Below are 136526 nucleotides of genomic sequence, written 5' to 3' on the forward strand. Positions count from 1 at the left end.
CTCTCCAACTGAGGGGGGGAGCACAGGGCCACTGCAGCCACCCTCGGCTGTGCAGTCTGGACACTCACTGCTCAGGTCAGAAGTGCAGCTTTGGGGCTGGAGTGATAGCACAGCGGGTAGGGCGTTTGCCGTGCATGCGGATGACCCAGGTTCGATTCCCAGCATCCCATATGGTCCCCTGAGCACCGCCAGGGGTAATTCCTGAGTGCAGAACCAGGAGAGACCCCTGTGCATCGCCAGGTGTGACCCAAAAAGCCAGAAAAAAAAAAAAAGTACAGCTTTGGCCCTGTAGTGCTGGGGGCGACCAGGCCTAGCCCATTGGTGCTAGGGGTCAACCTCAGAGTGTCAAGCCCTGACTCCTAGAATATTCTGAACTTATTTGAAAAACTTCTGTTTTTCTGGCTGCATCTGACTGCTCAGGACTTGCTCCCACCTGGGCTCAGATCACTCCTGGCAGACTCAAGGGACCTGGGGATCAAACCCAGCTTGGACACGTGTAAGGCAAGCGCCCCACCTGCTGTGCTATCTCCTGGCTCTAATTGAAAAAAATGTGTAACTGAATTTTTCAGAGCCAGAGATAAAACTTGCCTTGCACGCGGCCGACCCGGGTTCCATCCCCAGCATCCCATACGGTCCCCTGAGCACTACCAGGAGTGACTCCTGGGTGCAGAGCCAGGGGCAAGCCCTGAGCATCACTGGGTGTGTCCCCATAACAAAGTAAAAATCAAAATCCCTTTACAGGACCGGAGCTTGCCGCAGCAATGTGGTGACTGGAATTTGGGGGAATGCCTGGGTGGAACGGGAAGTGCTCGTAGGACAGTGGTCTCAGCAGTACAACTCTTCATGGCCTCACGGCTTCTGGGTGGGCAGCTTCCTTGTCAAATGACTGCACTATGCACCACTGGACTCACAGCACCGTCCCTTAAGATTCCAAATGCTTGCGGAGAGTGGGGGGGAGTAGGCACACCAGCAGTGCTCAGGTACTGAATCGGGGTCAGTTCCTTCAAGTTCCCTACCTGCTGTGCTACTCCTCAGATCCCCAATACCCATTTCTTAGTCAAGAAAATAGGACATGGGCATGAGCCAGTCATAGGACAGGGGGGTGGGCGCTTACCTTGCATGTGGCCGACCCAGGTTCAATCCCTGGCATCCTATATGGTCCCCAAGACCACCAGGAGTTATTCCTAAATACAGAGCCGGAAGTAATCCCTGAGCATCACTGGGTCCCCCCTGCCGCCGCCATCCAAAAAAAGAAAATATGGTGCAGGGTCAGGGGAGATGTTGGAAGGGACTGAGTGCATGGCTCAGACTGACCCTGGGTCGGATGACCCGCAGCACAGCCCGGGGGGAGCTGGCCAGCAGGGCGCAAGCACTGTTGATGGCCAGGTCTGTGCTGCATTGCTGCAGAGCCCCCCAAACACAATACAGTGTAACAGTCATACCCCCAGCCCCTCTAGCTAACTCACAGTCCTGGCAATACTCAGGGGCTGCGGCCTGGGTGACAAAATGGCAGTGCTGGATGCTCTGGCTACCAGGCCTCCGGGGGGTCCTTCTGCGAGGGACCCTGCTCCCTACTGACCACAGCTGCCCAGTGCCTGTGGACGCCTCAGGGCCAAGCTCCTGGCTGCCCAGTGCTCCACAATGGGTGACTTTCTGGATTTTCACTAGAGTAACCACTGCGGCTGTGTGGGTGAATACAGAACAGACAGACCTGGGTGTCCACGAGGAGCAAACTGAGAGGGATGGACTATGGAGCACAGCTCGAATCCGGACTGCACAGACCCACACGTCAAGCCCACCAAACTGTTTAGAAAAAATTTATTTGCAATAAGGAAAGTCTAGAGACCCCAATAAAATGGAGAAGCTCCTTTCCTGGAGGTGGCGTCACCCCCGGCCTCTGGTTGGCTGGAGCCCCTGAGAGCCCAGGGCCGGGGCAGGGGCGCCGCGCCCTTTTCCGCACCCAGCACTCGTGTCTACCAACGCCGTGGCGGGGCTCCCCTCTCCCTCCATCCCTACTGGACCTCCACGGGTGGGCCAGGCTGGGCCGGGGTCTGTGCCGGGCAAGTCACCGTCTCTTCTCTGCACGGTCCTGCTGAGCCTTAGCGGATGGGCCGGAATGGGAAGGTCATGCCCGAGAGGAAGGCGTGTCCCGGGTGCGCGGGCAGTGCCGGGTGCGCTGCAGGGTGCGCAGGCACTGCCCCGTAGCCCAGAGGCGGCGTGTGGATATGCGGGTAGAATCCGGGGGGCAGTGCCGTGTGGGGGGACTGCTGCACTGGCCCCGAGATCACCAGCTGGAGGAGGCTGTGAACACAGGACACAGGTTAGGACGTGGCCACGTGGGCTGGGGCTGCCCTATCCACGGTGGAACCTTCTGGAGACAAAATTCAAGGGGAGCAGGGTGGTGCCCCACGCACTAGGGGCAGCCAGGGCACGGGTGGGGCCCTTGGGATAGGGGATGAGGCCGGGAGCTGCAAGGACCCTATCTCTACTGCCCACCCGAGATGCCCGAGGCCCCAAGCCAGGCTCTCCCAGGTGCTGGCCTCTCGGTGACCCTGATCCGAGGCTGCACTGCCCCCCCACTCTCCCAGACCTCGCCAGCCCTGTGTCCCCTCCCACACGGGTCCTGGGGTGCCCCACACCCCACTGCTCCCCAACGCTGCCCCAGTGAGGGGAGTGCTCTGAGGCTTCCACCTGCAGGTTAGAGAAGTTTCTGGTCCCGCTCGTACCCCTGCTCCCCAGAGCTCTCCCTGGATGCTGCCTGCCTGGCCCAGTGACACACCAGACGCCTCTCCTCCTGGGTGGCCCCTGAGCACTGCAGGGCAGCCCCTGGGCACTGCTCTCCCATAAGCAGTGGGCGAGAAAGTGCAACGCTGTCCCAGGGGGAGCTAGGAAGGGAGAACCGGGTCATAGGGGCCCGAAGCCTGCCTGGCCTGAGAAGGCCCTGCTCTGCGTGGAACATCAGAACACCGGGGCACCGGGCTGCACACGCAGCTCCACGGCGGGATGCGCGCCTGGGCCAGATCCTGGGACACAGACACACATAGCCACACAAACACACCCCCACAGCCCCACCTGCTGGGAAACGGCCTCCTTGGTTTTCTGGAGGGAACTGAGGCAGCTGTGGGCAGTGAGGCTTTTCCCCAAGGTTGCCCTTGCTCCAAACATGCCAGGCAGGAGCTTCTGCAGCCACCAGCTTCTCCGCCGCCACTCCTGAGGGTGCCCACAACTCCACTCCTGGAGCACCCCCGTCAAGCCCAAGATCTGATACCACTGGCCCCACCTTACAGGGGGACACTGAGGCCAGGATACGGCCAGCCATCATAACAGGCCACAGGCAGAGCCGCATTCAGAGCCTGCAGCCGAGGCGCAACCAAACGAGCCCCAGCCATAGCCCAGCTCCAAACCAGCAGCAGGGCCAAGGTCTGGCTCCACCCAGCACTGCAGTGTTGCAGCCAGGGTACAGCCACACCGATACCGACACAGTGAATGAGCCCTCCCACCGCGACCTCCAGAGGCCCACTCTACCAGGGAACGTGCCCCCCCGCCCCACACGCAGGCCAAAGACACTCACTTGTTGTGGGGTAGCCTGGAGCACAGGGTCCTCAGGTCATCTGCAAAGGAGAAAGTGACAAGGGATAGATGGAGTGGCCTCTGCGTCACCAGCGGGGCAGGAATGCACCACCCACACGTTCCTGTACCATTAAGAGACCGAGTGACTGAGGCCGCACAGAATACGGGGCTCAGGAAGGCGGGCACCCGAGACCCCATGCTACTGGGCAGAACATGGGGGGGGCGCCCTGGGAAGGCAGGTGGCCCACACCAGGTCACTCCCTGGCGACAGCCCCAGCTCAGTGACACGAAGCTAGAGGCGGCCGTCAGCAGGCCTGTGTCTAAACTCATAGACCTCAATACCTGCCTCTGGGCGCTGGCTCAGGACCCAAGGGCTAGTGCTCAGCTCGGCATAGGGGTCCCGCATTACCACCCGAAGAAACGCCAGAAACCACAGTGCAAACCTGTCATACCTGGGATGTTCCCCCTTCCCACTCCTGTCACTCAACTGAGCAAATATGTGACGGCCAGAAAGATGGGGCAGTGGGCAGAGCGCTGGCCTCGAATGCACCGACCCAGGTTCCATCCCCCGCCCCCCAGAGGGTTCCTCAGGTCCCACCAGGAATGATCCCCAAGTGCAGAGCTAGGAGTCAGCCTTGAGCAAGCTCCATGGTGGAGCTGCGTTGCCCCTGCCTGGTGCGGCATTCCCCTCGCCCCCCGTCACCCACCTCTCGTGCACAGCAGGGCCCCCGACGCCATGGCCACCTGCAGGGCCTGCGCCAGGCGGTCGAGAGCGAGCTCGATCTCCTGGGAGGCGTTGAGGGGGTTCAGCTCATCTGCCAGCCGGTTGACCTCCTCGACCAGCGGCACCATATGGTCGAAAGGGACCAGCCCCAGGCGCCCGTACAGGTTCTTCTCAGTCAGGTGCGCCTGCAGCATCATGAGGCCGTGCAGGACGCTCAGGTGCAGTTTGGAGTACAGGAGGTGCGAGTCTCTGTCCGGCCCCGCGCACTCCTTGGCAGCCTTGGTGCTGGCGTGGCCGTTGGACACGGGGGCCTTCCTCTTCCTCTTGTACGCGAGAGGTGCCTTCACGCACCAGCGGATCAAGCCTGTGAGCGGCGTCAGCTCTAGGAAGCCGATGGGGAGGCTGGCCGCGATGGGGGTGTTTAAAAAGGTGATGAGGGTCAGCCGGGGGTCTTCGAAAATCCAGCTCACGGTCACTTCAAGCAAGTCCAAGGGCGGGATGAGGTCATCTGCAGACAGAGACAGACCAGCTGCAGCTAGAAGGGTCCCTGGGTGAGTGCGGGACCGACCACTCTTCGGGACCATGACCCAGGTTCCACAGCCGTCTGGCACAATGCAGGCAGTGGAGCAGAGCCAAGTACTGCAAATCCCAGCCCGGGCACTGTGTGCTGAGCACAGATTCTTGGCCTGAGCACTGTGTACTGAGCAGGGACCAACCACTGAATTCTCACACCTGGCCTCCAGAGCAAGGCTGGGGACAGTTCCTCTACTGAGGAAAGCCCCAGGCAACCGGAGCCATCTGCCAACCCTTCCTCCGCTCACCTGCCTTGCCTGTCCTCACTAGGCCAAGAGGCGGCAGGCCGTCTGGGAGGGCCTTTTCCCTTCTGGCACTCTGCAGGATGCTGGTCCCCAGGCCTGCGCCCCCATTCCCAGAAACTTCTGGAAGCAGCACCAATCTGTGCTCAGTCCTCAAGGGCCACTGCAAAGGCCCCAGGGCCTGGGCCACTCTGGTTTGGCACAGGGCTCAAGAACAAAGCAGGTGGCTGGACTGTACCAGGCCCCGGCTCAATCCCTAAAACCGCAGAGTCCCAGAATGCAGGGAGGCAGAGGCGGGGCGGTGGCAGACTCAGGAGGAGCCTGTCCCTGTCCCCTCAAAATGGGCAGCAGAGCCCCTAAGCAGGAAGCCATACATCCCTGGGAAGTGCCCCGTCAGCCCCAAGTTGTCCTGGCACCCATTCCATAAAGAAGCCCACAGCCAGCTGGCCAGGCCGGAGCCTGGCACAGCCCAGGTGGCCCAGGCCCTTCCTTCCTGGTCCATGGGGATGGGACCTGGCAGCTGTGTGGCACGAGTGGCACTTGGTGCTCAATTCTCGAGACGCCCCCCCCCCCCGGATGGGGAAGCAGAGAGCTGTTGTAAGACCCCGTGGGCAACAGCAGAGGGTGTGCAAGGACCCACACTTGCACGCGCCAGAAGTGTCCTTAGAACGTGTCCTTAGAACGTGTGCTCAGTGTGGGGAGCAGGGCGGCAGCAAACTGATCAGGATAGTGATTTTTATTTTTTGGGGGTGCCTCCAGGGGCGCTGGGAGCATGTACTGGCCATTCTCAACCTGCAGGCTGTCCAATGCAAGGGCCTACGATGCAGTACCACTCAGGGCTCGCAGTGCTGGGCCACAAACCCAGGCAGGTGGGCAGTGAGCAAGGCCCTTAACCCTGCCCTTTCTCCAGCCCCAGGAAAAAGCTTTTTGGGAGCTGGGGGAGGGGTAGTCGGAATAAGCAGCTGACATCAGGCAGTGGAGGCTGGGATGCCCTCAGGCCTTATGCACACAGTCCCGGTATCCCATGCTGCACAGCTGCGGGTACCACTGGGAGTTGGGGGGTAGTGGCCCCCTCCCCTCCCAGCACAGCCAGGGTGGCACACCAAAGCACAGGGCCAGAGCAACAGGATCACGAGCGCACGCTGCCCTTGCATGCAGCCCACCTGAATTCCATCCTGGAAATCCCACACGGCCCCCCGAGCATTGCCAGGAGTGATCCTGAGTGCAGAGCCAGGGATAACCCTGGGAAGTGCTGGCTGTGCTCCTCCACCCCCTCCCCTCGCAAAAAAATTAAAATCACAGGAATCAATAAGTGCCATGGAGGGTCTGGGAGCAGCAGCCTGGCGTGTGGCCATGGCCGCCCCGGGTTTGTTCCAAATGAGAGATGAGGATGAAAAGCCAGCCAGCAGCTCGAGTGGGCAGCACAAGCCCACCTTCCAGAGCTCGACCCCACCTCTGGGCCCCCAGCAGCCCCCTCCCTGGGCCTCCCCAGCACTGCCAGACGGGGTGCCTCTAAGACGAGAGAAAAGTAAGAGACACGGGGGAGCCTGACAGCCTCCTCTGGGACGGGCCTTACCCGAGGACAGGTCGTAGAGCGCCGTGACGGCCGTGAGGAACTGGCAGCAGAAGCGCGGGCTGGCACTGAGGATCTGCTTCAGCGTCTGCACGGAGCCGGGCACCAGGCAGCAGTAATCGTCCACCAGGGCCCTGGCCAGGCGCACACAGTAGAGCACAGGCGTCCGCTGGAAAGACACAGGCACCTGAAGCGGGCAGCGGCCAGTCCTGGCCAGTGTCCACTGCAGGCCCCCCCGCACAGGTAGAGAAGAAGACAGCGATTTTGTGCAGTTGCTGACAAAGCCTCCGAGGCAGCCAGCACCACCACCTGTCCCTGTGTGGCTTCCCGGTGGGACCACAGCCAAGCCCGGGAGGGCCCACACAGCAAGGCCGGTCCCTCCGCCCCGCCTCAGCAGTCCCGGTTCCCTTCTGGTTCGGGGGCACACCTGTGTGCTCAGGGCTCACTCGTGGCTCTGCCCTTAGGGATGGAGGGATGTGGAGCACACCCGCCCCGCTGTACTGTCACTCCTGGCTCACTTTATAATCTCCCAAGTCCCCCATGTCACCCTCTCCACCTTGGGAGGGAAGGGGCAGGCAGAGGCCAGAACCCCCAGCAACAGAGGTGCTGCAGCTCCAGCGCCCCTTGGGGCTGGCAGGGGAACTGCAGGCTGACACCCCAGCCAGGCAGTGTACCCCACCCTCGCCCACAGGAAGCTGCCTCCCGGGGCCCATGACTGCTCTCCAGTCACAGGCAGAGGGGAACCAGGGGGGCTCACGGAGAGCTGCAAGGTGAACTAAAGAGTCTAAACCCAACTTTCCTATCAGGTCAAGGCCAACAGCACTCCCCCAAGAAATAGCCCCCAAGCGATGGGGGTGCTGCAGCTCCAGAGCCCCACAGGGCAGCCGGGCAAACTCGGGCTGATGCAATTCAGGCACCTGAATTCTGTCCAGATGCTCACCTGGTGACACAGATGGCAACACACATTGTAGGGGTTGGGGGAGGGCAGGGGAGAGCACCTGCTTAGCACACGGCCAAGCCCAGTTCCACCCCTGGCACCTCATGGTCCCCTGAGCAACGAAAGGAGTGATTCCAGAGCACAGAGCCAAGAGTAGCTCCTCAACATCGCTGGGGTGCCCCCACCCCGTCAATATTGCTAGCTACACATTTGGGATACTATAAGAACATTTAACTAAGTTTAAAATTTTTCATTTCGAATGCTAGCAAATGAAGCAATCTTACAAAACTCAATGTCAATAGTTAACTTAAAAATTAACACCAGGGCGAGAGTACATTGGGTAGGGAGCTTGCCTTGCACACAGTCGACCCGGGTTCGATCCCCGGCATCCCAAATGGTCCCCCGAGTGCCGCCAGGAGTAATTTCTGAGTGCAGAGCCAGGAGAAACCCCTGTGCAGCGCCGGGTGTGACCCAAAAAGAAAAACAAAAAATTAATGCACGGGGCCTGAGTGATAGTACAATGGGTAGGGCGCTCGCTCTGCATGCAGGCAACCCATGTTCAATCCCCAGGACCCCATACGGTCCCCCAAGCCCACAAGGAGTAATCTCTGAGCGCTGCTGGGGTGGGCCAAAAATAACAAACCATAAAAAATATTAAAGCAAATCTCTGAGTTACCGCCTACATGAATTCCCACACTGAGGACAAAAACAATGAATTTCCCAAAACGCCTTCTCTGAAGGGTCTGTATAGCACATATCAACTGCTTGGGCTTTGCCATTTGAATAAAGTTTAGGCTTTTGTTTTGTTCCGGGCTTGCCACACCTGCTGTGCTCAGAACTGCCAGTGCCCATCCCTCCACTGTACTGGGGACCATTTGCTGCTGGGGATCAAACCTGGGCTCAGCAGACAGAGCCTGTGGACCAGCACTTGTTTGGGTTTGAGGGCCACACCAAGCAGTACTCAGGGGTTACTCCTGGAGGTGCTTGGGGGGCCATATGAGATACTCAGGATCGAATCTGGGTCAAGCGTCAAGCACGTGTAAGGCAAGTGCCAACCCACTGTACTTGGCTTTGGACCCAGGACCAGCGCTTTAAACTAGCTCCCTGGCCCCAAAGAGCCATTTTTCCTTGGACACTGGACAGCTCATGGCCACCATGAGAGCCAGCAACTTTCCAGCGTCCCCTGGAACAAAACAAAGAATCGTGTGCTCACCGCCCTATCCGGGCAGAAATGGGCAAACAAGTAGCTGACAGTGCTCTTCCTCTATTTGTTTTGCGGGTACAGCTGCTGGTGCTGGGAGCCTGGCAGAACCTGGGGTCGACCAAGAGCTCCTGCATATGAAAAGTCTTCCAACATACTCTCCACCCCTCTGAGCTACTTCTCTGCCTCTGTCAATGGTCCTTAATATCCTAACTTCAGGGGCTGGAGCGATAGCACAACGGGTAGGGCATTTGCCTTGCACGCGGCCGACCCAGGTTCGATTCCCAGCATCCCATATGGTCCCCTGAGCACTGCCAGGAGTAACCCCTGTGCATCGCCGGGTGTGACCCAAAAAGCAAAAAAAAAAAAAAAAAAAAAAAAAACCCTAACTTCAGGGGCAACAGAGAGGATTGCAGGTAAGGTGTTTGCCTTACATGCAGCCACCCCAGGTTTGATCCCTGGCACCCCTGAGACTGGCCAAGAGTGACCCCTGAGCACCGCAGGGTGTGACACCAAAACAAAACAAAAAATATCCTAACTTTAGCAGAGAGCTGTGGTTCAAGCAGTAGGTAGGTGCTGAGTAAGTACCAAGCACCTGTGAGTCTGATGGCCCTGACCAGCCACTGAGCACCGCCCTGTAGCCCCTGATGGCACCGCTGGGAGTGCCCTACTGAAACAAAAAGTGACATCGCTGGTTTCCCCATGCAGCTGTTTCCACAATGTAGTGGATCTCAACAGGGATGCTCGGCTTGGGATCTTTTCGCAGTTTCTCTTGCAACTCAGGAACCACAAGAAACCGTTGCTTGCCAGAGTGACCGCCAGACCCGCGGAAACCAGACCTAAGGAACTGTCAGGGGGACGCGAAGGGCGCGGGGGACGGGTGGACAAGGCGACGGAGGGCGCGCGGCAGTTCGGGGCAGTACCTGGAGCCAGGAGGCCGCACACTCCAGCACCGGGACCCGGCACACGGCCACCGCCATGGACACCAGCTTTCCCAGCAGGCTCATGCGGCTGTCGTCGGCTTTGTTCCCCTGAGGGCTGAAAAGGGACGAGAAAACAATCTGCCGGACAGAGTCCTTGCTTTGCTCCTGGAAATAATTGCACATGATTTCAAGAAGTTGGAGCTCCTGGAGCGAATTCAATCTCTGGAAGACAAACGCGGGGAGGCGGTCAGACGGGCGCACGGCTTCCACGTGCTCGTGGGACGGCCGCCCCCCTCCGGGGGCCGCCCGCGCCCCCCGCCCAGCCGCGGACCTGCGTGCGCTCGGCGGAGGGGGGGGGGAGTTGGGGGGCGCGCGGCTGCCGGGCGTGCGGGGTGCCCGCCGCACCTTGGGCTGCGCGCCGCGCTCCTTGGGCACCTGGAACACGAACTCCTCGAGCAGCTCCACCGGGCCCTTGTCCACGAGCGGCAGCGGCGCGCTCTGCAGCTGGCTGCTGAAGAAGATGTCCAGGTGGTACAGCACCTCCTTGGCCGCGCTCAGCGCGTCGCGCCGCAGCAGCGAGTGGCGGATGTCGCTCATGGCGCGGCCCCTCCCGCCCGCGCCGCCGCTGCCCGCACAAAGACGCCGCGGCCCGGCCCCGGCCCCGGCCGCCGCGCCCCGCGCCCCCCGCGCCGGCCCGCGGCCACCCCCGCTGCGACGGCAGCGCCCCCCGACAGCCCCGGCAGCCGGCGCCGCGGAGCGGAACCGCGGCCGAGCCCGAGCGCGCGACGGCGGCCCGCAGGGGCCAAGCGCCGGCCGCGCCCGCGCCCGGGAGGGCGCCCCCTAGCGGCCCGTGTGGGGGGTGCGCCCTGAGGCCGCAGCGAGACTCCGCCCCGTTCCCCTCAGCCCCGCCCTCTCCCGCTGCGCGACTCCGCCCCGCTCCCCTCGGCCCCGCCTGCTCCCGCCGCGCGAATCCGCCCCTTACCCCCGCCTCCTCCCGCCCCGCGCTCTCCGGGTCTGCACCCCCAGCCTTTTCCGGCAACCGGCCCGCCGCCGCGCCCCGCGCCAGTCAATCTGGAGGGTTTACTGAGGGATTTTTATGCATCTTTTAAAAAATTATTTTATTAAATCAACGTGAGATAGTTACAAAGTTACCCATGATCAGGTTTCTGTGGGACAATGTTCGCGGTGGGAATTTTAAATAAGGCCGCAAAGGCTCAGGGAGGGCCACGGAAGGGCAGCAACTGGGCAGGCCCGGTGTGTACAGAGGGGCCCGGGCCTCCCCATCCCTACACTGAGGGGACGAGGGGGCAGCTTCCTACTATACCGGGTCAGCCGTGAGGCCCCGCAAACTTGTTTCCTTTCCATTTAACCACCAAAAGTACGTTCCAAACCACCCATTGGAGGGGCTTGCCTTGCCATGGTCCACCGGGTTTCCATCTTCAGCATCCCATGTGGTCCCCACCGCACGACAATGTGTGATCCCTGAAGAGCCAGGAATAAACCCTAAACACTGAGCTGTGTGGCCCCAAAACTGAAAGGGGGAAAAAAAAACCCACCCTGCAGAAAAGAGAAAAACAAAAGCCCAGGACAAGCAAGCAGGGTGAAGACAGTGAGCGACCATGAGTAGGAATAAATGCATGTGCTCACAACATAAAGGCCACACTCTCATTTCTTCTTCCTCCCCAGAAACACGGGAGCCGATAGAAAGATCTCACTAAGGTTACTCCAAAGCCCTCGAGAGTAAAAGTTCTGGGAGCCCTGGGGCTTGGTGGGTGGGAGCTGACACATGTTGGGGTGATGCTGGCACCGGGTCCGATGGCTCTTGTACCACTCATTCGTGGTCTGGTTGGTGGCTGCCAGGTACAGCATGAAGCACAGGTAACCCCCCAGCAGGAAGCTGAGCACCAGGACAAAGCCCAGCATGAAGACGATCCTTGGGAAGGACAGGAACAGGTGCTGCAGGCAGAAGCGAGACAGCACTGAGACACACACCTCTACACAGTGCCCCCCCAGTACCCCCTCTTTCTTCAAACACAAATTACATATGTAGGGAAGAAGTATGATACTGAGGCCAGGAGAGAGCACAGTGGTTAGGGCACACGCCAAATCTGTGTTGACCCAGGTTTGATTCATGGTATCACACATTCACCTCAGCATCGCCAGCTGTGGCTCTGGAGGCCCCAGCACTGGTGGTGTGGCCCAGGCAATGTCCCGGGTCTGGGAACTGAACAGCAACTCCAGGGCTTCCTGAGCACCAGTCAGGACCCCTTCCCCCACACCCCAAAACATGTATCATGATGTGTCCCAACTAGATTCTAATAATGCAGAAAATCACATAGACAAAAAGTATGCAAAGGTCAGCAACTCTGACATCTAAGTGGAAGGTTTATGGGCACTTGTTTTCTTAACATCTGGGGCATGTTTGGAAATTTTCATAACTGGGGGGGAAATCTAGAATAAAATACACCGGGGTTCAGGGAGATAACCAAGAGGGTGGAAATGCGGGCTCTGCAGGAGGCAGCTCCGGGCGTGATCTGGGCACCGTGGGGGGCCAGGGGCAAGGTGATGGGGGCCAAGGTGGGGGACAGCTACTCTTGTCTCTCAGCTTCTTTGGGGCAATGGGGGATTCTGAAATTAGATAACAACAGTGGCCCTAGCCATCACCAAGAGCCATCCCTGAGCACTGCCGGGCACAGCTCAAAAACCAGTAAAGGGTGGATCTTAGGACATGAGAATTATATGTAACTGGGAGGTGGGGTCTGGGACCACACCTAGCTCTGGTCGGGGCTCACTCCTGGTGGACCTTAGGGGGACCATATGTGGGGCTGGGTCAGCCGCGTGCAAGGCAAATGCCCTGCCCACCGTACTATCTCTCCAGCTATGTAAAATTTTTAAATTGCACATCAGTTATCTCACAATCTCACTCGGAAACAGACCCTCTTTAGTTCAATTTTGGAAGTGACTTTTAAGGACTAAATGAGAAACACAGCCCACACCATGTCACCCCCAGTCACCTGAGCAAGAAAGATGAAGTCGATGACCTGGACACGTCCACGGGCATCAATGTAGGTCCCCGAGTACAAGTCGGCTGCCACCACCAGATGGCCCAGGAAGACAGTGCTCACCACAGCCAGGGCCATGGCGGACGCCGTGAGTGTGCAAAGGTACACGAGGAAGTGCCTGATGTTCCAGGCCCCGATGCAGTTGTTCACCCAGATGCAGTGATGGTCAAACCGGTGCACACAGCAGTCACAAACACCTGACAGAGGAAGCACAAGACGTGCTGGGTCCCTGAGAGGACGATGGCACACGCGGTGACCATGCTGGTGACCGTGCTTTCTGCACCCGCACCACCCGAGTAGGGGAACGCAGGAAGCATGGCTGCAAGAACAGCCAAGAGAAGCCTTGGCGAGGCTGCTGCCGCCCTTCTGCAAATGCCTGGACTCAACCTCAGAGACACGGAGGTGACACATGAGTTGCTAACACGACGAAAGACGCATGTGCTTTAAAGTCAGACCGGCTCCTCTTACAAAGATGAGCTTTAGGCCCAGGACAGAGTATTTGGGGAATACACGTGCCTTGGGGGCAGCCAACCCCAGTTTGCTCCCTAGTACCACAGAGTCACCTGAAGACTGTAACAGGGTCAGGCAGCCAAGACTGAGAGGCAGCTCTGGCTGGAGGAACCCCCAGGTCCCCTGAGCACTATTTGGGAGGACCCCCCTGAACTTTATATTAAGGTGAGTGTTAAAGGAATATGAGTTTTTGGTACTTGCTTCAATTACAGGGAAATGTTAAGAAACAGCAGGACTGAAGAACAGGGATGTGGATGTGGCGTAGTGGCAGAGCACTTGTCAGAAAACTTGCCTGCACGGGTGAAGCCCTGGGTTCGAGCTCTAGCTACACATGCACAAACATCTGCAATATGCTGGGTTATGACAATCTACCCTTCCAACTGTGAATATGTTATAAAACCTGAATATGTACAATAAAACCTTAGTGTCTGAATAAAATGTACAATAAAGGTCAGATATGGAAGACTCAGTAACAACCAAGAGAAGTAGACTATCCTCTGAATAACTGTTGATGCTAATTATTGACGTGTATCAATTAGGTTAAAAAAATACATGATCTAAAGTAATTTTTTCTTTGCTTCTGGGACCACCCCCAGTGGTGCTCTGGGCTTACTCCTGCCTTTGTGCTCAGGGATCACGCCTGGTGCAACTCAGGGGACCTTCCGAGATACTGGGGATGGAACTGGGCCCAGCCCCATCTGAGGAAGAGCAGCTTCACCCTGTCCAATCACGCCTGTTTCTTTGGACTTCTCTAAAGTGATTTCTAGAAAGCTCAGTTCCCATCTGTGGCTCCAGCTGGGAGCCCCTGGACTCCTGCCCAGCCACTGCCCAGGCCGGACAGGTCCCCTCTCCAAGCACCCAAGGCCTGACCTCCAGAAACCATGTCCAGCCCACAGCAGCCTCGGCCACCCCGTGTGTGTGGGTCAGCAGGCCCGCGAACAGGCCAGGGCCAGACTCACTGCAGTGCTTAGAGCGTGCTGGTCTCCGGAGGTCACATGTGGAACACCTTGAGTTCCTGGAGAACATCACTCCGTCAAACTCGTAAACTTGAAGAAACTGGGATTCATTTGCTTTGGTGACAGTCCCTAGAGCGAAGGGACCGTGTCGGTGTGGCACCATCTGTCTGGCCGCTCCTGCATCCTGAGATGGTGGCTGTCACCTCATGGGCTGCCTGGTCGCTTGCAAAACCCACAGTGCCACACTGCTCGGTATATTTCACAGAGCTGCCCAAAATGCAAAACACTAACCCCATTTCTCTTGAACCCCCAATCTAACCCCTGTCGCTAAGGACGGGCCTCTTCTGGCTAGTCTAGAAATGCAACCACACAAGACTGGTGTTTGCTTGCAGTCTCTTTAACTCAATATGCTCAAGATCCATCCATGGTATCATGCATGTAAATACCTTATTTCCTCCCTATGCCAAATAATCTTCCACTGAAAAGGTAAACCCATGCATCATTTGTTGCATATATATATATATATATATATATACATACATACATACATATATGTGTATATATATATTTATGTATAGATGTATTTATCTAGTCAAGCAGAGTTCACTGCCTGGCTCTGCACAGGATCTCCTGAGCCCCTCAGGACTGACCTGAGCTAGGAGTAAACCCTGAGCACCACTGGATGTGGCCCCCAAACCCAAAACAACAACAAAAAGGAAAGACATGAGACCAGGAGGCACTGGTGGAAGAGCATAAAAGCCTGCACCCTGAGACCAGGGTGATAGTATAGCGGGTAGGGCATTTGCCTTGCACATAGCCGACCTGGGTTTGATCCCCAGCATTTCATATGGTCCCCAAAGCACCGCCAGACTAATTCCTGTGTGCAGAGCCAGGAGTACCTCTCAACACCGCTGGGTGTGACCCAAAAAGCAAAACAAAACAAAACAAAACAAAAGCCACACCCAGGTGAGTAGTCTGCTGGACCCTCCCTGCCTGTGGGGACACTCCCAGTGCAGCTGTCAGCCAGGACTCACCGGGGTTGCTCACACAAGTTAAGGTGAAAAAGACCAGGTTGATGCTCAGCAGCAGGTACGGCAGAAGAAGGTAGTACAAGGAGAAGCCCAGCTCCAGACAGTAGCCCAGGACCTCCCAGGAGTACTCGGTATAAACAGTTCCCTGGAGGAGGAGGTGCAGGATGAGGAAACTGCGGTTTCTGAAATGCAACAAGCACGAACCACACTCAGGGTGCCTCGAGGACACACACGCTCTGCCCATCAGGCCTTAAGGGGCTCTGTTTCAGAGGAGAGATGCCAAGGGCTTGGAGAGATGGTACAGGGCTTCGGGTGCCTATCTTGGGGTTGGAGAGATAGTACAGAGGGTACTTGCCTTGTAGGGCATTTGCCTTGCATGCGGCAAACCCAGATCCGATCCCTAATACTTTATATGGTCCCCCCGAGCTCCACCAAGAGGGACTCCTGAGCATCAAGGAGTGCAGGTCAAAACCAGAAACAAAGCAGGGGAGCTTGTCCTCAAGATGCTGAGCCCGGTTCTGTCTCAATCCCTGGCACCCACAGGGTCCCTCAAGTCCCTCCAGGGGTGATCCCTGAGTACAGAGCCAGGAGTAATCGCTGAGCACAGCTAGATACCCCCAATGCCCCCAAACAAAAGGGGACATGCCAGGAAGGACAGTAGTGGGAGGGTCCCTGAGACTTTGGAGGTGTAGTAACTTTGTACAGTAAAGACACTGATACAATGTTACTGTAATCATGTCACCTCAAACACAGTAAGAGGTGACATCAAGACCCCAGAGATAAAAGGCGGATGATCTGAGCTCTGAGTCTCAGCTTCCATCCTCTCCCTGCCCAAGGTCGGACGGTGTAAAGAGGAGCATGCAGGAGAGGGGCCCAGCGGCACAACACACGCTTCGCACAGGCCTGGGGCCCGGGCCCCATCCTGGGAACCGCACACAAAAGCCACTGTTGGGAGGGAAAGCGGGTGCCCTCTGAGCTGGGGGACAAAGTACCGCGTGTGGAAGAGGTAATGAAGCGACCTCAGCACGGCGCTCTGCAGGCATCCTGGAACCAGGCGAGAAAACACCTGCAACAAACGGGCAGATTCAGAACTGTCCCCTCTGCCCCGGCCGCACTTCCAGCTCACAGTGCGACACTAAGGATAATGTGTCATGTCATTTCTACAGCAGAGGGGATTCAGCTGCTTTTGCAGGGAGTGGGGTGAAGCCACACCCACCAGTGCTCAAGGGTGACTGGGTGGGGTTCCAAATCTAGGGCTCTCCAAGCACACCCCCCTTCCCTCCCCCCCCCCCCCGCCGTTACCTGGGCTCCTCTCCCCATCAAGCCGTTCAGGTACTGGGTTCTTAAGCCCAGGTAGATCAGAACACCAGCGACCAGCACCAACATCACGTAGAACAAGAAGAGAAACAGGAAGTCCATCCTGGGGCTACAAAAGAATAGCACATGAGTGACAGCTCCTGGGACCTCTGCCCAACGCCTACCACTGAGTAGACCCTCTAATGCTCTCAGCTTTCCAGAGTACAAAGTCTGGGCTCTCCCAGCCTCCCCTGTGGTCCTCAGCGCCCTGCCCCCCACAAAGTACCCTAATCAAATAATTTGGAGTCTGCTTTGGGGCATCCCCTCCCTAGAAATTCTAAAAGAAGGGAACATGCAACGTCCACCTCTCCTTCTCCCAACAAGTTCTTCTTGTATCTCCTTTAAATATGAGCATTCATGGGCTGGAATAATAGTACAACGGGGAGGGTGTTTGCCTTGCACACAACCTACGGAAGTTTGATCCCCAGCATCCCATATGGTCCCCTGAGCTTGCCAGGAGTAATTCCTGAGAGCAGAGCCAGGAGTAAGCCCTGAGCACTGCCGAATGTGGACTCAAAACAAAATAATAAAATTAATATAAGCAATCACAAAGATGTGGGTACAGGCATTATCAAAAGGACCTTCTGGCAATGTAATTATCTAGAAGCTGGTCACAGGCAGCTTCTAAGGGGTAGTCGGGGACGCTCCGTCTGCAACTGGGCATAATGTAATATCCCCTCTGAGAGTCACCACAGATAGCTGTGATCACCCATAATATACCCTGTTTTTGTTTGTTTGCTTTTTCTTTTATACACAGGGTTGATTGTGCTCAGGGATCACTCCTGGTGGGACTTGGGGGGACTATGGTCTGCCCCCGTGCAAGGCAAATGCCCTACACGATGTACTGTCTCTCCAGCCCGAACACACAGCCTGTTCTAAGTAAACTGGAAGACTTAAGAGACAGCACCGCGGGTAGGGCGCCTGCATGTGGACAACCCGGGTTCTGGCCCATACGGTCGCCAAACACAGCCAGGCGTGACTCCTGCGTGCAAGGGCAGCAGAAACCACTGCCAGATGCCATCCAAACACCAGAAAAAAGAGAGAGGAAACGGCTACTTGGGGCCTTGGCAGATCCGATCCTCGGTCTGAATGCCAAGTGCGACCAAAAAACAGCCACGAATCAAGAGATGAAGGCAGGGGAAAGAGCTGCAGTTCCCACGCGGAGATGGGGGTCCAAGCTAGAACCGCTCCCCTCTGGGCGGCAGCGCTGGGGGCGCAGTTCCTCCGGGCGGCAGGGGGCGCGCGAAGCCGCAGAGGACACGCCGCGTGCGGCGGGTGCGGGGACGCGACTGCGGAGCGGGCGGGAGGCCGAGGGTCCCGGGGTGGACAGAGCAAGCTGCGAGCCGGAGGCTGCAGTGTCCACGCTGGAGACTAGACAGAACCAGGGGCCTCACCGAGGCGCGCGGAGCCGGCCGGAGCTGCCCGGGGTCCGGCAGCGCTGGGCGGGGGTCGCAGAGCCGGCGGGTCGGAGGCACGTCCACGTGCCCGCACCCTACACCCCGCACCCCGCACCCCGCACCCCGCGCCCCGGACCGCCGGCGCCCGTGACGTCACCGCCGCGCGCACTTCCGGCGGAAGCGGTGGGCGGGGCGTCCCCCGCGCTGGAGGCCGCGTGTCCGGCGGTGGCGGCGGGGGCGATGCGGCACGCACCGGCCTGTGAAGCTTTTGGGGCCACCGGCGGGCCCTGCGGTGTCCAGTACACGCTGGGTCTCATCCAGAGGGGTCGGGGGCGCATGCCGGGGCCCCGTTGGGGGGCCGGGTTTGGGTCGCTTTTGAACCGCCCACAGGGGCCTCTGCGCCGTCGGCCCCCCCAACCCCCGCTCAGCATCCTGACTCCAGACCCCAAGAGTGGGCGGGGCGGCCTCCAGAGCGTCCAGGCGGCCCGAGGGTCGCGGGTGACGCTGGCCCTCTTCATGTCTCTGAAGTCCGTTCCTGAGTTGAGCCAGGCCTGTCCTCGCTTTGAGGGGAAGCGTCAGATCTCCAAATACTGGCCTGAAAGCTCTTCTATCTTCCCGTGTGCCTTTGTTCCCTGTCCCTGCCTCTCCATTTTGTTCTTTTAAAATGACAAAAGCCCTACTGGGCACCTTCTGGTACACGCTGCCCGAGGCCTTGATGAATTTAAGGTCGCAGGATTGGGAACAAAACCCCAACGCCGGGGATGCTGCAGGACTGGCGGTTATGGATGAGCCCCTTGGTGTCTGCGGCCGAGTGGCCCTGCTGAGCAGCCAGTGGTTAAATATACTCAGCTTGCCTACATTTTGGGGGGGAGGGGAGGGCTTGCTAGGTGGATGTTGGGCCACATCTCAGGGCTCATTCCTGGTTCTGCTCAGGGATCAAGGCTGGCAGAGCTTGGGGTGCCCTCTGTGGTTCCAGGGATTGGGCCGGAGCGATAGCACAGCGGGTAGGGCGTTTGCCTTGCATGCGGCCGACCCAGGTTCGATCCCCGGCATCCCATATGGTCCCCCAAGCACTGCCAGGAGCAATTCCTGAGTGCAGAGCCAGGAGTAACCCCTGAGCATCGCTGGGTGTGACCCAAAAAGCAAAAAAAAAAAAAAAAAAAAAAAAAACAGGGATGGAACCGGGTTTGGCTGCTTGTAAGGCAAGTGCCATCTCCACCATGCCGCGTCTTCAGCCAGTTGGCTGAAAATTGGGAGTGCCCCCCACAAGTTCCCTGAGCACCGTTTGGGAGATCTCCTCCTCCCCCCAAAACTCCAAACACTGTTCAGGGTAACCAGCACACCTACAGGACAGATTTAGTCCAGGAGCAGCAGTTTGACGCCTGTAAAATAACTTCTCAAGCTATTGTGACTGAAGTGATAGCACAGCAGGCGGGGCACTGGCCTTGCACATTCTCCCCCGGGCTTAGATCCCTGGTACCCCACATGGTCCCTCAAGCCTGCCAGGAGTGATCCCTGAGCTCAGAGCCACTAAGCACTGCCAGGTGTATCCCCAAAACAAAACAAAACAAAAACCCAAAAGAATCAAACCCTTAGATGACTGGACGTTTCGGTGAAATGCGGCGGTGGAGAAGCCTATGTGGGCTGCACCGCACATAAGCAGGACTCCCCAGGGCAGCTGGGGATCTGCCTGGTTCCTACTGAGGTGAACAGCATGGGTTTATTGACCAATTGTCTTTCTCCTTGCCATGAATTATTGGGTTTTGCTTTTTTTGTGTTGGGTTTGGTTTTGGTTTTGGTGTTTGGACCACATGTTGTAGTAAGGGCAGGGGAAAGGGGTTCTCTTTAATAACCTGGAATTACTCCTAGCTCAGCACTCAGGAATTACTCCTGGCGGTGCTTGGGGACCCTATGGGATGCCAAGGATCAAACCTGGGTCTGCCACTTGCCAGGCACAAACACCCTCCGCTGTGCTATGGCTCCGGCTCCTGTTGTGAATTGTTTTGAATCACCCTGTATGTGGGCCACATGCACTGGTGCTCAGTTCTTCCAGTGAGGTCTTCCAGGTCCCCCTGCTGGGGATCAAATCTGGATTCCCACAGTGCATCATGTATTCCAGAGCTTTGAGTTATTTCCCATTTTCATGTTGAGTTGCAGGACTTTATGAAATAATCTGTGAGGGCACAGACTGCTTCTCTTAGTTTCAGTTCTCCCCAAAGCGATCCCCAAGACCCGGATTTGGTAAGAGTAGTTCCTTTAGGGAGAGCACCCCGGGAAACCTGAGGGATTTGGGAAATGAGAGAGAAGAGTGAGAATCCGAGAAAGCAGATTCCGTGCTTTCCAATACTGCCAATGATTTCTCTACGCTCAGGTTGAATACAGGTGGCTTGAGGGGCGAAGTGGCCAAACCCAGCGGAAGGTCCCCCACTCACACGAAGCTGAGACCTGAACTTCCCAAACGGTCCTGGCAGCCCCTCAGACTAGACCTGTGCTATCAGTTCTTGGCCTGCTGCAAGATTGGCTGACAGCATCAACTGCCTTTCATACCAAGATCACTCATTCCTCAAGGATTGACAAGGGAATCCTTTGGAAACAGGATGTAGGACTTCCTATCAACCCATGCAACAGGCAAACTGCACTCAGTGCTCCTCTACAGTCAGCGCTTCGTGGGTCAGGAGGAATTTTGCAGGAGAGAAGACAGTGAAGCAATTTAGAAGACATGCAAAACTTTTGTTAGCAGGCAAGATTAGATGTATATTTGCCGGTTCTTACCAGGAGCAGATAAGTTAATGCTTGGGTTCAAGCAGAAGCTCAGTAAAAAGAAGGTGGAGAAGGACTGGGGTTAACTCCAGGAGGAGGCACTCAGAGGGACCCGGTACTGTGGGTCCCCTGACCAACAGGGATGCCGTGGGTCCCGAACACAGGGAAATGTTGGGAGTGAGTGAAAGGAAAAGGCCAACAGATGTCTGAAGGAATGCTGTTTTTGCTTTCTTGGTTTTGATTTTTTTCGGCCACACCCAGCAGTGCTCAGGGACTACTCCTGTCTCTGCACTCAAGGATCATTCCTGGCGGGGTTTGGGGGACAATATGGTGTGCCAAGGATCGAACTAGGGTAATCTGCATGCAAGGCAAGCACCTTAACTCCTGTCCTATTTCTCTGACCCACACACCTTGTATTTGCTAAGTGGAGATCCTACTTCAAGCCCCATTTATTTTGGCGGGGGGAGGGGTGTTCACTCTAGGCTATGTTCAGATCTGCTCCTGGCTCTTCACTCAGGAATCACTCTTGGCAGGGCTATGGGGAGCATATGGGATGCTGGGGATTGAACCCAGGTCAGTTGCAGGCAAGGCAAGTACCTTACCTGCTATACCCTCTCTCAGGCCCATGCCCTGTCATTTTTGTTCTTCTTGTCGTTTTGTTTTTGTGTGTGTCTTTTTTTCCCCTTATCGGGTTCACGCTGAGAAACCTCAAGGGTTACTCCTGGCTCTGCATTCAGGAGTCACGCCTGGCAGTGCTTGGAGGACCATATGGGACGCCAGGGAGCAAAACGGGTCGGTCATGTGCAAGGTAAACACCCTCCCCATTGTACTATCATTCTGGCCCCAATTCCCATTGTTTTAAGTTTGAATTTAGGTGCCAGAGCAATAGTACAGCAGGTACATTGCCTTGCACATGACTGACCCGGGTTCGATCACTGGCATCCCATACAGTCCTCTGCACTGCCAGAGGACCACTCCTGAGTGCAGAGTCAGGAGTAGCCCATGAGGATAGCCAGGTGTGGCCCCGAAACAACAAATTTGAATACTTAACCCAGGGCCTCACACACTCGAGACAAGCATGCTGTTTCTGGGCTTCCCCCAGAGTGTCCTGCAGTGTACTCACTCATGGGGCTGAAGGCCAGCACGGCCTGCAGGTAGATTGGGCTGTGCTGGCGTGGGATGACCCTTGAGACATCTTTGGAAAAGAGAAGGTACCTGGAACCTGGAGAAACTAAGAAGGAACAAACACGAGATTCCAGGTCAACAGACAGTGGGCGGCCACTCCAGCCGCCCCTTCAGTAATGTCCAATGCAGATGCGCCACCTGTATCACGCACACGTTTCATAGCAAGAGGCGGGAGTGGCCAAGGGGCATTCTCATGGAGAGTTGTCCATTCATGCTCTGGACACTCGAGAACCAGGGCTCCCACTGGGTTCTGTGAGGGACAGACACCACTGAGACTCGGGAAAGAAATTTAGAATGAAAATGTTGGCTGAGGGGCTGGATCAATAGTACAGTGGGGAGGGCGTTTGCCTTGCAGGCAACTGACCCGGGTTCGATTCCCAGCATTCCATATGGTCTCCTGAACACCACCAGGAATAATTCCTGAGTACAAAGCCAGGAGTAACCCCTGAGCATTTCCGGGTGTGACCCAAAAATAGCCAAAAAATAAAATTAAAATAAATAGTTAAAAAAGAAAAAAGAGAGAGAAAGAAAGAAAAGAAAGAAAGAAAGAAAGAAAGAAAGAAAGAAAGAAAGAAAGAAAGAAAGAAAGAAAGAAAGAAAGAAAGGAAGGAAGGAAGAAAGAAAGAGAAAGAGAGAAAGGGAGAAATGAAGGAGGAAGGAAGGAAGGAAGGAACGAAGGAAGGAGGAAAGAAGGAAAGAAAGAAAAAAAGAAAGAAAGAAAGAAAGAAAGAAAGAAAGAAAGAAAGAAAGAAAGAAAGAAAGAAAGGAAGGAAGGAAGGAAGGAAGGAAGAAAAGAAAGAAAGAAAATGTTGGCTGAGGGCCATAGGGAAGGATGCCGATGCACTGGGGAGAGTTTTCCTGGCATCCATTTCTCCAGACTCTGGTTTCAGTGGCAACCAGGTCAGCCATGGGCAACCCTTAAGTCTCCCCGTTCCCTCCTGTTTCCTCATCAGGATGAAGAGATGCTTCAACTAAAAGCTGTTAGGAGGATTCACTGAGATACAGCATGTTCACACAATCAGTGATGTCACAACATCCTCCACATTAACAAATAACATCAATACCAAAGTAGAGGGGCTGGAGTGATAGCACAGTGGGTAGGGCGTTTGCCTTGCACGAGGCCAACCTGGGTTCAATTCCCAGCATCCCATATGGTCCCCCAAGCACCACCAAGAGTAATTCCTCAGTGCAAAGCCAGGAGTAACCCCTGTGCATCGCCGGGTATGACCCAAAAAGGAAAAAAAAATACCTTAGTAGAGACTGTGTCTGGTCCAAGAGGCTCTGGATGTCCAGTTTTCTTTTGGTGGCCACGAGGACTTAAAGCCACCTGTGAGGGCCCCGCCCTGTCCAGCAGGTAGGACCCTTTGTGGGGCTGAGGAGGGGACGCAGCCGAATGAATAGACACAGAGACAGAAGGAGGAGGAGAAAAAGAGAGAAGGCTTTATTCACTGGCAGCTACAGCATTTTATACTTGCCTGCTGGGAGGCAGGTAGTGGTATGCGTGCCCGGACCCCGTCTATCATGTCAGGCACAGGTGTCGGCTAGTGGGATGGTAAGGTCAGTCAGGTCAGTAGCGGCGACCTTGTTAGAGAAGTTTTAATTAGGCCCCTGTTGGAGAAGTGCCAGGCTCTGCCTTACTTGAAGATAAGAGCCAGGATTGAAATATGGCCTCCTACATCTGGCTTCCTACAGCCACCCACCTAGTGCTCAGGGGCTATTCCTGCTCTGTGCTCAGTCACTTACCCTTTGGTAAGTGGCACTGGGGATTGAAATGCAAGGCAAACACTTCACCACTGCCTCTCCAGCTTCTAGATTTTGTGTTTGTCCAGAAATGATGAGGCCAGCTCCAAGTGGACTAATCACGAAGGAGACACCTTGGTGGTGACCCTGGAAGCTGCAGTGTGGCCAGGCTCCCACAATGCCTGGATCAGCAGCTCTCAGGTGCCTCAAGGACAGAGGTCTTGGTCCAGGGGGACGCTCCAAGGACAGGAGCTGAGACTTGCCAGTGGGAGTCCAGCTCTGATCGCCAGCACTGCACAGTCCCTGATCAACACCGGGTGTGAGCAAAGGTTCTTTTCTGTTCCTCACTCTACCTTCCCCCACCCTGCCTCAGCCCCAGCTTCCCCCACAGACAGCTGATCTTTGGACTTCCGTGCTCCAGGTTTCCCTCCCACATGGGGGACTGGGAGGTCAGTCTGCTTCCAGGCAGGGGTGCTGAGGTCCTCCCTGATTGAGTCTGGGGCCTCCTAGACCAGTTGCAGGGGAAGCAGAACCAAATTTGGTCATTTGGTGAGATCCATGGCGCCCCCTGTGGGAGCTGTGGGGGACTGCGTGAAGGAGGTCTGGAAGGATCAGTTACTTCCAAATCGTAGCTCAGGGGCTGGGATGGCTAGTAAAAGAAGGGCCTGTGCTGGGGAGGCGATCAATAAGGGGCCCAGGTCATCTTATCCGGGCACAGAGGAAGACGGCAGATCGATCAAGGGGAGGGGACGAATGGAGATGCCGCAGTTGTCCCCCACCACTCCCCACCCCCACCAGGCAGCCCGCCTCCGTTTGCCCCCCTCAAAGGCAAGTCTATTAATAAAAGTCCTTCTCTGGCTGCATCTCCTGGGCTAGTTTCAAAGGACAAAGAAGGAAATTTTAGCCATCAGCCACTGTCACACAGCACCACAAGGTCACCTGGAACGGACGCCAAGAGCAATGGGGTGTCCAGAGAGAAGAAGCACTGGCACCCCAACAGCAGGTGAAAAAGGGGGTCTGGCCAAGGTGGACGGGTCCAAGGGGCAAGAAGACCAGAGAGGAGCCAAAGCTCAGATTGATCTCTCCGCACCAGAGGGGCAGCGGGATGAGGGGTTGTTCCCAGACAGCTGGAACGTCCCAGAGAGGTGAGGTGCCTCCCCCACCATGAGTGAGGGCAGCACCAGCTGTCACATGTCCAGGAGGGTCTCGTGACCCTCCACATCAGCCACCTGGAAACTCTGCAGCCTGGGATGGGGGACCCCTGCTGCGGGGTTCAAACGTGGCTGAACATAAGCCCAAAGCAAGCACCCGAGGGAGAGGGCGGGGGGTGCAGACCAGATAGAGTATTAGTTCCTGCCATGGCAGCACCCCAGTCCCTCAGCCTGCCCAGCAAGGGGTGCTCCAAGAGTGAAGGGTGCGCAGAGCTCCAGTGGCCCCCGTGCCGTCTCGCTGGCCAGCAGGCCGTTTCTTTTTATGACTGAGTAGCATTTGGCAAAGCTTTTTGTGACTTTGCCCCTTCTCTGCTTCCGGAGATCTCAGACTCTCTTGGGTTAGGAAAAGCCCGATAGAGGCTGTGACCGCTTCTCTCATGGAGTAAATCCCAGGACAGTTCTTCACCATGCTCTGCTCTGTGACGTATGATCATTGTTTGTCCCACCATCACACACAAGCCCCATTCTCCTGCAAGAAGATGCCTGATTTCCTGAGAACCTACAGCAGAGGTATAAACTGTGAAGTCACTCTGCTGGCCATAAAACCAGGCCTTCTCCTCCCTCTTTCTTTTGGGGTGTGAAGCCCCAGCAAGACTCAGAAGCCCCAGCGAGCCCCACCAGTGATTCTTGGGCAGCTGGGCAGGCAGTTGACCAGAGTCTGCAGGGACCAGAGTCTGCACCGCTGCTCGGCCGGTACCCAGACTCGCGGCCAGCTTGGGAAAGCCTGAGTCCTCACAGCTGCATGTCCCCTGTCCCCTCTCTTGGGCTCTGTCCTGCAGCCATAGGGGCATCTGTTGTTTTCCTGCCAGGAACATCCCTTGCTCAACTCAGTGCTCCTGTGCTGCTCTGCTGTCACATTCTGAGACACCGGTAAGCTAGCTGCCCCATGAGATGGGCGTAGAATCTTCTGGGTTCAGGGACAGAGAACAGCTCTCAGCATCGGTGCGATACTTGCTGTGTCTGGGATAGGTGGCCAGTCTGGGGGAGGCTCTGGGAGCCACTGTGATCAGAACCCGGGTTCTTGTCGGGGCACAGAGACCAGGGCAGTGCCGATCAAGGGAACTGGGGACTGTGTTCGGGTGTCTGGTTACCTGCAGCACCACCGCGGCTCTCTGGTCGGTGCTAGGAAGGTGGATTCTTTTGGTGTTGCACCCTCTCCAGCTCCGCCAGGGACACTGTGAGGGGTGCTGCTCGCTAGCAGAGTCTGTCACACGTGTGAGACAGAGATCAACAAGAAGCAGATCACACACACATGTATACCTGGCAGTGATCCAGGGTGACTCTGCTCTGTGCTCAGGGTTGACTCCTGGGATTTTGGAGGCCATATTTGGAAATGGGGGTTGAACCTGGGTTGGCTGCATGCAAGGCAAATCTTACACACCCCCCCCGCAGTGCGCTCTCTCTGGCCCCAAGTCTGTCCAATTATATATTGGTTTTGGGGGAACACTTGGCAGCGCTCAGTGCTTACTCCTGGCTCTGTCCTCATCGATCACTTCCTGGAAGGCTCAGGGGACCCTGTGGGATGCTGGGGATCGTACCTGAGTTGGCCACATGCAAGGCAAACGCCCTCCTATTGTGCTATCGCTTCCCCCCTTATGTCTGTGTGCCCCCCCCTTGCCAATAACGCTGGTGGCTATTCTCTACAGGGATAGGACCTGAGGGTACAGAGAAGCCCCCACATTCCCCTCCTCCACCCCCTTCTCACCTACCCAAGAATGACCCAATTAAAACCTCTCAACAACCCTTAACAAGTTCTGGGGGGAACCCGACTCGAGGCCCCCCATCTCCACTCCTGCTCCCCCAGGACCCCACAGCAGGGGCGGCCACCCGGGCCCCTGCCAGGCTGTCCAATCATCCCACTGCTCTGCCTGGAAACCCTTCTCAGGTTACTCAGGGGATCACTTTGCCTGTGAAGCCCCAGCTGTCACCTGGGTGCATCAGTAACCCAAGTTCTGGCCCTGAGCAGCCGAAGGCCGTTCACAAGCCTGTGGGCGGCCACTACACTTGTGGGGAAGAAGGTGAACAAGCCTTGGGAGAAGGGGACCAGACCCATAACTTCAGGTAAAGGTGGGGGAGGAGCTGAGGGTGCAGGGCTGGTCTGGGTTTGGGGAGGAGGAAAGAGCTGGGATCTCTCTGCAGGGTAGCAATGGGGGTTCCGCCTGGTCTGGACGCAGTAAAGCATGGGGCAGTGCTACACCCAGCAACAGAGGGCCTGTGCCTTGGTCACACCGGCTTAGGCCCCACTGCTGGGCACAAGGCGGGGGGCCCGCACCAGCCCAGGTGAAGCTCTGGGGGCTGGGGGACATAGGCAGAATTCTGCTTCTGCTTCCAAGAGTCATACCCATGCTGGCTGGGCTGCTCTGATTCCCAGGATGGTGCTGGCTGGAGGGCCAGGAGTCGTCCTGAGGGGCCTTTCCCTGAAGCTGAGCCTTTATCACACAGCTCTTGCCTGGGAAGGGGCGCCTGCAGCTCCCGGGAGGAAGTCCGCTCACAACACACAGATGGACATGGAGACACACAGTTACATAGATGCACAGACATGCAGACACGCACACTCAGACATATACAGACACAAACACACATACACACACAGAGCCAGTCTCATCCTCCCACCACCTATGCTTCCCAGCTCCTATAGGGATGGGCAGCCCCCCTCTTTGGGGGTCACGCTCTTTGGAGGAGGGATACCACCTCCCTCCCCCACCAGCCCGGCCTCGAGCCAGGAGCCCAGAGACGACCCAACCCAACACACCAGGCCTCCCCAAGGTCACACCGCGTTTCACGACTTGGGGAAAACACCCTTCCAGACCCTAGTCTGACCTTTCTCTCCCCCACCCGCGGCCAGTTACACCTCTAGGAACAGTCTTCACGGCCCGATTTCCTCCTGCTGTGAGGAAGGGACAAGGAAGTGAGTCAAGAGACAATCCGAGGGAAGAGGCAGAGAAAGTAGGCCAGGGCCCAGACTGAGGGTGCGCCAGGCCCCCAGGAACCGTCCCCTGAGGGTCTCTTTCTGCAGCCACACGGCCACCATGCCGGCCACCAACCAGGGCTGGCCCGAAGACTTCGGCTTCCGCCTGGGCGGCTCAGGCCCCTGCTTCGTCCTGGAAGTGGCCGACGGGAGCAGCGCACACGCGGGGGGGCTGCGGCCTGGGGACCAGATCCTGGAGGTGGAGGGTCTCGCCGTGGGCGGCCTGAGCCGCGAGCGCCTGGTGCGCCTGGCCCGACGCTGCCCGCGCGTGCCCCCCAGCCTCGGCGTGCTCCCGGGCCCCGATGGCGGCGACCCCGCATCCTGGCCCGCAGCTCTGCGACCACCCCCGCGAACCGGCCGTAGCCTCTCGCTGGGCCGCGAACTCCTGCGTCTGGCCAGCCGCAAAGGGCCCGACGCAGTGGTGCACCGAGAGCGCAGGCGCAAAGCCCAGGAGTTCAGCCGCAAGGTAGGAGGAGGGGCTACGGGGCGGGGTCTCGGGGAGAAGGGCGGGGCCTGTGGGGCGGGGTCCAGAGGAAGGGTGGGGCCTATTTAGAGGGCGTGCCTAAAAGAAGGGCAAGGGCGGGCCCAGGGAAAGGGTGGGGCCTAGTGAAGGGCGGGGCCTCTGGGGCGGGGCCTCTGGAGGGGAACACAGGATCAAAAGGGTGGGGTGTGACCTGAATAGTCGTGATTCTATGAGTGAAGGATCAATAAAGACATTAATAATAGGGCCAATGGAACGGGGCGGAGCCTGAGTAGGCGTGATCCGAGCCTCGTGTCCACTGGTCAGTCTGGACCTAAACAAATACCCTGCCCAGGGGCCAGAGCGATAGTACAGTGGGTAGGGCAATTGCCTTGCACACAGACTACCAGGGTACGGTCTCCTGAGCACCATTAGGAGTGATTTCTGAGGGCAGAGACAGAAGAAACCTCTGAGCATCATGGGGTGTGGCCCTGTTATGTTCCAGGATAGGAGTTTTGCTCGCACATTGACCAGACTAGACGCGAGGATGCAAATGCAAGGCCCCTTTATCTCTAGCTCGAGCTAGGGTCCAAGTCTCATCCAACGCAGTGGAGTCTTAACAAGGACCCTGCCTCCGAATTCTAAGCAGCTTATATAGGGTTTGGTTACATAACAGCATTATTTTCTAGGAACTGGCAATATGTTTCCAATTCTGGTCCCTGACTTCAGGGACCAACATTATGTTTCCAATTCTTGGTCCCCATCTGGTCCAGTGACTCCATTCCCTCGGCCCTCTCTACTTGGCTGGGCGCCACTGCCCATGCCCCTTACTCTGATAGGCTGCTGCCACGGGGCGATTTATCTGCCCAGGATGATACTGTTTTCTGAGAAGTCAGGACTTTCTGATGGGGGAAACAGACTTAGGCCTGCTGAGTTTCAGTCCTAACACGGAGTCTGTCATGGCTCCACTTCAGCCTCACAGCCTCCAAAACAAAACAGACTTGCCTTTCCCGTGATGGAATCACTGGGACTTTATGAATCCATCTTTCTGGGCTCAGCAAAATGACTTGCATCCTATGCGCCTGAGCACAGTGGAACTGGACCTTTCTATTCACCGCTGCACTCTTCACATGTTTGAGATGCCAAAACACAACTCATAGCCGAGTCACTTAGGATATACCCTTGTTTCTCCTGATTCTGGTTGAAACATCCAGAATTCAGGCAGCGGCAGATTGGAGATTTGGGGTCCGCTGAGCATCACTTCCAGGTTTGTAGTCCATACCTTCATAGATGGTGAGGGAATGCCATTGGGGGTCTCGCTTGTAGGATGGCAAGAGATGAGCTCTGGGGTCTCTCACCCCTGCATGACAGGGCACACTTATCCCCTAATGTCCTTCTGCTGCCTTGACTTCAAGCATGAGAGTCAGGGTGGACCTAAACATCCAGTCAATGCAGTGACCCGCTGACCCACGCCTCGGAAGCCTGTCGCAGATACCCTGTAATCCTAGGAGAGCATGATCAGAGCCCCCAGAAGGGGTGGAGTCGGTACGGAAACCACACAGGGCCCAAGTCAGTTTTGGTGGGGGTAGTTTTCCAGCAAAAGCATGTGAAGTGGGGGGAGCAATGCATTCTGCTGAGACCAAATACCTCCAAAGGCTGAGAGCGAATCGCTGGCCCCCAAATTGAAAAGAAAACTGCCTCAGGAAGCTAGGATCTGTGGCTTCCCCGGGGCTCCAACCAGCACCTCAGCCTGCCCCAGTTTTTGCTCCTTGAATAATCTGATATTTAATAGAAACTCCATTAGGATCCCTGACACACCCCACGCTTAGATGTAGGTTGAGCGCGTCTGGGTAATGGCCGGCACCAAAACCACACAGCCCTGCGGGCCCCAGGAGGGAAAACTATTTTTTCCTCTTTCTTACATAAAGCCTCTTTCCAGCCAGCCCCGTTCACCTTTGAATAGGGGCTGCTGCTGACTTTGATGTCAGAGCTGCTCACCACGCTGGGCTGTTGCGAGCTCAAGGGCAGGGCAGGCGGCTGCCGGGCATCGCTGTCTGCTCTATGGCTCACTGTGAGAGGAACAGGAGGCCAGTGGGGGAAACACAGTTCCAGAATGTTCTAGAACTGTCTGTGGAAGGCCAGGCCTGCTCCCTGCCAGGACTCAGGTCCTCAGTCCAGTTCCTGACCTGACATTCTTGAGGCACCTTGATGATAACATCCATTCGCTTTTTTTTTTTTTTTTTTTTGCTTTTTGGGTCACACCTGGTGATGCACAGAGCTTACTCCTGGCTCTGCACTCAGGAATTACTCCTGGTAGTACTCGGAGGACCATCTGGGATGCTGGGAATCGAACCCGGGTCGGCTGCATGCAAGGCAAAGGCCCTACCCATTGTGCTATTGCTCCAGCCCCCCATCTCCTCCGGAAAGTCCTCCCTGATCTCCTGAGAGAATCCTTCAGGAAGTGGTTGTAGCTCTGAAGTTGGGAGCTGGCACTGGATTGGAACCATTTAGGGGCTCTCAGGAGATGGGGGTGTATGGACACCTGCACAGACTAGATGAAGAGGGAGATAAGGTTGAGTCCTTCAAGGAGGACTTTGTTACCTCCTTATGGGTGGGGGTGGGGAGAAGGAAGGGAAGAAGGTAAAAAGGAAGGTGAAGACCTGACATCCTGACATTTGGGGTCATTGGTTATGGGCCAGGGAGGTGCCAGTTGTGAAAGGGGCAGGCAGAGGCTGCCTCATGCATCTGATATTGGGGAGAGTGGCAAGAGACAAGGAGTCGTGGGGAGCACCAACCCTGGAGCACTTTCAGAGAATGATCAGCAAAAAAGAAGAAACGGGGGAGACATGAGCATGTGGGGGCCACGTGGACTCAGAACTCAGGAGAGATTCCTCAGCAGGGACTCTGAGCAGAGGAGAGGGTGGGCGCCATGTGGGGGGTTCTGGCCTGGGGGTGCGACTGGACCAGCAGTGGAGGATGGCACCTGTGCGGGAGGTCGCCGGCTTTGGCAAGTCTGGTTCGTGCTGAGCGAGAGAAGCGGCAAACTCACGCATCTCAGCCCCCAGCTTCCCCTCCCGCTGCCAGCCCACACCCGCACTGACACCTGATCAGCCTCCACTGCAGGGGTGCACAGGCTGAGTAGACAGGGGCCAGCGTGGAGCTGACACGGTTCAAGGACTGGTCGCAGGAAGCCCACAGCCAGTGCCCGGCACTGTGTGAGCCCCCAAATACCCCAGGAGAGACCCCCCAATATGCCAGGAATAGCCCCTAGCACAACTGGGTACACCCCTGCTCTCAAAAGAAAAGGGAACAGTGTCAGGCAGCAGAGCCCACTGAAATTCCAGGCGCATGAAAGCTCAGCGACAAGCAAACCCTGGGGACAAAAAAGTAGATCAGTGGATCTGGGCACAGGGGCTGGGGGGAGGGGCTCGAGAGAAAGTGGGAAGGAGGTGCCATGCAGGCACAGGGAGAGCCTGGGGCCAGAGGGGCTGGTCCACAGCATTGGAAGATATGAACACCGCTGAGCTGAGCGTAGGAAAATGGTAAATGCTCCACTCTGTGCCTTTCCACCATGGGGATAAGAGCGGCAGTGAGGAGGTCGCCCTCATTCTCTTCCTGACTGTCAGTCATGAAGCTCATGGTAAGAAGAAAACAGAAGGAAATCAATGAAGAGATAAAAGTTTCCATGGGGGTGGGAGGCAGGGCTCAGTCAAAGAATAACGTCTGCATGTGTGAGACTATGGGTTTGGTCTCAGGAGCCACACACACAAATCCAAATTATGGTGACTGGGTCTGATTTCCTCTGTACAGACACACGCACACGGTACTCAGGAACCAGGAAAGGCTAAGAAGGGCTGGAATGGACTGGAGCAATAGCACAGCAGGGAGGGCATTTTCTTGCATGCAGTCAACCCAGGTTCGACCCCCAGCATCCCAGATGGTCCCCCAAGCACCACCAGGAGTAATTCCTGAGTGCAGAGCCAGAAGTAACTCCTGAGCATCACTGGTGTGACCCCCCCCAAAAAAAAAAAGACCGGAGTGGTAGTGCAGAGGGGAGGGTGCTTGCCTTGCATCACGTGGCCAACCCAGGTTGGATCCCTGCACCCAATTTGGTCCCCTAGTCACAATGAAGAAAGAAAACCAGCCCATGTGCCCAGGGCCTGCTTCCCTGTCCCCATCTCGTCCCTTCATCGCTTACCTACTGAAAGAGAACTTTGGGGGTTTTGTTTCTTGGTTTGGAGACAAACCCTAGCTTGTTCAGGGGCTGTTCTTGTCTCAGTGCTCAGGAGAGTGCCCTGGAGGTGCTCAGGGACCCTCTACAGTGCTGAGGGTCAAACCCGAAATGGGCAGGCCACCTGCAAGAGAATGTTTTGGCTTTTGCCCTGAGGAAAAGCTTCGGGACGCATTAGATGTCTTCATCACCAGCGAAGCACATAGCTCAGACACGACCCCCTGTGACACCAGCCTTAAGATATGTGGGGAGGGGCAGAGGAATGTCCCCAAGGGTTGGAATACGCACTGGCTTCGGCAGGTGTGGGTCCAATCATGACCGCCAGAGTCCCAGTGGCAACTCGTCTTCTCTAGAAAGACATGTCTTAAGTATTCAAACGTGAAAAGGAGCAAGCGTACAGAGGGGAGGGTGTCTGGCTTGCCCGTGGCCAACCCGGGTTCGATCCCCAATATGCTCTATGGTCCCTGCCTGAGCCTCGCCAGGAGTGATTCCTGAATGCAAAGCCAGGGGTCAGCCCTGGGCATCGCTGAGTGTGGCCCAAAAGCAAAATCAAGGGGCTGGAGCGATAGCACAGTGGGTAGGGCATTTGCCTTGCACACAGCCAACCCGGGTTCGATTCTCAGCATCCCGTATGGTCCCCTGAGCACCGCCAGGGGTAATTCCTGAGTGCAGAGCCAGGAGTGCCCCCAGTGCATCATCGGGTGTGACCCAAAAAGCAAAAAAAAAAAAAAAAAAAAGCAAAATCAATAGTCCTCTGTTGGAGACCTTGGACCTGGTCACTTCACCTCCACCTTCTGGTCACCCAGCTGTAAGGGGGTGCGTCCACTCTGTGGTCTGAGGGCAGCTCTCCGGGGGCCGTCAGCGAAGGGGCAGTCAGTCTCCCTTTGTTCTGCCCCCACGGGGGGTGTGGTCCTTCCGGTTCCTTCTTTGCAGGTGGACGAGATCCTGGGGGAGCAGCCCGTTGTCAAGGAGCGCGTGTTTGCGGCCTTGAAGCAGTATGCAGCTGAGCAGAGGGTGGACAACCTGGTGTGGGCACTCTCCCTGGCGCTGCCCCGTGAGGCGCACGGGCCACTCCTGGACAACCTCAGGTATGCCAGACATCTGGGCTGGGAGTGAGCTAAGGAGACCGCAGAGAGGAATACGGCTGTCAGCGCCTCTGCCTCTAGCTGCACAACAGGAGACCCCAGGGGACAGAGACCTCCCCCCAGAATCAGCAGTGCCAGGCCAGCTCAAAGTCACAGGCTGCTCTGCCCAGCCCAGTCCAGGGCATGGAAACACCCGCAGGGAGCTGAGATGCCCCAGTGCCTCCCCCTGCTCTTTGGTTGTCTGGAGGGGGTCTGTGTTCTCTGCCCTTCGCTGATGTCCACGGTCTTTGCTGAATCCACCGCCCCACCAGCTATTTGGTGTTACAGGGGATTGAACCTAGGCTGCACAGGTGGGAGTCTTGTACTCTACCCCTGGACTTCATCTCGGACCCTCCCCCAGCACCATTATCCCCTTCTGGCAAAAGCAGACAGTGGCTCAGAGAGGTCAAGAGACTGGCACAAAGCCACACAGCACGAAAGCTGCCAAACTACCCCTTCTCCCGGCAGAGCTCAGCTGGGTGCCGTGGACTGTGTTGTGTGGATTGCCACTTTCTACACTTCTTAAATGAAATCTTTTTGGCAGGGAGGAGGGAGTGTAAGCAGCAGTGCAAAGGGGTTTAACCGGGTTCCGTGCTCAGTTGCTGCAGAGGTGCTGGGGGGACCGTGCAGTTCTGGGGATCAGACCCAGACTTCCAGCACGCAAAACCAGGCTCTGTGTAGATTCCCCTGATCTCTTTCCTTCAGCTTCACCTTGAGGCCCTCTAAGATGGCACTTCAAGAGGCAAATCTCTGGGGGGTCCTCACCTGGACTTGCCCCCTTCTTCCTGCCGCGTGGTGTGTGTGTGTGTGTAAGAGAGAGAGAGATGTACAGCTGTGGCCAAGCCCCCTGAAAATGATCAGCACGTGCCTGAACCCTGCGGTGGGGGGGCTCGCTCCCCATCCCGCAGCGCGGCGCTCCCTCCGCTCCTCCCCCCGCTGCCATTCACCCAAGCCTGTCCGTCCCTCCCCTCCCCCCTCCCCAAGGCGCCGCGGGAGTCTGGGCTGCCGGAGCCCCGAGGCCACCGTCATGAGCTGCCTGGGGTGAGTCAGGGATCTCCTGGGGGGCCGGACGGGGAAACAAAGTTCTCACTAGAGCCGCTGCGGGCGGGCAGCACCCTGCAGGGCCCCGCGGGGCGCAGCTGGTCCCTAGGAAGTTGGCGCGCATCCCGCCTGCTCCCGCCGAAGCCCTCCCGGGCCCCTTTTTCTCCTGGTGCGACGCGGCTGGGGATCTGCGACCGCTGCCTCCGGCAGCCCGAGTCTGCCTTCTCCTTCCGGGGCCAGTGGCCAGCAGTGGCCGGCTCGCGGGTCAGGAGGAGAGGGGTGCGGGGCACGCGCCGGGCACCGGGATGCCCATCCCCTCAGCGCCCCGCGCCTCTGTTGTCAGCGCATCAAATACGACAGGAAAATTGGGGAGTCTGCGGGGGGAGGGGCGGCACCCAGCTGGGCTCTGCCGGGAGAAGGGGTAGCTTGGCAGCTTGGCTTCCGTGCACAAGCACTCTCTTCCCCACCCCCACTGCACACCCAGGGACCCTGGGGGTTGGGTGATCTGCACACCTTGCACAGAGTTGTAATTCCCAGAGCAAAGTCAATCAGGGTAGTCTTCAAGGAGGAGGCAGCAGGTGCCAGGGTTATCGTTCAAAGAGGTGGAAGGAGAGACCACCCCCCCCACCCCAGCACGCATGAGGGTTTGTCAGGGTTAGTCATAGAGCCAGAGGGAGAGCCCATGTACCAGGTGAGGGCAGTGACACAAAGTTCCTGGACCCAGTACTGCCGAGAGTGGACACGGGGCAGGATCCCATCTAGAGGAGACAGGGTCAAATGCCGGAGCTGCTGTAGGTGAGGGTGTGTGCGCATGTGCGTGTGGCTGGACCTGGGCAGAGGCTGGTAGCCCTCCAGACGGCCAGAACTGTGGCCTGTCCATCACAGCAGCCCCAGCCTGAGACTGGTCAGATTCATAAGAGCCAAGACTGCTGCCTGGCCTCACTCGCCAGTGTCAGGGCCTTGGGGACCCACACAGCCCATGGCCACTGCAGGAGACAGTGCACAACCACCATGTCAGTCATTCCAGAAAGTTCTCTGGGCCAGTGCCGTGTGTGGATGAGATTTGGGTCAGAGGCAGCGAGGGGAGCAGAGGGCCTGGTGCCAGCAGCTCTGATGGCTGGAACCCTGATGTGGGTCTATTCCAAAGGGCCCGTGAAGATGATTAAGTGACTTTCTAATTAGGACAGACCCGGCAGGTGGGCAGAGTGTAAGGGGCGGGTGGGGGACTGGGATCTGGAGTGTGGCAGCCATGACTGGTGACTGGGCTTGTGGCTGGACCCCAGGGGGCAGCATCTGTGAAGTGCCCTCAGGGATCCCTGTGGGGTTGGTGAGAGGCTTGGCCAGTTGCCAGCAGAGACTTCCCAAGAACTGGGGAATAAGGGGAGACACCTGCACCCATCCCCATAGCTTCCATGTCAGCTGTGTTTTTTTCCTGAAACATTCCCAGGTATGTGGGTGGGGTTCAGCGCATGTGCTAAGGTCAGTGCCTGGGCTGGAGGTCACTCTAGCCCATTAGCAGCGCCCTCAGCCGCCACCCACTAGATGCTACGTGCACGCAGCTGTCATTTGTGGCATCTTAACTGTCTACTGTCCTTGGGAGGGCACAGAGTGCCCACCCCCACCCAGGCTGGGAAGTACCCGTCCCTGGTCGCACCTCATTCTGGGCAGGCCCTTGAGGCCAGGCTGGGGTTGAGCTGCCAGCTGTTGTCTGCCTGTGTCCTCACCACACTGCCAGCAGGCAGTGTGGGCACTGCTGGCTGTGCCTAGCTTGGAGCTTGAGATTCTGCTCAGTGCCTGCAGTCCTGTCTTTAGGAGGCTGGGGGCTGGAGCCACATCCGGTAGTGCTCAGGGATCCTCTACCGGGGGTCAATCCCAGGTCAGTTGCCGTAGTCTCTCCATCCCCACGCTGTACACACGCACTCTGGGTGCCAGGTCATTGCAGGTGTTACAGAACTGGCAGAAACGGGGCATGCACAGAGCAGGGCATTTGCCTCTGTACTGGTGGGATGTTCCTCACCCCCGGGTAGGGCTGAGAACAAGATGGGGAGGTGCTGAGGTGTCCTGGCTTTGCCTTTCCCGCACAGAGCCAGGAGTGGGGCGCCGGGATGCTGGGCGGTGTGGCTGGGACAGAGGGCAGAGAATGACCACCAGGCCAGCAGGGCACAGGACAGAGTCCCCTCCAACTTGCCTGTGGGGTGGCCGCCTCCCCACCAATAGAGAAACAGTCCTGGTGCTTCCTGTGAGGTGCCCGCTGCCCGGCACCCAGCCCTGGGCTGACTCCCAGGGTCTCCTGCCCTTTTTGGCCAGTAGTCAGGATGGTGACCCGAGGGGAATGACAGCAAGGCAGTACCGGGTGGGCACCTGCTCCACCTCCACAGAGTGGTCGCCCTTTCCTGGCACCCTTGCTCCTCTCCTGCTCCTCCCTGCTTCCCCCCTGCAGGAGGTGTCTGCTGGAGGGCTGGTGGCATAGCAAGCGTTTATTCCCAGCCTCACAGCGGGGGTTCCGGCCAGGTTGCTCCCGCCCCCACCCCCGGAGGGCTCTCCCGGACACCACTTTCTCCTCTTTACGGTCTACCCACTTCTCCCTCCACACACTCCTTTGAGGCTCTCCCAGCCCTGCCTCCCGCCTCCAAGCAAACCTCCAGCCCCCCTGGCCCTGCCATCAGCAGCGCCTCCTTCCGCGCGCTCCCCGCCGTCTGGGCACAGTCCGGGGCGCGGCGCGAAGGGTCCGAAGGGTCCGAGCCTCGACCTGGGGCTTCCCGCCGGCTGCAGCGGGAGGAGGCGCCCGGGCTCGGCGGACGCGGGTGGACAGTCCCCCCGATGGGCGGGGCGCGGGGCGGGGCCGGCGGCGGGCGCTGGCCCGGCAGAGCGCGTGGAGACGCGGTGCCCTCGCTCTGCTCGCGGGCTCCGCCACCCCCTGCGCGTCGGCACCTGCCTCGCCGCCGTCCCAGCTCCAGATGGGGAAGGACCAGGGCTTCTCACGGCACTTTCGGTAGTTTCCCCGCCTACCCGCGCGCCCCCGGGAACTGGGCGCCCCAGGCTCAGCGGACCCGCCTCCCGCCAACCTGGGACAGGGTGGGGCTCGATGCTTGAGGGGGCTTCTCGGCCCTCGGTGGGCACCCTTCGTCTTGTCTACTGCTTCACGAGCTGGGGCGGGTAGGAGGGAGGCCAGGACACCAGGGCTCGGGTTATTCCCACCACCCTGGGATTTGGGATAGGAATGGGAGGGGTCTGGGTCTGGGATGGCAGAGCGCGGGCTGGTGGATGGCCAGAGAGAGAGGTAGGGCCAAGGGCTGTCCGTGTGTTGCTCCTTGTCGACTTGGAGTTGGATTCAGGCCTGAAGAAGCCGGCGTTTGGTGCATGGTCTTTGTGTGGGCCAGGAGGGGCATGTGGCTCAGAGAAGCCTTTTTGGCACTGCAGGGATCAGGAGCCAAAAGACCAGGACCAGGGTCAGTGGCCACAGAGGCTCAAAAGACCCCACCCAGCTGGCTCTGTTTGGTCCAGTGGGTTCAGAGCAGATGTGGGGCTCAGGCACGGGTCAGAGAAAGCCGTAAGGAAGGGCTCAGGAGGTGGAGAGGGCACCTATAGCCCTGGACAGCCTTGACCTTGGGGATGCGGACCCCTCCTCCAGCACTCTGGCCTCTCCCAAGCTGGGGGGAGCAGAGCATATTTAACTGCTGCCCTAGGGCGGAGCTAGGATGGACACAGGCACCCCACTCCAGGGGGCCCGGAGCTGAGGCGTGGGGCTGCTGTCCGGAGCCCAGAGGACTGTAGCATTTCAGGCATGTTGTTCCCGGAACTCGGGGATGTGGGGGCAGGTGGGGGTTCTGAAGACCTTGAGGTGGAGGGAACAGGATTGAGGCGCTGGTCCAAGCCTGAGGGGGCTCCTGGGTGCTGGTGGCCGGTGGGGAATGAGGCGGAAGCTCCTGATTTGGGGGACTCACCGCCAGGGAAGAGCCAGGTGGCCGTTTGTTCTAGAGCAGAGCCCCAGAGGCAGCATCTTAGTGATCCCGTTTCTGGACATTGGGGTCACCTCGGAGGCAGGATGTGCTTTCAGGCTGCAAGACCTCCGCCCCCTTTCCCTCCCCGCTCCTCACCACCCCCTTGACACTAGCTCCTGGCACGAAGAACAGGCAGGGGGCCCGGGGTGGCATCTGACTCTCCCAGGCGCAGAGGCTAAGGCTGCATGTGAGGCCAGCTGTGCTGAGATGCAGCTGTGCAAGCAGGAAGTTACAGAGCCTCTCTGAGCTTCAGTGTCCTCGTCATGGGGCAGGAGGAATTGGGGTATTGACTGCTGCCATGACCAGAGGTGGGGTGGGGCTCCTGGTGTACCCCCTGTGTGCTTTGGCTGGTCACAGTAGCCCAAAATTACACTAGAGACCTGCACTCAAAGTCATGTGACCTCAGAGGAGACCCTCCCTCTGCCCCAAATGATCATCCTGGTGCCCTGGGACGCTATGCCTCACGCATGCCTCTTGCCACTTTCAGGCTGGCTCTTAGGAAAGCAGTGAGCCCAGAGCCTTCAGCATGGAACCCGGATCTGGCTCCAGGGACTTTGCACTGATCCAGCCAAAATAAATTGGAGGCTGGTACTGGGTGCGACAGGGAACTGAGTTCAGCCCAGGAGCACCAAGCATGGGATGAGAGGTTAGGGAGGTGGGAGGGACCGGGGCTTGCCAGGATCTAAGCCAGCAGCAGCCAGGGGGCCAGGTCCAGCTGGGTGGAGAAGGCTCAGAGCGGATCCCCGGAGTTCTTTTCACGGGCTGTGGAACCTGAGATGCGGATGTGAAGGAGATGAGAGGAGGCAAGAGGAGAAACGGATCCATGAACAGGCTTTGGGGGCATCAAGACTCCAAAGTGACAGAGTCTCTGTGATGGTCGCTCTCTGAGGTGGAGAGGACAGGACTGGGGCGCGGCCCTTGAGCCGTGATGATCGCTGTGCTGTCCTGGGGCGCGCCCTGACTCCCGCCGTCCTCGTCCGCAGGATTTTCATCCCCAAGAAGCACCGGGCGCGCTTCGACGAGGTGGTGTCGCAGGGTCTGCTGGGCAAACTGTGCCGGGCCCGGCGGGCGCAGGGCGCGCAGCGGCTGCGCCGGAGCCGCAGCGAGGAGCGTCCCGAGCGCCTGCTGGTGTCCACGCGCGCCAGCGCCCCGCCGCGCCGCCCCGACGAGCCGCCCTCGCGCAAGTCCGCGTCGCTGCTGGCCAGCCGGGCCTGCCTCGGGGGCGCGCGCAGGTACCAGGGGACCCACTGGGCGCGCGGGGGAGCGGATGGCGCTCCCGTACCCGCTGCGCCCCAGCGCGCCTTTCTCTCTCCCCAGGACCGTCCGAATCTACAAGGGCAACAAGAGCTTCGGTTTCACGCTGCGCGGCCATGGGCCCGTTTGGATCGAGTCTGTCCTGCCTGGTGAGGGCGGAGGCTTGTCCTTAAGGTCCACAAAGCGCAGAGTGGGGTGATGAGCTGGGTAGTCCTCCCTCCCGCGTGCCTATGGTGCCTGTCCAGACTGTAAATGGGACTGTGAAGGGGATGGGGACCCAGGCAAACTCAAGAGGCAGCAAGACCTTGGGGCCACTGCCCGTCCACCCTCGACACCCCACTTGTCTCCTCTTGCCCTAAATTGAGGCATCCCATCTTAGGCTCCTGGGGGTGGGAGCTCTGCCTCCCGACCCCAGCCCTGGATTTGGGGGAGGAAGGGACATCCTCACTTCTTTATTTGCTGTTGGTTTCTGGGTCACACCGACAGTACTCAGGGCTTATTCCTGACTCTGTGCTCCAAAACTTTATCCCTTCAACGGTCCCTCTGGCCCGAGGCGTGCATTTCCTTCTGGCGCACCGCAGGCATATTGGAAAATCCCTTGGGGGCAGAGATGTTCTGCCCTTACCCACCCTGCAGAACCCCAAACACAGGGCCTGGCCACAAGGGCACTTGGCTTGCATGTGGCTGATCCCCATTCAATCCCTCAGGTACCATCAGAAGTCACTTCTGAGCACCACTGGGTGTGGCCCAAACCTTCCTTTCCCACAGAAAACATCCAGGGGTGCTGCTCTTCTCAGCACTGCCTCCAGGCTGCTCACACCATGATTTCCTCTCATAGGGAGCTAAGTGGATGCGTTGACAGGAGCTTTTTGTTTAGTTTTGATTTAGGGGCACACCCAGTAGTGGTCAGGGTTTACTCCTGGCTCTATGCTCAGAGTTCATACTCTTTGCAGGCTCAGGGGACCAGATGGGGTGTCAGGAATTGAACCTGGATCAGCCACATGCAAAGCAAGTGCCTTACCCGCTGTTCTATGGCTGTGGCCCGCCCAAAGTGACCTTCAGTCCTAGAGTAGATAGAGCACCCACCCCTGGGGAAGCACCAGGGCCAGCAGGAGACAGAGGGGAGCATGGACTTGAGCCTGCATTGTGATCAGGGGTACGGGGTGGGATGTGGGAGGGTCAGGTGACAGGCAAACAGATGCAACAGGCTTCGGATGGGCCAGTTTGTCTAGGTCCTTGGTTACGGGGACCTAAAGGCTGTCCCTGTCATCTGAAATCTGGCCCTGGGAGAATCATTTCCAGGACAGGGCCTGTGTGTCAGAGCAGGGGAGGGGGAGTTGGTGGTTTGCAGGAGAGGTGGGTCCTGGAGGGCTGGCTAATGTGGGGGACTGGCTAACTCGGAAGGACTGGCTAACCCTGGGGCATCCTCCAGGGCTAAAGACCCCGAGAGAGTGAAGCATCAGAAGTCTAAAAAATGGCATCGGGACTCTCCCCAGAGCCCGGAGGAGGAGGCCACTGGCTTCTGGGTGGACCCGTTTTCTCCTGCTGGTCAAGGTGCAGAGGAACCTGTGATGGAGGCCACTCTGGGGGCTCTTGCGCTCCTGCCTTGCTGCTGTGCAGGATCAGGGGTGGCCAGTGGCGCCCGACTCGGTTTGGCCGGGACTCCTGTGGCGTCTCTGTCCTGCCCCATTCCTCAGAGGGCTGTGTGCAGCTGACCGCCCCCCTCTGCTCTCAGGGAGCCCAGCTGACAGCGCTTCCCTCAAGTCTGGCGACCGGATCCTCTTCCTCAATGGACTGGACATGAGGTCAGAGGCTACTAGAGACACAGAACTGAATGCTAACTCGTCCCCCAGGGCTCCTGCCTCTTGGGACCCCCCCAGCCAAGGTTCCCACCTCCTCTGGCTAGTTGGTGCCCAGGCTTGGTCCTTCCTCAGGGTCTCTTGGACTCTCGTCCACCCTCTAATGGGGTACCCAGCTCTATGCGGGGACACAGGCAACTGTCTGTCTCACCCAAGGGGTGACCATGGCACATACTCTCCCTTTAGACCTCACAGCATCGTTCAGGGCAGCCTGGAGGCGGGTGGGGGGTGGCTGGATGGGGTCCTGCCCAGGCTCACCCCGGGGCCCTCCCGGGCCATCTCTGCTTGACAGGAGCTGTTCACATGACAAGGTGGTGTCCATGCTGCAGGGCAGCGGGGCCATGCCCACGCTGGTGGTGGAGGAGGGCCTTGTGCCCTTCCCCAGCGGTGAGTGCCCAGCTGTTTCCTGGACCTGGGATGAATTTAATCTGGGTGGGGGTGGTGTCAGAGAGCCCAGTGCCTGTGCCTGTCACCGTCCCCTTGCCCTGGGGACCCAGGCACCCACACCTCCTCACCCGCCCATCACTGTCCCCTCGTGCCTGGGGACCCGTGTATCCACGCCTCCTCTCCTGCCCATTGCTGTCCCCTCAAACCTGGGAACCCAGGCACCCACACCTCTTCTCCCACTCGGGGACCCCACAGATTCGGATTCCCTGGATTCGCCCAACCCGTCGTCGGCCCTCACGTCCCTGCAGTGGGTGGCCGACATTCTACCATCCAGCATCCGAGTGCAGGGGAGGACCTTCAGCCAGCAGCTGGAGCACCTGCTCACGCCGCCCGAGCGCTATGGGGTGTGCCGCGCACTGGAGAGCTTCTTCCAGCACAGGTGCCCCCCCGCCTCTGTCTCACCCAGACTCCCCCCGAGTCTCCCTGCTCAGCCCCTTCTCAGGGACAGGATCCAAGTAGGCATCACCTGGGACCCGTGGTGGCTCTTTCACACCTTGGCCCAGAAGCCTCCTGGCTGGTGACCATGCTGCCAGGCTGGTGTGGCAGCTCGCTGGCCATGGAAGGTGGGTCATCTTGAGGTCTGTGCCAAGCCTTCCTGTGAACGGTTTTTCAGTGATGTCATTCACTGAGAATTGTCACCCATTCCTCTATGAGGCACAGGATTTTGCCCCTGTTGTCCCCATGCTCCAGCCAGAGATACCTCAGCAGGGATCCCACCCTCTCCCTCTCCACCCCCACAACCCATTGGCTTGCCCCAGATCTTTTACTTATTTATTTGATTTTTTTCTTTACAAGTTCCTGATGATTTGTTACAGATATGGAATATTCCACCAATTCCACCATTATTTCCAATTTTCCCAACCACCCCTTGAGCCTGCCCCCATAGCAAGCTCTCAATAATTTATTTTATAATGATTATCATGGGTTGGAGCAATAGCACAGCGGGTAGGGTGTTTGCCTTGCATGCGGCCGACCCAGGTTCGATTCCTCCACCCCTCTTGGAGAGCCCGGCAAGCTACTGGGAGTGTCTCGCCCACAAAGCTACCGAGAGTATCTCGCCTACACGGCAGAGCCTAGCAAACTACCCATGGTGTATTTGATATGCCAAAAACAGTAACAAAAACTCTCACAATTTGAGGCTGGAGAGATAGCACAGCGGGTAGGGCATTTGCCTTGTACGTGGCCAACCTCAGGTTCAATTTCCAGCATCCCGTATGGTCCCCTGAGCACCGCCAGGGGTAATTCCTGAGTGCAGAGCCAGGAGTGACCCTTGTGTATCGCCAGGTGTGACCCCCCAAAAAAAAAAAAACTTCTCACAATGGAGACGTTACTGGTGCCCGCTCGAGCAAATTGATGAACACCGGGATGACAGTGACAGTGACAATGCTTGTCATAAATAATTTTCTAGGGACTGGAGCGATAGCACAGCGGGTAGGGCCTTTGCCTTGCAAGCGGCCAACCCAGGTTCAATTCCCAGCATCACATATGGTCCCCTAAGAACTGCCAGGAGTAATTCCTGAGTGCAGAGCCAGGAGTAACCCCTGAGCCGGGTGCGACCCAAAAAAGAAAAAAAATTCTAAAAATGTTTCCTAAGAAAAAAGTTACGTGAAGATTGTTGTGTTTCCCCATGAAGCCCTTGTATAAGATTACTAAGATGTTGTTACAGATTAAGTCTTCTATATATATACATATATATATATATTTTTTTCTCCCTCCACGTATTTTTTTTTCTTTTTGGGTCATACCCAGCTATGCTCAGGGATTGCTCCTGGTTCTGCACTGAAAAATTACTCCTGGCAGTGCTTGGGGGACCATATGGGATGCCTGGGATTGAACCCGGGTTGGCTACGTGCAAGGCGAACGCCCTAACAGCTGTACAATTGCTCTGGCCCCAATTTTAATAGAGATTGGTTGTTTTCTGCAGTATATCCCATCCAGTCTGGAGTGCTACTCCTGGCTTATCAGTGTTCTGGTGTTTAAGATGTGTGGCTGTGAATGTAGCCATACACTTCAGGAAGTCCAAAATTTTTAATGTCATCCCAGATCTTAAACAACTCCGATCGACTTCCTGTCTGTGGATTTCCCCCATCAGTCCTAGCACATGTCTCACATGTGTGCAACCCTGGGTTCCGTTCCCAGCATTGGAAGAAAGAAGTTTCTGGGATTTTGTTCTGTTTTGGAGCCACACTGGTGCCCGGGACTCCCTGGGCACCACAGCGGTGCTAGAGGCCTCTAGAGCACCACCTGGCAATGCTTGAGGAACCGTGTGGTGCTGAGACTCAGCCCTAGGCATGACCCTCACTACCGTACTGTCTTCTGGAGAGGGCATTGCTGCCTGGCATGATCTTTGTTTAATTTCACAACGTTGTTCTGTGAAGCACCTCACTCAGTGTTGCCCTTTTGCAACAGTATTGCCTCCCATGGGCAAGTGGCCCTAACACTCAGTGAGGCTGTAAAGTGACTCGGAGTTCTCTAGGGAAGGCAGCCTGGCATCTTGTCCACAGACATGCCCACAGGCTACCATTTGCCCAACCCTAACACACTCGAGGCCCTTGAGCTGCATTTGGGCATGTGTAGGTGTTTTTTTTTTTTTTTCCAGTAAGTCTGGTTGGCCCTGAATCTGTGGTTCTTTGTTCACAAACCCAACCACAAACTAAGCTCTCAGCTCAGGGACTCCAACATTCTCAGGTTTAGGGGCTCCTGGGGGTGTCCTGAAACCACCAACACATGACTATAGTTCCATTTAGGGGAGTCAAAGCTACACTCACATCTTTTTTTTTCTTTTTGGGTCACACCCGGCGATGCTCAGGGGTTACTCCTGGCTTGCACTCCTGGCGGTGCTGGGGGACCATGTGGGATGCCGGGGATTGAACCCAGCTCGGCCCTGTGCAAGGCAAACGCCCTACCCGCTGTGCTATAGCTCCGGCCCTACGCTCACATCTTTGACTTTGGGAACAGGCTCTTGCCCCCTCTGTAATGAGTCACACAGGCAAGGCAGGCAGGGGCCACGTCCCAGCCCCTCAGTACACTAGGATTTCATCTTCACAACAGTTCTGCCTGATAGGTGCTCTTCCTATCCCTCTCAGAGGGGGAACCCAAGGTTCAGAAGTTAGTAGCATGAGGAAGGTCACTTGTCTGGTAAGTAACAGAAGTAGGATTTGAGTTAGATGGCCTGTCCCCAGAGCCTGCCTTCTTGGTCCTTGCATGGTAGAGGGCAGGAGCCCGGACGCCTGACTCTGTCCCTGCCCCGCCCCCTCTCCGTGCCAAGAGCCCTTCGTCACATCCACTCGCTGCCACTACCCCACAGAAATATTGACACGCTCATCGTGGATGTCTACCCTGTGCTGGACACGCCTGCCAAGCAGGTCCTATGGCAGTTCATCTACCAGTTGCTGACCTACGAGGAACAGGAGCTGTGCCAGGAGAAAATCGCCTGCTTCCTGGGCTACACGGCCATGACCGGTGAGCACTCGGTTTGTCGCAGTGGCGAGGCAGGGCAGCCCCCCTACCTGCCCACTCACCAAGGCACACACACGGGCATGTGCAGAGCGGGTGAGCCTCCAGGAGCCTTTCCCACTGGCGAGGCCCCGCCCACGGAGGGATGTGCACATGCGCATAGCAGGTGAGCAGGTGCGAAGGGCAGGGATGTGGCAGACAGGCCTGCCCACACACGGATGCGCACGGGCGCAGCAGGTAGGGTGCTGTTGGAAGGTGCATGCACACACCTGCACAGCTCGTCAGGGGCCACCCGGCGCACACGGAGGCCTTAGGCTTCTCACCACATACTGGCAGTGGCCTGGCCCCTGCTTTGCACCCTGGGAAGGTAGCCCAGAGCGCCCAGAGGGTGGTGACTGTTTACAGACCCAAAAGGTGAGCACCCACAGGAGTGTGGGACGTGCGCATGATACACACAGGGCCTCCAGGCCACCTGCAGTCTCTGCTTCCCTCTGCTGCCTACCTGCGCGTCCACACAACCATGCAGTTCAAGTGGGACCTGTCCCAGACAGGAGGCCAAGACTGTGCATCTACAGCAGCAGTCAAGAGCTGCCCTCAGGCCCTGCAGTCTTCCCGTCTCTGTCACTGGGTGCCTGCTGTTGTGGACGGTTGAGCAGGCACGCAGCGTTCTGGCCAGCAGCGGGCTTCCCACTTTCAGTGCCACTGCAGTCTTCCACCGCGCCTGCTGTGGACAGCGGTTCTGGGACTGAGGCCCTAGAGCGGGGGTCCCGGCTCTCAGCGGGCAGTACCCCTGGCAGACCCTGGTTCCAGCACCAGCTCCAGCTCCTCTTCTCTTCCCACAGCCGAACCTGAGCCAGACCTGGAGCCGGAACCAGAGCCAGAACCAGTGCCCGAGCTGCAGCCACGGAGCTCCCTGCGGGCCTCATCTGTGTGCCGCCGCAGCCTGCGCACCCAGGGCCTGGAGGCCAGCCTTGGCTGTGGTGAGGCCCAGCCTGGTGGGGCGCTCCCATTCGCGACACCCGGGGGCTAGTCCCGGGGTACCCAGGAGGGGAATGAGTTCGCAGAGAGGGTTGCCTCCTCCACGCGCCCCTGAGTCTGGGGTGCAGCTTTGGGGCGCACCCAGACCCTCCTTATGAACTTCCTAAGGTGGCTCCTCCCTGTGAACCCCTCTCTGGCCCTGCAGGCCCTGCCGAGTGCCCGGACATGCCTCTCCCTCTGATCCCAGGCGAGCGCCAGGCGGGCGATGGCACATCCCTCCCTGAGACCCCCAACCCGAAGATGGTGAGATCTGGTGGTGGGCAGGTCCCCCAGGCTGGCCCTGAGGCCTCGGCAGGCACTGGACTCACCCCCTGCTTCCCCCCAGATGTCAGCTGTCTATGCTGAACTGGAGTCACGCCTGCATAGCAGCTTCAAAGGGAAGATGGGGACCACCTCCAGATCCCGCGCGTCGCCCCCTGTGCCCAACCCGGTCAGCATGGCAGGTGGGGGTTAGGTGCCTCTTCACCAGCGAAGCCCTTCTGGCCCGCTGGCTAGAGCGTGCCCCACTCCAGGCTGCACTGTGAGGAACCCCGGACGCTCCCACGGACAGGCCCTGCAGTCAGGGTGGTCTCAAGCCCTCCCATGTCCCCAGGACTCCCTTCTGACAGAGGTTCCGGGGAGCAGATGTCTGTCCCCAGGGGTTCCCCGAGTTAGCAGCGTGTGGCGGGGGATAAGCCATTCCATGCTGTGGGCTCTGAATGACATGACGGGGACACTGCTTCCCAGAGGGCGGGGCCTCCCGCCAAGCTCTGGGGAACTGCAGGTGTGTGTTCGGGAGGGGGCCTGCAGAACACCCCTCATCCACCCCTTGAGTCTTGGGTCTGGCCCATCCTGGGGCCTTTGTCGTTCTCACAGGGGCCTAGGAGGTGGGCAAGGCAGAGTCAGGGACACCCAGACAGCTGTGTGCCCTCCCCTCGGCCTGCTCTTGGCCCAGTTACCGATGGCTGGTCTCCACCCTCAGGACCCAGGACCAGCATCTCATGGCCCAGCGAGCGGCTCCTGCCCTCGGCCTGCCACTACCCACTGTGCTCGGGGGGCCTGGCTTCCCCCAGCAGCTCCGAGTCCCACCCCTATGCCAGCCTGGACAGCAGCCGGGCCCCCTCCCCGCAGCCCAGCCCGGCCGGACCCCTGCTGCCCGACAGCCCGCCCAGCCCGGCCCCTGCGCGCACCCACAGCCGGAGGAAGCTCTTCGCCTCCTCCCGGCCCACGCGCAGCCAGGACACCGAACGCTTCCTGGACCTGCTCAGCGAGCAGCTGGGCCCCCGCGTCACCATCGTGGATGACTTCCTGAGCCCAGATAACGACTACGAGGAGGTGAGGGCGCGCGGGGCAGGGACCTGGGGTCTGTGCCTCCCGCGGTGTGCCCGATGCCCGCCCCCTTGCCCCCGCCCCAGGCTCTCAAGCAGGGTGACCTGTGCCCGCGCCCGCGCCGAGGCTCTCCTGCCCTTCTTTGGGGGACCCCTCTCCCGTGACTCGGGTTCCCCCGTTCCTGTCCCAGGCTCTCCCCCAGCCTGCCCCTCACCGTCCTCGTTCCGCTTCCCCAGATGAGCTTCCACGACGAGGACCAGGGCAGCTTCGGGACGCAGGAGCGCAGCAGCGCCAGCGACTCGGTCAGCAGCAGCGAGGAGGGCAGCTCCCTGACCTACTCCTCCATCTCCGACCACATCCCCCCGCCCCCGCTCAGCCCCCCGCCGCCTCCCCCGCTGCCCTTCCACGACCCCAAGCCTGGTGGGGGCCGCACCCCAGAGGGGCCCCGGGGCGCCGCTCAGACGCTGTCTAAGCCCCTCCCCCAGCACGGCCACCCAGTCCCACCCCCGCCCCCGCCGCCCCTGCCCCCGCCGGTGCCCTGCGCGCCCCCGCTGCTGGCCCGGGGCCTCGGCCATCGCCGCAGTGAGACCAGCCACATGAGTGTGAAGCGGCTGCGCTGGGAGCAGGTGGAGAACTCGGAGGGCACCATCTGGGGGCAGGTAGGGGACTGGGCGCCCCCACCAGGAGAGGAGGGGCTGGGCAGCAGTTTTGAAGAAGATAAGATCAATCTGGGAGTGGGGGCGGAGCGATAGCACAGCGGGGAGGGCGTTTACCTTGCACACTTCGGACCTGACACGATCCCATATGGTCCCCCAAACACCACCGGGAACAATTTCTGGGTCCAGAGCCAGGAGTAACCCCTGAGTATGGCCGGGTGTGACCCAAAAAGCAATATATATATATATATATATATATATGTATATATATGTATAATCTGGGGGCTGGGGAGCAATAGCATAGCGGGAGGGCACTTGCCTTGCATGCAGCACACCCATTTGGATCTCAGCATCCCACATGGTCCCCTGAGCCCCGCCAGGAGCAGCCCTGAGCACCTCTGGGTGTGGCCTCAAAGAAAGATCCACCTTGAGTTCCCTTCCAAGGTCACTGGGAGCATCCCTGGTCCTCTGGTCATTGAGCAGAGTAGGACAGGAAGCCACGTCCAGGGCCATGCCTACCCACTGCCCAGTGAAGACCCTAGGCGACCCCAGAAATGGTCGCACTCACCTCAAAACCTGTCACTCCCGAGCTCCAGCTCAGCCTCCTCCCCACCCTGGAGCCAGGAGCTGATGTCTGAGCAGAGCCATGCTGGCATTTATCTGGGCACCACAGACACCCAGGCCATGTGACTCCCAGCACTACACCCTGCCACCCAAGCAGGCCTAGGTTTGGCCCCCCAAAGAAGCAGCTAGAAAAGCAGCTGGCCCTGAGCCTCCCAGCAGTTCGTAGAAAGTGGGGACGGCCGTGCAGCTGCTGATGTTTCATTCACTGTGAACCCCACATCACAGCTCAGGGAAGACTCGGACTACGACAAGCTCAGCGACATGGTGAAGTACCTTGACCTGGAGCTGCACTTCGGCACCCAGAAGCCTACCAGTGAGTGGCTCTCTGGCTGAGGGTCTCTCCCGGGCCTCCGAGCCCCCGGGTCTGCACCGGTGGGCCCCAGAGTCAGGGAGCTTCTTGGAGCCTCCAGGCCCAGGGAACAGGCTTCCACTGCATGCATCCCGAAGGCCACACGCCTCACGTCAGCCCTCATCCCATGACCACGACCCTGAGGTAGGCACAGAGCCAACTCTGAGGAGGAAGCTCGGAGAGGCTAAGTGATGGCTCACAGTCATACAGCCAGTCTCTTCCTGCCTCTCCCCTCGAACCTTCGCTGGGTACGTCCCTCTACTTGCTCTTCCCCAGCCAGGGAAACCGTCCGATAGGGCCTTTCTTGTCCACCCAGAAAACATCTCGGTGGCCACATCGGGGGTGCTCGGGGAATGGTGGGTGCTGGAGCTCGCATCCCTTTGAGTGGCTTGCCAGCACCCAGGAGCGTCTGAGGCGTCCAGTTCTCATTACTCGTCCCCTGGGAGCCCAGGGCACAGAGCGGGAGCACAGAGGGGTGGCACACTTGGGGCTGAGCAAGGGTCTGTCTGGGCTCAGCCCTGCCTGCTGCTGCCATCGGGCACTTTTCCCTCCAGAACCAGCGCCCCGGCCCGAGCCCTTCAGGAAGAAGGAGGTGGTGGAGATTCTCTCTCACAAGAAGGCCTACAACACCTGTGAGGCTCGGGACCCCCGGGGCTGGGCGCATTTCCAGCCCCGTCTAGTAGCTCCCTGCCACCCCGGGTCCCACCTGCCTCCTGGGTTCTTTCCCCGGGACCGACCGCACCTAATTACAGCTGTTTCTCAAGCCTTTGCGTCCCTGCGAGGGACCCCAGCCCACCCCCTTCTTGGCTCCAGTGGCCCAAGCAATCCCGCGGCGATTGGTCCCCCTGCCCAGGTCCCACCTGGGGACCCCCTGAGTCTCCATGCCCGCTGTTCATCTGGTCCCCATGATTCTCTACCCCTTGGCCCCGTCCCCTAGCTCCCCCCACCTGGCTCCCCAGGAGTGTCTGTCCCCGACTTCCTGTCCCTCTACCTGCCCGGTCCCCTGACTCCCTGCTGTCCCGCCCGCAGCCATCCTGCTGGCGCACCTGAAGCTGAGCCCGGCCGAGCTGCGCCAGGTGCTCATGGACATGGAGCCGCAGCGCCTGCAGCCCGCACACCTGGCGCAGCTGCTGCTCTTCGCGCCCGACGCTGACGAGGAGCAGCGCTACCGGGCCTTCCGCGAGGCGCCCGGCCGCCTCAGCGAGCCCGACCAGTTCGTGCTGCAGGTCCTGGGGGCAGGGGATGGGGGCCCCCTCCAGGCCGGGCTTTCTCCCCCATCCCGGGGTGCGGGGGGGGGGGGCGGAGGCGGGACGGAGAGCTGAGTCCCGCCCTCTCACGTGACATGTGACAGATGCTGTCAGTCCCCGAATACAAGACCCGCCTGCGCAGCCTCCACTTCCAGGCCACGCTGCAGGAGAAGACCGAGGAGATCCGAGGTAGCCTGGAGTGCGTGCGGCAGGCCTCACGCGAGCTCAAGAGCAGCAGGAAGCTGGCCAAGATCCTGGAGGTGGGGCCCCCTTCATGGGCTGGGGCTCCCTGGCTGCGGGCGGGGGCACCCACCAGGACCCGTCCACGTTTCTCCCCACAGTTTGTCCTGGCCATGGGGAACTATCTCAACGATGCACAGCCCAAAACCAACAAGACCACGGGCTTCAAGATCAACTTCCTGACAGAGGTGAGGACCGGAGGCGCTGCCATGCGGGAGGCAGAGAAACATCTGGCGGGGAAAGGGACGCTCCTCCCTCCCCACCCCAGCGTGGCTCCCTCAGGCGGCTGGAGTCTCGGCCTGGGGCAGGGAGGGTGCCCCGGGAGGAAGGGAGAATCTGACCCCCACGGACCACCAGCACACCATGACTCAGGGGCAGAAGGACAGCCCTAACACTCAGTCTTCCCATTATTTCTAGAATGCCCTAGCAGAGGGTTTTTGTGGGTTTTTTTGGTGGGGGAGGGCTCCTTTTTGGCTTCTTGGGTCACACCCAGCGGTGCTCCAGGGTTACTCTTGGCTCTGCATTCAGGAATTAGTCTTGGTGGTGCTCGGGGGACCATATGGGATGTCTGAGATCGAACCCACATCAGCTGCATGCAAGACATATGTCCTACCCATTGTACTATTGCTCTGCCCCAAAGTAGAGGTTTAGGGGCTGGAGTGATATAGCACAGCAGGTAGGGTGTTTGCCTTGTATGCGTCTGACCCGTGTTCAATTCCCAGCATCCCACATGGTCCCCCAAGCACCACCAGGAGTAACTCCTAAGTGCAGAGCCAGGAGTAACCCCTATGCATTGCCAAGTGTGACCCTCCCAAAAAATATAGAGGTTTAAAACTTTATTTATTTATTTACTTTTGCTTTTTGGGTCACACCCGGCGTTGCACAGGGCTTACTCCTGGCTCATGCACTCAGGAATTACCCCTGGTGCTGCTCGGGGGCCCATACGGAATGCTGGGAATCGAACCCAGGTTGGCTGTGTGCAAGGCAAACGCCCTACCCGCTGTGCCATCGCCCTAGCCCCTAAAACTTTGTTTTAAGGGTTTGCTTTTCTTTCTCTTTGTTAAAAAGAGGAGGTGTTAGACAGTACAGTGGGTAGAGTGCTTGCCTTGCTCACAGCAACCAGGGTTTGATATCCAGAACCCCACATGGTCCCTTCCCTGGATCCCCTCCAGGAGTGATCCCTGAGCACTGCCAGGTGTGAGTCCACCCTTTCATGCATGAAGCACACAGTTTCTGACCCCACCCAGGGAGCTGTGACCCTGGTGGTCCTGGAACTTGAGCAGTACAAGGAGTGCCCCCCCACAAATGAAACCCCAACTTGTAGGTATGAATGACTTAGGGTGTCTGAAGTTTAGATGCGCCACGGATGATTTTGGAAAACCACAGCCTCTGGCAACAGGGGCATACACACAGGGACCAAAAATGTAGGGGCCCCCTGGAAGGGGGTCTGTGCGCCTCATCCCTGGGTCCTGTGGTGTCGCAGTAGAGAGCAGCAGCAGTTGGCTGCTGGATGCCCACATCGAGAAGCAGGAATCGGGAGGCCCCGAAAGCACCCAAGAGGACAGTTTCCATCCCTCGCAGCACTTAGTCCCCCGCGCGTGCCCCAAGCAACCCTGATAGCACACCAGGACCTTTCCCTGAGTGCAACCGCCAGGCATGGCCCCCAAACCAACCAACCAACCGACGAAAAACCCGCCCTCAGATGAATCGTCAGAAACCCTTAAGAACCCCCGTTGACCCTTGTAGCTTAACTCCACCAAGACTGTGGATGGAAAGTCCACCTTCCTGCACATCCTCGCCAAGTCGCTGAACCAGCACTTCCCTGAGCTGCTGGGCTTCGCGCAGGACCTGCCCACTGTGCCACTGGCCGCCAAAGGTAGTCTGGGAGGGGGCGGCGTGGGGAGACTGAGGCTGCCGGGCTGGGCCAGCAGCACCACCATGAGTGTCTCCCTTCCCTGCAGTGAACCAGCGGGCACTGACCAGTGACCTGGCCGACCTCCATGGCACTGTGGGCGAGATCCAGGCGGCCTGCCAGAGCATGGCGCCCTCCGGGGAGGATAAGTTTGCCGTGGTCATGGCGGTATCCTCCCAGCAGCCGTTCCCTGCCCTAGGCTGCCCACGGGGTGGTCAGGCAGAGGCGGCTCAGGTGACAGCAGCCACCGCAGACACTGCTGGGCCCAGGGCAGTCACAGGGTCACTTAGGATTGAAGCGCCTTGCCCATGTGTGTAGCAGTGCCAGACTGAAATGACCAGGAGAGGTAGGCTGGGCTGCCCAAGGCTGACAGGGGCAGTCAGAGAGCACAGGGTGGACACTGGGTGCTACTCCAGGAGGCGGGGAGCAAAATGGGCATCTGAGCAAGCCAGCCTGCAGCGGGAAGGCCAAGTGACCAGGCTGAGGCTGGGCAGACTGGAAGGCAGTGGGCAGGGACCCACCACCCTCTGACCGCCTGGCCCCTGGAGCACAGCTGCCCTCTGGGAGTCACTGCAGGGGGCAATTTCCTTAGCTGAAGCCCATCAGGCCTTCCTGGACATGGCCCAGCCAGCACTGCGGGCGCTGGACGGGCTGCAGCGTGAGGCCATGGAGGAGCTGGGCAAGGCTCTGGCCTTCTTTGGCGAGGACTCCAAGGCCACCACCTCTGAGGCCTTCTTCGGCATCTTTGCAGAATTCATGAGCAAGTTCGAGGTGAGCGAGAGACCCCTCAGAGAGAGCAGGGAAATGCAGGCCTTCGTGAGGGAGGCCCTGGGGGAGTGTGGGGCGGGCATTATTTGGCTCTTGGGACCGTGACACCCACGATCCCTCCCCAGAGAGCGCTCAGTGACCTGCAGGCCGGGGAGGGCTCACGCAGCTCCGGGATGGTCTCTCCACTCGCCTGGTGACCGCGCAGCCTGAGGGCGCCCCCTGCTGGACCCACCTACCGAACGCCAGAGGCAACCAGGTGCCAGAGGGGGGCCCCCTCTGCTCTCCAGCTACCTCAGCGTCCAGCCCAGACACCCCCAGGAGGTGTGGGGCTTCAGCAGGAGTGGACTCCCAGGGATGGGACACATGACCCCCACCCAGTGGCTTCCTGACCTGGTCTGGTCCCGGCAGAGGCAGTCAGAGCAGGGGTGCTTGGCCAGACGGGACAGAGTTGGCTGCTGGCCCTCGATGGCTTGTCCCGCGTGGTGCCCACAGCTCGGAGCCTCCTTACTGAGCTTTGAGTGGTACCGCCTGGGCACCCTCTGCACCTAGGACCTGAGCAACCCTAAGACTCACCCCTCCAGTGGGCACGAGAGAGCCTGGAGACCCCTGTCTGGACACGGGGCTCGGAGCTGGCAGCATCTCTGGGCAGAGTTTGGGGGAAGGCTGGGATGAGGAAGACCCCACCCAAAGGAATTGAGATGTTCATCCCATGGAGAAACTTGCATTCAGTTTAGAAAGAGTCAGTTGAAAGGGGAATCGGGGCGGGGGGGGGCAGGGGGGATCCTGAAGGGAGGGAGGGTGCAGGCACTGTGCAGCAGTGGCTCATGTCCGGGTGGTGACAAGGACCGGGAACAGGCAGACCCCAGCGTTTGCCCATGGTCAGAGCAGGTGAGGACGGGTCATGAAGGGGCGCTGGGGTGTCTGCTGTCTCATCCTTGCTCTGCTTCAAATCTTGGCCTTAGCGCCCTCTGTTCTGCTCGAGAAGTCTGAGCCAGCTGAATCCCAGCTCCGACACTGTCCCGTGGGAGTACGTGGTTTCGGTGCCCCTGAGTAGGGTTGGGTCCATCTTTTGTGGGGGCACACCCGACTGTGCTTGGGGGCATCTCTTCTGATGGTGCTCACAGGATCAGGTGGTGGTGGGGGTCGAGCCCAGGGTCCTGCATGCAGAGGCTGCTCTCAGCCCTATGAGCCACCTCCCCAGGACCCTCTGAGGCCATGAATGTTCTCCCTTAGCCCCACTCACAGCCACTGTATAAACCCAAAAGATTGCTGGGGGTGCCCGTGAGGCTCAGAATTGCTTCCCAACTCCCCAGGTTATGTCTCTGAGAATCACTGAGGGGGTCTGTGAGAATCTGCAAGCTCTGGACTCCCTTGGGCCATCACCGGCAGTGACCCCCAGGCCGCAGGAGACCCAGATGGCATTTCCTGCAAGTGAAGATAGACAGACACACAACACACACACACACACACACACACACACACATACACACACATCTAGGTAGATCCCCATCTAGGTAGATCCAGCCCCTCAGGGTGCTGAACCAAGCCAAACTCAGCTTTCTCCCAACTTCCTGGCCTGGGTCATCTCACCACACATGCTGTGTACCAGATCATCCTGAGACTTTAAGCAGCCCCCACTTAAAGTTGGGGAGTCAGTAAGTTACTGGGCAGCTCCAGACTGAGCTGGACACCACAGGTGTGTGGGTATCACTGGTTTCTAGGCAACAGTACTCTCCAGACAGTGATCTCCCAGGCCAGGGTCTTGGCAGGGACCACCGGGCTGGCTTCCTGTGGCTTCCCATCCTCTGGCCTCAGAGCCACCATGGTTCACAGCGGGGTGGCAGGGCTCAAAAGGACAAGTGGAGGCACCCAAGACCCCTAGAGACTCAGCACTAACGGCTGGGAGGGCGCTTGCCTCAAACACAGCTGACCCGGGTTCGATCCCCAGCACAGTGCAGTCACCTGTGTCCTGGGTGCAGAGCTAGAAGTCAGCTCTGAACACCACTGGGTGTGGCATCTAAAACGGTACAAAAATACCAATTTCAGTACTGGGGTGATGGGACCAGCTCAACAAGGGGGTCCCAGAAGCCCATTGTAAAGGGCACGGACTTGGGGGCAGAGTAGCAGCAGGATCAACTTTGCAATCAAACTCCCAGGCGCCAGGAGCACCCCAGTCTCCTGCGGCAGCCCCACCCTGCCCCAGCTCAACTCTGAGTCCCCACACCCGTGTCCTCCAGGTGACAGTCCCTCACTCGCCCAGCCCTGCCGCCCCTCCGAGTGACTTCACAGACTCACTCAGGCCCTGAGCAGCTGGGTCGTCTGGCCTGCCGGATTTCCTGGGGAGTTTCATTCTCCTGCCCCAGGAGAGGCTGATGGGAGGAGGAACTGCCTGAAGGAGGAACCCTCTCTCTTGGCACAGTCTCTGGGTACAGGAGAGATGGACCCTGATGGGAGACACCAGGACCATCCCCCACTCTGTATAGCTCTTTGTTCCTGGATCCAACCGTGCCTGAAAGAGATTCTGGACTCATCTATTTCCAAGCCCATACATTTCCCCTCTGTTTATACATTTTCAAAAAATTCATTTGAGGGGCCAGAGAGGTAGGACAGCGGATAGGGCGTTTGCCTTGCACGCAGCAGACTTGGGTTCAATCCCCGGCATCCCATATGGTCCCCTGGTCCCCTGAGCACCACCAGGAGTGATTCCTGAGTGCAGAGCCAGAAGGAACCCTTGAGCATCGCTGGGTGTGACCCAAAAGGAAAAAAAAAAAAAAGCAAAAAATTCATTTGAATTAGAGGTCTTACGTGGATTTGAGCGGGTTTTCATCACAGCATGCAGACTGGGCTAATCCACCAACCTCGAATGCCCAGAGGGGTGTGGCCTTTCGATACTCTCCATGACAATCCTCTCTCCGTGGACATTTGCCAGTAGTCATCGTGTCCAGACCCAGGGCTGCGTACAAGTGCTGGGTGCATCAGCCTCTGGAATCTGGAAACCTTTGTTCCAGTGATGGTGGGCTGATATTGGGGCAAGATGAAGCCCCCCACTCTTGTGGGGGTTGCCACGTATGTGCATTGGAACCCCAGTCTCACCATGTGACAAAGTCTGGGGCTGGGGAACCCATCTATCTCTGTAAGCCTCCCCAGCCTGCTTCCCTGCTCCCGGGTGCTCCGGGTTCTCCAAGCCCTGATCCATTTCCCTATCACAGCCACCCCGATGAGATGGGTTTTGTTATCTCCTTTTTACAAATAAAGCACCTGAAACTCAGGAGGGTTCTGTGAGGGTTCTGTGACTGCACCTGACACTCGGGCCTGAAATCTAAGGGAAGATGTTGAAAGCTGGCACTGCAGATTCGAACCCCAGCACCCTCCAGGGTCCCCTGAGCCTGCCAGGAGTCAGCCCTGAGCACCGCCTGATGTGGCCCCCAATTCAAGTCTACAGCATCATGAAGTGGAAGCCTCGGGTCAGGAGCCTAACTGGAGCCCGGCTCTTCCTGCCCTCCAGCCTTCCCGGCCAACAGACACCAGCAGCCCAGAGATGAAGGTGTTGTCCGGCTTGGGGGTTCCCTGCAGGGCGCACCTGCTCCTAGGGGCTTTTACCTGGACACTTTCCCCCCGGGTCTTCCCATCTGGCCCTCCTCACCTCCTGCTTGACCTTGTCTCCAGAGAATTCCAGTCCCAAAGACCTGCCAGCGTGAACTCGGGTGATGGGAACTCGGCTCAGCCTCTAGGCCCCACCTTCTCAGTCCCTGCTCCCGGTGCTTGGGAGAAAGATCCCCCCACCCCGTGTGCCTGGTTTCTGACCATGCATTTCCTCTGGAGGTGTCAGACCACAGCCCACTTTCACTGGAGCTGGCCCCTTCACCGCGAAGCCCCCTGCAGCCTCAAGAACAGTCCCCTGGGACCACAGTACAGTGGGCTGGGCGTTTGCCTTGCATGCGGCCAACCCGGATTTGATCCTCGGCATCCCACATGGTCCTCCAAGCACTGCCAGGAATAATTCCTGAGCGCAGAGCCAGGAGTAACCCCTGAACATCGCTGGGTGTGACCCCCCAAAAAGAGAACAGTCTCTTTTGTTTGTTTGGGGGCCACAGCCAGCTGTAGTCAGGCTTACTCCTGGCTCTGTACTCAGGGGCCAATCCTTGTGGGCTCCAGGGACCATATGCGGTGCCAGGTATCAAAGCCAGGTCGACTCTGGGCAAGGCAAGCCCCTTCCTGCTGCACTGTTGCTCCGGCCCAGTCAATTTTTTTTTTTAACTGAATCACTGTGAGATACAGTTACAAAGCTTTCATGATTGAGTGTCAGTCATACAATGATTGAACACCCATCCCTCCACCAGTGTGCATTTTTCACCACAGTGTCCCCAGTATTCCTCCTGCCACCCAGTCTATTTTTGTTTGTTCGGGGTCATACCTTGTGGTGCTCAGGGGTCACTCCTGGTGGATCTCAGGAGACCATATGCGGTGCCCAGGATCAAACCAGGGTTAGCTATGTGCAAGGCAAGCACTCATCCCTGGAACTCTCTCTTAGGACCATTGAGAACAATCTAGACACTCATGTGGGCTCCCCACTGTGGGCTGGGTCCTCTGCACCTTCCCCCTCAGCATGCTCCCGTGAGTCTTCTCTGGGTTCGATTGTGACCGGGCAGGTAGCCCTGGGCACACCTGCTGCCCTTATCTGTCCGTGGAGCAGTACTGGGCACATTGGCCCTGGCCCTGGCTCAGCTGTGGGGGTGCTGTGTGCGGAGCCCCCTGGTCTCGCCTTACATTCAGCAGGCTCTTAAGAATTATCCATTTGGTGCCAGAGCAACAGTACAGTGGGGAGGACATTTTCCTTGCATGTGGCTGACCTGGATTCAATCCCCCGAACACCATACGGTCTCCCAAGCCTGCCAGGGGTGATCCCTGAGCATTGCTAAGTGTGGCCTCAAAACAAAAAAATTCCCAATCAATCAAAGCCAAAATAGTCTCGAGGTAAGGATTCCCAACTGGTCCAGGAAGCGATGGCAGGGACAAGGGCTGTGAAATCTGCATGTGGGTGCCCTGGGACCAGCACTGTGTGGCCCCCTGAGCACCAGAGGGAGCCACCCCTGAGCCCTGTGAGACATAGCCCTCAAACAAAAATAATAGCAGAAGAGCACAGCAAAAGAGGAAGGTGATGTAAGAGATGAGATTCCAGACAGATCCAGGAGTGGGGGGACAGGAAGCGGGGCTGGGGGGGAGGGTAGCCATTTATGGGGGACTCATCTGCTCCCTGTGGAAGACGAGCTGGAACCAAAGATTTTTGTTTTTGTTTTGGGATCACACCCTGCGATGCTCAGGGGTTCGTTACTCTTGGCTCTGCGTGCAGGACTCATTCAAGGGGATCATATGAGATGCTGGGATCAAACCTGGGCCAGCCATATGCAAACCCAGAAAGCTCATTTTTTTCATTTAAAATTTCCCAGATTATGGGGCTGGAGCCATAGTACAGAGGGCAGGGCATTTGCCTTGCACGCGGCAGACCCGCGTTTGATTTCCAGCATCCCATATTGTCCCCCAAGCACTGCCAGGAGTAATTCCTGAGTGCAGAGCCAGGAGTAACCCCTGTGCATCACTGAGTGTGACCCAAAAAGCAAAAAATAAAATAAAATTTCCCAGATTATGGCCCTTGCCTTGCATGCAGGAGCCCCGGGTTCGATCCCCAGCTCAACACAGTTCCCTGAGCACCACCAGAGGAGATGCCCCCAAGCATGGCCGGGTGTGTACCCCATCTAAAGATGGACCTGGGGGCTGGAGAGATAGTACAGTGGGTAGGGCGTTTGCCTTGCATGCGGCTGACCCGGGTTCAATTCCCAGCATCCCATATGGTCCCCTGAGCACTGCCAGAAGTAATTCCTGAGTGCAGAGCCAGGAGTAATCCCTGTGCAACACCAGGTGTGACCCAAAGAGCAAAAAAATAAAATAAAATAAAATAAATAAAGATGGACCTGGGGAAATGGGCCCAACCCTACCCAGGGGCCCTGGTTTGATTTAAAGTCTCCCCATAAGAGCAGGGACAGGGGTGTCCTGGAGTCGCTTCTCAGTCCAGGGAGCTGTTTCACCTGCTTTTTGGGCGTTCACACCAGCAAAGCCCGAAGGCCACGCCCCGCACTGAGGGCACAGACTCTGGACCCACCCAGCCTGGCCCAGCGCTGGCCAAGCCATGTCAGACCTGTTCGAGCGTCTTCTGTTTCGAGCCGTGGAGCCCCAATAAATCTCTTGTGCTCCAACCTCTATCTCGACTTCTGCTTTCAGAAAGCTCGAACTTTGACCCCCTGAGGCAAGTACTCTTGGACACGTCGGTGGTGGGATGTGACCTCTGGCCTTGTACTTGCCCAGGTGAGTTGGCACAGGTGTTAGTGGACAGTGTGGTCACCTCGCAGTGACCTGTCCCTGAAGAGGGCTGGGCCTGGAATGATCTCTGTGAGCCCAACCCTCCTGGTGACCAGTAGCAGCCTCCCTGTTGCTAAGCCACAAAATGCCCTGGGGTCTCCTCGAAGGCGTAGAGGAGGAGGGAGCACCGCAGCCAGGATGGGGCTGGGTCAGATGGCTCCTTCCTCCCCCTTCATACATGGGGAGCCCGGAGTTGAGTTCATTTTGGGAGACCGGGGTGGGGTAGGGGATCACACCAGGCAGTGCTCAGGGATTTTTCCTGGCTCTGCGCTCAGGAATTACTCCTGGTGGTGCTTGGAGACCACACAGGATCCTTTATCTTCTTCATCACTGTCATCACTGTCATCCCATTGCTCATCGATTTGCTCGATCGGGCACCAGTAACGTCTCCAAGTGAGACTTGTTACTGTTTTTGGCATATCAAATATGCCACGCAGCTGACCCGGGTTCAATTCCTCCATCCCTCTCGGAGAGCCCAGCAAGCTACCTTTATCTTCTTATATTTTTAAATGATTTTGGGCCATACCCTGCTATGCTCAGGACTTACTCCTGGTCTGTGCTCAGGGATCACTCCTGGTGGTGCTTGAGGGACCATATGGGGTGTCAGGAATCGAACTGCATTCGCTGTGTGCAAGGCAAGTGTCCTGCTGTTTGTTCTATCTCTCTGGCCCTCATCCCCTCCTTTTTTTTTAGTTTTTTTCTTTTTGGGTCACACCCAGCGATGCACAGGGGTTACTCCTGGCTCTGCACTCAGGAATTACTCCTGGCGGTGCTCAGAGATGCTGGGAATCGAACCCGGGTCGGCCGCGTGCAAGGCAAATGCCCTACCCGCTGTGCTATTGCTCCAGCCCCCATCATCCCCTCTTTTTTTAAGTTTTATTTTACTTTTTGCTTTGGTCCTTTCATTTGGTCAGTGGTGTTCGTGATTACTCCCTGTTCAGTGCTTAAGTGTCATGTGCAGGGATATGTGATTATTGAGCCCAACTCCCACAGGCACCGCATGTGCTCCAAGCCTTCAAGCTACCTCCCAGCCTCATTGCACTTCATTGTGTTGGTGTTGTTTGAGGGCCAAACCCAGTTTGGGGCCAAGCTCGGGACTTACTCCTGGCTCTGTGCTCAGGGATCACACCTGGTGATGCTTGGGGGACCACATATGGTGCTTAGGACTGTGCTGGGGTCAGCTGCGTGCAAGGCAAGTGCCTCAAGCCTACACTAACCACTGCGGTCTCTGTTCCCTCCCTGCTGCACTCCTTCCACCCACACACACCCCTTATCTAAACACTGTGCTTGGCAGAGTCCTCTAGGAGAGCGGCCTCGGTGTTCTGACAACGTCCCCCCACCACTGTCACCTTCCCATCGCCATTGTCTCCATCTTCCTAAGCCACTTTTTAAATCCTTATTGTATCCCTTTTTTCCTGATTAAAAGTGCTACACGCTCATCATAAGATACTTGAAAACAAAGAATTTAAAAGAGTGGGAAGGGAACCGAGAGCCGCGGCACAAGAAGCAGAGCCTCCGCGCCTATTGACTGTGATCCTGAGGTCTCCTAACCCATGTTGGCACCAGAGCGGATGCTTGAGCCATGCATTTTGACTGTGAACTGAGCTACAACCTCGTGCAGCCCGGGGGGGGGATTTTTTTTTTCCCTCTCCACCCCATTTTTCTGAGCGAAAATGGCGGCAGCGGCAGCAGCCACGCGGTGAGAGCCACCCTCTAAGACCCCTCCAGCAGGAGGTAGGACTCTCTTTAGTGACGTAGCCTGTAGGTGGTCCTGGGAGGGGGGGCGTTCCCGGCGCGCCTTCCGCCCAGAGATGAACCGAGAGCCGCGGCACGAGAAGCAGAGCCTCCGCGCCTATTGACTGTGATCCTGAGGTCTCCTAACCCATTTTGGCACCAGAGTGGATTCTTGCAGCCATCCATTTTGACTGTGATCTGAGCTAAAATAATAGAAACCCAAAACCGCGCGGCCGCTATTGCGGCCGCGCGGACTCAAAGTCTTCACTCTTACCAGTGAAGAGAAATTATTAGATGATGCCTATTCAGCAGGCCTGATTGTTGGGGAAGATTTCCAATCAATAATAGTGAGTTCTGTATGGAAATATGAAATGTACTCAATATATATAGGGAATAATGGGAATATCATTAGCTACTTAGATGGGGGGTGGGGTGGGAGGGGGGTGTATTGGGGTTCTTGGTGGTGGAACGGGTGCACTGGTGAAGGGATGGTGGTTTAATCAGTATTTGTGACTTAAACCTCAAAGCTTTGTATTTTTTTTGTTTTCACGGTGGTTCAATAAAATATTTCTTTAAGAAAAAAAAAAAAAGAGTGGGAAGTATAACAGGGAAAAAGCAGTTTAGAAACGGCTGACATTACTCTCGCTCTCTGTTGGTGGGGCTGTTGGCGGCTTCAGCCTCCATGAAAACCAGTAAAAAAAACACTCAAAAGATTAAGATAGAACCCAGTGATTTCTCTCCAAGCACTGAGGCCGAGACAACAGCATCACTAATATGTAAAAATAGGTGCACACCCCTGCTGATTGCAGCACTGTTTACAGTAGCCTAGAACTGGAATCAACCCAAAGGCCCAACCCTGGAGGAGTGGACAAAGAAATCCTGGTAAGGGCCAGGATAGTGACGGCTCAAAGGGCTGGAGCTCATGCTTCTAGTGTGGGGGACGCAGGTTCAATCTGTGGTACTGCATGGTTCACCGAGCACCCCAGAGTGTGAACCCCCAGCCCCAAGCTGAGAATACCTCCTGAGCACCGCCAACTGTGATCCAAAACAGGAAGGAAGGAAGGAAGGAAGGAAGGAAGGAAGGAAGGAAGGAAGGAAGGAAGGAAGGAAGGAAGGAAGGGAGGGAGGGAGGGAGGGAGGGGAGGAGGGACAGAGGGAGGGAGTGGGAGGAAGGAGGGGAGGAGGAAGAAAGAGGAAGGAAGGAATGGAGGGAGGAAGGAGGGAGGAAAGGCAGGAAGGAAGGAAGGAAGGAAGGAAGGAAGGAAGGAAGGAAGGAAGGAAGGAAGGAAGGAAGGAAGGAATTATCATATTACAATGAAGCACTATTCAGCTATAAAAAAGGTAAAATCCTGCCTTTTGCTACAATTTGGATAGAATTAGAAGGCATCAGTCATATTATTAAATTAAATCAGAGGGGGAAGTTCTAATGCCACACGAGCTCTCTCATCTGTGGTATAGAGAGAAACAGAAGGGAACACTCAGAACCAAACCCCATTCTGACAGCAGACTGAAGTTACTGCATGTGGGACCACATGTGGGGGTTGGGGAGAGATGGGCAGGACCAGCAGTGACAAGGGACAGCAGAGGAAGGTCTTGGGCACTTTGGTGGTGGAGGAGATGTTTTGGGTGTTTTGTTTGTTTGCTTGGGTGGTTGGTTTTTGTTTGATTTTGAGCTGGAGGCCTTACCTGGAGATACTCAGAGGTGACTCCTAGTTCTGTGCTCAGGAACCAGGAGTATCACTCCTGGTGGTGCTCGGGGGATCCTATGGGATGACGGAGATCAAACCTGGACCAGCCACATATAGGGCAAGTGCCCCACCCTCTGTACTATCTCTGCCCCAATGTGGTAACTTTGTGTACCAAAAGCATAAACACCATAAACCACGTCATGTCCATAATAAACAGATTCAACAATTAATGAATTGGAAGGGGACAACGAGCGGGACAAGAGCAGGACACGAACCCTTTCATCCAAATGCTGTGGCAAAAGTAGCCCAGCATGAAGGGGTCGACTGTAGGTATTCTGGGGGAAAGTCAACCCTTGGGGGGCTTCTCTCCCCTGAGCTCAGAGGCTCAGGGGAGTTGGGGGGGCAGAATGGGCCCCGAGGGGGAATTTGGAGAATCCTTGTCCATCTGCTGGTCTGTCCAGATGGCTAAGGGCAGAGCTGGAGACTTATCTCAGAAGAGTGACTAGAGAGTGAGTAATGGTGGGCACTACCTTACTCATTACCAGAGAAGTCACGTGACATTGAAACTGCGCGCCACATTGAAACTGATCTCATGCACCAGAATTCAGATCAGCCATGGCTGACACTGATGAAATAAGACGGGCTTGTGGGTCTGTGTATCTGATCAGCACTTATAATGTTCATCTCCTAGGGGACTTTGAGACAGCAAGCACCAGCTCTGTCAAGATTCCTCACAAATCCAGTCACAGCTTTAGAAGGGAAACTGTCATAGTTTCTGGTGCTGGAAACACCAGCAAAATTCAAAGTAGTTGACTGGCTTCATTGATCCACAAACCTGTCTCATTTATTAGGGCATATGCTTGCTTGCATCTGGAGTGATAGCACAGCAGTAGGGCGTTTGCCTTGCACGTGGCCAGCCCGGGTTCAATTCCTCCGTCCCTCTCGGAGAGCCAGGCAAGATACTGAAAGTAGCCTGCTCACACGGCAGAACCTGGCAAGCTACCCATGGTGTATTCAATATGCCAAAAACAGTAACAAGTCTCACAATGGAAATGTTACTGGTGGGTGCCCTTTCGAGCAAATCAATGAACAACGAGACAACAGTGCTACAGAGCAGTGCTAGGCTTGCTTGCATCTTTTTGCATTTAGTTTATTAAACATGTCAAGTTTTGTCTCTTTCTCTTTCAGATGTACACAAATCTTTTTATCCTTAAATTTAATTTTTAAATTAATTTTTGGTTTGGGGTCACATCCGGTGATGCTCAGGGGTTAGCTGCTCTTGCCTCTGCACTCAGGAATTACTTCTGGCAGTGCTCAGGGGACCACATGTGGTGCCAAGGATTGAACCTGGATCAGGCGCATGCAAGGCAAGAGCCCCCTCTACTGTACTGTCTCTCCAGCCCCACTTTTTAATTTTTCTTTTAATTTTAATTTATTTATTTTTAGCTTTTTGGGTTACAACTGGCGATGCTCAGGGGTTATTCCTGATTCTGCTCAGGAATTGCTCCTGGTGGTGCTCAGGGGTACCATATGGGATGCCAAGGATGGAACCCTGGTCAGCTGCATTCAAGGTCCTGCTTACTGTACTATCACTCAGGCTCCCACCCCATCTTTTTAAAAACTAGAATGTGACACGTTACTAGAGTCATCATACTTGTATTAACATGTATTGAAATAAATTGTTATTAAAAGTGCCTCTTGAGGCTGGAGCAATAGTACAGCAGGTAGGGTTCGATTCCCAGCATCCCATATGGTCCTTTGAATACTGCCAGGGGTGATTCCTGAGAGCAGAGCCAGGACTAACCCCTATGCATTGCCAGGTGTGACCCAAAAAGAAAAAAAAAAGTGCTTCTTTAGGGGCTGGAGTGTTAGTATAGAGGGTAGGGTGTGTGCCTTGCATGCAACGGACCTGGGCTGATTCCCGGGCATCCCATGGAGTCCCATAATGTCTCTCCTACACCTGGTGGTGCTCAGGGCTTACTTTTGATTCTGTGCTCAGGGACCTGTATACGGTGCCAGGGATTTGAACAAGGATCAGCCACATACAAAGGCCAGAGCCTACCTTTGTACTCTCTCGTCCTAGTGGGCTGTTCAGGAGACCCCCCCCCCAATTCCCATCAGCAAAGCAGCTGATGCTGCATCCTCTCAGCCTGGTGTGGGTGGAGCCCTGTGTCTGGGTGTGCTGGTGGTTGTGAGAAGCCTCCCTCCAAGTGCTGTATCTGTGTGACAGATGGTGACCCTGCATCGAGCTGCAAGCTTTTACAGCCTCACCTGGAATGACACGCCACCCTTGCTGCCGTGTTCTGTTTGCTAGAAGTGAGTCACTATACAACCTACACTTTTTTCTCTTTTTTTTTTTTCAACTATGGTCCCTCCTGTTACTGCTCAGTCGGGTCACCAGGCTGTAAGAGAGTCTTGCTTTGCTGGGAATCAGACTTAGTGTGTGGAGGGCAAACTCAGCCCCTTCAACACTCTGCTGGCCCCTTACTTTTATTTTTTGTAGGGGGTGGTATTTCCAGGGATGCCAGGGGATCGCCCAGTGCTGGGGATGGAACTGTGGTCAGCATTTACTCCTATACTAGCTCTCTGGCCCCAATTCTTTTCTTTTTCTTTTTTTTGTCACACCTGGCGATGCTCAGGCTACTGGGGTCTGCATTCAGGGATCACTCCTGGTGGGGCTCAGGGGACCATATGGGGTACTGGGGATCAAACCTGGGTCACCTATGTGCAAGAAAAGTGTCCTACTCACTGTATTATCTGGTTCCGAGAAAAATTTTTGATTTTTGAGTCACACCCACTGCTTTGTATTCAGAGGTCACTCCTGGAGGGACTTAGGGGACCATATGGGGTTCCAGGGATAGAACCCAGGTCAGCCGTGTGCAAGAGAAGCACTTTACCTGCTGCATCTCTCCAGCCCTGCAAAAAAACTGGAGGGGGGGACAGGGTACTGCCTAAGCAATGTTCTGGAGGCCCAGAGTTCATTCCTGGGAATTTGTGGATTCTTGGTCAGCTGGACCTGTGGTTCAATACCAGGGACTGAGGCTGCGCTGCTGTAGCCCACCCCATTGGTATCTGGGGGTCTGAGGCTGTACCTGGTGATGCTCAAAGACCACACAGGACAGAACCCTGGAACCAAACCACGTAGGCCTCACTCAAAGCATACTCCTTAGCCCCTGAATTATCTTTCCAACCCTATGGGGGGAAAAAAAACCTTAATAATTTTAACAGTGAGCATTGGGGAAGAGCAGGTGAGCATTTGCCTGCATGTGTGAGGCTCTGGATTGATCCCCAGCATGGCACACTTGTATAAACTATTTTTATCATTGAGTTTGTGTTTTCAGGTGCGGTCTAGTGAGACAATGGAGCAGGAGACAGAAAGCTGCATTTTGGGCCTTGTGGGGCTCCAGTCCTGAGCCTCATTGCCGGGCAGGGTGGGTTCTCAGCTGGCTGCTGCCCGGTACCCCAGCAACCTCACCTCTATTCGGCCACCATCCACTTAAATGGGAGCCTGAGTGTCAGTACCAAGGGGCCAGTTGGACCTCAGGTTTGAACTCACATTCTCTGCAGCCTCTCTGAGAAGCGTAGGCCTCTTGCCTACCCCTGCACCAGGACCTCTAGGGTCCTGGCACCCTCAGGCTGTACTCTGGCATGTGGTTGTGGCACAAGGAAAGTGGGTGTGAGATAACTGGCAGAGAACCAGCTGATCCCAGGCTCCAGCTCATTCTCAGGCCTGCTCTAGGCTCACCCGAGTTTGATCCCCGGCACCTTCGATGGTCCCCTGAGCCCTTCCAGGAATGATCCTTGAGCACAGAGCCAGAAGTAGGCTCTGAGCACTGCCTGCAGTGGCTCCAAACCAAAAGATAAAGAACTCAGTCCTGCTCAGGCCTGGGACCAGGGATGTGCCCTCTAGGCAGAGCACTTGCCTTGCACAGGTGGGACTCTGTTCCATCCTCAGCACTGCCAATCATTCCCTTCACCATCATCATCATCACCATCATCATCTTCCTCATCATCCAGGTCAGAGCACTGGCCCACCCAGATTCCCTGGCCAAGGCTGTGCTCCCTCATCTGTGCTGGCCTCACTGACACCCCCTTCCTTTTTCCCTCCTAACCTTCCTGCCTGGGTGAATTTCTCCTGGGCCCTCTCCTAGGCCAGCCTATTAAAGAGCAATTTTGCATTTCCAGTCATTTCACATTTGAGCTCTATTTGCATTCAAAACTGACACTACCCCCCCTAAAGACAAAGGATAAACTCCATAATCATAGTTTAAAATGCTAATTTTTCATTTACTGAGGATGACACTAAAGAAACATACCAAGTTGAGACTGCAGAAGAAAGGGGAAAGCTTCCTATGTGAGGACCTCCAAGGGCACTCCACCCTCCTTTTGAAACGGAGACGCATCATTTGAAAGTTTTTCGTTCCGCAGTGAGTTCTGCAAATTCTGCAGCGGATTTTGCTGACTTCGTAGTCTTTGTAATTTTCTTTTTTTCCATAACCTTACAGAAACGCTCCCCGATCTACCTGATGTTACCCCTTCCTTTCCCAGAGACAGTGTCCAGGAGGGCAAAATCTTCCGACCCCGCCTTAGCCGCGTGCTCCCGCCCGGACCCCGCCACGTCGCCTCCGTCCAAGGCTTCCCTCTGGATTTTCCTCTTTGTCATACAGTAGCCTGCACAGCTCTTGCGATCAGTGGGAGGAGAGAGGGGGAAAAAATCCTTGACAACGGAATGTCATTTGAAACATGAAAGGAAATCGCTGGCACCCGCGGAGAAGCCGGAAACGCGGCCTGGGAAAGTCGGCGACGCTTCGGGGCTCCCGGGAAGGCGACGTGGGAGCCAGCGCTCGGGGCGCGGCGGGCTCGGGGGGCGCGGCCCCTTTAAGGGGCGGGGCGGGGCGGGGCGGAGGCCCCTTCCCAGGCTGCCTCGCGCGCGCCGGCAGTTCGGCCACGTCCCCGGCCACGTAGCGCCCGCTCTCGCCATCTTCGCCGCTTCCTCTCAGGCGCCGCCGAGCTCCGGGTCGCCGCGCCGCCCGCCGCCGCCCGCCGCCGCCATGAACATCTTCCGGCTGACGGGGGACCTGTCCCACCTGGCGGCCATCGTCATCCTGCTGCTGAAGATCTGGAAGACGCGCTCGTGCGCGGGTGAGCGGCCGAGCGGGCTGAGGCGCGGCTGAGGCGCGGGGCCGGCTTGTCCGGAGGCCCCGCCGGGTTCCGCCGCCCCCGGCCCGCGGCGGGTCCCGGCGGCCCGACACACCCCCTCGGCGGGCGGGCGCGGCGGGGAAGCCTGCGTGGGGCGGGCGGCGCGGCCTGACGTGGCCGCCCCGAGGTCACCCCGCGCCGGGTTCCTCCCGGCCCTGCCTTGCGGGGGGCTGCGCCCCGTCTCGAGGGCCCCGCGGCGAGAGCGGGGTGGGGAGAGCCTAGGGCGTTTCTCGGGGGGCAGCTCGGGCGGCCGGGGGAGGCCCTCGGGGGGCCCCGCGTGCCGACACGCTCGCCTCGGCGTCCTCGGGGGTCCCCCGGCAGCCTCCACGTCACCGTGAGCGGGGGACACTTGGGTCCAGACGCCGGCGGTCGAGGTGGGCTTTGAGGCCGCCCCCACCGGGAACCCCGGGGGTGACGAGGCGTCGGGGAGCGCGGCAGGATCGGGGGACCCCTGCTTCGCCGGAACCCCGGAGACGACCGCGACCCCTTTTGCCCGCTCCCGCTGGCCTCGCCCCACCTCAGGAAAGACCTTTGAACTCCGAAGGGTCAAAGTCCTGTCCCGCGGGTTCTGGCTGGCAGTGCCGGTCCGGCCTGCGTGTGCCCGTGAAGGAGGGACCCGCCCCCTCCTCACACTGAGCTGGGGGCTGCGGCAGTGGGGAGTGCTGGCTGTGCGGGAGGTGTGGGTTATCCCGACATCAGCCCCAGTGTGAACTTAGCATCACGCACCCCACTGAGTTCAGCATCTCTCACTCACACACACATACACACAACGGTGAGTTTAGCATCTCTCTCACACTCAGCTCACTGTGAGTCTAGCATCTCTCACACACACGCACAACTGTAAGTCTAGCATCTCTCTCTCACACACACGCACCCCACTGAGTCCAGCATCTCTCACTCACACACACACATACACACAACGGTGAGTTTGGCATCTCTCTCACACACACGCACAACTGTAAGTCTAGCATCTCTCTCTCACACACACACACAATTGTGAGTTTAGCATCTCTCACACACCCCACTGTGAGTCCAGCATCCATCCCCCTCTCTCACACACACCCCACTGTAAGTCCAGCATCTCTCTCAAACACACACACCTGCGAGTCTAGCATCTCTCTCTCTCTCTCTCTCACTCTCATGCACACACACAGTGAGTCCAGCATATCTCACATACCCCAACTGAGTCCAGCTTCTCTCACACATCCACGGTGAGTCCAGCATCTCTCTCTCTCTCTCTCTCTCTCTCTCTCTCTCTCGCTCTCTCGCTCTCTCGCTCTCTCTAACACACACACACCTGCTGTGAATCCACCATTTCTCTCTTTCTCTCTTTCTCTCTCTCACACACATACACCCTCTCACACACACACACCCGCTGTGAGTCCAGCATCTCACATACCGCCAACTGAGTCCAGCACCTCTTATACACCCACTGTGAGTCCAGCATCTTTCACACATCCCGAGTGTGTCGCTCTCTCTCTTCCACCTCTCTCCCCCACACACATTTGCACATCTTGGGCCGTGGGTGCTATTGTGTCTGTTCTCTGTGGGATACACCTGAGTCTGAGGTCATCAGATTAGTTTCAGCAATTCACGCTGCAGGCTTTTGAATAAATTATCTGCTTTTCTGCGACAAAATTAAACATATTATATTAGTTTAGGTGTGTAGCATAATGAGTTGAGCTGAATTTGTCTCCATGTTACTGTTTCTCGGAAACCCCTTCAGCTGGCAAGTTATTAAGCTTGGAAGCATACTGTCTCCTAAGTGTGGGTCCAAATTAAGTGTCTACATGTTTGGGGGAATTTAGAGTGACTCTGAAATAGAATTCTCAAAAAAAACCTTGAGTGGTAAGACTAGAGGAATTTGCTGTTTCATTTTTTGTTTGGTATTATTTTCATTTAGGAGACTTAGAAGCATTTAGAAAAATTAAAATATTTCAGCATAGTAAGAATATTTAAGTTTATATGTGCTTGTCAAGTAGTCCTACAGTTAACTATAATTATAGGTTATTATAAGATCCTTCTTAGAGTTAGGGTAGTTTTAGTTCCTGTATGAAAGATTTCCTGATCCTTTATGTTTCAAAATCACCAAGATTTTTACTTAGAATTAAACACCAAATTTGACTAGCTGCTTTGTTTTCCATCCTAAATTATAAAAGTTGTTGGGAGACGTTTTGAAAGAGTAAGAATTTGATATGAGTTTCTCAGATAACTGGAATAGGAGACACGTGCCTCTTGGTTTTGTTTCTCACTTTGAAAATACTGGTTTGAGGTTATTTTAGGATTTGGCACCTGTTTTGCCCATGCCTGCAGCCCAGCCACAGAAGCCGGGAGCTTTCTCTACTGGAAGGCGACTGGGACATGAAACTGGAGGTCGTGTTGGCTGCTTTGAGAACTTCTGTTTTATGGGGCCCATTTTAAAGTGTGTGTGGTGGGTAGTTGGGGAGCAGTCAGGAACTTGATCTTGGCTTAGCGCTGTGTCAACCTTCTGTGGCTGCTAGTGCCTTAAGTGCATTAAGGTCCTGAACGGTCATTGTACTTTACATCCACGGTATGCTCAAGTTGTCACGTTTTTCCTCATTGTGTTTGGGGGGCATATCTAGCTGTACTCAGGGAGAACCCCCTGTTGTGGTGTTGGGGATCCTTTGGGGAACTCGAGCTCAAGCCCAGGTCCCCCACAGGCACATTAGCCCTTTGAGCTCTCACTTTCATTCTTGTCCTGAGCATGGGTCAGTATGTCTTTGGCAGAAGCAGCACAGTTTGCTAGTAGATGGAGATTTTTTTACTGCATTTTCCTGTAGGCACACAGCAGTGCTGTACTTAGGCTCTGTCTTACTTGCATTACTGTTTGTGACTGCATTTTCCTGTAGGCACACAGGAATGCTTACATTACTGGTGGTGTCCTCCCTGTCTCATGCTACTACACAATTGATTGGACATTTCTTTATTTTATTTTTTGCTTTTTGGGTCACACCCAGCAATGCACAGGGGTCACTCCTGGCTCATGCACTCAGGAATCACCCCTGGCGGTGTTCAGGGGACCATATGGGATGCTGGGATTTGAACCCGGGTCAGCCGAGTGCAAGGCAAATGCCCTACCCACTGTGCTATCACTCCAGCCCCCTGGACATTTCTTTAGTACAGGAATCTTTTGCAGTACCTTCCCAACTTCTTTCTAGCAGCTGTCACCTTTGTCCTTTTGAGTGCAGACCTTTGAGTAGTAAGTGCTCCAAACATTGACCACTTAACTATATGTGAGCCCAGTGGAGACACTGTTTAAGAGCAGCAGTCTGCAATTGTTAAGGTCCTGCTCCCAAGGAAGCTGCTGGTTAGCTGAAATAAAACACGTATGGAAAGTGTAAAATATAGGCTGTCGGACCAGAGAGATGGTACAGCAGCAAGGTCCTTGGCTTGCACACAGCTGACCTGGGTTTGATCCTCAGCACCACACATTATCCTCCAAGCACCGCCACAAGTAAACCCTAAGCCCTGGCGAGTCTCTGACTTCCCTGTGTGTTGGAGACCTCTTAAGGGACATGTCAGAGCTTTGGTGATGGCCACAGGATCTGAAGTCTGCTCATACATTGCTCCTACGAGGACAAATGGGCTCATAAGAAAGCAAATGACTGCTTTCCCCAAACTATAACTTACTCAGAATACACTCAAAGTTAAAAACAATAAGCAGAAATAACTCGAGGTGTAGCAAAAAGTTACTATTTATAATAATGCAAATACTTGAAAAAACATTCTACTGATGGAAAAGAAGTGGGCTAAGTTGATAGTTAACAGAAGCTTAGTTAAGTATGGAAAAGCCATCCCGACTAGTAGTTAAGAAGATGGATTTTTCTTTTGTTTGGAGGCCACACCCAGTGGTGTTCAGGGCTTACTCCTAAACTCTGCACTCAAGGTGGGGGACCATGTGGGATTCTGGGAATCGAACCTGGTTGACTGCAGCAGGGCAAGCACCCTGCTTGCTGTGCTATTGCTCCAACCCCAAGATGTGGCTATTAGAGTCTCCTGTTCCCCGGGGGGTAGGTTTACAGCATCCCTATTATACAACAGGTATGCAACATCCCTGTGCACTAAGGTACATTCTTGCTGGGGAGTGATTTAGAAGACTCTACACATAAGTTGCGTGTAGAGGTCAGGATTTGGTCTCTGGCACCACACAGTTGCCCAAGCACCTTTGAGTGAGACCCCTGAGCACTGTCTTCAGTGTAGTCCCTGAGCACTGCCAGGTATGGCCCAAAAACAAAAAAAGGGGAAGCATTCTTACCTGGTATTAGTATGAAAATTGGCACATTCTTCCTAGGGGAAATTGAACAGTATGTCAAAACTTGGGGCTTCATGCAATTCTAGGGAGTCATAGAAATTGTGATATATGTGAAAAAACTACAGGTATAAAGATGTTTGTATTACCTAAATGGGTGTGTTTGTGGGGGGGTAATGGTTTCTAGGGAAAAAAATATGTCCTTGCAGTTTTTGTTTGTCTTTTTTTTTTCCCTGTATGGGGGTGCTTCCCAGCTGATACTTATGAAGTGCTGGGGCCCTGCCGACAACTACAGTGGGCCTCCAGGGATCCTCAGGGCACCATGTGCTGAGAATCAAACCTGGTTGGGCATAAGCGTGGTATGTACCCTAACCAGTCTTTGTGGTTCGTTGTTTCTCTTTTTTTGGGGGGAGTGAGAGGTTGCTTTAGGTTTGGGGAACACTCTTGGCTCTGTGCTCAGGGATCACTCCTGGCAGTACTCAGGAGACTAAATTTGACTGTGCACAAGGCAAGTACCTTATTCTCAGACCTTACTTGCAGACTATTGCTTTGGCCCCTCCATGCAGTTTTTTTTTTTTTTTTTTTTTTTTTTTTTTTTTTTGCTTTTTTTGGGTCACACCTTGCAATGCACAGGGGTTACTCCTGGCTCTGCACTCAGGAATTACCCCTGGCGGTGCTCAGGGGACCATATGGGATGCCGGGATTTGAACCCGGGTCGGCCGCGTGCAAGGCAAACGCCCTACCCGCTGTGCTATCTCTCCAGCCCCTCCATGCAGTTTTTATAATGAAATTTGTAAGCAAACCAGTGTTCCTTAATGGAGGGGTGAATATGAGTTGCTACTTTCACAGAGGGGACTACTATGTAGACTTTAAAACAAATGAACTAGAAATACTAACAAGGGAAGATAAATATGAGAGAAGCTAAAAAAGCAAATCATAAAATCATAAAATCAGATCATATTACCCTGTTTTGAGGGGCAAACAGCAATACCATAAAGAAAAGGGAATTTTAAGAAACCTAGAAAGTTGAACTTAAAATAGAGGCAGAAGGTGTGTTTAAAGGTCACTGCTTTAGGGGCTGAAGCCATAATACAGCTTGCTTGCATGCCGCCGACCCTGGTTCGATCCCTAGTATCCTGTATGATTCCCTGAGCACTGTAGGGTTTAGCCCCCGCTCCCCCCCTCCCCCAAAGCAAAAAGAGATTCCTCAATATGCTCAGAGAAATAATTCTGTGAGAGTTTGTTACCTGATAGCCTTCTGGAACTTTGCTTTCAGGATAGAGAAATTAACCTTGGGAGTGTCTCTGGTTTAGGTGTAAATTTTCCCTCTGGAAGGAGGTCACTGCCCCTGCCTATTTTCAGCTGGGATCTCTGACCTTCCTCTCAAGATTGGACTGTATTTCCAGATTCTGTCTTCTGTTTTTCAGTTTTGGGGCCACTCCTGCTAGTGCTCAGGGAATCATGCAGTACTGAGACTTGAACCCAGGATGGACTTCCGCATGCTATAAGCTTGTGCTCCAGCCCTCTGACCCATCTTCCTGGCCCTGGTTGGTTTGTTTGTTTTAAAGGCAGAAGCTGCTGCTTTTACTAATCTGGATTCTGGACCAGAGAGGTTTGAGTAGCACCATGGAAGCGCCTCAGAGGCTCGGCATGGCTGCTTCTGCGCTCTGTCTGTGCCAGGAAACTAGCTTCGGGGCCTTACACTGCTACTGAGGCCATTGTCTCTCACCCACCCTCTGGCTATAGTGGATTAGGGCAGTGCCCAGAGCACATGGTCTGCTTGGACAATAATATAACTATGTGCTAGAAGTTCTCTCAAAATCCCAAAAAATGATCATTCACCCGATTCCATGAGAATAAAATGCATTCTTTCATTTCATTTGTTCACTCATTCAGCATGTTTTCTTTCCTCTGCTGTGTATTGGGCCCCATGTGCAGCACAGAACACCCAAATGACTTCAACCTGGGGAGACCTGGATGTCTATAGGTGCAAGGCACAGCAGGTTCCCAGACTGTCAGGGTTGGGTTTTGTAAGTAGTGTGTGAAGCAGTGTGTGTGAGGCAGTTCCCATTGTTCTGTAGCTGCTGAGTGAATCAGCAGCACCAGGGGAGACGGATTGCCTTCAGAGGTTTGTCAGATTGCCAGAGGCCTGTCTGGCAAAGGGGAGCATAATAGTGAGAAGCTGTCCCTGGATTTGATTTATAAGAATACTGAAAGAAAGGATAAAATTCCCAATCAGCTTGCTACTGAAATCTCCTTTGATAAAACCTTGACATCAAAGTTACCCATCACATGTTTCTTATACTGTTTTTGTTTTGTTTTGGGGCCACACCACCAGTGCTCAAGCAAGGCAAGTACCTTATCTGCCACACTATACCTCTGGTCCCTCACTTCTTTTGGTTTGTTTTGGGGCCACACCTGGCTATGTTCAGGAACTACTCCTGTTTCTGTTCTCAGAAGTTACTTACTACCAGCAGGTGATCAGAGGCCTTTTCTAGACCAAGCATTGAGCCTGGAGATCCCACATGCAGATCATGTGCTCTAGCCCTTTGAACTCTCTCCCTGGCCCCTCAGCTTTATATTTAAAAGATAGAAAAGAAGGCTGGAGCAATAGTACAACAGGTCCGACATTTGCCTTGCACATGGGTGATTCCTATGTTTATCCCCGGAGCCCTATATATCCCCAGAGCCCGCCAGTAATAAACCCTGAGTGCTTGTTTTTGGGCCACTGGGTGTGGCCCAAAATCAAAACTTAAAAAAAAAAAAAAAGGAACATATATATATATATATATATATATATATATATATATATATATATATATAATGAATCATATAGGAAATGAACTGAAAATTGATCTCTTCAGGCATGTGAACTGCATGTGAACTCCCCTTTCTCCAAATCTGTCTTCTCTCTTAAGTGCTCCATCTCAACCATGTGTCCTTTGCAACATTGCTACTAGAGTAGACAAACTTTTCCTTTATTGGGGAAAACAAAAGGAGAAGTCCTGATTAGCTCTGCAGTTAACCAAGACTGGGTTACTGCTGGTGGGTTCGGGAGAATCCCTTTCTGTACAGGTGTTTGTGAATAGGTTGGAGCTGCAGTCATTCATACATAAAAAGCAACATAATTACACCTAGGTTTTTAGATGCTCCAGCTATAAGGTTGTTTTGTAAATTCACAACAATGGAATATCCACATTCTGGAGGAGTGTGGGTGCAGATCACATTTCTGCTAAATGCGTTCTTGCTAAAATGTCCTGTGTGAAGTTTGCCATGAGAGTGGTTGGCTTCAGACCTCTAGTCAGACTTGAGTCTCTTTTGCTCTCTTTTTTTGGTTGTTGTTTATTGGGCCACACTAGGCATTGCTTAGGGGGCTACTCTTGGCTAGGTTGCTCAGGGGACCATGTGCCTATGATCAAATCAGGGTGACCTGCACTCAAGCAAGCATTTGTTGCATTGAATTCTCTCTCCAGCCTGACTTCAGTTTCCTTAATGAATTTACTTTCCAGCATTCAAAAGCTGTAGTTCACATCTTTTTTCATATAAATATTTGATCAAATATAGATATAAGAAAAGTAGACATACTACATGACTAAAATAACATCTCAGAGGTGAAATACGATGTTCATGTGAGCTGTTTTGGTCCACTGGTGTTGGCTTTAGTAAGTCACTTGGCCAGAGTAATAGTAAGAAAAGTTCTTAAGAGCTTCCCAGCAGTGTTCAGGCTTACTCCTAGCTTTGCACACAAAAATAAGCCTTGGCGGGCTCGGGGGTTATCATATGGAATGCTGGGAATCAATCCTGCATCGACTGCATGCAAGGCAAGCACCCTACACTGTATGGTCTCTCTGATCACGGAAACAACTTGTATTTAATTGGTCATCCCAGAATTTGGTTTTTGACCCTGGAGCCTCCTTCCCGGTGTTCAGTACTCAGTGTTTCTTAAAGAATGAATCATGGAGTTTTTCAATATGTATCTGATAACCTCCCTTTGTTTCTTCAGGTATTTCTGGGAAAAGCCAGCTTCTCTTTGCACTGGTCTTCACTACCCGTTACCTGGATCTTTTTACTTCATTTATTTCATTGTATAATACATCTATGAAGGTATGGTATGGTGTCTAAGGGAATGTATTTTATCTGTAATTCTTTGGTTATGGAAATTGTTGAAGTTAGACCGACTGTATATTTGAACATTTTCAATAAGAATGTGGGGGCTAGAGAGATAGCTGAGAGGACTGGAGTGCTGTGCATATTTGTAGTCCCAGATTCAGCCCCCAGTACTTTTTTTAGGGAGGGGACTATTGGTGCTATACTGGTGAGAATTGGGGTTATTTCTGGCTCTGCACTTAGGGATCACTCCTGGCAGTGCACAGGGGACCATATGGGGTTCCAAGGATTGAACCCAAATCAGCTGTGTGCAGGAAGGCGCCTTCCCCACTGTCCTATCTCTCCAGCCCCCAGTCTGCAGTAGTATGTGTTCCCCTCTCCAGGATGTACTGGGCCTGGAGCAGTCAAACCTCCATCCCAGGTGGGCAAATAACTCCACAAGTGTATTTTGGGAGACCACACATCCCTTACAGGCATCCCCAAAAAGAGGATTAGATACAGTCTTTTTCACTTTAGTGCTTTTATTTATTTTTTTATTTTTTTTATTTTTTGCTTTTTTTTGGGTCACACCTGGCGATGCACAGGGGTTACTCCTGGCTCTGCACTCAGGAATTACCCCTGGCCGTGCTCAGGGGACCATATGGGATGCTGGGATTTGAACCCGGGTTGGCTGGCTGCGTGCAAGGCAAACGCCCTACCCGCTGTGCTATCTCTCCAGCCCCACACTTTAGTGCTTTTAGACCACTTTATATATGTGTCAAGGAAAATTGTTACTGTTAAACGTGTCTATTTGTTACAAAGCAGTTTCTCTAAGATTTAAGGGTGTGTTGCTCAGGGACCTGTATGGGGTGCCAGAAATTGAACCTGAGTTGGCTGCATGCAAGACAAACACCCTACACACTGAACCATTGCTCCAGCCCATACCACCAACATCTTGATGGTGCATGCTTCAAATCAGGGGAGTCGTTTGCTCCTTCACACAGTTCTTGATCCCAGCCTTATTGAACGTCCCAGGCCAGCATTTGCTCAGAGGCAGAAAACAAAAGGAAGTATTTGTTTTTGTTTGGGGGCAGGACGTGGTGGTGCTCAGGGCTTACTCATGGCTCTACACTCTGGGATCACTCATAGTGAGACATGGGAGACCATTAGGGGAGCCAAAGATTGAACCCAGGTCTACTGTGTATAAAGCATCACCCTGCTGGCTGTAACATTGCTCTAGCCCAACAAACAGAATTCTAGTATGTAAGAATACACTTGTCACCCCATAGTACCAAACAGATGACTGTTGTTTGACACAAGTGCCATGAAGGAAAGTCGAGGGACTCTCAGGATATGAACTGAGTATGGCTTCTTTTTAGGGGCCGAGGGTGGGGGCACATCCAACAGTGCCCAGGATGGACCCTTAGTGTGTTTGGAGGATCAGTGCTAGGGGTTTGAATTGGGGTCAGAGGGATGTAGGCCAGCCCTTTAAACTTTGTGTTATGGGGCTTATGTGATATTACAGCAGGTAAGGATTTACCTTGCACAAAGCCAACTTGGGTTTGATCCCCAGCATCCCATATGGCTCCCTGAGTACCACCAGGTGTAATTCTTGAGTGTAGAGCCAAGAGTAACCCCTGAGCATCACCAGGTGTGATCCCCCCACACCCACCAAAAAAAAAAAATCCTCTGTGTTATGTCTCTAGCCCCAACTCTGATTCTCTTTCATTTATCTTACAAATAAATGCTCACTGGCATTTTTATGGGATTTGGTTGTTGACTTGATTACTAAGCAATGGAAGCCTAGAATTAGGAAGTAATTTGCTTACTTGCAAATGGCTAGGTTCATTGTCTAGGAAAGTTAAGACTGCACTTATTCAGGACCTGGAGAGAGAACTAGGGTAAGCTTCTTGCCTTGCATGTTACCTACCCTGGTTTAAATCCCCAGCACGGGGGCTGGAGAGATTTGAATCTCTCCAGGGCATTTGCTGTGCACACAGACAACCCAAGTTCAATCCCCACCACCCCCATGGTCCTCCACACCCTGTCACGAGTGATCCCTGAGCACAGAGCCAGGAGTAAGCACTGGGTGTGGTCCTAAAACCAAACAATAAATTCCCAGGGCCAAGTCCCTCAAGCACAGCTAGTGATAGCTCCTGCGCACAGAGCCAGGAATAGTCCCTGAGTGCCTCTGGAGGTGACCCAAAAACCAGAAGAAAATAAAAAATAACTACAGATACTCAAAATTCATGAACAGGGGGCCCCCTCCTTCTTCTCGGTATGCCTGGCTTGATCTGGTACCCCAGACAAAACTAAATTAGAGGAGTGAGAGCCAGGGTGTATGGACTTGTAGCTTTGGCTTAATTACCAGCCACTCTGAATACCAGTGAGGAAGAAATTGGCCGCTGAACCGGGGTCTCCTCTCGCTTCCAGCTGATCTACCTTGCCTGCTCCTATGCTACCGTGTATCTGATCTACATGAAATTCAAGGCGACCTATGATGGGAATCACGACACCTTCCGAGTAGAGTTTTTGGTGGTCCCTGTGGGAGGCCTTTCATTTCTTGTCAATCATGATTTCTCTCCTCTGGAGGTAAGTGAAGTGGTTAGTGGGTACATCTGGTTCCCTGGGCAAATACACCTGTTTGCAGTTAATGTGGAGGCGGTTCTGTTTTGGTTTTGAGCAGGCAAACTTCTGGTATAACATACGCTATTTAGTATAAAGGACTGGAGTGATAGCACAGCGGGTAGGGTGTTTGCCTTGCATGCAGCCAACCGGGTTTGATTCCTTAGTCCCTCTCGGAGAACCCGGTAGAGAAAGCTACTGAGAGTATCCCACCACCTGCAATGCATAGCAGAGCCTGGCAAGCTACCCATGCCAGAAACAGTAACAAGTCTCACAGTGAGATATTACTGGTGCCCGCTCGAGCAAATTGATGAACAACAGGACGACAAGTGCTGCCATGCTATTTAGTATAAAGAAATTATGAACAGGGAGGTATTTGGGTGTGCCTACTCATAGGTCACTGCTGAGTTCTCTGGACTATAAACTTGGCTTGGATGGTAGTTGACGGTACCCTGCCCACCTGCGTGTTTGAAGAATGCTCTTCTCCCCACTCTTGGTTCTCTTCATGCCCAGGCATTCCACATTCGTACAGTGTCTGGATCCTCTCAGCACTGGTGCTGCACTCCTTGGCATTACTAAAAGCGGTTTGCACAGCCCTGGCTCTCTGCATTGTTGCAGCCAGCTTCCAGCTTCCCTTCCTTCCCTGTGATTCCACCCTGGGTTTGGGTTGAAGGGTACAGGGGCTGCCAGTCCTTCTGTTGTCAGTGGGACTAAACTACCATGTTGGACAGAGAATTTGCATAATTACAGCTCCAATTTCTCACCCCTTTGATTGAACCATTTCAAAAGGGAGGGAAAACGGGAAGAATATTTATGTGGTGTGGAAAGAACGTTGGTAGAGGAAAACAGCAATGAGGGAGTTTAAGAAACCTGATGATCGGTATTGAGAGCCTGGCAGAGGATTCGGAAACGTACCCAGGTTCACAGGGGGACCAGAGGATCTAGGAGAAACCTTTATGGAGATTCCCAGGAATCCTGAGACCTGGGAGACAAGGTGATGACTGCTGGGAGAGGCCCTGGTGTCTGGGTTCCCTGGCCCTTGTCAGGAGGGCCTCCCCTCTCATGTGACTTAATTTCTGTGATCCCCTTATTGCACAGCTGCCCGCTCTGTGCTACTTCACTGTGGGGGACATTTTACTCTGAGCTCACCACAGGCCCTGCATGCTGACGGCATCCCATTTCCCCGGCAGATTCTGTGGACCTTCTCCATCTACCTGGAGTCAGTAGCCATCCTTCCCCAACTGTTCATGATCAGCAAGACCGGGGAAGCGGAGACCATCACCACCCACTACCTGTTCTTCCTGGGCCTCTACCGCGCTTTGTATTTGGTCAACTGGATCTGGCGCTTCTACTTCGAGGGCTTCTTTGACCTCATTGCCGTGGTCGCTGGAGTTGTCCAGACAATTCTTTATTGTGACTTCTTCTACTTGTACATCACAAAAGGTATGTTGGGCTATACCCTGCACCACCACCACCACCGTGCTGTGTCCTTTCCGTCATTTCCCAAGACTGTCTCTAGCTCATAAAGTAGAGCAGGTGGCCAAAAAACATTACGTGTTTCAAAATTCTGTTTTAAGGGTGGTATGTGTGTGTGATGTTGGGGATGGAAACCAGGGTTTGAATATATACAAGGCACATGCTCTACCACTGAGCCACAGACAGGACCCAAGAGTCTCAAAATTTTGTGTTAGGGTTTTCAGTCTATCTTTTCTTTTGCCTTTGCTTTATTATTTTCCTCCTGTGGTACCTTTCCATTATGGAAAGTTCATGAAGAACTGATTGTTCAGAACAGTTAGTATAGGGGTCAAAACATTTGCCTTGCATGAGGCTGACCCCTGTTCCATCCTTGGCCACACATGTGGCCCTGGGCTGGAGCAATAGCACAGTGAGTAGAGCGTTTGCCTTGCACGCAGCTGACTCGGCTTTGATTCCCAGAATCCCATATGGTCCCCTGAGCACTTCCAGGAGTGATTCCTGAGTGCAAAGCCAGGAGTAACCCCTGTGCATCGCCAGGTATGACCCAAAAAGCCGGGGGGGGCGGGGGGGATATGGCCCAAACCCCCCCAGGTTTTTTGTTTTTGTTTTTTTGGCTTTTTGGGTCACACTCTGCACTCAGGAATTACTCCTGGCTATGCTTGGTGGACTATATGGGATGCTGGGGATTGAACCCAGGTCGTTCACATGCAAGGGAAATGCCCTGCCCACTGTACTATAGCTCTGCATGCCCCTCCCCACCCAATTTTAAAGATCTACTAATTTGGAAAGTAGTCTTCCCGCGAAATTATCAGTATTAATGTTTTAGTAAACATATTCCAGGCAGAGGAAATAGCTTCCAGGGCTGAGCACATGTCTGGTATGTACAAGGTCCTGAGGTCAACCCCCAGTTCTCATAGTCCTCCGAGTACCACTGTGTGTCATCCTGGTCATCCCCAGCACCACTGGATCTATGCAGCATTGCATTGCCAGAGCCAGGCACTCAGCTACCAACCCAGTGACTGAGGCTCTCTGGCACTAGCCTGGAGCACTGCCAGGAGGCCCAGATTCTTCTCTGCATATGCAAATACATGATTTTAACTGTGTGTGCTATTTTACATACTGCTTTTGCCCCTGCATTCACATTTTTTTCCTGTCAGTAAACAGAAATTATTATATTTTTCAGTGGTCACAGAGTATTTTCTTATATGTATTACCAGAATTTACTGACCTGCTCTCTGTTCAGGGGTATTTCATCTATTACTGATTTATTTTTATTAAAAAAACCAGGGCTAGAGGGGCCAGAGCAATAGTACAGCAGGTAGGACACTTACCTTAGGAGTAAGCCCTGCATGCTGCCGGGTGTGACCCCCCAAAACAAAAACAAAAACAAAACAAAAGCAACCATCTCTATTAAATCATTACAGCAGTATTAAATGACTCCTGGTCCCAGAGTTTGTTTCCTTGTCTCTTACCATGTAGTACTTGTGTAAAACAGACTTCCAGGAATGGGAAGAAGGAAACTCTCAGCTTGTCAACATCAGTAACTTGTTTCTCTTCCTTTCTCGAATTCTAGTCCTCAAGGGAAAGAAGCTCAGTCTGCCAGCGTAAGTGCCAGTGAACATCCCCAGCATCTGTCCTTCAGGGTGCTCGGACAGAATTCTTACCACAGCAGAGGCACAAGATGCTTGAGACAGAACAGCAGAAACTTCACTCTTTGGTTGCAGATAGTCATCCGTGGCTCTGGAAGAACCCAGACAAAAAAGAACCAGAAGGTTTCTGTTTTATGCATCTTGCCTTATCTTTTTTTATTACTATGTACAAAGATTTTTTTACACAAAGAAACCTAATGCTGTATTAATAAATTCAGTGTGTAGCTTCAATTGGGGTAGTCCTAAAAGTGAAGATTTGTGAGGAATAAGTGCAAACTTTTTTTAATTCTTTGAAATGGTTGATTTTTCTTTTGTGTCTGCAATGAAATTATATTCCTTGACAGTTGGTAGATTACATACTCTTTCATCTATCAAACTTGCATTCCTCTATATTTATTTTATTTTGCCAAAAAGCAAAGTTACCTTGTTTGCATCTGAGACACACTACTTTCCATTCGGAATCTCCGTCACAGTATCTCCTCCCAGGGGCATCCTGTGAGGATGTCATGACACTACGTTTCTGGCTGTCAGGAGCACTTCCAAGTCTCCAGCTTTTCTTGACCAACATTTAGATTCTCAGTGTAAATGGCGTCTCATTTCAGTGTCACCAAAGGTGCCTGCCCTCCTCCCCTGCTATAAGCAGTGTCAGTTTGAGTCTGTCCCAAGCTTGTTTGAAACATTTAATTGTGGGCAGCCATCTTGCGTATGGGACTTTAGGAACACGTTGATGATTTGGGTTTAGGACTCTGCTCCCCCAGGAAGGGAACATAAGTTGTGACTTGAATTTACAGTCTGAAAAGATTACTGCAGCCATGTCCATGCTCAGACTCAAAATGCTTTTCTTAACACTCTGGGTAGTACATGATTGACATTTTTCCTTCATCGCGGCACCAATTGCCATTCCTTATGCTCTTATTTTTTGTTGTTTTGACTGAGCTCTTGCATGATTTATCTTGTGTTACCATCCCAAATAAACATTTTATTAAACATAGAATTGTCTTTTTCATGAATTAGGCTTTTGAAACATCCTGTATCAGGATGATTCTTTCCTCAATTGGCAATAAAAGCTCTAGGGAAGGAGCTGGAGCGATAGCACAGTGGGTAGGGTACTTGCTTGCCTTACAAGCCAACTGGGTTTGGGTTTGATTATGGCACCCCATATGGCTCCCTACCAGGAGTGATTCCTGAGCTCTGAGCCAGGTGAGTCTTGAGCACTGTGCTAGGTGTGCCTCCAGAACAAAAAGCTCTGGAGGGCTGCAAAACATTTGTTTAGTTATCTGAACCTGTATTTTGTAGGGAAATTGACACTATCCTGGTTTTGCCATTCTGTTGATTTTGACTACATTGCTTAATACAAAAATAGATGACTTGTTTTCTTATGTGGGGCGCTACAAACATTAAAATGTTGGGTGCTGACAGTGCTTACTAAAGGAATGGTACACTTGCTTGTTGCACTCAAGTACCTTGTGGTGAGCCAGGTTGGATTCATTGTTCTCTGGTCTGTCAGGAGATGTAACCACACCCTAGTGGACTTTGCTCCCCAGGAGTGAAACACAAATTGCTGTTTGTGACTTGAATTTACAATCCTAAAAGATTACTGCAGCCATGCTCAGACCTGGATGTTTCTCCTTGACTGGCTGCACCAACCCCCATCTCCTTCACTCACCTCGCTTTCCTCCCTGTGTTCTGGTGTCTTTTTTTATCCTCCTTGGAAGATTCTGAGTGTGTGCAGGAAGGCTGGGAAATCCTCCCTGAGACCAGGGGGAGTAGCTCACTCCTCTTTTGTGCATGTCAGTCAAACCCAAGCTGGGCCCATGCATTGTAGAGCACAGTGCATCCAAGGAGCTGGGACCTCCGCATGAAGAACCCCTGCCTTCTCCAGTTGCTCTGCCCAAGATACCACGACCATTAGACGCAGCCAGTCAGGACAGTGTCTAAACGAATAGTTTGCCAGGGTGGGAGTGTGGGGCCGGCCGAGTCCTCAGCGCCCGTGCACACCTGCAGGAAGCACTGGTTCAGTTATTTTCACATCCTCAATAAAGATTATCAGGTAAATCTTTTTGGAGCTCTTCCGTTTGTGTGGAAGTCTTTCTAATATCAACACAAAGAAATAAAGCAAAGTTATGAAATGATAATTCCATGAAAAGCTGTGTGTAAATCCTGCCCCTTGAGTCTTCAATCACATTTCCTTCTTTCTTGCCACTTGATCAAGAGAGGAGTTGGGGAAAATGGGGAGTGAAAAATCAAGTTGTGGGTGGAAAGGCCTTGTAGAGAAGATACATCCCTGCCTGTCGGTGCCAGAACCAGGAAGCTGGACAGTTCCTGTCAAGGTCAAACAAAAATCTTTGCATAGAAATCCTCAGTGATTGGGGGCCAGGGCTATAGGACAGCAGGGAGGGCGTTTGCCTTGCACGCAGCCAATTTGGTTCCCATATGGTCTCTGAATGCAGAGCTAGGAGTAAGCTCTGAGCACTGCTGGGTGTGATCCATCCTGGGCTGTCTAGGAGGCCTTAAGGATAAAAGCTTTGGGAGCAGACTCAGGAGTCTTGCCTCATGCCAGATCTCTGGAATCCAACCTGATCTGCCTAGGAGTTACCTGCTCTATTATCCTTCTAGTAATCTCATTTGCTTTTTTAAGAACTATTTTTTGATTTAGACAAAAAAAAAAGACTTCTTTTTCAGTGTCTTAAAGCAATATATATTTGGTTTGGGGGCCACATGGCAGTGCTCAGGGATCACTACTGTTAGTACATGGGGGACCATATGTAGTGCCAGGGATTGAACTGGGTTTGGCATTGTGCAAGTGAAGCACCTGAACCCCCCTCTACTGTCTCAAAAAAAATCCTAAAGTAAGGTGAATATACTTGGCATTTCATATGATGGAATAAGGTCTAACTTAGCCAGTGGAATAATATTACCTGGAAATGGCAGAATACACTTGCAGTGATTAGAAATAAACTGCCTTGCATATGTGAGGCTCTCCTCTCAATCCTAGGACGAAAACAAAAAAATACAAAATTAAGGTATACTTAACCACTACCTTTACCTTAGCTGTGGGTTGTGGTGGTTTTAAGTGCACAATATCCTCCTTACTAGGAAAAGGCAGGATAGAACCTGGCCTGCAGGCAAGGCAGTTTATTTCTCCAGCTGTGTTTTTTTTTTTTTTTTTTTTATCTCAGGCTGCAATCACATTTTGCTTTTGCTTTTGCGCCACACACACCCTGCGATGCTCGGGTTACTCCTGGCTTTGCACTCAGGAATTATGCTTGGCATTGTTTGGGGTGTCCTGATCTGCAGCGTGCAAGGCAAGCACCCTGCCCACTGTTCTCTCCCCTGCCCTACACCCTGCCTTTAACCCTGACCTCAGCCCCACGCTACACAAATGTGCCTTAACCTTTGTGGCCATTCTCCAGTCCCCTAAATCTTGCCATTTAATTAGTTTGTCATAGAAGTATGTAACAGGACTCTTAGACTCAGCAGAGCACGAGCGGGACTGACTGTCCGTGCCCTGAAGGTGGGCGGTGAGCGACAACGTTGGTGATCTGGTACCACGAATTGCACTTCGAAAACAGGTCGGGGGACGGGAAAGGACAGGGTTGCTGTGTTGGCTCAGGTGGCCAGCCCGGGGGACGCCTGTCCGGCAATGACACAAGCTGAGGCCCGCGGGCAGCCGAGTGACCAGGAAGAACTTTGATCAGGGACACTCCCGGACCTTCGAGGAAGCTGGGAAGGAAAAAACCTCCCCCGCCGCTGAACGTAAGGGCGCGAGCAACCCGCACTCACTGGAGCACGGGTTCGGCCCCCTGAGAGGTGCCCGTCTACATGCGTGCCCGGTCACCCGGCTGCTGGCGGGCGGGGGAAGGGGCAGGTGGCCCGTGGTCTGGCCGTCCAGTCCCGGCAGGACTGCGGAGGGGGGAGTCCCGCCGACCTGACATGCCCTGGGGCCCCGCCATCTGCAGCCGTGGGCCGGCCCAAACCGGGGATTCCATCGGAGCCTACGGACAAGGTGCCCGAATCCCTGGCCAGCCTGGCCCGCGACTCTTCCGTGTCGGCCGGTCTGCGCAGGCGCGCGGCGAACCGGGAGCCCAGTGCGCCTGCGCCCGGCTCGGCGCGTGCGCCCACGGGGACTCGGGTCAGTTTGGCCGCGGGAGCGGGCAGTGCGCGGGACTCAGAGTGGTCGCGGGCGCGCGGGGGCTGCCCGGGACCGGGCGGCGGGGCCTTCGCCATGCCCGGGATGGTGCTCTTCGGCCGGCGCTGGGTCCTCGCCAGTGACGATCTGGTCTTCCCGGGATGCTGCGAGCTGTGTCTGCGGGTGCCGTGGTGAGCGCGGCGGGCTGCGGGCGGGCGCCGGCGCCGGGTGCCCCCAGCCGGGACGCGGGTGTGCGTCTCCCCGGCCGGCAGACTGAGGCCCAAAGCGCGGACACTGCTCGGGGGGGAGTCGGCTGGACCCGCGGGCTGACGGGGTGGCACGGGCGGGACAGGAGCCGCGCACTTGGGCATGAGCCGTCCCCGCTTGGACGCGCCGGCGCCTCCTTGCTCGTCCACCGAAAGCCACTGTCTGCCCCGTCTTCCCCAGCCCCGAACACACGGCACTTGCGCCCGAAACTCGGGCCGCGAAGCCACGCGTGCCGGTGCGGGTCCTGGGCGGCGGAGGCCGGATCCGGGAGAAGCCTACAGCCTGGCGTATGCCTGGCTCTCGTGCGCCCGGAGTAGGGGCGACTCTGAAGGTCCTTAGCAAAAACTCAGATCTTGGGAAGAAAGGAACAGAAGAACAGGAAGTGAAATGAGTTTCTCCTTTCAGCGCAAGCTGTTTCGGAGATAATTTCCCTTTAATATTTTTAGACAGAGGCATGAGATCCTAAATTTGCCGTAAGCACCCAAAAGAAGTGATCTAGTCCAGTTTCATTTCTGTTTTTTTTTTTTTTTTTTTTTTTTTATCACAGCGCAGCCATGCTCGGTCGGGGCTGACTCCTTGGCAGCGCTTGGAAAGGCCATATGGGGTGCCAGGATCAAAACCGGGTTGGGTGCATGCAAGGCAGTGCTCAGCTGCTAGCTCCATGTTTCTGGTCCCCAGTTGCACTTCTGGGCTGGAGTCTTGGATGCATTGATTTTTGCCAAGTGGTGCCCAGCTCTTTGCTGAAATACCTCCGTGCCTTGACACTGCTTGATGGTATTGCTCTTTCTGTCCCCGATGAAGAAATGTGTGTTTGCTCCCACACGGCCTGTGTGTGGGGTTTGTCAACACCCACCATGAAACATCTTTGCTGGGGTGTTGGCTTCAGTTTGTTTAGTTTTCGATTTTGGGCCACACCCAGCGATGATTACTCCTGGCTCTGCACTCAGGAATTACTCCTGGCGGTGCTCCGGGGTCCCTATGGGATGCTGGGGAGCAAACATGTGTTGTCTGCAAGTAAGGCAAGTGCCCCTCTGCCATATTACCGCTCCAGCCTCTGTCTTCAGTTTTTCCCTCCAGGAGTAAAGTATACACATTAATTGCTCTGCTTCCAGTGGTCGGGAATGCTCCTGCCTCCTGCCACTTGGATGATATTGGCCTCCTGGTGGCTGTAGCTGCGCTCAGGTCTCAGAGCAGGCAGAGAAGTGCAGCATGGGAGGAGCAGAGCCTTGGTACAGCAGAGAAGGCATTTGCCTTGCATGTGGCTGGCCAGGGTTCGATCCCTGGCACCCCAGGAGTGACCCTGTGCAAAAAGCCAGGAATAAGCCCTGAGCACCACCAGGTATAGCCTCAAAATAGCAATTTAAAAAAAAAAAAAAGAGCAACTGTTTAAGCATAGAAAGTGGAAGACACCAGAGCCAGGGCTGGGCTCGGGGGTCCAGCTTGGGCTTTGCGTGTTTGAAGGCTTTGATTCTGCCCACAAGAGCCCTTCCCACCCCAAACCAACACGCATTCAGTTCTAGTAGATTTGTTTCCATGTATTTTGGGGTTGGGGGTTCACTCCCGAGCATTGCTGGGGTTCAGACATGGGGCTCCCAGTGGCAGAGGCTGAGCTCCCGCCCTTCGCCCTTCCCGCCCAGCACTGCATCCTCCCGAAGCTGCGTCGTTTCTCCGCAGGTGGTTCGGCATCCTCAGCCTCTACCTGATGCACAGACGGAGGCTGGACTGCGCGGGGGGCGGCCTGCTCGCCGGCTACCTGCTGGTGCTGCTGGTGTTCCTGGCCGTGGTCATCGGCACCCTGCTTGCCATCGTGTGCGTCAGCATGAGAGGTAGGAGCTTTCCTCCTCCCTGTTGGGCTTTGGGTGTTCGAGCCCCGCTACTCCTGGCTCCGAGTTGGGGGTGCTGGGGTGAGGGGAGCAGGCACCCTGAGTGGTGTTCTCAGGGGTTACTCCTGGAGGTGTTGGGGATTGAACCCTTGTTGGCTGCATGCAAGGCAAGCATCCTCCCTCTGTGCTGTCACTCCGACCCCTAGCCTCGTCCCATCATCACAGTCAGTTTCAGGACGTTTCAGCATCCGGGAAGGATCCTGTTCCCTGGCAGGGAGTCCTCCCGGGCTCCATGCTCTGCCTCTCTCTAGCGTGCTCCTCTGGGTCGCCTTTGGCCCGATCCAACCAACTGGGTCTCAAGGCAGCCTGTCCTCGTGGTGTCGAGGGTCACACACTGGGTGTCACAGGCGGGGCTGTGGTTAAACTCGGGGCCTCGTGCCTGCCAGGCGGGCGCTTTGCCGCCATGCGTGGCCCCTCCAGAGTTGTGACTGGTGGCTCCTCCCAGGGTGTCCTCTCGGTTCTTTGCATCTTTCGGAAACAGCCGCTCCAAATGTTGACACATATGCGTGGGATCTGTACCTCAGAGGGAATTGCGAGATCCTGGGGTAACTCTTGAGATTTTGGGGACCTGCCAGATTCTTTCCCAAACAGCTGCGCAGTTTCCATGGCCCCCGGCATGCTGACAGGTGCAGCTTCCCCACGGCCTGACACCTTTGTTTGCAGCCGCCGGGTGGGTGGGAAAGAGCATCCTGTGGTACTTTCATTACGCTTGTTTGTTAGATCTGGGGCCACTCCCGGCTATGCTCACAGCTCTGCGCTCAGGGATCTGTCCTGGCAGTGACCAGGGTAGTGGGTGTGGCGTCAGAGATTCCAGCCAGGAATCTGCTGGAGAAGCACCTTCCTCCCTGTACTGCCCTTCCCACCCCCATTGACAGTGGGGTTTAGTTTTTGGACCTTATCCAGTGATAACTCCTGGTGGTGCTCAAAGGTGCGGGGTTGGCCCACATCCGGGGCGGGTTCCTCTACCCCGTCCCTCTGCTGGCCGTGGATCATTTGTTCTTCCTGTGACGGTTGCCAGGGGTCACTTACCGATGTCCGCTCTGGGAGCCCTCTCACTCCATTGCTCTGGTTCCTCGAAGGCCCCTACCGAGGGAAGATGTTGGCCCAGGAGACACCCCACGGCAGCTGGGCACAGCCCCTCATGAGAGGCCTCCGTGCGCCTCGTCAGGCTGCAGGGATGACGGAGCCGGAATGGCGGCTGCCGTAACGGGCTGTCTGGGAGGAAAGGCAGGAATGGGAGCACCAGACTGTCTGTTCTGGAGAGTGAGGGGAACAGAAGGCAGCTGATCCCATGCACAGCCCTGTGCCCTGATCCCGCCGTGCCCACAGCCTGTGCCCTGATCTCGCCGTGCCCACAGCCCGTGCCCTGATCCCTCCATGCCCACAGCCTGTGCCCTGATCTCGCCGTGCCCACAGCCCGTGCCCTGATCCCGCCATGCCCACAGCCCGTGCCCTGATCCCGCCGTACCTATAGCCGTGCCCTGATGCTGCTGTACCCCACAGTCTGTGCCCTGCTCCCAGTGTACCCCACAGCTGTGCCCTGATCCTGCCGTACCCCACGCCCAGGGCTTTGTGCTCTCTGTTGGCCGACTCAGCCCTCTGGCTTGGTCCTGCACCCCCATTTCACTTCTGAAAGCACCACGGTGGGGTCCCCTGTGGGGTGTGGGAGGCGTCAGCGGGCCCTGCCGCCGGGTCTTGGGGAGAGCACCCATGCCTGCTGCTGCTGTTTCAGGAACCATCTGTAACCCCGGGCCACGGAAGGCCATGGCCAAGCTGCTCTACCTCCGACTGGCGCTGTTTGTGCCCGAGATGGTCTGGGCGTCCCTGGGGGCGGTCTGGGTGACAGACGACACGCAGTGCAACAGAGTCGTCATCAACGGCATCATCGCCACCGTGGTGGTCAGGTGGGACTGCCCGGCCCCCAGCAACAAGCAGGCAGGACATCGCCCCAGGGGAATGGTGGGGTCCAGGGTCGGGTCCCCACAGTCCTGGCCTCGGCACCATCTGGCCACCCTCGTGGTCACCTGAGAAAGAAACCCCCCAAGGGGCTGCAAAGATCCCCAGCAGCCCCCAGACTCACAGCCCTGAGCCCACAGTGCCTGGCACGGCGGGGGACAAAGAAGGGTCTGAGCATAGGAAAGGGGGCCTGTCCCTGTCCCTGTTCCTCTCCCTCTCTGTCCCTCCCTGTCCCGGTCTCTGTCCTGTCCCTGTGCTTTGCCTTCTCCCCTGCCCCCCACTTCTCTGACCCCTCTCCCGGCCGCCCGGTGTGGGGTGGAGCCGAGCCCTGCCTCCTGCCTTGCAGCTGGATCATCATTGCCTCCACTGCCGTGACCATCGTCATGGTCTTTGACCCACTTGGGGGCAAACTGGCTCCCTGTCCCTCGATCGGGCCCGAGTCCCTGGACAGCCGAGAGGCCAGCCAGTTCTTCACGGGGCTCAGGACAGCGGCGACCAGCATGTGGGAGACTCGGGTGAAGCTGCTGTGCTTCTGCGTAGGCCGTGACGACCAGGCGCGGGTGGCCTTCTCCAGCACGGCCCAGCTCCTGTCCACCTGCTTCTCTGTAAGACCCATGGGGACAGGGCGGGGCCGAGGCCCCTGCTCGGCACACTGGTGCGGCTTGCGAGTCTTGCCTGGCTTTGGTTTTGTTCAGGAACCAGCCCCAGTGGTGCTCAGGGGTCACTCCTGGTGGCCTCAGGGGGGTATCTGGGGCACTGTGTGCAAGGCGGGCATGCTGGCCTCTGTCGGCCCCACTTCCTATATTTTAATCTGTTTTTTACAGAGTTTAGTCATTGAAACTGATTTTTCTGGCTGAGCTGGGCTGGACTCCAGGGCCTCATGACCCCTGACCCCTGGTGACCCCTGACCCCTGGTCCCCACGGCAGCCCTCGGGGACACGGGGCCTGTGTGTGTCCACATGCCTTTGTCCCTGTGGGCTGCATGAAGCCGTGACAAGGCAGCACGTTGCCCGCAGGACACGGACCTGGTGCCAAGCGACATCGCGGCCGGCCTTGCCCTGCTCCACCAGCAGCAGGACAACCTGAGTGGCAGCCGCGACCCTGTGGAGGTGATCAGCCGCCCCCTGGGGTCCCCCCAGGTAAGCCCGGCTGTCTTTGGGGCGGAGGTCCGGCCAGGGAGAGGAGAGTACTCCAGGGCGGGGCTGGGCAATGTCAGACACGGCGACTTTCCCCAGGACGCGGAGCTGGACGCCGAGCTGGAGAACTGCCGCCACTACATGCAGTTCGCGGCGGCTGCCTACGGCTGGCCCCTGTACGTGTACCGGAACCCCTTCACGGGGCTCTGCAGGATCGGGGGCGACTGGTAGGTACCCCCTCGGAGCCCTGGGTTCTGTGTCTTGCTCTGAAGTTTGGCTCAGGTCAGGCCTGCTCCAGGCAGCCTCCACCCACCTTCCCCTTGCTGCCCGGTCGGATCCCTGACACCCCAAAGTGTTTCCTGGGACCCACTGAACCCAAACCCTGCCCCAAATCAGCCAGGAACAACCAAATGAGCTGATGCAGAGACATTCCGAGCCTCGGGGACAGTGCCCGAAGCCTGGGAGTCTGTCCATGTCCCCAGCATGCCCAGCGCGCCCAGCTCTCTCTCTGACCCCCTGAGGCCCCTCCCCCCGCAGCGCGTCCCTCCCCACTGTGCCCCGACCCCCATGTGCCGTCTGGATCCTTGGTGGTGGCAGCACCTGGGAGGAGCTGGTCAGATGTGGACAGAAGCCACAGTGGGGGACAGGGACACGGTGTGTCCTTTGCGGGCTGGTGACCCCGCGCCATGCAGCTGCAGGGGCCCGGCTCCCGAGGACGGCCTGGCCGGGGGCAAGCGGCTGCGCTGCCACCTGGGCTCCATCTTGCACACCACGGGGTTGCAGTGCCACGACTTCATCCACATCAGCTTCCACGACAAGGTCAGCACAGCGGGTCGGGTCTGGCTTCCCACCGGACAGAAAGGCGTGTGACGCGGCATCCTCAGGCAGCGCCGTGTCTCACAGACAGCGCTGGGCACGGGGCCGCTGAGGGGCTCGTTCTCTCTCCTCCAGCCCCCGTGACGTTAGCAGGGCTCTGGGGGACCAGTGGGGTCCCTCCTGGGAGCTGTCACCACCCCACCCTGGTCCTGCAGAGACAGCCTGTGGGCCACCTGGGCTGATCCCCCAGAACCACGTCCCCATGAGTGCCTGGTGCCCCCGGAGAGGGAGGGGCAGGGGTGCCCTGCTGGTGTTGGGGCCGGCCTGACTCCGCCCGCCCGCCCGCAGGTGTATGAGATCCCGTTCTTTGTGGCGCTGGACCACAGGAAGGAGTCGGTGGTGGTGGCCGTGAGGGGGACCATGTCTCTCCAGGTCAGCAGCTCCAGCCCCCAGCTTACCCCTCCCACCAGCTACCCCGTGTCTGCCCGAGTCTGACACCTCCAGGAAGGCCCCTGGATCTCGGGGCCTTTTCCAGGCTCCCGTGGGCTGCTGTGGCTCTCATGGTGCTCACCCCACTGCCCCAGCTTTAGGGTGTCCCTGTGCCTTTTCAGCTGCCCCTCACTGCCCACCCTGTGGGTCAGTTCCTCATACGCTCCCGCCTGCACCCCCTGCCCAGAGGCCTCCCTTGGGCAAAGATGGCCTCTGCTTCCAGAGAGCAACCACTACTTGGGTGTCACCACCTCCAGGAAGTCCCTCTGCCCTGCAGGGGCATCTCCTGCCCACCCTGCCTTCCCTTCTCTCACTGAGCAGCCCCAGGACAGGGCCTGGCTTGGTTCTGGCCTTGGTGCCCAGACCCCATAGTTCTCACCTGGCCAGAGGCTCATGCCACGGGCCTCAGGACTCCCAGTTGCCGAGCTTTCCTCCTGAGTCCAGGCAGCGCAGGCTCCGCTCCGAGTGCTCTGTCCCAGGAGACACCCCGTCTCACTGTGAGGACCTGCCCCCAGCCCTGGCAGCACCCCCCACCCACCAAGTCCTCTCCTTGGCGACCTTGCAGGACATCCTGACGGACCTGTCGGCTGAGAGCGAAGCCCTGGACCTCGATTGTGGGGTGCAAGACTGCTCGGCACACAAGGTGCGGCCCAGCCCTGAGTGTGGAGGGGCTTGGCTCTGAGTGGGGGGGTGCAGGACTACTCAGCACACAGGGTGGCACCAGGCCCCAGGCGGTTCCCCAGTGAGCAGCACAGTGTCCAGTGTGTCAGGGCCTTCTCGACACCCTCGCCTTGCGGGGTCGGCCCAACCAGCCATGTCTCCTGCAGGGGATCTCGCAGGCCGCCAGGTACCTGCACCGCCGGCTGGTGAGGGACGGGATCCTGAGCCAGGCCTTCCACGCCGCACCCGTGAGCCTCAGAGCCGCCCGGCCCACCCCACCCCTGCTCACCTGCCTTCCCCACCCCCCCTGCCAGCGCCCCCACTGTTAACCTCACCTGCCTCCCCCACCCCACCCCCGCTAACCTGCCCCCTGCCTGCCCCTTCGTCTCCCAGGACTACCGGCTGGTCGTGGTGGGCCACAGCCTGGGCGCTGGCGCGGCGGCACTGCTGTCCCTCCTGCTCCGGGCCGCATACCCGGGCGTGAGGTGCTACGCCTTCTCCCCGCCCCGGGGGCTGCTCAGGTACCTGCTCACGGCGTCTCCCCGCAGAGGCCGGCCAAGGTGCCCACCAGGACCCGCTGTCCGTGGGTGGGAGTAGAGGCATTCCCGGAGTGTGGCCCCAGCAGTGGCTGCGGGGCGGGACTGAGCGTCATGACCTCACTCGCTCCAGCCCTTCCATGCTGTTTTTTGGGGTCTCAGGCATCTTGGGGCCTGTCCATGGGAGGCGCCTCTGTGGAAGGCTGCGCCTGCTGCCTGGGGTCTGGAGTCCGCAAGGCCCCAGTGGCCCTCCTCCCCTCAGGAGAGGCCAGGGCTGGGCGTGGACTGACCCCACCCCCCACCCCCCACTAACGGGAGCCTTTGGGGTTCCAGCAAAGCCTTGCACGAACACTCGCAGAGCTTCATCGTGTCTCTCATCCTGGGCAAGGATGTGATCCCCAGGTGAGCGGGGCGGCGGGCTGGGCGGGCACAGGCCGGGCCAGGCACGGAGCTGAGCTGGGCGCGGTGTCGGTGCCGGCAGGCTCAGCGTGACCAACCTGGAGGACCTGAAGCAGAGGATCCTGCGGGTCATTGCCCACTGCAACAAGCCCAAGGTAACGAGCAGGTGTGCGGCCGGGCCGCCGCTGCGTCCACTCCCCGGCCTGGCCCAGCCCTGAGCACTGCAGGACAGCAGAAGACGCTGGGCAAGCAATGGTTCACTGACGCCTTTGCTGCCAGAGCCAGGGACCCCGGGGCCAGAGTGACAGCACGGCAGGGAGGGCACTGGCCTTGGGTTCGATCCCCAGCATCCCATATGGTCCCTGAGCGCAAAGCCAGGAAGGAGGAAGCCCTGCGCACAGGCCCGGCTGCGGGGGCCCCTGACTCCATCCCCAGCGCCACATAGTCCCCTGACCACTGCTGGGAGTGACCCCAGGCAGAGCAGACCGACACTCAGACTGCCTGGAGTTAGGGTGTCCTCGGTGCCTGTATCGTGGGAGCAGGGCGTCCTGGCCCGCGGCTCTGAGGCGGGCGCCACGGCAAGCCGCCATAGAGGACGTGGTGGCTGTTGAGTTTGTTGAGAACTGCTGGGTGTTCCCAGAGCTGAAAGGTCGTCCCAGAGGGGTGTTCCTGCTAACGGGGTCCCTGCAGACACCTGGCACCCCCCCCCCCAGACCTGGGCCACCTCCCTCTCTCTGGTGGTGCTCAGCCGACAGCCTGCCACTTCCTGGCCAGATTTCCACCTTCTGGCCTTCTGGGGTCTGCCTGGGGGACCCGCGGTGCATGCAGAGGCGCCCCTGCTCAGCCGCTGCCTGGCCAGGCTGGACCCCCGGCATAAGCGGGACCCGCTAAACAGACCCCCGGCTTTTGCCCTCAGTACCAGATCCTGCTGCACGGGTGCTGGTACGAGCTGTTCGGGGGGAGCCCCGCCAACTTCCCGACAGAGCTGGACGGGGGCCAGCAGGGGGACCTGACCCAGCCTCTCCTCGGGGAGCAGAGCCTGCTGGTGCGCCACTCCCCGCTCCGGTCACGCCCCCAGTACCCGCCCCTGTACCCCCCGGGCAGGATCATCCACCTGGAGGAGGAGGGCACTTCTGGTCGGTGAGTTGGGGTCGCCAGGGGCGGGGCCTCCGGCACCCAGGTATCAGCATGACAGCGATGCCGCTCTTGCCCCCAGGTTCTGCTGCTCCACCACCCAGTACAGCGCCAGGTGGGCCCACGAGGCAGAGTTCAGCAGAATCCTCATCGGGCCCAAGATGCTGACTGATCACATGCCCGACGTGCTGCTCCGCGCCCTGGACAGGGTCGTGTCTGACAGGGCCACTTGCGTGTCCTGCCCGGCCAATAGAGTGGCCCCCACGTGCATGGCCTGAGCCCGGCGGGATGGCTGAGTCACCACCTCCTTGGCACTCTGCTGACAAAATAGGCGAACAGTGGGAGAGGCACCAGGTCCCAGCCGGGGCACGGGGGCAGGAGAAGCTTCTGGAAGGCCCCCCGAGTGCCTGCACCCTCCCCACCCTGCTGGGCTGTCCGAGGCAGAGCGTCAGGGCAGGTTGAGCCTTTCTGGCTCTGGGAGCTCGGGCTCAGCTGTGAGGGTGCCACAGGGACCCTGCTGGCACCCACCGAGGACTGGCTGGCAGCCCGCATGGGTTCACTCAGTCACTGGCGCACCCCCAAGCTGCTCCCCATAAACATATTTGTCTGCTGTGAAGCCAGCAAAGTGGGTCTGAGTCTTCTTAGCGCCCTGCAGACTGAGGGTCTCACCCACCAGCCACAGTGAAGTGTCACTCAGGAGTGATCTGTACCCAGCTCTCACCAGCCCAGACTGGTTTTTTCCGAGTCACAGCCCAAGGAGGAGGGAAGGCTGCCCACAGCCATGGCACAACACCTCCGGGCTAAGACAGGAACAGGGCATAGGGGGGTTGCCCATGGGGTGCTTCCTCCGCCCACAGCCCAGCTGGCCCTCAGGGCACTGGCAGCCACCAACCTGCATGAGAAAAGCCAGGACGCCTCTGCTCCAGACTCTGCACGCGCGCCCCCCTGTGGCTGAGGAGAAGAAGCGCAGGCTGGGGCGGGAGGCATGTGTAGGATCGTAGGGGCTCAGCCCAGAGGCCACAGCTCAGCCAGGGGTACAAGTTACTAAGCAATTAGAACCTGGTCCCAGGTGGAAGGACACCTGCAGGCATTGGGGGCCAGGGTTTGTGCTGCAGTATTGTGCCTGTAGGGCAGAAGGGCGTTTGCCTTTCGGCTGTCCTGGGTTTGATCTCAGCATCCCATAAAGACCCCCAAGCACCACCAGTAATTCCTGAGCATCACTCCCAGTGGCCCCCCACCCAAAAAAAAAAAAAAAAACAGCTGGATCGATAGGGCAGTGCTACCAGTAGGGTACTTGCCTTGCATACAGCTAACACAGGTTATAGTTAACATTGGCACCACATAAGGTCCCCCAAACCCACCGGAAATGATCCCTAAGTGCAGAGCCAGGAGTAAGTCCTGAGCATCGCTGGATGTGGCCGAAGAAAAGCCAAAAACTCCAGTCTGGGTGGTGAGCTAGGAGACTTGAAAAGACAGAGGTGAGGCCAGGCAGCACCCTGACCTGGCCACCTCTTCACCCCTGTTCCTTCGTGTGCTCCCAGCTACCGGCTGGTCACCTAGTGGGGCCAAGGGTGGCGGCAGCAGGGCCAGTCCCTGGCGGCCTTCAGGGTAAGAACAACCAGGGGTCTTTCTCTGGGGGGGGGGGTAATGTTCAGAATCACGTGGTCTCAGCCCGATAGACACCTGGTGTGCCCACCAGCATGGGGGACAGGAAACTTCACAGTACTCAGAAGGTGGATTCACATGTTCTTCAACAGCTTGTGGTTCAAGAAAGGATCCTCAGTCAGCTGTCAGTCTGCACCCTTCACAGCCAGTCCAGCTCCCATGCCCTCGACGCCCGAGCGCAGGCTCCTCAGCAAGCCCCTCCCAACCATTTGCTGGCCCCTTCGCCTCTCCAGGGATGCATGAAAACCAGAAGCTGACCCCAGATCCCTCTTCAGGATTTGGGGGCTCTGGAGCCACACCTGGTGCTCAGGACTTACTCGGGGCTTTGGCCGGTGCTCGGTGGATTGAAGTAGGTGTGCAAGGCAGGCACCCCTGCACCATCTCACTCCTGCACCATCTCACCAAGTGAGGCACACACTCAATTGTTCACTGAGATCTCAAGAATTCAACTGTTACCAGGTATCTGATTCAAGGATTTATTAAGTCATACATGCAAAACATACTGCTAATTGCATTAGCAAAAGATCAATGTAAAAACACTCCACAATTCTGCAATTGTCAATTAAAAAAGTTTTGTTCTAGTGGTTGAAGGTTCCAACCTTGTGTTCTCGCCAGTGGGTAAGTTGTACAAAACTCTGTTAGCACGAGCACGGTCTTTCCAGAATCTCAGACCCAAAGGAACAGTGGAAGGAGCAAGGAGACGTGGCCACGGGGCAGAGGGCAGCATTAGTCAGGGTGCGGTGCTGGCCGGCTGCGGTGTTAGGAAGCCCAGGGAAGTTGAGATATCTAAAATATTTAAAAAACTAAAAAGCTGCAACACATGATTTTTACACCTAGTCACTAGAAAACTAAGAAAGCGTCGATTAGCCAAGTAAAGGATCAGGAAAACATGGGATGCACTTTCACTAATCTACCCCAGAAGTAACGCAGTGTCGGGAAGTTCTACGGGGAGGCCTATTGCTCACGAGGGAGGTTCCAGGGCCGGGGCTGGCTGAGCCGCCACAGGAATCCCAGTTCTAAGATGCGTCAGGAAGGCCCAGGCGGGGGACAGAGCGCTGGGGCCCGCGCGGCAGCCACCCTGCACACAGCGCTGGCCCTTCAGAAACGCTCCCAGGGACATTGATTCGTTTCATCGTTCTGTGTACGATGCAGTGTGAATTCACCGCCGCGCCAGTTTGTCAGAATACTGTCTTCACCTCGGGTCACAGGAGCCCCACCCCAGCGCCCCCCGGCCGGAGGGAAGGTTCTGGTCCAACTCCGCAGAGGCTCCAACACTCGATGTCTCAAACATTCGCTCGGGACTCGGCACCCCGGCGGGGCTGCACCCGCCTGTACAGTACGAGATGGGGGAGGGGAGGGGTCCTGCACAGCGCACGCTGCTGGGCGCGGGCCGGACCCCGGGTCCCTAACTTCAGAAGCTACAGGCTGGGGGAGACCAGGCCGCCCGCTCACCAGCTTGGCACGGCGACGCGGCGGAGGTCACAAGGGGTTTGGCAACACTCTGAGCAAGAACTGGGGCTCTCGAGAAATAAGGCTTTAGGAAAGCGTCGTTTTAGGGCTAAATTTTAATAGAATGTGAAAAGTTTTAACTCTTACACTTGAAACAAAGCCTTAAAATGACTGATTGGTTCGAGGGTTTTGTGGGGAAACTAATCTGTAACAAAAACTTGGCATTGCGCGGCGGCCGCGGCCCTCACAGCAGCAGACACTTCCTCTTCCGCTTCTTGACAGGTGGCGGGCAGAGCACGGCGCGGATGGCCTCGTCGAACACTGTCTTCAGGCCCCGCTGCGTGAGCGCCGAGCACTCCAGGTACTTGACGGCACCTGCCGAGAGACGCAGCCGCTGACCCCTGCCCGAGGGGGCTCGGCCACCCCGCCCCCCAGGGATCGCACAGCCAGCAGGGCGCAGGGCTCGCTCGTACCAATCTCCTTGGCCATGGCCAGGCCCTGCGGGTAGGTGATGGGCGTCAGCTTCTTCTCTTTCAGCTTCTCGATCGTGTCTTTGTCATCCCGAAGGTCGAGCTTGGTGCCCACCAGGATGATGGGGGTGTTGGGACAGTGATGTCGTACTTCGGGGTACCACTGCACGGGAGGGGGCGGGTGAGCACGCTCCGCCCACACGTCCTGTGGGGTGGCACTCTGTCCCCGAGCTCACAGCATGAAAATGACTGGAAACAAGTCCAGATGGGCTCTGCTCTCGAGCTCCCCCCGCCCGACCCCCAATGGCAACCCCCGCGACCCCGACTCACCTTCGCACGCACGTTCTCGAAGGAGGCAGGGCTCACGAGAGAGAAGCAGATGAGGAACACGTCCTGGGGAGACGGACAGTGAGGATGCGCCCACACACCTGCTCGGGCACCCCCGACCCCCCCAGAACCCGCGAGGAGCGGCTGAGCTTCCGGGGGTAGAAGCGAGGCCAGCGGAGGAAGAGCTGAGGCCAGCGGCCCCGCTTCTGGGCCGGAATCTGTCCCTCCCATCCTGCATCCCCCGAACTGTGTGGCCGTCCTTGCCCTCCAACAAGGAGCACCCCCACACGGGCCTTGCTCCCCGAGCTGGTGCCTGCACCCCTCCTTCAAGCCTCTAGCTGTCACCAACAGAAGCAGGGGCAGAAGGGAACCCGGAAGAGCCTCTCGGGCTCCACGCTCTGTGGCCGGTGCAAATGCCCGGGCCCCGCTTTCCCGGGAGACCGTCCTGCTTCTGCGGAACATACGCTACCCCTCACCTCCCGCAGAGCAGCTCCTGGAGGACTGGGGGGCACATGCATGAGCGGGGATCCCCGCAGCCAGCCCGAGCCAGTCAGCTCACCAGCGCTGCAGCCAGCCCCGGCCGGCCCCGCACCGCCACCGCCACCAAAGCAGGGCGAGAAGGAGAAGGGGAAGGCCGACAGCCAGGGTTAGTCCGTCCAGCGCGAGCACTGGCCAGTAGTAGCTCACAGGAGGGCAGCCCTGGTCTCTCGCTCACAGGGAGCCGTGAGGGGGCGGAGGGCGAGCTGGGAACTGTTTACATACGGCAATCGGGGCCCCCGGCTTGTCTGTGCCCCTGCAGCCTTTATCCTTACCGTACGGCTCTCCGACCTAGCAATGCAGAACTCGGTTTCAATTCAGTAAAGACGAAGGGAAGTGACAAACCACACAACCTGCCGTCATTCCTCGGCATCAGCCCCCTGGCGGGGTCTGCCACCCCCCACGAGCGGCTGCCCCGTGCAAGCGGTCTCGCCTGAGCTGCACCCCCTCCACTCCATGGCACGGCACCTGCCCTTGCCCCAACCACAGAGCTGCACGTCTGCCTCTCGCACCCCGAAACGGGAGACTCGCTGGAATGGGCTGCGAGGCCCGCAGACGGGAGAACCGCTCTCTCTGCAGCCCACGCCCCGGGCACGGCGCTGCTCACCAGTGCCCGCTCCGGAAGGTTCCCCAGAGACTCAGCCCACTGCCAAATCTCACAGGGCTGCCAGGACCCTCAGGGAATCCCCCAGTGCCCGCCTCCCTGCCCCCACTGCCGCAGCTGTGGTCAGTGTCTGCCTGTCCCCCACTACCCAGGGATCTGCCAAGGGCCCGGCCTTGGGGTGGCCAGAGGCGCCTCAACTCCCCAACCCCAAAAGCACCTCCTCCTCCTGCCGTATTCTCTCCCAATGCAGGGGGGTCTCACATGGGGATGCACCCCCCACCTGCTCCCAGAGACCATCCCCCAGACCCACCTCACCCCCTTCCTGCTGTGCCCAGGCGACAGTGTGGGATGCAGCCTCGTTTGCCGCCCGAGGCACCAGGCTCCGCCTTGCATGACGGCCGCGGTTTTGGGGTCACACTTGGGTTCCTCAAGGGTAAGCTTGGGGGACGAGGAGGCGCTGGGGCTTGAACCAGGCTTCCGGCATGCAGAGTCTGTGGTCTAACCAGGACCACAGGCGCAGCATGTCACCTACCAATGAGCACCGCCCGGCCCTGAGGTCTTCTCCTGAAAGCCACAGCGAGCATCAAGGAACCAGCCCCCCTCTCGCCAGGTAACTGAGGCCAGGGAGCCGGGCCTGGGGCCAGCCCTGCGGGAGACAGTGACCCAGGGCAGGAACACGTGTGGGGGCGGTGGTTCGCGGGAACTTCCCACTGAGGGGACTGCACGAGTTGGCGCAAGGCCCAAGTGTTCCGAGCAGCGGGACCCCAAACCACGGGAGCACACGGCACAGGGTCAGGTCAGGTCAGGTCCAGCTACTCTGGCCTCAGGGTTGGAGTTACGGGACTCAGAGGATCGGGGATCCGGGGCAGGAGCAGCTCCCCGCCACGACGGCTGGAGGCCCCGAGGCTCCATGGATCCACCCAGACCCTGGCAGTAAGTGGCCACCTGCAGCGACCAGGAGGCCCCACCCAAGCCCACCTCACGCTTCCTCCCAGAGCCCAGGGAAGGCCAGTCAGCGAAGGCGGCCCCAGGACTCCCGGACTCCCCAGGGCCGAGCCGGCAGGACCGGTCTGCTCACGCTCCAGGCTCCATCTGGAGTGAAGCTTCCACGCCTCCAGGGGGGAAAGCCAAAAACCCCAAATGAAAAGAAGTGAAGGAGGATGGAGAGACTGGCCAGAGCCCCCCACCCCCGCTCCAGGCCGGGACCAGCCCTGGCCCCTCCAGCCCTCCCCACACGAGCAACTTCCGCTCCCCAGGGCGCTGCCTGGTGGACACAGCCCCCAGACTCCTCCGTAACTAGGGGGGCCAGGAGCCAGCTCGCGGTGGGGTCTCCTATAGTGCTCAGCACTGCCCGGGGATTCAGGCGGCTGCCCACCGAGCCTCCCCCCAGGGACACGCCACACAAATCCCCAGTGACACCGAGACCCAGGCACAAAGAGGAAATAGAGGGGCCGTGTATTTTATAAACCTGTACTGAATCCTGGGCTCAGCCGGAGGGAAGAAAACACTTCTGTCAGCCCTGGGGTCATGCCTCAGAGCCCCAACGGCCCCCAGAAACCCTCCCCTAACGGCGCCACTCCACCCGTGCCACAAAACTGCCAAGGCGGAAGGGGGTTTGCAGGTGCGGCAGGGACCCCTCCCCAGGGCTGGGCCCCGGTGGAATTCAGTCACCAGCCAGGGCACCCGCTGCTAGACCAAGGCCAGTACTCGACAAAGCCCAGAGGCACCACAGAAGGAAATCCACAGGTGACACCAAGTGCCCGTCAGGAACGGGCAAGCTCAGAGCGCGTGGTAAGCTTCAGCAAGAGCAAGAGCACGGCCACTCGGACAACGAAGCTCAAGGCCAGCAGCACAGGAACACGGGACGCCTTACCGTCTGCGGGTAGGACAGGGGGCGCAGTCTGTCGTAGTCCTCCTGCCCAGCTGTATCCCACAGGCCCAGGTTCACGGGCTTCCCATCGACCATAACATTGGCGGAATAGTTGTCGAAGCTGCAGACAGGAGCGAGGCCCAGTTAGTCACAAGTGACCCAGACCAACGCAAACAAGCCACAGTCAGCCCATGGTCAGCCTTTTGTAAAACCCAACTCGACTCCAGGAACGGGCAGAGCACATGGCGGACGCCCAGTGCTCACATCTCCGTGCTCTGAAACTCAAGTCTCGCTGCACGGTGAGCGCCAAGTCCAACTGGGAGGCCAGGGCTGTCAAGGGCCAGGCCAGCCACGCCCCCAGTGCTGTGACCTGTCCAGAGTGATGCCTGGCACCGGACAGACCGGGATGGCAGCGAATCCTGAGAGAGGCAGGTCAAAGTGGGAAGGCTGCAAGGGGGCCACGACCAGGTGTGGCGCTAGTCCCATGGGAAGGCCACAGACGGGCACTCCGACACGGAACCACAGGGGTGTCCTGGGTTACCCCGCAGGAGACTCAACGGCAGGGTCCCCAGGAACTTCCCCAGCAGGAAACGCTCCCCCCCCACACACCTCTTCTTCATCCTCCTCTTCCTCACACCCCAGTTGCCACTCCAAAGCCAGATGCCTCAACAGTGACAAGCAACCGATGGCTGACGCGCCAGGCAAAGCCAATTCAAACCGAATGGGGCGGTGCAGCTCTGGCTGCCGGCACACAGGCCCAGAGAGCCAGCACAACTCTCCTCACTGCCGTCTCTGGACTCCTCGGGCTTCCTCCTGCCTCCACGCCCAGGACCCACTCAGGGCAACTAGCCACGCTTCAGCTGTGGAAACTTGAGGCATCTCTCCAAAAAGGCCCTAATGCCTTCTAATTAGCTCCTGGCGAATGTTAACAGGAAAATCACTTGTTCATAGGTTAGTAAGAGCTTTCACAGCACGGGTGAAAGCGTGCGCACTCACACGGTGGGGATGTACTCTCCGGGGAAGGCATTGGTCGTGTAGCTGATCAGGAGACACGTCTTACCCACAGCGCTGCGGAGAGAGGGAACACGTTAGTGGGACTCAGCCAAGCCAAGGCCACGTGCAGACACTTACCTCGAAGGAAGTTTTTGTGCCCCGGGCTCACACCACACCTCCTGCAGGTGGAAGCTAATGAACTAGGATTTTCCAGGCAGGTGGAGTCGAGAGCCTTCTAGTTAGGTCCCCGCTATTGGCATGAGTCAGGAAACAGTTGGTGAAGAAGTTCAGGGCTCAAGAGGCACAATGGATTTGGTTGTTTTAGGAGCGACCACACCTGGGGGGAGGGGTGCTCCAGGGATCAGAGTGTTCTGGGGATTGAATCCGGGTTGGTGGGATTCAAGAAGTGTCTTACCCCCATCCTCTGTGACAGGAACTGTCTCTCCCTTAAACCTCTTTCATCCAAGAACCTTCAATTGTTTTTGCTTTTTGGGTCACACCCAGCGATGCTCAGGGGTACCCCTGGCTCTGCACTCAGGAATCACTCCTGGTGGTGCTGGGGGACCACAGAGGGTGCCGGGAATTGAACCCAGGTCAGCAGCATGCAAGGCAAACGCCCTCCCCACTGTACTCTCACTCCGGCTTCAAGCCTTCAATTTTATCCTTACTTTGAAAACTAAGGCGACAACTCCATTGCCCAAAGGCCAGCCCTGGTTTCTGATGTCACTTGGTGGCCCCTCAGCTGAGCCCCGACTGCCAAGGGCAGGCGTGGCCACCAAGTGCTTTTCTGTCCTCCTTTGGTCTCTGGGCCACCATGTGGCACTCAGGCGTCCACATGAGGTGCCGGGGACCCAGCCCGGGTCCGAGAGTGTAAGCCCTCCCTGCTGCACGAACCCTCCGCCCCCACAGTGCTTTGCTACGTTCCTTCCTTACTTTCTGGGCTTAAGGCGAAAACCTCTCCACGAGGACAGATGACAAGTTCCTCCAGTCCTGCCAATACTTGTTCCCACCATGACATTACTAAGCGCTTAACAAGAGCTGGAACTCCCCAGCTCAGAACCCGAGTCAAACATGACCTCATGAGGCGGCGCCGCCAGCGGGGAGGCTTCTCCCCGCCTTGGGGAAGGTCGAAGGGCAGAGGGCGGGCGGCTCCTCTGCGCTGCCCGCACCAACTTCCTGGAACTGTCGAGTGCAAAGGCAAGGAATGTGGGCCCCCCTGGGGAACCCCTAACACTTCTCAGAGGCCCAAAGAATCCTCAGTTTGCATCTGGCATGGAAGGAGAACCCGGAAAACTGGGCCCGGGTGCAGAGCAACAGGAAGCCCCCAACCCTGATGTGGAACAGACAAGAGTGAGCCCACAGGGGCGAGGGCAACTCGGCTTGGGACACAGCCACAGGCTTCAACTGCTCAAAAGGGGGCCAGAGCCATAGGACAGCAAGGAGGGCGCTCGCCCTGCACATGGCAGACCCAGGTCTGATACCCAGCATCCCATAGGTCCCCCAAGCACCGCCAGGAGCAACCCCTGAGCATCGCTGGGTGTGACCCAAAAAATCAAAATATAAAGTCTCTCCCGAAAGAGCCTTCAGCAAGGTCTCACCTTCATGAAGTTGCCTGAGACCCGATGCCAACTGGAATTGTTTTCTTTTGCTAAACAGTGTTTGATTCCGCAAATTTCAGAGAATACACAGATAATCCCATTATCCCAATATTCTCTGAGTGAAGAAAATCAAGTTTGATGTATGATGAACTAAAATCCCAGTGCCAATGCTCTAGGCAATGAGAGGAACGTCATCAAATTGAAATTTTATCAATGTTTGCTACAAAAATATGGCATCCTATACAAAAATGATTTAAGTGGTAAAATTCTGACTTTTAGCATAAGCATCCAGCCTCTGTTTGAAATATTCACTTTAACTTTTAAAAACACACGAAGATGCTCTTTACTTCCCATTAGTGTATATATATGTGTATATTTTTCTCTCCTTTAAAATCCACAAAGACACATGAGAGGCCAAAGTCATTCCCAGCTCCCCACAGACAGGAAGTGACCACTGAGGCAAGAAACTTTCCTATCAGCCTGGAGAAGTGAAGCAGTGGGTGTGACCAGCGCACTCTGGTCCCTCCCCCCAGGAGCCATCCATCCCTGAGCACCATCGGGTGTGGCCAGAAAACAACAATTTTACCTTGGAATTTCCAATTTTATATATTGAACTGTTTAAACTAACCTCTCCCCAGTCTTTGAAAGAAATAGTGAGATGAATGCAATTCTACTGGAAAGCACCCGAATCCCCTTTAAAATCAACCCTCAGGGACTAGAGCGACAGCACAGGGGGGTAGGGCATTTGCCTTGCACACGGCTGACCAGGGTTCAATTCCCAGCATCCCATATGGTCCCCCGAGCACCACCAGGAGTAATTCCTGAGTGCAGAGCCAGGAGTAACCCCTGAGCATCGCTGGGTGTGACCCCAAAAGCTAAATAAATAAATAAATAAAATCAACCCTCAGGGGCCCAGGACGAGGCTCCAGGGCAGTGTCCGCATTCCTAACACATGTGCGCACACGCGTGACCTGGGGTTCAACCTCTCACCCCCAACTCAGGCTCTAAAAGAAGTTTCTAGAGTGTTCAAGGCAAGATACTCCCTGGACTGCAGCCTCAGAAACTTCTCTGGGAGTCCAAGCCTGGGGGCAAAGCCCTGGGCAGGAAGCTGGCCGGGTCCTCGGACTTCCTGGTCGTGGAAAGGGAGGGTCACAGGTGGACACGCCACTCAGATGACCTCAGGAAAGGTTTATCTGCAGGGCCCAGCAGTTCCTGGACAGTGGGGTGGCGAGGCCCGGGCTGACTCACCAGCAGGCCGCCTGCCAGAAGCAACGGGGAGGCTAGGCGCCCACCTGCGCCCACGCCCAGCCATGTGGCCCACCAACAGCGACGGCCTGTACCTGACCACTAACGACATCTCCCCAGGCACAGCAAGGAGACATCTGTGGGCCAAATCCCCAAATAACTGGTGAATGAAGAAAGAGCCACCTTTAACACAAAACTGACCAAGTGGGGCACTTGCTTTGCACTTGGCCGACCGAGGTCAGCTCTTCAGCACCCAAAACGGCACCTGGAGCACCGCCAGCCAGGCGTGGTCCCCGAGTGCAGTCAGGAGTGACTCCCGAGGAATCCCGGGGTGTGCCCTCTCCCCCAAAAACACCTAAGCAAATTTATCTCCAATACCCAATGCTAATGAAGCTGCTATACAGGGAAAAACCCATTGGGAAAGTTAACTGGCCCTAGGCATAACATGGTTTCAGCACGGCTTTTAACTAAACTCCCAGGAATCTGGAAGTTTGCAACTTGTGGAACCCCCATTTGCCTCCACTGCTGCAGTGTGAAATTCTGAAAGTGCTGTTGACTTCTTAGCCCCCAACTCCATGTATTAACAAAAGGAACCTTCCAACCACGTCCTCAGAAGCACAGTTCATTCTGCCAAAAAAACGCTCTTTATGGGAAGAAGGTTCGTGCTTTGTCCCAAAAATGTCTGCCCCATGTCTGTAAAAACCTAAACCTTCCTCTCCACTCTGACTTCACTCAGCCCTGGCACCAGGCCGGGGAGATGCCTCCAAGGGCCGGCTGGAAGGTACGGGGGAGCCCCAGGTCTGAGCGCTGGGACACTGCAAGGCGTGGTGTCCCGGCGTCTCCACACCCCCAAAGCCCAACGCCCTGGGAAACGAGTGAGCTCCAGGAGGGAAGCGGCGCGGAGCGGGCGCAGGCGGGTGGGCCGGGTTTAGCCCTGCTCAGGACTAGCCCAGGGCGCGGTGGGGTGGAGGAGTCAGGGCGGGCCGGGACCCAGCAGCTGCACTGACAAGGACCAGATAAACGGGTCAATACGCACCGGCAGGGCCCGAATCTCAGCAGAAGATAAACTGCGCGAATCGGCCGCGCTCGGGTTTGACTTTGGAAAATGCGCTGCCTGGCACGCGGCTGACCCCAGCTTCACCCAACCCGCCAGGAGTGAGCCCCGAGCCCCGAGCGTGGCACAAACACTCCTCCACCCAGAACAGTCCTCGTTACTGGGTCTTCCCAGCAACCTGACAGCTATCTCCTCCCGTGACCAAAAAGGAGGACTCCACGCCCGAGTGTGGAGTGCTCGGCGTAAAGGAAAGCCAAATCATGTTCAACGTCCACCGGGAAAGCGACTCAACGCTTCAGCAATTCGCACAAGGATCGAAACTTGCCCGCCGCGACAACGGACTGCACTTCCCCTCCTCGGGAGAGCGGAGCATCCCCTCCGCCCAGCATCGCATCCCGGGCGCCCGGCGGGCCGCGCGCTGACAACTCGGACCGCCCGGGGGGAGGGGGCGGCCGGAGTGCGGCCGGGGGCGCGGCGCCCCCCGAGGTACCAGGCGCGCCCCGGGCCGCCTTACACTGCGGCGCTTGTTCGCGGGACTCGCCGGGGCGAGGCGGCGAAAGTGCATAAGCCGCGGCTTGTCCTCGCGGGTGGACAGCGCGGCCTCGCGTCACCGCGCCCCGGCCAAGGGCCACCCAGCCACCCTTTCTCTTTCTGCAACGGGACCGGGAGCGTCTCCGTCGCCCCCGGCAGCCAGAAGCAGAGGAAACTTCCTCGGCGCCAATTGCCAGAAAACCCCAGGAGGGCGGAGAGGGGGCTCCTCCCTCCCCCCAGCCCCGAGTAGCCCCAGGGGCGGGCGGGACAAGTTTCGGGTCAGCCGCCAGCCCGTGCCGCCGCGAGGGCACCCCGGAAGCTCCCCGGGGCTCCCCGAGGAGGAGGCGAGCGGGGCCGCCCCCCGCGCGGGAAGGCGCCCCCAGTCCCGCGCCCGCGCACTCACCCGTCTCCCACCACCACACACTTGATGGCCTGCATCTGGGCCGCCGGGGGGCCGCTGGCGCGGCGGGCGGGCGAGCGGGCGCGGGGCGCGGGGCGCGGGGGGCGGCGCGCGGCGGCAGGCGCAGGGCGCGGGGGGCCGGGGCGCGGGGCACGCCGCCTCGCCCTCCGCCGACTGGAAGCCGAAGGCCAGCAGCGGCCACCACCCAAGGCGGAGGAAAACTGCAGAGAAACAGGAAATGGCCGCTCCGCTCACATCCGGCCGCCCCTCCCCCGCGCCGGCGCCGCCGCTCCCAGGCTCCGGGGCGGGGCCGCGCCCGCCCGCGCAGCTCCCGGGCTTCCTGCCGGCTTCGGGCGTGCCCGGCTGCGCTCGGGCCGCCTCGGCCGCGCTCGGCCGCGCTCGGGCACACTCGGGCCTCTTCGGTCGCATTCGGCCCCGCTCGGGGACACTCGGCCGTGCTCGGCCTCCGCCGCCATCTTGGCCCGCTCCCCGAGGCGGCTCCGCCCGCGGGACTCGGGCCGCCACCTCCGACCCCCGCCCGGGACCCCCGCTGACCGCACCCCGGAAACCCCAGCTCACCCCACCCCGGGGCCTTCGCCGACCCCCGCCCCGGCACCCCCACCGCCCCCGCCCCGGGGCCACCCCTAGCAGCACCCGCTCAACGCCCGTAGTTCCGACCCCTTAGGCGCTCCCGCCTGCTGTCCTTGGCAAGCGCTTTCCTGCTCGTCAGGAACTAAGGGAGGAGAAAATCCGGCTGGGCCGCGGCTCAGCAGCCGCTCGCTGGCGTCCCCGGGGAGGCCCCGCTCGCACCCGGCCTTGCAAGCCTCTGGGGCCTGGAGGTACTGAGAGGGCCGGGCAGAGGGCTGCACCCCGAGGTGACTCTGGGGGCCCACTCAGACCCATTGAGCACAGTTTGAGACACACACACACACACACACCCGCAAAAAACCTAATACTTTAGTGACCTATAGTCTTCCAGTCAAAAATGTGTGGACTGGAGCGCCGCGCCGAGCGTTGGCCTTGCTCCCAACCATCCTTGGCACCCTGAGGATTCCCTGAGCACCACCAGGAGTGATCCCTGAGCAGAGAGCCAGGAGTAAGTCCTGAGCACCACTGGGTGATGACCCAAAAACAAACAAAGCCTTGACTTTTTTTCTCTGAGGTATGCATATTCTTTTTTTTTGTCTTAAACTTCCCATTATTTTTAATGCACTGGGTACTCCCTGTGTCCCAGACTTTGTACCAGTGATGGCTATTAGCAGACCATTAAAGGACAATAAGTAAATGTCCTTAGTTATTTCTTTGCATACGTCATGAGCACATTTTAAATAGCATTGAGAAATACTGAATCATTGTTAGAACATTCTTCAGACCTGCTTCCCATTCATCCTGCCCTTGTTCCTCAATTTCACCAAGACGCCTGTTACAGGAACTGCTCTGGCAGGCAGCTGGCCACTGCAGCTTGGGGCCTCCTGGCCCCTCACCTTCACTAGGACGACGGGCCCACTGTTGGAGAGTGGACTCCAGGATGATATACAATGAGCTGACATTTTCTTTTCTTTTTCTTTCTTTAAAATATTGATTTTGTTTGCTTTATGGGGTGCCACACCTGCCGGTGCTCAGGGCTGTTCTCCGAATCTGCAATCAGGGGTCAATCTTGGCCTTGGCCATGCTCAGTGGACGGAATGGGCTGCCAGCCTGGGTCAGCGTGTGAAAAGTAAGGCCTTACCCGCTGGCCCATCACTCCAGCCCCTAAGTTGGTATTTTCCTCTAGCCTTCTATAACTCACCCTGTTGTTCACTTTTGAGAGTTCTCTGAAATGAATTTTTTTTTAACACAAGTTTGGTTATTTAGGGAGCCAGAGCGATAGGCGTTTGCCTTGCTCAGAGCCATCTCAGGTTTGATCTCAGGTAGTCCATATGGTCCCCCCCAAGCTGCCAGGAGTGATTCCTGAGCACAGAGTAAGGAGTAAGTCCTAAGCACCACCAGGTGTGGTCCCTAAACAAACAAAAAAAAAAAAACCTTCTCTTTTTTTGGGTCACACCCAGCGATGCTCAGGGGTTACTCCTGGATTTGCTCTCAGATATCACTCCTGGCGGTGCTCAGGGTACCATATGGGATGCTGGGAATCAAACCCAGGTCGGCAACGTGCAAGGCAAACGCCCTACCCGCTGTGCTATCGCTCCAGCCCCCCCCAAAAAAAATTTTTATAATAACCAGTTTCAGTTGTTGGTTCTCTGTGTTGTGTTGGGGATCAAATGTATTGGGTAGGGGCCAGGGTGAGGGTACAGTGGTAGGGGTTTGCCTTGCATGTGGCCAACCCAGGCTCAGTCCCTGGCAAGGTTCTTGCACGTGACTCATTCAGGTTCCATCCTTGGCATCGAATGTGGTCCCAAGCAGCACCAGAAGTAATCCTAAGCACCACAGGGTGTGGCCCAAAGCTGAAAAAAAAAAAAAAAAAGAATTTCATCCCATTATACTGACTTGTCCTCCTACCTCGGCTGGCGGGAGTTACTGGGTGGATCAGTTGGGGACGGGGTTGCTGGGATGCCAAACCCACTGGGTACAAATACAGAACCTCACTTTTCAGGTTAAAAAATATATTCTAAACAGTGGAAAGGACTTTTGCTGAGAGATGGCAGAGATGGGTGTGGGTCAGAAATTGGTGGCATTACCAAACCAGGAAGGAGAAAAGGCATTTCTGCTGAGCGATCAAAGGGCAGAAGCTGGAGGCAGGCAGGAGCTGGTCAGGTCTGTAGAGGTCGGGGCTGGGTGGGTGAGGTCACCCGGGGCTGTGCCAGCCTCCCCAGGTCGAGACTTGACCCTGAGTTGACATTCTGAACCCAACTCTTGATGCCATGGCTCGCAACCATTCTTGGTCCGTTGATAAGGTGAAAGTGATTGCACCAGTGGTTTAATTGTGTTTACAGACACACACCTGAATGAACACTGGCCTGGGGTGTTTCAGATGTTTTCCTTGGTAACAGAAGAACCAAAGAAGTTCTTGGTCACATTGTAGCAGCGCAGGGCTACATTTTCCAAGTGCCTAATGGTGGCAGTGGAAGCTCTGGAGCCGCAGACACCTGGTGAGGGCCAGTGAGTGCCTGCTGCGGGCCTGTCCCCATGCCCAAGAAGGAGAGCTGGCTGGAGCTGGGAGTAGTGCCTACGAACCACTGGGCATGTTTCCTCCTGCGCCCAGCCCCTCAAAAAAGTGGGAACCAGAAACTGCGGCTCCAAACCAGAGAGGAGAGAGGAAGGGCCAGAGCGATCGGCCCACACGCAGGCAGGATTCTTGCCGCACCCCAGCACTGGACAGCGGGATGTCTTGGGTGGAGGCGCTGGGCACTGTGGACAGCAGAGGCTGTGGCTAGAAGTAGGAGAAGTGAAGATAAAGCAGAGGAAGAGAGAGAAGCAGCCTCCACTGTGGGCAGTTACACAGTAACCCCCTCCCAACTGCATCCTAGAAACTTTCAAACAGAAAAGTCAAAGAATCTGCAGCAAACAGTAGAGGCATTCCAGCTGTCCCTTAACTTGGCTTTTCTTTTTTTTCTGGCCATACCTAGCTGTGTGCCCTGGGCTTACTCCTGGCCCTGTGCTCAGGGATCACTGCCGGCAGGGCTCAGGGGACTATATGTGGTGCTACAGATGGAACCCAGGTCTGCTGCATGCAAGGCAAGTGCCCTACCCACTGTTATATCACTTAACCCCCATAACTTTTCTTTGTCTGGGAGGCGGGGGCCCCCCACTTGGCTGTGCTTTGCAGCTGCTCCAGCAGAGAACTTGAGTGGTGCTCAGAGGACCAAGCATTGCTGGAGTTGGGTCAGAGCTCTTGCATCTAAAATGTGTGCTTTGTGCCACTTCCCTGTACAGCAGTTTACCAAATTTGCCTATACATGTGTGTTTATTTATCCACTCTGCATTTCATCTAAAAACAATTCATTTAATTTTTAAATATACTTCAAAAAAAGTTAAAGTAGAAAAAAAGCGGGCTGGAGCGATAGCTCAGTGGGTAGAGCATTTGCCTTGCATGCAGCCAACCCTGGTTTGATTCCTCCATCCCTCTCGGAGTGCCCGGCAAGCTACCGAGAATATCCCGCCCGCACGGCAGAGCCTGGCAAGCTCCCCGTGGCATAGTCGATATGCATCACTTGGTCCCCCATTGCCGCTGGGAGTGACTTCTGAACAGAGTTAGGAGTAGGTCCCGGTACCACTTGGTGTCACCTAAGAACCAAATCCTCCCCCACAAAAAAAGTGTTCAGTTTTTTAGGAACTAGAGCAACCAAACAGCTCCACAGAGCAGAGCATCTTTTGTATGCTGGAGCCCAGGGTTTAATCGCTAGGACTGCACAGCCTCTAGCATGCCTAGGAAAGCACGAAGCTGGGCGTAACCCCCAAACACCACCAGGTGTGGCCTCCAAACAAGAAGCACTAAAAGCATTAGATCAGCCCCCAGAATGTTCCTCATTTCTCCTTTGGCTGCCCGCACTCCTAAGGGGAAACACCTCATGGGTTCCTTTTGCCTGTTCGGGCCCAGAAGGTTTCCAATATGGATGATTATTAATGAAGTGGCTAAGAACATTCTCATCCAGAATGTTCTCTCTCTCTCTCTCTATCTTCTTTTGGTTTTGTTTTTTGGGCCTCGCTCAGCAACGCTCAGGATTTACTCCTGACTCTGTATCCAGGAATCACTTCTGACAGTGCTGAGGGGACCATATGGGATGCTGGGGATCAAACCCTGGTCATTTACATGCAAGGCAAACGCCCTCCCCACTGTACTATGGCTCTGGTCCCCGGTTTCATTATTTTTATTTATTTTGTACTTCCTGAACTACACCCGGGGGTCTTTGAGGCTATCCCTGACCTCTCGGGTTTGAAGGGGACCCGGCCACGCAGTGTCTGGTGGCAGCCACATGCAGGGCCAGTGTCTTTGTCTCTGTGCTATCTTCCTGGCCCCTGCTCTCTTTAGATTCACACTTCTCAGGAAATTTCTAGTAGTGGGAGTGCCAGATTCTGTGATAAGCAGCGTAATGCCTTTGGGGGGACAACACCCCAACAGTCCTCAGGGCTGACTCCTGGCTCTGTGCTCAGGGATCACACTGGTGGGACTGGGTGGGCCATGTGGGATGCATGGCAGGCACCCTACCTGCTATCACTCCGGCCCGATTCTTTTTATTTCTATTTCTTCTTTGAGGTTTTGGTCCAGACCCAGCTGAGCTCAGGGCCACTGCCAGCATCGCTCCAGAAGCCGTCAGGCCCCAGGGTTCAAGTGCAGGGCCTCTTCCTGCAAAGCCTGTCCTCCAGTCTGTCAGCACACACCTGCCCCCCTTCTGTAGTAAACAGAAGGTTGGGGGGTGGCAGGAGAGATAGCACAGGGGTTAGAGCCCTTGCCTGGCACATGCCAACCCCGCGGCACCACCACAGTTCCCCAGGCAGCACCAGGAGAGAGCCCTGAGCACCACAGGGTAGCACTCAAAATTAAAAAGAAATTTTTTTTCAGAGACACAGCTATGAATCCCGGAAGACTGGCCGGAGATCTCTCCAGACCCCAGACGGAGCCGATTCCACTGGGGCACCTCAGATGGAGCGGGTGCGCCATCTCCACCCACTCCAGATGAAACCCTGGTGGCCAGGAGCTTCTAGAAGCAAAACCCAGGTGCGTGGGTTCAGGGACTAAGACTCCAGGCCACAGGGCAGCCGCGGAGACAGGCCGTCCCTCCTGTCTCCCCGCCTGGTTGGGGTCCTGGCTGTCATGCCCAGGATCTGCCTCCGGGCGCCATCTCAGCGCATCAACAGCCTTGATCCAGAGACTCCCAAGTGAATCTCACAATGGACTAGCTTCCCACAGAGATGTCTCTGGACACCGACCATTTACAATTTTAGAAGGCCTTTCATGATATTCATAATAAGCAAGCATAGCACTGTAGCATTGTCATCCCATTGTTCATTGATTTGCTCAAGCGGGCACCAGTAATGTCTCCATTGTGAGACTTGTTGTTACTGTTTATGGCATATCGAATAAGCCACGGGGAGCTTGCCAGGCTCTGCCTTGCCGGCGGGATACTCTCGGTAGCTTGCCGAGCTCTCCGAGAGGGACGGAGGAATCAAACTCGGGTCAGCTGTGTACAAAGCAAACGCCTTACCCGCTGTGCTGTCATATAATAAGCAATAGAAAATGAATTATCTAGCATCTGCCTCTGGCAGCAGGCTTGAAAGGTGGTGGGAAAATTCAAAATAACTGTGGTGGAAAGGTGTAATGATTTGGGGGGAGGCTGGAGCGATAGCACAGTGGGTAGGGCATTTGCCTTGCACGCAGCCAACCCGGGTCGATCCCCAGCATCCCATATGGTCCCCCAAGCACCGCCAGGAGTAATTCCTGAGTGCAGAGCCAGGAGTAACCCCTGTGCATTGCTGGGTGTGACCCAAAAAAGAAAAAAAAATTTTTTTTTCTTTGAGTTTTGGGCCCTCATGTGCTCAGAGACTGCTCCCACCTCAGTGCTTAGGGTCACTCCCTGCAGCGCTGGGGACCCCGCCACACTGGAGATGAAACCTCACCAGAGCCTGTGCTAGTGCCCTGAACGGTTTCCAATCCAGAGATATACGTATCGGGTGGTGGTGCTCCAGGCTCACTCCTGGCTCTGGCGGGCTGGAGGTGGGTGGGGTGGTGAGCGCCCCTGCAGTGCTTGAGGACCCGGGATGTGGTTCAGTGGTAGAAAGTCTGCCTCTGCAGCGGGAACCCTGGGTTGGTCTGTGGCCTCGGTAACCTAAGCCAAAGCAGCCACGTGTGTTTAGTGCAGTCAGCATGAACAGGCTTGAGATCCTGTAACTGGGGGCTCACTCCCGGCTCTGTGCTCAGGGCTCACTCCTGGCTCTGTACTCAGGGCTCACTCCCGGCTCTGTGTGCTTAGGACTCACTCCTGCCTCTGTGCTCAGGGCTCACTCCTGACTGCACTCAGGGCTCAGTCCCAGCTCTATGCTTACGGCTGACTCCTGGATCTGTGCTCAGGGATCACTCCCAGCTCTGTGCTCAGAGCTCACTCCTGGCTCCAGGCTCAGGGCTTACTCTTGGCAGGGCTTGAACAATCATATGTGTTGACAGGGATGGAACACAGATTGACTGTGAGCAAGGCCAGGACTAACTCTGTACCATCTCTCTGGGATGATTTTTTGTATTTATTATGTTATTTATTTTTGTTTGTTTGGGGGCAACTCCCTGCGATGCTCAGGGGTTATTCCTGGCTCTGCCCTCAGGAATAACTCCTGGTGGGCTCAGGGGACCATATGGGATTTTGTGATATTGGGATCGAACCCAGGTTGACCACGTGAAGGACAAGCACCCTACTCGCTGCACTATTTCTCCAGCCTTGTGTTTTCTTTGTTGATTTTGGGATCATCCCCAATGATACTCAGGGGTAATTCCTGGCTCTGTGCTTGGGAATCACTTCTGGCAGTGTTCAGGGTACCATGTGGGATGCCGGGGATCAAACCAAGGTCAGCTGCATGCATGGCTGTGCTCTTGTTCTGGCCCTAAAGGCCACTGAGGGCCCTTGGTGGATATTTCCGTGGTGGAACCCCTGCTGTGCAAGCAGAGGCCAGCGGAGTTGCACATGAACCCCTGGGCCTGCCACACCATGCCGGCCCATAGCAGTGGCTCTGCGGGCTGTGATCCTCGGGCCACCACCAACAGTCTCCAGTGCAACAGACCCAGGTCCGTGCCAGCACCCCGAGAGAGTGGCGTGTGCCCGGCACGTGTCCTTTCACACACCCCAACCAAGTGTGCCCCACCCAGCTGTCTCACATCCAACAGAGGGAAGGGAAGCAGCAAGCACATGGTTTAAAAGCGTTAACTCAGGAAACAGCGAAGAACCATCCCAAAGCTCCGCAGCACATATAATGCCATGGTGGACAGGGCCAAGCGGGCCCTGCCTCGAGGAACGTTCCAGAAGGCCTCTGGAGTGTTCCTTTTTGCTTTTCCACCATGAGAAAGTGATTCCCACGCCTGCCTGCATATCCCCCTCATGAGGTCTGTGCTCCAGGTAAAGGCTACTTCTCTTGTTTGTTTTTTGCTTTTTGGGTCACACCAGGCGATGCTCAGGGGTTACTCCTGGCTCTGCACTCAGGAATTACTCCTGGAAGTGCTCGGGGGACCATATGGGATGCTGGGGATCGAACCTAGGTTGGCCGTGTGCAGGGCAAATGCCCTCCCCACTGTGCTATTTATTGCTCCAGTCCTGTAATGGCTATTTCTGAAATAAACATTGTGCATGCACGGTCTTTGTTTATAAATGTATTGACATGTAGAATTTGTGGTGTGTGTGTGTGTGTGTGTGTGTGTGGTTTTGAACCCACGGCCAGTGTTCTGCCTCTGAGTGACATCCCCACCTGCCTGTCTGGTTTGTCTGTGATGGGGGAGGCTGAGGGTCCCAGAGCTGCTGTCTGTATCTGGAGTGATTCCAAGCTGAGTTTCAAGGCCTGACAACCAAGAGAATCAGCGACAGCGACAGCGGTACCGGCCTACGCTGTGGAGCAGCCTGGTGCTTGGCACCCCTCCCCTGCCCGCCCTTCTGCTCCCATTCAAATGCTAATCTCACCCAACCTCCGGGATCCTGCAAATCTGGCAAGCTAGCAAATAAAATTTACCACCAGGGGCCCTGAGACAATCGGTCCAGGGGTGAGACAGCGAGAGACATCCATGACCTGGGTTCCATCAGTGACTCCGCCCTGCTCTGAGACCCCGGCCTAGGTGCCAGGTATTGCTGGGAGTAGCCCCAGGCTTCCTGAGCACTGCTTGGGTGTCCCCCAAAGTTAACCTGGGTCACTTCTGTCTGGCTCAGGGGCCATACGTAGTGATGTAGTGCCAGGGTCAGCTGTGTGCAAGGACAGAACCGTGTTTTGTTTTTTTTTTGTTTTTTGTTTTTTTTTGTTTTTGGGTCACACCCGGCGATGCACAGGGGTTACTCCTGGCTCTTCACTCAGGAATTACCCCTGGCAGTGCTCAGGGGACCATATGGGATGCTGGGATTAGAACCCGGGTCGGCCGCGTGCAAGGCAAATGCCCTACCCGCTGTGCTATGGCTCCAGCCCCCAGAACCGTGTTTTTATTTTTTTTTATTTTTTTGCTTTTCGGGTCACACAAGGCGATGCTCAGGGGTTACTCCTGACTCTGCACTCAGGAATTACTCCTGGAGGTGCTGAAGAGACTCTATAGGATGCCGGGGATTGAACCTGGGTCGGCCGCGTGCAAGGCAAACACCTTATCCACTGTACTATAGCTCTGGCCCCAAGGCCAGCACCTTCATCTCTAATCTCTACCTTAGTGTCATAGGCAATGAGGGTGCTGTGTTATGTCAAGATTAACCATAGTAGCAATTAATAACAAAAATACGATCCGGTGAAATGCATAAGTCCAATACCAGACAGAACTGAAATGCAGAACTCAGTACCTGAGCTGCTGATCAGAGAGAGGGGGTTACCCTTTGCCCATCTGATGGGACTCAGACCAGGACAGTCATTTACAGGAGACAGGGGGTCTCCGTCCAGGCATCTGGACCTCAGAGGCTGGGTATCGGGGCCTGCTGGCTGTCTGGGTACCTGCTGGGCAACTCCACTGACTCATTCATTACAAAACCTTGAAGCTGGTCCCTGCTTCCTGTCACTAAGGGCAGGACACCGCACGCAAAGGCCCCCATGTGGGGAGAGAAGATAAGGGTCAGGCCGGATGGAAAGGTCAGAACGCTGCAGGCTCTGTTGGCCAGTTGGTCTCAGAGCGCCTGTCCTGCTCCTCCATACAGATGGACACTGGTTGCACCAGAACAGGGGTGCTGCACACTCCCCATGGAAGTGGGCAGAGCTGTTGGCTATTGTGGGTGCACAGGGGGCTGCTGGGATGGCCTGCTCCTTTGCGGCCCTGGGCATCTTCCATGGTGCCCTGCGGACACGTCTGATGCCCGACTGTGAACTCAGTGCCAGCTTCAAGGGTGAGTGGCCAGTTAGGGTGGGGCAAGGAAAGGGATACTCGACCTTTGTCCCCAGTTCCTGGCATTGAGGCAGGCGCCTACAGGAGTGCCCTGTTAATCAGACATCCTGAGTGATGCAGCCGGTGACTCAGAGTAGCCCCAGGGCTCGGAGTCTGTGTCCCCCTCTAAACTGCAGAGGGGGCGACCGAGTCCAGCACATGCCACAGGCCAGGAGGGAGGAGAAGCCAGCCGTGTTGGAAATGCTGGATCAGGGGTCCTGGGACCCCCGAGGTACTGGGGGGGGGCTCCACCTCACCCACCTGCCACCCCTGGACCTTATCCTAGTCAACTTTCTTCTTGCAATGTTCCAGAGAGGTCAGGAGAGAAAGCGCCAGGCATTTTGCCTACAAAACCTGAGTTTGGAGGTAGGTGCTGGCCTGTCCGCCCCGTCCAGTGTCCAACACACACTTTCAGCCCTCCAGCAAGTCCTCCTTTGGGTTTGTCTCTTTGCTTTTGGGCCACACCCTGCAGTGCTCAGGGTTTACTCCTGGCTGTGCTCCGTGGTGTTCAGGGGACCTGACGGGTGCCAGGGACCAAACCAAGTTGGCTGCATGCAAGGTAAGTGTCCTACCCACTCTACTATGGCTCTGCCACCCCCGCCCCTTTTATTTTGGTTCACCCCTGGCAGTGGGCAGTGGCTCTGCCCTCAAGGATCACTCCTGGTGAGTTCTGAGGGCCTTATGGGGTGCTGAGAATTGAACCCAGGTCAGGCTTCCTCAAGGCAAGAGCCCTACCCACTGTAATATCTCTCCAGCCCTTGGGTTTATTTGGAGGGGCCACCCCGGTAGTCAGGGGCTATTCCTGCCTGTGCACAAGAGTGCCCCCTGCTGGTGCTCAGGGACCGTACATGATGCCTGAACTACCTCAGGCTAGGGTAACACCTCAGTCAGACCAGCTCTCGGGCCTTAAGCAGTTTCCTTTTCTGTTTCAGTTTTGGGCCACACCGGGTGGTGTTTAGGGCTTATGCCTGGCTTTGCCCAAAGGGATCATCCATGGAGGGCTCAAGGGACCATATAGGGATTGAGCACAGGCCAGAGCAGGGAGAGGCACTACCCGACCTGCTGTACTTAGTTTTTTCTTTTGGGCCAGTGCTCAGGATTTATTTCCAGCTCTGTGCTCGGCGGGCCCTGTGTGATGCCAGGAATTGAACCAGGGTAGCCACGTGTCTCCCTGGTACTATTGCTCTGGTCCTCTGGCCCCAATTTTAATTTTTATTATTTTTTAAAAATTTATTTGCTTATTATTTATTTTATTTTATTTTATTTTTGGTTTTTGGGTCACACCTGGCGATGCACAGGGGTCATTCCCGGCTCTGCACTCAGGAATCACCCCTGACGGTGCTCAGGGGACCATATGGGATGCTGGGAATTGAACCCGGGTCGGCTGCATGTAAGGCAAACGCCCTACCCGCTGTGCTATTGCTCCAGCCCCTGCTTATAATTTTTTAAATTTTATTTTATTTTTATAAAGTTGCTCACAATAATTTATTACGTTCAATATTACAACACCAATCTCACCACCATTACGTCTTCCCTCTGTCCCTCTCTCCCACCTTCCTTCCCTCCCTCCCTCCCTCTCTCCCTCTCTTCATCCCTCTCTCCCTCCCTCCCTCTCTTTCTCCCTCCCCTCCCTCCCTCCATTCCTCTCCCTCCCTTCTTCTCTCTCCCTCCCTCTCTCCCTCTCTCTCTCCATGCCTCTCTCCCTCCCTTCCTCTCCCTCCCTCTCTCTTTCTCTCCCTCCCTCTCCCCATCTCTCCCTCCCTCCCTCCCTCCCTCCCTCCCTCTCTCCATCCTTCTCTCCCTTCCTCCCTCTCTCCCTCCCTCTCTCTCCCTTCCTCTCTCCCTCCCTCCCTCTCTCCATCCTTCTGTCTCTCTCTCCCTCCCTCCCTTCCTCCCTCTCCCTCCCTGTCTCCCTGTCTCCCTCTTTTCCCCTCTCTCTCCCTCTCCTCTCTCCTTCCCCTTCTCTGTCTCTGTCTCTTTCTCTTTCTCCCTCCTGGCCCTGAGCTGCCGTGGCGGGTGGGCGGGCAGAACAGCTTGACTTGGTCTGACTTCTCTCCCCAGGCCTGGCTGGGAAGGAGGAAGCCCTCCAGTCCCTCTGCGGGGTGGGTTAGTCCCCTGGATGTTACTGCTCAGGGCTGCCTCACGCCCCCCCCCCCCCCGCCCCCTCAGGCTGTGCCTTTCACCCTGACTGACTTCTGTCTATCTGAGGAGTGATAACTGGAGCAAGATGCCTTTCCTGAGCGGTGGCTGGGGAACTGGGACTGAGTTCAGCGTCTCATGATATTCTTTTTGAAATTTTTGAGCTGCACCCAAAGGTGTTCAGGGGTTCCTCCTGGCCTGCACTCAGGAATTACTCCTGGCGGTCCTGGGGTCAGCAAGGCAAACGCCTTCCCCCTGTCCTGTTGCTCCCGACCCAGCTGCTCCACTGTGAGGCGCAATGACCAGCGAGCTCCCCTTGCAGCCCTTCCCCTGAGCAGATGAAGCCTCCGGGCCAGCACCTCCCTAAGCGCTCTCCAGGTCTCCCGGAGTCTCGCCCCAGTAGACTTTTCACTCAGAGCAATTTTGTGCTGATTCCGCTGGCGATTGATTATGGCAACCAGAGAGCTTGTGCAATTGCAAATGGCCTCAATGGCAGTTAGAAACAAAGCTATGAGTAACTAGGGAGGGGATGGGGTCTGCACAGACACATACACATACACACACACACACACACGCACACGCACACGCACACACATGCACACAGAGGAGCGCACACACACATACACACACGCACACGCCTCGAGGGACCATCTGGTCTTTCTGCAGAGTTCTAAGCATGAGGACTGCCAATTCTTCACCAGTGAAAATCCTTCCAAGCCTAAGAATAAATTCAGTGGCTCTACAAACCTGTTCACATGCTGTCAACTAGATTTTGGGTAAAATTTCCATAGACAGTTCTAGCCTTTCAAAGCTCTGCTTTCTGAAATGATACATCAGGAAGTGTTCGTTTCGCTCTTTAGGGAGCATGGCCTGAAAACCAATGACAACTAGGGCGTGCTTGTCTGTGCTGCAGAAATAGCATCTGCTGCCAGGCAAAAATTAGTTTCCCCCCGAAAGGAAAAGTAGTAGGGGCTGGAGAGAGAGATAGTACAGCAGGTATGGTGCTTGCCTTGCACGCAGCCCACCTGGGTTGGATCCTGTCATCCCATATGGTTCTCCGGCCACCACCAGGTGTAACCCCCTGAGCATCACTAGGTATAGCCCCAAAACAAACAAAAAAAAGGGGCCAGAGAGCTAGAACAGTGGATAGAGCACTTGTCGGGTGCGGCCAACCAGTGTTCAATCCTAGGCATACCATATGCTCTCCCAGCACTGCTAGGAGTGACTCCTGAGTGTGGAGCCAGGAGTAACCCCTGAGCACTGCCAGGTGTGGCCTAAAAACAAACAAAAAAAGTATGTTGATAACATGAAATAATAAGTATAAATAGCCCCTAAGCACTTCTTGGTATGACTCAGAAAGAAATAAGCAAAATATTTTGAATGTGAATTCAGTTTGTGGCAAAGAATTTGGACACAGGATGTTGGAGAGATAATACAGGGGTTAAGGTGCCTGCCTTACAGGTTGCTGACCCCGTTTGCTCCCTGAGCACTGTTGGATATGACCTCAATTCTCCTCCAATAATTTTTACACTTAGATCCCAAGCTTGGCTCTGCAGATTTCTCGGCGGCGCAGCACCTGCTCGGCGAGAGCGAGGCTGTACGTTCCCTTCTCAGCAGCATCCCACATGCTCCCAGCTTAGCTCAGGCAGCTCTGCCGTCTGGGCCCAGGGTCCGCAGGACGAAGTGTGTAGTGTCTGGGGGCTTCGAGCCCTGCTGTCACAGGCTGAAAGCAAATGTGAGGACGAGACCCCACCACCATGGGGAGAGAAGGGAACTAATAATTTAAACAATTCGGGGCCAAAGTCAGGTTGATCCCGGGCACCCATGTGGTCCAGAAGTCATGCCTGAACACAGAGCCAGAAGGAAACCCTGAGCATCACAGGTGTGGCCAAAAAACAAAAACAACAAAGCGGGGAAAATGCCCAATTATTTTATTAACAATTTGTATTTATATATTTTTATGAGACTGATGGGCTACCTCCTGCTGTATTTATTTTTGAATTATTTTGGATCACCGTGACTTACATACAAAGTTATTTATTACTAAGTTTCAGGCATAAGATATTCCCAGATACTGATCTGAGTGGATACCCTTTGCCAGTATCCACTCAGTCCTCTTCCATCCCCCAATGTCGCCACTTTCGTCCCCCAGCCTGCCTCTGAGGCCCCCCAGCTCCTGTGTAGCCTTCCCTCACTGCAGCTCCCTTCGTGACCCGGGGCAAGCTTCTTGCTGAGGAACAGTTCTGCTCTTCCTGCTGTTCCTTTGGGGGCTTTGCTATTCCCTTACGAAGTGTCTCTATGTCACAGAAAGAGAGCTCATTCTCCCTCTTTTCCAGGAACTACTTTTTTCCTTTCCTTTTGCTTTTAGTTCACACCCAACAGTGCTCACAGTTTACTCCTGGCTCTGTGCTCAGGGGTCACTCCCAGCAGGATCGAGGTCTTTGATGCGGGGCCCAGGATTGAACTCAGGCCGACTGCGTGCAAAACCCGCGGACAATCTCCCAGGCCCGCCAGGAATTTCGATTTTTTAAAAATGATTTATTTTTTCTTTTTGGGTCACACCCGGCAATGCACAGCGGTTACTCCTGGCTCTGCACTCAGGAATTACTCCTGGCGGTATTCAGGGGACCATATGGGATGCTAGGAATCGAACCTGGGTCGGACGCGTGCAAGGCAAACGCCCTACCCGCTGTCCTATATCGCTCCAGCCCGTAAATGATTTTTTAAATCAAATCACCAAGAGATACAAAGTCACAAAGCTTTGTATCTTTGTATACAATCGTGAAAAGCTGGGGCTGGAGTGATAGCACAGTGGAGAGGGCGTTTGAAGTGCAAGCAGCGAACCTGGGTTCAATTCCCAGCATCCCATAGGCTCCCCTGAGCACTACCAGGGATAATTCCTGAGTGAAGAGCCAGGAGTAACCCCTGAGCATCGCCGGGTGTGACCCAAAAAGCAAAAAGAAGTTTAAAAAATCGTGAAAAGCTCCCGTCGTACGATGTTCCAGTCCCCTATCCCTCCACCAGGGACCAAGTCCCCTCACCCACGTGGCGGGCGGCCCCCGAGCCCGGGACTCTCGGCGTCCCTCGGAGAGAGCTCCCCTGCCCCGCCGACAGTGACCGCGTCTCCCACTAGGGGGCGGGCGCGCACGGCGCCGCGGACCGCGCGCACGCACGCGCACAGGCGGCGGCAGGCGCCGGGGCGGGGCTTGCGCGCGCAGGCGCGGCTCGGGCTTTGTGACGTCAGCGGCGCGGCGCGGCCGGAGCGGCGGCGGCTCGCCCAGCGCTGCCCGAGCGTGAGCGCGACTGCCCTGGCCGCGGCGCCCGGCGCCCGCCGGCCTCCCTCGCTCCTGACGCCGGCGCGGGCCGGGGGCGCCGCGACGCGGGCGGGCGGGCGGCGGGCGCCGGGCTATATGGCGGCGGCTCTGTCGGGCCTGGCTGTCCGGCTGTCGCGCTCGGCCGCCGCGCGCTCCTATGGGGTCTTCTGCAAGGGGCTGACCCGCACGCTGCTCATCTTCTTCGACCTGGCCTGGCGGCTGCGCATCAACTTCCCCTACCTCTACATCGTGGCCTCCATGATGCTCAACGTCCGCCTGCAGGTGGGTGCGCGCCCGGGCCGGGCGGGGCGCGGGCCCTGCGGCGGGGTGCGGCGCGGGGGCTGGGGGCGCGCACCCCCGCGTGCGGTCGCCCCTCCCCGTCGGCGGGGGCCCCGCCTTCCCTTCTGTCCCTGCTGGACAGGGCTGTGGGGGCTGAGTCCACACCTGGCGTCCACGGATCGTTCCTGGCCCGCGCCCTAACCCCTGCACTGCCCTTTTCAGCCTCAGAATTGGGGGGTGTCCGGGGGAGGGGATCAGAGCGGGAGGACAGCGGGGAGGGCGTTTGCTTTGCATGCTGCCCACCCAGGTTCCATCCTCGGCCTCCTGTAGGGTCCCCCAAACACCACCAGGAGCAATTCCTGAGCGCAGAGCCAGGAGGAACCTCTGAGCGTCAAATTAAAAAAAAAAAAAAAAAAAAAAAAGGAAGTGGGGACGCTTCTGCCTGGACCTCGGTGTGCGCTGTCTGTGGTGATGAAGCTCACGCGGACTGGTGGTCAGAATTGCGTGGAGGACAGCCGAGATCTCCAGGCCCCGGCTGATGTGGATGTGGGGGCGGGGAAGCTGTGCCACATCTGGTGGTGTTGGGGGCTCCTCTTGTCTCTGAGTTTGGGGGTCACCTCTGGAGGGGATCACGGTCTGGACCTGAGTCTCTGGCCTGCACTGAGCCCTTGGAGGGTTTTCTTACCCGCCTCCCCCATCAAGATGCTTTTATTTGAGCCGGTGGCCCCGGGCCAGGAAGGAGTAGGGAGAAGGGGGCTGGCAGAGGTGAGCACTCCTAGCCCCCATCTGCCTGCGCTCCCTCTGGCTTGCTCCCGGTGTGTTTTCGGGCTTCCCTTTCTCCTCTCTGCCTGCCCCACCAGCACTGGCCCCCGAGTCGCTGGAGCTGCGAGCAGGGGGAGGACGCCTGTCCCCAAGCCGGTCAGTGGGGAGATGGAGAAGGGGCGTTATGGGTCAGTTCAGGGGTGATGGGCACACAGGAGGTGGTGCCCTGGGAGAGGTGGACTCGGGGGGTATCTGCGCTGCCGCATCGACACCTTCCCTCGTTTGTGGCTGTGCTTGGGGCCACTCCCCAGCCCCGGCCCTGGCTTTCAACCCCTACAGCTCCGGTCTGCTCACTGGTGCCGTATCCAGGACTCACCTGCTTGCTTATTTATTTATTTATTTATTTATTTATTTATTTATTTATTTATTTATTTATTTATTTTTCTGGGTTTTTGAGCCATATCTGGCGATGCTCAGGGGACACTCTTGGCTCTGCACTCAGGATTCATTCCTGGCAGTGCTCCGGGGACCAGATGGGGTGTCAGAGATGGAACCTGGGTCGACCGCGTGCAAGGCAAGTGCCCTCACCGTGTCCTAGCGCTCTGGTCCCACAGCTGCTTTTTTTGGGGGGGGGGGGCACACCTCTATGATCAGGGATTACTCCTGACTCTGCATTTCAGAATCTCTCCTAGCAGCCCTCTGGGGTGCCAGGGGTTGAGCCTGTGTTAGGCTCAGTGCAAGGCATGCCCCCTCCCTGCTGTACCCTTGCCGCGTCCCCACCTCACTGTTTCAGAGCCTGAGGCTCTTAGGTCTGAGGTGTGAGTACAGGAGAAAAAGGGCAGAAGGCCTTTGCCAAGCAGTTGTGACAGAAACGGTTGTGACAAGAAACAGTCCCAGCAGCCTGCATCTGAGTCTTATTTACTTACGGCTTTTTGGACGACAGTGCTCAGGGGTTACTCCTGGCTCTGCAGTCAGGAATTACTCCCGGTGGTGCTCGGGGGATCATATGGGATGCGGGGGATCGAACCCGGGTCGGCCACATACAAGGCAGACGCCCTCCCTGCCACATTCTGCCCCAGCCCCTGCATCTGAGTCCTGGGCACCTGCTCTCTGTGCCCGTCGCAGCAGAGTTCGTGCTGAGGGGCCCAGACCAGGGGGACCCTGAGAAGGGCAGGCAAGGTTCCGAGACCCTGAAGCTGAATCCTGCGTCAGGGCCCACCTGCCAGTCACCCCCCTTCCCTGTGCGTCGGTGTGGGGGAGGGGTGAGCTGGGAATGGCAGTTTTGTATGTGACCCCCCCCCCCCCCAAAAACAAAGGAAAAGACCAGATTGGTATGACCTGGACAGGGGGTTCTGAGGCTCAGGGGGAGCTCGGATGACAGTGTATGCGGCCGTTTGAGTGTTGTGGCCTCCGATTTACTCCTTTTGGGGGGCTGGGCTATGTGAGGTAAGAGCAGCCTCTGTTCTGTCTCTAGCCCTGACTGACTTTCTGAAGCATCATTTCTTCAGAAGTCTGGTCATGGGAGGGGCTGGAGCGATAGCACAGCGGGGAGGGCGTTTGCCTTGCACGTGGCCGACCCGGGTTCAATTCCCAGCATCCCATATGGTCCCCCGAGCACTCCCAGTAGTAATTCCTGAGCACAGAGCCAAGAGTAACCCCTGTGTATTGCCAGGTGTGACCCAAAAAAAAGCAAAATAAATAAGTAAGTAAGTAAGTAAGTAAATAAATAAATAAATAAAGAGATGCCTTTAAAAAAAAAAAAAAGTCTGGCCATGGGACTATCAAAATACACAAAATAATCGAGGGGCCTGTGGGCCCCTGCTCAGTAGGAGCAGGTCTCACAGGTCTCTGTTCCTAATCAGAAGGGGTCACTTTGTCCTTACTTTTCACTGTTGGGCTGGGGTGAACTTCGGCCCTGGGGCCACACTGGTGCTTGGGTGCCAGGGACTGACCGGGGTCAGCCACAGCGAGGATTCCAGACATTTCACTTTGCATCATCAGAGCAACAGAAACGTCGCAAAACAGGTCCCAAGCACTGTTCCCCCTCACTGGCCACTGTCCTCTTCGGCCTCTCGGGGCCCTGACCCCAGTGGAGCCAGGCAAAGCAGCTCAGCAGGGTCCCCACTCTGTCTGCCAGCCCCTCAGGGGGCCCTTGGTGTTGAGCGCTGTGCAGCCCTGCTCTGCTGTCTGGCCTGCAGGTGGGTCCAGGCGCTCTGGGAGGGGGGCGAGGAGCAAGAAGGCCAGCCCAGGGCCCGCTGCAGCCCGGCTCCTGACTCGCTCCTGACTCGTGCTCGGACTCCGAGGGGAAGAAGCATGTGCGGCTGGGCACTGGGTCAGAGGGCTGGACACAGGCGCCCTTGTCACTGTCCCTCAGTCCTTGTATCACCCCGTCCTGGTTGGTCCCTTGCATCACTCCGACCTGGGTTGGTCCCTGCATCATTGGTCCCAGGTTTGACCGCGCGCGCGCACACACACACACACACACACACACACACACACACACACACACACACACACACACACACACACACACACACACACACACACACACACACACACACACACACACACACACACCCCCCAGGACTGATAGTTCTATGGGCTGGTATGCTGAGACCCTGGTTCGATTTCCACATCACGTGGTCCCCCTGAACACTGCCAGGGGTGGTCCTGGAGGCCCCAGTGTGGCTGGCTCCTAGCAGCAGTTGGGTGGACTCCCGGGCGCCTGGAGACTGCCCTGGAGACGCCCCCCTGAGACTGTCATTTCAGCACCATTTGGGGACATGGCGTCTCAGTGATGGTGGAGTCCTCGCCCAAGGACACATCAGGGGTCGGCGAGGGAGCTCCTGCCTTGGCCGAATGCATGACCCGGTTTCCTTGGGAATTTCCCTAGAGCCTGCGTGAACTCGTATTAGAAGATGCTCAGAGGTGCTATTTCAGGAGAGTTTTCATCACGTTTCTGCGAGTGTCGGTCTGACCCGCGCTGCAGTGGGAGCCACTGGGAGATGTTATTTCCGTCTGGCCCGGTGACCTCCGAAAGGGCTTGTTCCGGGCCGTCAGATCTACACCAGTGGTGTCAGCTGTGGTTTAGGTGGCTGTGTGGGGGAACACGCGCTTCTGCTGACAAGACGGGCGTTCTCTGAGTGTGGGGGCCATGGGTAGCCGCTCCTGGTGCTGCGGGGACCACACCGGGACTTGCCAGGTGCACCTGCCTCGGGACCCCAGGCTGCTGGTGAGAGGTTCCAGAGGGGCCTGGGGTCCTGCTTGGGGTGTCCTGCGTGCACCCACTCACTGGACCCTCACCACCGGCCTCTCCTGAGCTCGAGACTCCCCAGGTCCCAGCCCGGGGGTCCTAGCCCAACTCCTGCCCTTGCTCCCCTTGCTCCTGACACCTTTTATAGCCCAGAATGGAGTTAGGAAGTCCCCGCAGCAGTTTCCTGCTGGGGACAGGACCCCTGCCCTCCCACTGCCCCCTCGAGCTGGCTGGCTGGTCACTTCCTAAGTTCTTGCCTTAGTCGGAACTCTGCGCCGTTACACTGTCTGGCCTGCCCTGGGCTGATTGGGAGCATCCTCTCGGCCCTCACCCATGCCCCAGCGGCCGCCGTGAGGTCACATCCTCCTTGAAACTGCTGTGTCCTTGCATTATGTTCTTGCAGCTGGATTGTATTTTTGCCACATCTGGTGATGCTCGGGGCTCACTTCTGGCTCTGTTCAGGGATCACCCCTGGTGGTGTTGGGGGACCCTCATGGTGTGGGAGATTGGACCTGCGTCAGCCACAGGCAAGACAACTGCCCTACCTGCTGTGCTTTCTCTCTGGCCCAACTTTTTGTTTTGTTTGTTTTTGTTTTTGAGACACACCCAGTGATGCTCAGAGGTTACTCCTGGCTCTGCACTCAGGAATCACTCCTGGCGGTGCTCCGGGGAATCAAACCCGGGTCGGCTGCATGCAAGGCCAACACCCTCCTTGCTGTCCTATTGCTCCAGCCCCACTGACTCACTCTTCAGGGCTCGGCTTGTGTGTGTGGTGCCAGGGTCTCCAGGCGTGAGGCCAGTGCTTGGTTTCTAGGCTCTGTCTTTGCCTTGGTGTCCGCGCTTCCACCCCGTCCTCCCACGGTGGATGCAGTGGAGGCTGCAGCTGCAGGGAACATTACTGGGCACTGCTGTCCTGGGCTCACAGCAGTTTCTGTTTCTGGCTTTTGGTGTCTGGGCCTCAACGGGCTATGCAGCTTCTGGGACCTTGGGCGCCAGTGACCGGATTGAGGCGTGCTGTGTGCAAAGCCTGTGCCCAGCCAGCCAGCTCTCTCCAACCTGCTGCAGCCGGGGTTGGGTTTGTTTGGTTCTGGGGCCATCCTGCCCGTGCAGTGACAGCGCTGGGCCCTGTCCCTCCACATGGACTTGGCAGCTGCCTCTGGCCACCTGCGGGTGTCAGGAGGGGCCAGCAGGAGAGGAGCACGTTAGAGGATTCAGCCGCACCCTTTCCGTGGGGGCAGTAGCCAGCACGAGCCTCTGGACCACGGGGGGTTTATCTCGAGATGCTCCTGGGCTGATGCAGGTGAGAGGCTGGGAGCGGCCCCCAAACACTGCTCCAGGTGTAGCCCCTGCATTCCGCCATGTGCAGCCCAACACCAGAGAGAGAGAGAAGGAGAGAGTGGCAGATCCACAAAACTGGGCATGGCCGGTTGGAGCCTGGGGGTGTGTGTGGCAAGGGCCGGTCCGCCCAGAGTTAGGCAGGTCAGTTGCTGCCCGCCTAGCCCAGTCTGGTGGAGCCTGAGAATGGGCGATGAGCCTCCCTGAGCCCTCCCGGGGCGTGTCCTGGCTGGGCCGCCGATGGGCAGGCTGAGAATGAATTTGGGTCGGGCAAGTCTTTGGGGATCGCGGCCCGTCGCTGCCTCCCGGTCCCGCACGCTGACGGATGCTCTTTTCCAGGTCCACATTGAGATCCACTGAAGGCTCCACCCACTGACCAAGCGACCAACCGACAGACAGACACCGTGTGGCCCCTCCCAGCGCTGCGGACACAACATGAGGGACGGATGCCAGGGCGCGTGGCCGCGGGAGGAGCTGTCTCTGGGAGCGGCCACTGCCCAGCGGGAGCCCGGCCACCAGGGCTGTCCCTGGGGCGAGGGCTCGGCAGTGAGACACTGGGCGGGCGCCGTGCCCCGCTGCGAGACTCAGGGTCTGGCCTCTGTGCCCACCGAAGAGAGACTGGCAGGGGCGCCTCGGGGGGCCGGAGACTCCCCGGGGAGGGGCCGGCTGGGAGGAGGCCACCGGGGACCGGGCCCCGCCGGACAGCCGCGGGGCTGGGGGCCGCAGTCCGACGCTGGCTTTGCCCAGGCCCCTGTGCCGGGAGCTCTTGTTGAGGGGGGTGGCCCAGCGCCCTGCACCCTGTCCTCGCCTTGGCACGGGCACCCCGAGGTGTTCCCCAAGGCGGCACCCGAAAGCACTGCTGGCCCCGCCCAGCCAGTGGCCGCAAAGCGGACTGTGAGATTCGGGGGCTGGGGAAGGGGCACCCCCGGCCCGGCCTCGGCGCTGGCAGACAATAAACACAGATTCCTTCCGAGCCGCCCGTGGCCCTGGTCTCTTCCCGCCGCGCCGGCCCGTGGACAGTGACTCGAGTGGACGGAGGCGCGGGCGCGCAGGAGGCCAAGGGCTGGCGGCAGAACCAGTTTCACCGGGATACAAGGGTGTGGACGGCCAGCGGGGCCACGGGAGGAACTGCCCGGCACTGGCAGATTAGAATGTGGACGTGCTCGGGCCGAGGGCCCCTCCCCGAGCTGGACGAAGTAGAAGTGGACACGGGGGGCTCCCGCCCCGCTGGCCTCGCGGGGAGCCGTGCAGCGTTGCGGAGAGCGCCATCGGTCTGTAGCAAAACTCAGTTTCTTTTCTCCTTTCCTGCTGCTTGAAATGCAACTGAAGGGCAGGCCCGATGGCGGAAGTTGCAGTATCAGACCTACCGTAGGACCACCCTTTCTCAAACGGGAACCCTGGCACGTCGCTGAGAGGAGCGAAGACAGCGCGGCCCGTGGCGAGGCCGGGAGGGCTGAGCAGGCGTTTCAGGAGAGAAAGTCTCTGGGACTGAGAGATGGAGGGATCTTTTACACCGAGGTTTTTTTTTTTCCCTGAGGTATAAACCCCTTTTGTCGTTTGTTTTTGATAATTTTGATAAAGGTTCCTTCAGAGCTTCAGCTAAAGCAGTCCCAAATTAAGACTTCAGCAATTTCAGGATCATTAATTCGGGATATCAGTTTAGATTGTGTGTTAAATCACTCTGCCGTATGCTTATTTTAGTGTTTTGGGAAACTGAAAAATAAAACTCTTCTTTAGCATAATAAATGTCTTACTTGCGCTCGTGGGCTCCTTCGTGTTCTTGGGAGGCTGATCCACTCCGGGGAGCGGAGCTTGGCAAAACGAGAGTGAGCGGTGCGCCCCGGGCCTCCTTCCTCGGGGGGGTGTGCCTGAGAGGAAGCTCGGTGTGTTGTATAGGGGGCTTTTTTTGCACATGGCCTTTGTGGTCCCCGGTTTGATCCCCAGCACCCCCCAAGACCACCAAGAGTGACCCCTGAGCACCGCCTGTTCTGCCAAAAACGCCAAATAGAGCAACGCTGCTGCCGTACGGAAAGGCCCTTTGGGGAGGGGACACGCCGCCTGGGGCCGGCGATGGGCGGTGGGTGAAAGGTATTTTGTTTTGGACCACACCTGGCTGTCCTCGGGGCTGGTACCTGGGAAGAGCCCTGTGGTGCGCTGGGGCTCACCCCGGTTTGGCCACCTGCAAGGCATGCGCCCTGCCTGCCCGACTTGCCAGCCCCAGGGGGAGATGTTGGAAGGTTTGAAAACGGAACTGCTCCCTTTTCGAGTCCATTCCCCTCGCACCCCAGACCTTTTGGTTTTAAATTGTCTAGACCTTTGGGACGTCAGCTACTCAACTGGGGCTTGGGGGCCTCTCTGGGCAGTGCTAGGAGAAGCATTTGGTGCCAGAGATTAAATTGGGGCTTGTGAGTCAAAGCCTGTACCCTTGCCCTCTGGGCCACCCCCTGCTCTCTGAGCCACCCCCTCCACCCTGAGCCACCCCCCTGCCCTCTGCTGCCCTCCCCATCATTTTGTAACTGCAAGTAGAAAGTTTTCCAACCAACTGCAAAGAACCAAGTGCAGAATTCCCCTTGCACCAAATGCCACACCAGCCAATTTGAAATGTTTGCATGTGATTAGATTATTCTTTCTAAAGCAGCCTTAGGGGGTCAGCACAGCGGGGAAGGTGTTTGCCTTGCACGTGGCCAATCCGTGTTTGATTGCTGGTATCCCACATGGTCCCCTGAGTATTGCCAGGCTTAGGTCAGGGAGATTATAACAGCAGTAGGCACTTTGGGGCCTCACATATGTGTAAGACATGTGCTCTGCCATGGAGCCAAGGCCCAGCTCTGGCCCCGACTCCATAGTGGCTTTTCATATGCATGAACTTGGCTGAGAATGTTCCCTTGGATGCCAAGTTGCACGCGTCGCAGTGTGCAGCTGGCCCGCCCAGCAGAGTTCAGGAGTGGAGGTGATGACCCTTTAGTCCAGAGCAGCTGGATTCGAACCCTCTCTCCACCTTTATGATTTTGTTTCAGGGCCAGACCTGGCTTTGCTCAGGGATCACTCCTGGCAGTGATCAGGAACAAACAAGGTGCTGGGGATAGAACTGGGGTCGGCCACTTGAAGGCAGGTGCCGTATCCATTAGACAAACTGCAGCCCCTTGTCTTGAGTGGCGCTCAGGAGGCCCCGAGATCCCCACCTGATTCTCAGCCTGCAGGGTTCAAAGATGTGCCGCTGGAACCCTTGGGGCAGGAGTGACCCCAGCCCCCGGCAGTGCCCCTGAGACACAGTGCTGAAACTCTTAACTGTGGTGCTGCCTCCCAGCCTCTGACTTAATTTTTCCTTTGGTTTTCAGGCCACACCTGAGTGGTGCTCAGGGGTCACCCCATAGATGCTGTGGATCATGTGGTGCTAGGGATTGAGCTTCAGACTACAGCCTCAAAGCACTCAGCCCTCAGCACTCTCCCTAGCCTGTGACAGATTTTTGGTGTTTTTTGTTTTTTTTGGTTTGGGCCACACTTGGCTGTGCAAGGCCAGCACCTTACCTACTGAACTCTCTCCAGCCTGACTCTTGGTTTTGTTTGGGGGCCATAGCTGGCAGTGCTCAGAGCTTACTGCGCTCGGGAATCATTCCTGGCCGGGCTTGTGCTGGGGTTTGAACCTGGTCAGCCTTGCGCCAGGCAAAGGCTTCGTGCACTATACGCTCTCTGGCCTGGCTGTTGGTTTTATAACTAGGAAACCATGACTCGAACAAGGTGTCAATCTGCTGGATTCTGGAGCTGATACAGACCTTTCGCTGCGCACGTCTCTCAGCATGAGACAGCTTCCTGAGTGCACCTGCTCGACGGGCTCGCCCTTTCACACGGAGAATCCAGTCAGTGTCTAACAATGTGAGCAGGGCCCAAAGCTGCTCAGCCTGGCTTTCCAACACCCATCAGGTGGCACTACGTACAGTGTAAAGTTTTGAATTTAGAGACATACATTTTATAGGACTGTTGTATTTATTTTTTATTTGGGGGCCACCAAATAAAAATTTGAAATGCCAAAAACAGTAACAATAGGTCTCATTCCCCTGACCCTGAAAGAGCCTCCAGTTGCTGGGAAAGACGAGTAAGGAGAGGCTGCTAAAATCTCAGGGCTGGGAGGAATAGAGACATTGCTGATGCCAGCTCAAGTAAATCGATGAACAACGGGATGACAGTGGCAAGTGACAGTTGGGGGGACCATGAGGTGCTAGGGTGTTCAGCCCTTTATCTTCCTGACCCACCAATTTTATTTTTTTTTAATTTTTGGTTTTGGGGCCACACAGTGGTGTTCAGAGCCTACTTCGGGCTCCGTGCTCAGGGATCACTCCTGGCGGTGCTCCGGGGGATCATATGGGACACGGGATGGAACCCAGGATGGCCGCTTGCAAGGCACACATCCTCCCCACTGTGCTATTATTCCAGCCCCGATTTTGTGTCTTTCTGGTCACACTTGGCTGTGCTCAGGACGTGCTCCTGGCTCTGAGCTCAGGGCCCAGCCGGTGCCAGAGATGGGCAGGGCCAGCTGTGTGCAGGGCGTCAAGCCCCTATGGAATCTCTCGGCCCAGGAAGAGATTTCTTAGTCACCTTTTATGCATCTGGGGCCAACTTCAAGGGGAGCTCCAGGCTGCACAGTGATGGCAAATGATGAACCGGCCTGGTCTGTGGGGAGGGGAGCCCCCCAACCCCTACCTCTGACCTGTGACACTCACTCCTGCCACAAGAGGGAGCCACTCGCTCACTTAGGCTGCGCTGGCAGTGCTGGGAAGTTCTAGTTTCTGCTCTTGCAAGTTTTTGTGTCTTGTGTTTTTGTGTTATTTGTTTTGTGTTTTTCATCCACACTTGGCAGTGCTTGGGACGGGCAGCTCCCAGCTCTCTGCTCAGGCAGTGCGTGGGCGGAAAGGGGGATACCAAGCCCTCTGCTCCTGAGTCCAGTGCTCTTGCAAACCTTCACCAGGAATGAACAACGTGGGGCTGGGCCTGACGCGCAGGGTGAGGGGCCACAGCGCGGTGACTGCCACCATGCGGGTCCTGGGCACCTCCGGGACCGGTTCCCCAAGGAGAACCTCACGATGGATCAGAACCCTGGGCCTTGATGGCACTTTCTTTCCTGTTTGGTTTGGGGGCCACACCTGGTGCGTTCAGGGCTTATTCTTGCTTCTTTTCAGGACCGTATTTAGTGCTGGAATCAGTCAGGTTGGCGGCATGCAAGGCGCGCACCCTGTACACCGTGATCTCGTCAGCCTGCAGAGTACGTGTGCGTGCGTGTGTGCGTGTGTGCCACGCCCAACAGTGCTCAGAGCTTACTCCTCGCCCTGCACTCAGGGATCACCCTGGAGGGCCGGCACAGACTCTGGGAGCACTCTTCCTGCTGTCTGGCTCTGAGCTCCAGATGGCTTCTGAGCAGGAGGAGGCGTGTGAGGGAGGCCCCCGATGGATCATGCTCCTTCCGTGGGAGATTGACGCACCCTCGGTCCACCCCATGACAGGTGGGGCCCGGCGCAGGAAACAGCCGAAAGGCTCCAGCACCTCATGGTTCCCCCCAAAGTTAAATTGTTTGGTTTCTGGGCCATACCCACTGGGGCTCAGGATTCTCCTGGCTCTGAGTTCAGGGATCACTCCTTGGGGTACCAGGGATTAACCCAGGTCAGCCGCGTGCAAGGCAAGTACCAGCCCCGCAATCCTGTCGCTCTGCCCCCCAACCGCAAAAGTTTAGTTAAAATGCCAGGTCCTACCCCTGTGGGGTATAGCAGCTCCTGTGGCCAGCTGCCGCTTCCAGCCGGGGCAGGGCAGAAGCTGGCCCTCGGGGGCAGGGGGGGAGGGCGGCTGTTCGTGACTCTCCTCTTCCCGTGACAGCCTCGCCTGGGCCCCGCGATCTGGGCGATAAGGGGTGTGTGACTTTCTGCTTCTATCTCCCCATTATGATCAGACAAAGGCGCCATTCTCTGGGTGGGGGGCGGGGGTCACGAGCGCGCCCCGGCTCTTAGGGCTCCCCCCTCACACCACTGGGCTCAGCTGAAAACCAGGCCAGGAGGGGCCTTGAGAACAGAGCCCCAGCCCGGGGGTGGGGGGCCCAGGCCGGCCCCACTTTGGAGGCCCACATGCCCGCCCTGTGCCCGCGGCTGGGACTGTACAGGCTTGATGGGTGCTGGGTTCCTAGCCCCGCCCCTGCCCGTCGCCCCTCCCACCCCCTGCCCCTGCCC

At 56.6% G+C, this 136526-nt stretch overlaps 7 protein-coding genes and 1 non-coding gene across 12 annotated transcripts; 4 read left to right on the forward strand and 4 right to left on the reverse strand.

The window, feature by feature from the left end:
- Positions 1-1801: 1801 nt before the first annotated feature.
- INTS15 (integrator complex subunit 15) lies at positions 1802-10426 on the reverse strand. Of its 2 annotated transcripts, none has more exons than XM_055135338.1 (6): positions 10179-10426; positions 9744-9965; positions 6686-6851; positions 4278-4802; positions 3572-3611; positions 1802-2301 (listed from the first exon to the last, which is right to left on the reverse strand). In XM_055135338.1, the coding sequence occupies exons 1-6, from the start codon at positions 10338-10340 to the stop codon at positions 2100-2102; spliced, it is 1317 nt and encodes a 438-aa protein (XP_054991313.1). In that variant the 5' UTR covers positions 10341-10426; the 3' UTR covers positions 1802-2099. The 2 variants fall into 2 exon arrangements, with proteins under 2 accessions (XP_054991313.1, XP_054991312.1); XM_055135337.1 differs by having other exon boundaries at positions 10149-10426.
- A 421-nt stretch (positions 10427-10847) lies between these two features.
- On the reverse strand, positions 10848-18189 carry ZDHHC4 (zinc finger DHHC-type palmitoyltransferase 4). 3 transcript variants are annotated; one of them, XM_055135341.1, is made up of 7 exons: positions 18053-18189; positions 16605-16728; positions 16295-16368; positions 15306-15484; positions 14275-14400; positions 12758-13002; positions 10848-11699 (listed from the first exon to the last, which is right to left on the reverse strand). In XM_055135341.1, the coding sequence occupies exons 2-7, from the start codon at positions 16719-16721 to the stop codon at positions 11409-11411; spliced, it is 1032 nt and encodes a 343-aa protein (XP_054991316.1). In that variant the 5' UTR covers positions 16722-16728; positions 18053-18189; the 3' UTR covers positions 10848-11408. The 3 variants fall into 3 exon arrangements, with proteins under 3 accessions (XP_054991316.1, XP_054991317.1, XP_054991318.1); XM_055135342.1 differs by lacking the exon at positions 18053-18189 and adding an exon at positions 17715-18025; XM_055135343.1 differs by lacking the exon at positions 14275-14400.
- A 19443-nt stretch (positions 18190-37632) lies between these two features.
- On the forward strand, positions 37633-57202 carry GRID2IP (Grid2 interacting protein). The gene is made up of 21 exons (XM_055135328.1): positions 37633-37767; positions 39760-40008; positions 40094-40179; positions 41766-41835; positions 42182-42276; positions 42532-42715; positions 45644-45798; positions 46635-46772; positions 46976-47073; positions 47156-47273; positions 47792-48144; positions 48375-48797; positions 49644-49731; positions 50322-50399; positions 50797-50993; positions 51119-51274; positions 51356-51442; positions 53001-53130; positions 53216-53334; positions 53773-53937; positions 54060-57202. Exons 1-21 carry the CDS (start codon positions 37733-37735, stop codon positions 54129-54131), a joined length of 3096 nt encoding a protein of 1031 aa, XP_054991303.1. The 5' UTR covers positions 37633-37732; the 3' UTR covers positions 54132-57202.
- Positions 57203-68696: 11494 nt separating this feature from the next.
- Positions 68697-84069, forward strand: KDELR2 (KDEL endoplasmic reticulum protein retention receptor 2). The gene is made up of 5 exons (XM_055135345.1): positions 68697-68912; positions 77243-77343; positions 79759-79917; positions 81141-81393; positions 83000-84069. Exons 1-5 carry the CDS (start codon positions 68822-68824, stop codon positions 83032-83034), a joined length of 639 nt encoding a protein of 212 aa, XP_054991320.1. The 5' UTR covers positions 68697-68821; the 3' UTR covers positions 83035-84069.
- A 3128-nt stretch (positions 84070-87197) lies between these two features.
- DAGLB (diacylglycerol lipase beta) lies at positions 87198-99054 on the forward strand. Its single transcript, XM_004617232.2, has 15 exons — positions 87198-87395; positions 89146-89297; positions 91087-91258; positions 91657-91915; positions 92327-92449; positions 92546-92673; positions 93139-93265; positions 93611-93694; positions 94317-94394; positions 94579-94659; positions 94805-94932; positions 95281-95349; positions 95429-95501; positions 96263-96486; positions 96563-99054. The coding sequence occupies exons 1-15, from the start codon at positions 87301-87303 to the stop codon at positions 96756-96758; spliced, it is 1989 nt and encodes a 662-aa protein (XP_004617289.2). The 5' UTR covers positions 87198-87300; the 3' UTR covers positions 96759-99054.
- Positions 98608-109502, reverse strand: RAC1 (Rac family small GTPase 1). 2 transcript variants are annotated; one of them, XM_055135347.1, is made up of 6 exons: positions 109227-109502; positions 104399-104470; positions 103406-103523; positions 100395-100457; positions 100067-100227; positions 98608-99975 (listed from the first exon to the last, which is right to left on the reverse strand). In XM_055135347.1, the coding sequence occupies exons 1-6, from the start codon at positions 109259-109261 to the stop codon at positions 99795-99797; spliced, it is 630 nt and encodes a 209-aa protein (XP_054991322.1). In that variant the 5' UTR covers positions 109262-109502; the 3' UTR covers positions 98608-99794. The 2 variants fall into 2 exon arrangements, with proteins under 2 accessions (XP_054991322.1, XP_054991321.1); XM_055135346.1 differs by having other exon boundaries at positions 98608-99969; positions 100068-100227; positions 109227-109496.
- Positions 106049-106190, reverse strand: LOC129404726 (small nucleolar RNA SNORA79). The gene has a single exon (XR_008630083.1). It is a non-coding gene; the product is annotated as a small nucleolar RNA SNORA79 (small nucleolar RNA).
- A 15171-nt stretch (positions 109503-124673) lies between the features above and the next one.
- Positions 124674-132076, forward strand: LOC101557093 (small integral membrane protein 10-like protein 2A). The gene is made up of 2 exons (XM_004617230.2): positions 124674-124970; positions 130657-132076. The coding sequence occupies exons 1-2, from the start codon at positions 124785-124787 to the stop codon at positions 130675-130677; spliced, it is 207 nt and encodes a 68-aa protein (XP_004617287.1). The 5' UTR covers positions 124674-124784; the 3' UTR covers positions 130678-132076.
- The last annotated feature ends 4450 nt before the right edge of the window (positions 132077-136526 follow it).

Source organism: Sorex araneus, chromosome 4 (genome assembly GCF_027595985.1).
Source record: "Sorex araneus isolate mSorAra2 chromosome 4, mSorAra2.pri, whole genome shotgun sequence".
Taxonomy (NCBI): Eukaryota; Metazoa; Chordata; class Mammalia; order Eulipotyphla; family Soricidae; genus Sorex; species Sorex araneus.

What these genes read in the sequence shown, in the direction of transcription:
- INTS15 (XM_055135337.1), bottom strand. Translation starts at nt 10,340, where the DNA reads ATGAGCGACATCCGCCACTCGCTGCTGCGGCGCGACGCGCTGAGCGCG. An exon ending in AGCGCGGCGCGCAGCCCAAG is followed by an intron (nt 9,966 to 10,148) that starts GTGCGGCGGGCA and finishes TTTGTCTTCCAG; the next exon opens with AGATTGAATTCGCTCCAGGA. An exon ending in GCTCTACGACCTGTCCTCGG is followed by an intron (nt 4,803 to 6,685) that starts GTAAGGCCCGTC and finishes CTCTGTCTGCAG; the next exon opens with ATGACCTCATCCCGCCCTTG.
- ZDHHC4 (XM_055135341.1), bottom strand. Translation starts at nt 16,721, where the DNA reads ATGGACTTCCTGTTTCTCTTCTTGTTCTACGTGATGTTGGTGCTGGTC. An exon ending in CATTACCTCTTCCACACGCG is followed by an intron (nt 15,485 to 16,294) that starts GTACTTTGTCCC and finishes GTTGCATTTCAG; the next exon opens with AAACCGCAGTTTCCTCATCC. An exon ending in AGCACGCTCTAAGCACTGCA is followed by an intron (nt 13,003 to 14,274) that starts GTGAGTCTGGCC and finishes TTCCTCTGTCAG; the next exon opens with GTGTTTGTGACTGCTGTGTG.
- GRID2IP (XM_055135328.1), top strand. Translation starts at nt 37,733, where the DNA reads ATGGGGAAGGACCAGGGCTTCTCACGGCACTTTCG. An exon ending in GGGCTACACGGCCATGACCG is followed by an intron (nt 45,799 to 46,634) that starts GTGAGCACTCGG and finishes CTCTTCCCACAG; the next exon opens with CCGAACCTGAGCCAGACCTG. An exon ending in AGCTGGCCAAGATCCTGGAG is followed by an intron (nt 51,275 to 51,355) that starts GTGGGGCCCCCT and finishes TTCTCCCCACAG; the next exon opens with TTTGTCCTGGCCATGGGGAA.
- KDELR2 (XM_055135345.1), top strand. Translation starts at nt 68,822, where the DNA reads ATGAACATCTTCCGGCTGACGGGGGACCTGTCCCACCTGGCGGCCATC. An exon ending in GAAGACGCGCTCGTGCGCGG is followed by an intron (nt 68,913 to 77,242) that starts GTGAGCGGCCGA and finishes TTGTTTCTTCAG; the next exon opens with GTATTTCTGGGAAAAGCCAG. An exon ending in CTACTTGTACATCACAAAAG is followed by an intron (nt 81,394 to 82,999) that starts GTATGTTGGGCT and finishes CTCGAATTCTAG; the next exon opens with TCCTCAAGGGAAAGAAGCTC.
- DAGLB (XM_004617232.2), top strand. Translation starts at nt 87,301, where the DNA reads ATGCCCGGGATGGTGCTCTTCGGCCGGCGCTGGGTCCTCGCCAGTGAC. An exon ending in ACATCAGCTTCCACGACAAG is followed by an intron (nt 93,266 to 93,610) that starts GTCAGCACAGCG and finishes GCCCGCCCGCAG; the next exon opens with GTGTATGAGATCCCGTTCTT. An exon ending in AGGCCTTCCACGCCGCACCC is followed by an intron (nt 94,660 to 94,804) that starts GTGAGCCTCAGA and finishes TTCGTCTCCCAG; the next exon opens with GACTACCGGCTGGTCGTGGT.
- RAC1 (XM_055135347.1), bottom strand. Translation starts at nt 109,261, where the DNA reads ATGCAGGCCATCAAGTGTGTGGTGGTGGGAGACGG. An exon ending in CCCTGTCCTACCCGCAGACG is followed by an intron (nt 100,458 to 103,405) that starts GTAAGGCGTCCC and finishes CCGTCTCCCCAG; the next exon opens with GACGTGTTCCTCATCTGCTT. An exon ending in GCCATGGCCAAGGAGATTGG is followed by an intron (nt 99,976 to 100,066) that starts TACGAGCGAGCC and finishes GGCTGCGTCTCT; the next exon opens with CGGCAGGTGCCGTCAAGTAC.
- LOC101557093 (XM_004617230.2), top strand. Translation starts at nt 124,785, where the DNA reads ATGGCGGCGGCTCTGTCGGGCCTGGCTGTCCGGCTGTCGCGCTCGGCC. An exon ending in TGCTCAACGTCCGCCTGCAG is followed by an intron (nt 124,971 to 130,656) that starts GTGGGTGCGCGC and finishes GCTCTTTTCCAG; the next exon opens with GTCCACATTGAGATCCACTG.